The sequence below is a fragment of the Homalodisca vitripennis genome, chromosome 6, assembly GCF_021130785.1.
Source record: "Homalodisca vitripennis isolate AUS2020 chromosome 6, UT_GWSS_2.1, whole genome shotgun sequence".
Lineage (NCBI taxonomy): Eukaryota > Metazoa > Arthropoda > Insecta > Hemiptera > Cicadellidae > Homalodisca > Homalodisca vitripennis.
This window is the reverse complement of record NC_060212.1, coordinates 168,216,551-168,318,621: the sequence shown is the minus strand read 5'-3', so window position 1 is coordinate 168,318,621 and position 102,071 is coordinate 168,216,551. Positions and strand designations below refer to the sequence as shown.

At 34.7% G+C, this 102,071-nt stretch overlaps 3 protein-coding genes across 3 annotated transcripts; 2 read left to right on the top strand and 1 right to left on the bottom strand.

Moving 5' to 3' along the window:
• Positions 1–9,119: 9,119 nt before the first annotated feature.
• Positions 9,120–41,935, bottom strand: LOC124365121 (F-box only protein 42). The gene is made up of 8 exons (XM_046821066.1): positions 41,493–41,935; positions 37,399–37,530; positions 35,025–35,236; positions 33,395–33,564; positions 21,106–21,236; positions 17,693–17,850; positions 15,655–15,773; positions 9,120–11,576 (listed from the first exon to the last, which is right to left on the bottom strand). The coding sequence occupies exons 1-8, from the start codon at positions 41,647–41,649 to the stop codon at positions 10,859–10,861; spliced, it is 1,797 nt and encodes a 598-aa protein (XP_046677022.1). The 5' UTR covers positions 41,650–41,935; the 3' UTR covers positions 9,120–10,858.
• Positions 41,936–42,001: 66 nt separating this feature from the next.
• On the top strand, positions 42,002–56,860 carry LOC124365122. The gene is made up of 3 exons (XM_046821067.1): positions 42,002–42,363; positions 44,644–44,779; positions 56,666–56,860. The coding sequence occupies exons 1-3, from the start codon at positions 42,271–42,273 to the stop codon at positions 56,839–56,841; spliced, it is 405 nt and encodes a 134-aa protein (XP_046677023.1). The 5' UTR covers positions 42,002–42,270; the 3' UTR covers positions 56,842–56,860.
• A 27,937-nt stretch (positions 56,861–84,797) lies between these two features.
• LOC124365120 (venom serine carboxypeptidase-like) lies at positions 84,798–87,991 on the top strand. Its single transcript, XM_046821065.1, has one exon. It carries the CDS (start codon positions 84,852–84,854, stop codon positions 86,238–86,240), a length of 1,389 nt encoding a protein of 462 aa, XP_046677021.1. The 5' UTR covers positions 84,798–84,851; the 3' UTR covers positions 86,241–87,991.
• Positions 87,992–102,071: the final 14,080 nt, after the last annotated feature.

The following is a 102,071-nucleotide window of genomic DNA, read 5'->3' as shown; positions in this document are numbered from 1 at the left end:
AATAGTTTTATATCATATTTTCAAAAGTGAAAGAGTTTTAAAGAGTAAATATTTTAATCCATAAAGTTGACATTTTTAAATTGTTTTAATCATACAAATATTGGTAACTTACTAACTAACCTAAAATAGAATAATTTTTATTTAATTGTATTTAATACAGTGATTTTATTAAACATTTACTTCAATACTTACAAGTATAAAATATCTTCAAACTGAACTGGCATTTGTAACAATAAAATAATTTTTATTTTCACTTTCACTTTTACTGTGCAGTGATGCTGTCACAACAGGTTATTACCATATCTGATTGTGAGTGAGCAGGTTTGAGTTGATACTGAGTGACTCTTGTTCTCTTATCAATAAGTACTGATAGCTCAGTGTGTAAGGTGGACATCTGTCAAAGTTCAATATTAGATCAGTGGTTCAAATCGTTCACCTGGCATTTCTTTTTGCTTATTCATTTAAATTTATTAAACTATCCAAAATTAATTTAATAGAGTACAGGACATATTTAAGTAGCTACATTTAATTTATTAATAACATTTTGGAAAAGAAGTTATTAGAAACCATAAAATAACTTATAAATAAACTTCCCAGTCAATAAATGTGATTAAATAATTAACAAATACTTGCTTACTTTTTTATTTTAAAACATGGGAAAATACAGAAAAAAGCAGCAAATACAGTTGTGAACAATGCAATAAAAAAACTGGGAACCCGAGGATACAGTGTAGAATGCACTACTTGTGAAAATTGGTTTCATAGAACTTGTACTGATTTATCCGTTAAGCAGTGTAAGGAATTAAAGAGAGATATTGGGTGGAAGTGTAATAGATGCTCAGTATCGGATCAGCATGACTATTTTACATAAGGAAAATAAAAAACGAAAAGAGTTATAATGAGCAGGAAATCGAAGAGGCAGCACTAGATGACACGGACAACATCAATGAGGATTTATTGCAGCTGAATCAGGAGCTAAGGAATGAACTAGAAAGTGTAAATTTGGATAGTGACTGACATGGGTAAGCAGTTGGAGGTATCAAGATGTGCAGAAAAGAATCTCCGCAAACAGATAAACCAGCTTAGAAACCCTACTTATAGAAAGAGAAGAATTTATAATTAAATTACAAAATGATAGAAAACAAAAAGAAAGTATTAACGTAAATAATGCAAGTGAGCTTTACTCCACTATTGTAAAAGTACAAACTAAAAATAAAGATGTCACGAAGAAGTTTGCCATTACTAAAGCCAGAACAACCTATAGTGTGTAAAAATAAATTTCAAGCATTAAGCGAGTCGGAAGTAGAGGAGAGTACTTCTGAGATAAAAGGATCACAGGCAACAATGACAGGAATACTGGAAAAATATAACCAGCCAACAAAACTCGAGGTCAACAAAAACCAAGAAGCCCAGATTGCTGTTTGTGGCAGATAGTCATGGGAAGCATATGTCACCACTTCTGGAAGAAGAACTGGGGGAGAGTTTCACTGTGGAAGTTGTCACAAATCCAGGAGCAAATTTTAACTATGTGCTCAAAATTTGGTGGAGATGACGTATAATTTTACAGCTGAAGACCATGCAATATTTCTCTGTGGAAGCAAATGACTGTGATCGAGTCAAAGGATCATGAATTACTTGTAAATAGTTTTAAGTTTAGATAAAATAGTAAATGTAGCATCTAAAACAAATGTACATATTCTAAGCATTCCATTCGTTTTGATAGCCCTAAAGAAAACTTTGCTATTCACTGTGTAAATGCAAAACTACATAAATGTATGTCAACATCTAATATCAGAGGTTTTATAGATTTATCAAACCATTCAGCCTAAACTACTATACAAATCATGGCTTTCATTTTAAATAGAAGAGGTTTAAAGCTTTACTAGCTAAGTTGATAAGACAAAATGTGAACAAATACCATTGCTGTGCTCAGAGTAACACAAACACACAAGACAATTCAATCACACATAGAATCTCTAATATCCAGAACAAACAACTCCATGAGCAATAAAAACACATGTAGTCACTTGTCAACACAACCTTCATTAATGTCACCACTGTCACCTTTTTTAGCAAATCAATTGCAGAAGAGCCCAGTAAAATAGAGCAGAGTAAAATAATATCAAAGGTTCAGTTTTACAAAAATAACAATATAACAAATTACAAATAACATTACCAATTTTCATGATAACATACAGCACCTGCCCTCATCAACTGAAAGTTTATATGATTTTTCTCAAGATAGTAGGCATACTAAGGCAAGGAGCTGTCAATCATCATCCAAGTTTTCTATTTTTCATCAAATGTTCAACATTTGTCATCCCACTTTAAATATGTTAAATATAAATTTAGAGGAAATACAACCAGATATCTTGGCACTAAACTGAACATAAATTGACAGCAGCAGAATTGATTGGGTTACACATTCCTCAGTACAAACATTTGCTCGTCTTTTGTGAGATCTCATTTCATCTGGAGGTGGAGTGCTAATATTGGCTAAAGAGCATATACATTTCAGATGTATTAAATTACCAGCAGTTGAAGCTCTCTTAGGAGAAAAAAGAATTTGAGTGCTGCCTGTCTGAAATAAACTATAGATAAAATTTCTTTTGTATTGGCAGTTTTATATAGATCACCCCAAAACACTGTCTAGTAGACAAATTTTTAAATAATTTAGATATATTGTGTAATGTACTATGTCATAAATTCAAAAATGTGATTTTGGCTGGAGATATAAACATAAATGTATTAAAAAAAAGATATAATTTACACTAAATTTAGTAATATATTTAAAAGTGTATAATATGAAATATATTTGGTGGACTTCCCAACTAGAGTTACAGCTGATTCTCAGACAGCCATAGATAAACTTTATTACGAATATAGATTGTACAAAAATTAAATATATCAGGTATCATAACTCAAATATCCGATCATGATGGTCAACTTCTAGGAATTTTTAGAATTAAATTGTGTTGATTCGAGTAAAATGAATATAAAAAAACTATGCAGAAGATTTACTTTGAATAACCACTGAAACATTTTTGCGAGATTATAGCAAAGGAGACATGGATAGAAGTTTATCAATCACCGGTAGATATGAAATATCAACTATTTCATAGTATTTTTAGTTATATTTTCGAAATACATTTTCCTAAAATTAGTCAAACTGTTAAAACATTTCTTAGGACAAAATGGATTACAGATGATTATACAAATTTTAAAAAATGAATTAGTTGAACTTGAGAAACAATTTAGAATTTCCAAAAAACACAAAATTTGAAGTTAGTCATAAAAGGAAGGAAAAATGTACTGAAAGAGTGGCATGAATAGAAATAAACAAAAATACTTCGATGATAAAAATTCTATACTCTGACAAACAAACCAAAAAACAACTTGGAAAATAATTAAATATGAGGTAAATAAACAATCCAATATAAATCATAATAAAAAGTATTATTGCAAATGGAAAATTAATATCTAATCCTGTTACTGTAGGAAACACTTTTAATGATTTTTTTGTGACAGCCGTTGACTTGCTAGTATTACCTAACATACCTCAGCTCAACTCTATTTATATCAATAGTGAGCATCTGACCTGTTGCTCGGCCATGTTTCAGATTTCAAACCGGTGTCTGAGTATCAGTTAAAAAACAATTGTTTTGTCATTTAAAACTAAGTTTTCTGTGGGGCACGATGATATACCAATTGATATTGTGAAAAAATCTGTTAACTTTATTATAAAACCTCTTGTCCATGTAATCAATTCTTCTTTAATTTCAGGAATATTTCCTGATATTTTTAAAAGTTGCCAAAGTGATTCCTCTCTTTAAAAAAAGGTAATGTGACTGATCCAGCATGCTATAGGCCAGTGTTCATTGCTCCCAATTTTTTCTAAAAATATTCGAAAAAGTGGTTTATGATCAGCTTTTAAAACACCTAGAGTCTAATGAAACTGTTGGACAAACAACAACATGGCTTTCGTCGTGGAAAATCAACAATAACGGCCGGTATAGAATTTATCCAGTCCATTATTGACTCAGTTGATAAAAGAGAAAAAGTATTTGGGATATTTTTAGATCTTACCAGAGCATTTGATTAGTGTCAGTCATGTAAAGTTAATAAGGAAATTAAAACAGCTTCGGTATATATGGAAAGGAGCAAACGTGGTTTGATTCCTATTTAACAAATAGAAATAACAATATGTAGAAATAGAAGAAAACCATTTTTCACAATAAAAAATCATTATGTGTGAGGGCTCATAGATCACAGATGCAGGGACACTACGGCATGGTGTGCCCCAGGGGTCTATCCTGGGTCCTCTATGTTTTTTTATGGTATTTATTTACAATACCGTGACCATGAAAAATGGACTTTTTTTCATGGGTTGGGCATTTATAGCCAAGTGTTATTATCACAGGTGCATATAAACTGGGGGGAAGTATATCATTGTATTATATTGATGCCTTTCGGGCATTATTGCATTAAAGATGGAAAATAACCGACAAAATTTTGTCGAACAACACTTGGAGGGTTAAGGATCAGGGGCATCACGTGATCTGGGATTCGACTTTTGCAAGCTCGAGTTAATTTTTTTCCTAAAAGAGCAAGCAGTGCGCAGCACTGCGCAGCGGGCAGGCATCGTTGACAGGATTAACGTCATCATTTCAGTAAAATTTGCCAGAGGTACTGTCAAAAAACAGAGTTTTCAGAGGATTTCAAAAAATCGTAACTCCTTTGATTTTCGTTGCCGACGAATTTTTTCTTCACTATTGTTTTCAGGAAAAATTGTAGTTTTCAGGAAAAAAAAATGAACATACCTTTCCATGGTCACGATTTTGTAAATTGATACCGTTTTTATGTTATATAGGAGGTTTGCCAGGGGTGATGGAGGGGTTGGATGGTGGCGTGTGTCTGTATGCTGATGATTCAAATGTTTTGTTTTCTGGTCAGAAGCTTGAGAATATTGAAATTTCATCATATATTTGGTCTAACTAGGATTAAGGATTTTTTTGACAAAAATAATCTTTTATTAAATTCAGATTAAATCTAATTATATTTCTTTTTCTACAAAGCAATCCAGATCAAATTTAAACTGTGACATTTTTCTAGACAATGACAGACTTAAACAAGTAGGACCACACAAAGTTTTTAGGACTTATAATAGATTAAAAATTTAGCTTGGGGATAAACATGTAGATCATGTTTTACTAAGAAGATGTCTACTGGTCTATATGCATTGCGACAAATGGCAAAAATTAGTAATTTACATACACTTAAATTAATATATTTCTCTTTGATCCATTCACATTTAGCTTACGGAATAAGCATTTATGGAGCAACAACAATAAGTAATTTAGATAGGCTTTTGGTCCTACAAAAAAAATCTTTGAGAATAATGAAAAATTTAAGATATACAGATTCTGTTAAACATATTTTTTCTGAACTTGGAATTCTGACAGTATATGGTTTATACTTCTTTTAAAGGGCAGGCTATATTGTAGTGGTATTGCAAAAGTTTTGATAAAAGCTCCATATTTGTCATATTTATATTTAGGGCGTTATAAAAATCTCTCCAATCTTCATTTCTCAGTCTAAGTTTTAATTCATCTAGGTTATTCTGTTTCATGCTTCTTATTTGTTTTTTAGTTTTACAATTTTTCCCTTTGTGAGTATCAATATTTAGTAATGGCATGGTGATCAGATAGGAGTGGTTCGATTACTTCGTTTTTGTGTTTTTCAAAATTTGTAATGAAGTTGTCGATACAAGTGGCAGAGGTATCAGTTCTCTGGTGGCCTCTTTTACAGTTAGATTTAAGCCAAAACTTGTTAAACTATTTTTAAAATCTAATATGGTTTTATTTTCACACAATATATTCAGGTTGAAATCACCACCTAGTATTATATTTGTTCTCTTTTGGTGTTAATTTAGAGAGGTAAAGTGTTAATTTGTTTTGGAATATGTCAATGTTCCATCAGGGCTCCTATATAGGATGCCAATATGGTTTTCTTATCATCTACTTCGGTTATTATTTCACAGCATTCAAAATTCTTGTTCTCAGATAATTTATTGCCAATGCTGGTTATTTTTAGAACTTTTAGTTTAGGACTGATTTTTGCTTATAGATTGCAACTCCTCCCATTCTCATCCTTCCCTGCAAAAAACTGTTTTGCAAAGTGTAATTTTGTATTTTCAACATGTTTAATTTAAAATCTTCAAGACCATGCTCAGAGACTAAGAAAAAATCAGGTTTATTGTCATCCAAAAATATTTCAGTTTGTGTTATTTTTTTTCAAGAATGCCACCTTATGTTTAGGTGAATTACTTTACAGGACCCTGTTATATTGTTAGATGAAGCTTTTTTCCCCAATTTAGCCTTCTGTCCCGTCGTGGGATATGTTACATCATTCGATCGTTTTTTGCCAATAGTTTCACCATATGTGTAAAATACAGACTTTCTACTTGATAACTCATGTATATTAAAGGAATAAAATGATATCTGTCTTTTGTAATAGACATAATTTGTACTTAGATTGGGCATTGGCAGATTCTTTTGGTAGTCCATAACAATACAAAGCTTCTCATTTGAATTTTTATAAGCTTTTCGAGTAGATCGTTTAATTTCATAAAACTTCTCAGCTTTTGTTTTGTGAAGCTGGTTGGCTATCTCTAAGGCACGTTTCTCCTTTGTTAGGTTAGCTATTTTCTCCTCAGCTAAATCCACCTGGCCTAATTCTAATTCAATACGTTTCATATTGGCTTTATGTTCGTCACACGTACTACACGTATCAGTCCAGGGGTAGCCAAAGCTGAAGTTGAAATTCGTGTTAAATATGTGACGGTAGGTCTCATATGACACTTTAAACAGTTGGTTGTCAGCAACGTATAAGTCATACATTTTTTAAAAGTTTAATTCCTCCGACAGATATGTTTTGAAACTATCGTGTAAACTATAATGAGCTTTACGACTTTAAAATGATTTTATGTGTTCACAGATTTTCTGGAAGGTATCAAGTTTTAGTTTGTGAGGTCGGTTTAAATGTTTACCCCTACCATCAATGGGAGCCATTCCTCGAGTTACCAATGCCTTTTTTAGCGATATAGTACGCCTATTTGTTATACCATAGATAGATATAAAACCCTTATGGCAAACAGGTACTTGAACTACTTTCCCTCCCCTTAGAACACGCACTTTATATGAGTAGGAACAGTCATTTGTGTTTGCCTTAGCTTGGTCTAGTCTAGGCCTACGCCTCTCAACTTCATGAACTGATATTAAGCCACTCAAATGGGCATTTTGATCATCAAATGTTGGCATAAAGTTTAGATCTGTGATAATCTGTTTTCTCTCAGCTTCAGAAATCACAGTGAAGCATTGAAATCTTTTACAATTACATGGGTCATCAGTAACTAAAGATTGATTTCTAATCCGCTTACTTGCATCACTAATTCGTCCTGTTTACTTCCGCTTTTTGATCAAGTTAGATGACACTTTACTATCCTCCTCTGAATCACTTGACATAAATATATTTCACAAGTCACTAGTCATAACACTGGTACTTAGGTCTAAAAATACTAAATGACTTTTGCTCCAGTAACTATAAGTAAAATTGACATAACCTCATCATATGAACATAGATAGTCTCACCCAGACAACAAAAAGAGCAGTGCTGCCAATATGCGCAGTGGACTCTGGCCGTTACTTCCCTGCTGCACAAGGACTGTGATCGTTTTCCCCCAGTTGAATATGGACCGTGATCGTTCTTTCCCTTTGTTTAAAAACTTTCAGTTCAATTTAAATGGACTAGGATCATTTTTACCCTGTTCTTCATTTTTGTGACTTTGATCGTTTTTCCCCTGGACACTTCAATTCTTTTTGTAGTACCTAACTAACAGAGTTGTCGCCATTTGAAGTTATTATTGATCTCTAAAAATAGCACCTTGCATAGTTTGATCATTTTTATTGTTTATGGTAAAGATCTCAAAGAACATGATGAAAATGTATCAAACATCATGAGAGCTGTTGAAAAATATAATGTTGATCTGTAGTTTTAACAAAATCAAACCTTTAGTACAATGTAAAACTTTTCCTCTTTCTTCTAACGCTTAAGTGCCCTTTCAACAACTCAAATAAAATATAGTCAACTCCATGTTTTCACCTATCGATGAGATTATTCCATTCTCAATAGAAATTCATCCCTCTAAGTTTGCGATTTCTGCAAAATTATCTGAAGAAGGGCGCCCAGTAGTTTTCTTTCCTTAATTCTGTCTCCTTTACAATAAAGATACCCTATATTTTAAAACGAGACTCATGCTGTTGTAGAAGCTGTTAGACGTAATGTTTTATATATTTTTAAATACATATTTATATTTAATTTTATATATTTAAGTTAAAAATTTGCAATAAAATTATATATGGTTATGAAACGATATTGTGGATTGGTTTCTCCAATGCTAGTTGGACAGTTGGCACAAAAGATGTTATTGAACCATTCAGGATTTCTGAGTGACCTTAAAAGGATTTATATTATGACATCACAAACTACAACTTCTTGTTCTGTAAAAGGTAGGAAGAAAGCTCAATATAGCCATTGGTCTACTCTTACTGTTCGCTTCTGACTGAAAAACGGTCTCAAACCTGCAAGATAGGATTAGTATCTCTGCATTTGTAGAGGGGTTGGTGAAAACAGAAAAGCCACGTTCATGCCTTAAGACGTTACGTAGCTCCTAGGAGTGGATTGTAGTAAGAGTTCTCACAAAAATTAGTAAGCACTCTCTTGAAGAAAAATTAAGTACTATTACTCTAATGTATGATGGAGCAACATATATCAACATACAATATTGCAGTAAGAAGATCATTTACTCACTTATACTTCATGTGGGAATCAGATGGTCTGATTGAGTTCAAAATTACAAACCAGTATCCTACCCTTCTGAATCCTTTTTCTCCTATTTTGATTACAATAAAATAAAAAAATAAAAAAACAATGTCCAGTGTTTTTAAGTACTGCTTGATTTGTGATAACTTTATATCATGTTTAGAGAAGAAAAAGATGAATTTTCTAAAAGTACATTATTGAAGAAACCACTGTACAATATTTGTTAAGAATAACAAGCGTTATCAATATATTTATTATTTTATTTTTACTTGATTGTTTACATTTTTTACACTCTTAATAACTGCAATATAATTTTTATCTTAAACTTGTTTACTAGACAAATAATACATCAAGCCGATACTCCTCAACATGAAATATTATGATATAACAGCCTATTTAATAAAATCCAAAATAGTGTAATGCCAAGGAAATTACTTAAATTAAGTAGAGAAGTTACAAAATTCTTTTAAATTTCAGGTACATTAACCCTTTCAGGATTAACAAATTATATACTATTATTCTAAAATTCTAATACACCAACTAGTCACATATCGGAAGTTTGTCTTTAGGTTATAAAAAGTTAATAAATTCCTTTTATTCATGTAAATTTTGACCCTATTAAATGTCTTGGAATTCAGTAATGATTCAATCTGCAAAAGTGTAAGAAAGAAGAAATTGCAGAATTTGCACCATACATTTTCATGATATCCAGTAACACTTGCTTCTTGTCTCCTGATATCCGAGAGCCAGCTACATGACGTTTATTTTTGTATATTTGAGTCAGAGTTTAGGTATTTGTACTGAATTATTGTGTTCTGCATTAGATTAACACCATGAGAAAAAAATGATATTGAGAGAGCTTGTTTACCGCAACTGGAAGTTCTCGCTTTTTTCCAAATTATACCCAAAATAGTATGTTGTTTATGTTACTGTTTAGTGTGTTTAGACTAAATTTTAATTATTAAATTAAGACATTGAACAAAGATAAAAAAGTCAATCAATGCCTATGGTATTATTTTTGTTATTGATGCACAATTTTATTTTAGATGTTTACTGTTGTTAATTTTCTCATATTTTAATTTATTTTTATAAAAATTGTGAAAATAACTTCCAATTCCTTAACAAGTAACCATATAGAAATATATGTGTGAAATCTAATTCCAAGTCTTTTAGATTTTTCAAATTTGTACAAAACAAAAATTAAATCTCTTACTGACAAAAAATATTGTTCATGGGTCAGTAAACATTTTTTATCTGAAAAACCATAGTACTTATTTCATACATTTTCTCTAGTTTATGAAAATAAATGTCTTTGAAAAATCATTTGAATATCTCTATTAGTGTTGAAATTAAAAACTAGTCATTCTAATTGATATAGAAAAGTTATGATCCTAAAAGGGTTAATGAGTAATAGATGCAAAAATACATTTCTTTTTCAAAAGTCCTTTTGACATCTGTAATATTTTAACGTTGCAATTTAACTGATGTCAAAGTAAATTATCATTAATTACTAAACTGATAAAATGAAGTATTTAATTAAATGGTAAACATTAAATATTAGCACATTAATAAAAAGACTGTAGATTGATATTGATTTAAAATAATACTGTAATCACCGGGATACATTCTGCTTGATTACATAAATGTACCTATAAAACACATTTCTTATACAATTGATCAATTTTAATTTTTTTATAACAAGCATTTTTAATTACAATACTTTTTAAAAATGTAATGTTATCTTTCAATATTCCACTAAAATAAACTTATTCTTAAAATCTAGTTAAAATTGCTTGATTTTTAAACTGAAACTTAAACTAAAATAACTAGTTTGAAAAATCAACAATAAGTAGTTTACCTTACTGAAAATGACACAAAAATGATGCAACATAACTGTATGTTTGAAAAGGTAAAAAAAAATACAATACCAACATGAATTTGATTACAACAAGTGACAATATTCGGATTAAAACCACTATTAAATCACAGTCTGAGGGGCTGTTATGAAGTGCACTGTATTTGTCACTGTGTTGATAACATTTAGAGAGGCCTCTTCAATGCTAAACAGGGAAACATCCTTCTGAATTCCACCAAACATGATGATTTCTCCCTGGCCGGACACAAGAGAGTACAGGATCGTGTGTTCGGGCCCTCCGGGTGCTACACTCTTTATCGGCAACCACCTGACGCAGTGGTCCGTTAAAACAGTACTGATGTCCATCACAAACATCGCCATTTTCGGTGGGGACTGCCTGACTACGGGAGGTGGTATCGGAACGGCCTTAGGCTTAGGCTGAGGATTTCGAGACAAATTGCGCAGCCGCTCTTCCATCCTGTGGAGTACTTCCAGTTGCCTCTCTCGATGTTTGTTGCCGCTGTTTGACGGTGTCGATCTAAATGCTGCCATATTGTTGTTTGTCGGTAAATTTATATTTCGATTACTGCTGAAAGGTGACCTATTTCTTTCAATTGGGTTTATTTTTGCATCAGGAACTCTTTGGGCAGGACTGCAGTTTGCGACCTCTCTCGCTTCAGCCTTGTCGACATCCGGGTCATGACTGTGGGACGGTGCTGGAGCCGTGTTCGACCCACTGGGTTCTGCAGAAGCTTGTCCATTTCTGGGAGTCAGACTTCCTCTTCGCCCATTCACATTTACATCTCTGTCTATCCGCGGAGTCGTGCATCCATCAGATGCTCTGCAAAATCACAAAACTCATCATCAGAAAAATTGTATTCTCTCAAATCAACTGATAAAAATCAATTCATGTGCAAACACATATTGCTTAACGATTCAAGAAATAGAATGGAAAATTTAGGTATTTGAATTTACTGCTATTAAAAACAACTAGATTTTAATATTTGGGTTCCAATAATTTGTATGTAATAATATTCATCTGAGCAGCTGAAGACAAGTTGGCTAGCCCAGCACTTGAGTATTGGGTATTGCCCATCCAGTGATACTACTAGTGTCTACATGTATACAGAGTCATGTGCTTAAAGAGTTAACAACGTTGCTGACAGTTGTCATCAAACAAATGTACAATGACTTAACTTGTTCAAGTAATTAGTACTGTTTCACAATACTGTAGATGGTTCCAATGGAAAGATGAAAAGCCAAAAGTGATAACAGATATAACAATAAACACCAAGGGAGAGATGCGTGGAGGCAAATTGCCGCAGCAGTGCAGTGCTTCAACAAAAAAATACACCTATCTCAAAGTGGATGGGTTATCAAGGTCACTCTTAGAAATGTAGTGGGAGGGGTAAAACTAAACCCCTCTCTGCTAGTATGGGTACAAACAAAAATATAAAGAAACTCTCAAAAGCGTGGCAAAATACCGTGGATATGATACCTCATTTGTTAATGCCATTGTTCTGTATGTTAGGTAATTTGAATTACTTACTTTATCTAATCAATATATAAAAGTTATTAAAATAAATTAACTTCAACTTAAAATTTAGCTTATTAACCCTAGAACACTAGCACTAATTGAATACCCGTTATTACTAGTACTACGTAAAACTGACGTGTGCAATACAAATAGTGATATTTATCCTTGGTTTACCATAAAAATATTAATATTTATTTTTTGTTTTGTTTTTATATATTTGTATTTTTATTTTAGAACATGTTTTTATTTTTATTTATTTTATTTTTTGAGACAATACATATGTGTATATATATATTGTATATATATATTGTTATATATATATATATATATATATATATATATATATATATATATCATACAATACATTGTTTCTTTTGCAACAGTTAAGTAAAACTAAGGGTACCTAGCATTGAAACATACTTGTAATTAATTGTTTTACTTTTACTAATAACTACTTTTTAATTAATATTCCTATTACTTTATTTACTACTTACTAATTTTTAAAGGAAATACATTTCATTTTTAGTTTTACATATTCCTTATTTTGATTTAAATAATGGAGTAATTAAGTTGTATAACATTATACACAAATAATTATTGACTTAGATACAGTAAAAGGTAAAGTTACTTTTTAGAAAAATCATAATGTTAACTTAGACATTTTATGTAAGTTCTTAGTAGTTTATGCACAATCTGGACATCTTTTTGTTTGGTGTTCACCACAAATGACTTTTCCACAACTACAATAAGTACTTGACATTCTCTTCTTCTTCCAATCACAAATATTGCAGTATTTTCTTTGTCCTTGCTGTGGAACAACTTCCCTTCCGATTTGGTCAAGTCCCAGTACAATGGTGATGCTGCCACGCAGTTCACGAGATAAGTTCGGTTGGCTTAGCCTTTGCCTCTGCAGCTCCTCACACAGCTCTTCATGGAGTTTGATCATAAATGTCTGTCTTGACAATGCCTTCCCATCATTTAATCTAAAGAAGTTGTGTGTATATATAATATAAGCATTAAGAACAGCTATGTTCAGCATATAATAATAAAAAAAAAAAAAAAAAAAAAAAAAAACAGAGAGGCCATCTTTTGGTTTTTTGACCACAGTTCGCAGACTGGCATAGTTGGTTGAAAGTGTCGACACTACCTTTAGTGCTGTTATAGGTCATTATGATCTCCGGTTTACCTGAAACTTCATTTACAGCTGATCCACCATGCATTGTTGATATAAATGTAACCATTTTGTTACTCTTTGCTTTATATGAAACAGCAGTTACATCATCATGAAATAAAAACATGCTGCTCCCCACTTGGCGATCCTTGTAGTGGACATCTTTGAAGACATCTGGCAATTCCCTCTTGTTTTTTTTTATTGTGCCCACGGTTGTAAGGTGATACTCATTCAGTAGGTCCTGGGCCAAACGCACGCTGGTAAACCAATTATCAGTGGTTACATAACGGATACTCCCAGCAATCATCCCTACTAATCTCTGGACAAAATGATCTGCAATCGGCGCAGGAACTGTACTCTTTCCTAAATATGGAATAGCATTTAGCATATATTTTGAACTATTGTCACACATCATGACAATTTTCATCCCATACTTGTTAGGTTTGCTGGGTATGTACATGCGAAAAGGACAATTGCCCCTAAAACCTACCAACTGCTCGTCAATCGTTACATATGAACTGGCTTTATAGTGTTTCTTGCAGTTTTCTACTAAAATATTCCAGATTTCTGAGATTGGTGCTAACTTGTTATCCTTTTTTCATTGATCTCTTGTTGTTTTATTGTCAAAGCGGAGACAGTCCAATAGAAAGCAAAATCGACGTTCTGACATGGTTGCATGGTTTTTTTTTTTACCTGAATATACTGGATCAAACAACATTTTAGTTGTCAAATGGTTATCTTTTAATATGCCAGGTAGTATCAACAACCCGAAAAGTGCGTACAATTCATGTTCATCCAAATCCTTTAGTGATCCATCACCAGGATTTTTGTAAAGAACCCTTTTTTCCGCAATTTCTTCATTGGTACACGTTATTATTATATGTAAAATATCCTGAGAAAACAGCAGCTGAAAACATTCTGTTGGATTAACAACGTTTCGAGCAGAAGCATTAGGCCCTGGTCTGATATGGATTATGTTTTTTGAAGGTGTTTTTCCAGTGCACAATTCAGATTTAGTATTCCACACAAATCTATCTTTACCTTCAATGGTGTCAACATCTGGTACAATCACTCTACCATCAGGTTTTAAACCCTATTTTGACTTGTTTATGTTTGTTTTCCTTCTGGCCTTGTTATTTTTTGAGGTACTTGCTTCACTGTCCTCATTTGTCTTTCTTCTCTTACTTTGTGGATTTTCAATATCACGTTCAATGTTTCTTATTGGAGCTGCAAATTCGTTATCCTCGTCAACACTCAAAAGTTGTACCGAATCTTCTGGAAAATACTCGGGATCGGCGTCACTGTCATACTCATCAGAACTTGCATCATCAAATTCTAAGACATCTTCATCACTTACACTCTCTTCCAGTGCACTAATTGTATCTACCTCGAACAATGTCCTTCTTTTGCTCATTTTCAGTGTTTACAGCCACAAATTAATAAATAATTTATTATGTCCTTAATAAAAAAACCACCACGTAATACTAGGACCACGTAAAACGCACGTGTTGTACACAGGCGCCACTACTACACACACGCCCGAATGACGTGTTAATATTTACTACAACTACTAGAGCTATGTAAAGTTTACGTTCTGTGAAAAGAACCAGCAAAATAACTGCGCAATAACCGAACGCAAGCCACAACACAACACACCGTCTCGTTGAGGACTGACCGAGAGAAGCACTACTGGAGGGGTGATGGCTTAGTGGGAGGGGGGAGTGGATAAGAAACAAAATGGCGGAGGCACACGTCAATTCGACGTACGCTAGTATTTTAGGGTTAATAAACAAAATAATTAGTGATTAAAATATGGTTTATATGTAAGATGTAAGAATATCTAGATTTACTGTAAAATGTAACTTTTTGTATATGGCTATGATTGTCAAATTCTTATGACAATAAATGATTGATTTGCAAAGCAATACCGAGGTAACCAGATTTTGGGACTTCACTACACTAATTTAATCAGATGTTTGGAATTTTCAGCTTGCAATTTAATTAAAATTTGAGATCTTAAATGTTATTCATAGCGATACTTATTAATAATTCATAGCGATACTTATTAATAATTATCTCTTGGGAATTAAAGAGTTACATTACATCGATATTATATTATTTCTTTTATATTAACCTACTGGACATGTCTGTTATGGGCAAACTAATTTTGTAAACTTACCGTATAAATGTTTATTATTATTAAATAATTACCTCCTTGGTAAACTGTCGTCAGAAGGAGGCCTCGTTGGTGCAGGATTCCACTTTGCCAAGGAAAACGTTGGAAATGTTGATGTGGGATTTCTGCCGATTGCAATAACATTTGTCCCACTCTGGAATAAAGGTGATAACAAAGATAATGAGAATTTCTGGAATGAAATATTTGTTAATTGCATTGAAATATTTGATAAAGAATTTAAAATATATGTCTATTAGCAGACGGAATGCCTATGTTATATAGCAATACCTACTTTAACCTCAATGTTTTGTTGTATTTTAATAAGCCCAAGCCAAGTAGAAATTATATGTACTATTTTAAAAACTCTAGATACTTTGTTCAATGAGTGTAGTGTGGTAATCAAACTATTCAGAAGCTGTAAGGAGATTTCATACAATGAAGTTGATTACGAGGTTCTCATGTCATACATGCATCTCTATTTTGGATATTGTTGAGAAGAAGGGTAGAGTTCTTCACTGATTAATTGAGTTTAATCCTCTTTTCTGTTTTAGAAAATAAGAGTATTTTGAGTTAAATATTGCAAGTGCTAAGTCACTATTTTCTTTTTGTGTTGCTCCCGAAAACTAGAGGATGCATGGAAAACATGAAAGGGTATAAGAAATCGGCTGCATGATCAGACATTCCTCAACAAAATAACAATATACAGGATAATTGTCACAAATTACCTCCTAATTCAGATTTCTTGAGAAAAATTGGAGACCAAGAAATTGTCAGTTGCTGTTTGACAATGTCAGTCTGCTCCTACTTCTGATATGACTTTTCTTATTGGACTAGCCTCATTTTAACTATGAATGACAGGCACCCAGGTATTTCCTCCAGGAGCATGCTAACCCCTTTGGCTTTTCTGCCTGCTTCGATTTAGATTAAAGTCCAATTCATACATTTTTCCTGTTGTGCAAGAGAAACTATGAGAGCTGTACACATTTGGAATACTTTCCAGCAAAAATAAGGGACACTTTTAATCTCCCCAGCATTGTTTTATACAGAATTAGGCAATATATTTGGTCCTCTTTATTTTATTTTACGTTATAATGTTTAATGTTATGACAGAATATTAGTGATGTAAAAATATATTTTATTTGTAAGATATAGTAAAAAGAATATCTGAATTTAATATAAAATTTTAATTGATGAATGCTTTTAGAATGACTAAATTTATTATAATTGGATATTTTTGTAAGAGACGTTTATGTGGATTTTTTGAAGATTAGTAGACAATATATACAGGGTGAGGGAAACCACCAGTCTGCAACGTATAGCGGCTGAACTGAGAAACCTACCTTCTTTTTAATGAAATAAGTATTTTTGGCACCATTTTTCAACTATCCATGATAAAGCTAAACTTTAAATAAATCTATTAAGAAAATTTTTTTAAAGTCAACTATTGATAGGTGTAATGAAAGTCATACCTTGCTTGCTATTTGAATTTTTACGTTTTACGACTTTGAAATATATTACATTTGAATTATAAAAAGTGGAAATGTGCTGAAAAGTGACAACTGTAACATACTTTTAAAAAAAGTAGTTCTTTGGTAACGTAGGATACAAATTTGGATTTACTACAAATTGTAACAAGAAAACAGTAAAGAAAACTGTGAAACCGTACAAATTTGACATTTTGGATCAACCTCCACACAAGAAGAAAATAAATATTTTTTTTAATGATCAGGAACTAGAGACTTTTAAAATGAGATATCGCTCAAGCTACCTTTACATTTGAAAATATTTTTTAAATGATCCCTACTTCCTCCCTCTGAAAACGTACCATTTTGGGATATTTTGGGGTGTTAAAAATTATTTTCCCTAATTATTTGGCATCAAAATATGGGGTTTTTCATTAAAACAAAGGAGGTAGGTTTCTCTATTCACCTGCTATTCATTGCAGACATTGCAGGGTCTGTATCACCCTGTACATGTCTGCTGCCTTAGTAACCATTGTCTTAGGTGAAATTGAACATGAGTCTTTCTCATTACGTATCCAACAACCCAACATGATAGGTGTGACACATGTACCTTGCAGGCAGGGTGACACCACAGCTGGCCATTGGAGGGGTGCGAGGTACCCCACTGCGGGTTCTCCACAGTGATGGCAACCCACTGCCACACGTTTCCCTGCATGATGAGCAGCCAGACATCGTTGAGGAGGACACTGGGTCTGCCACCACAACCGCCTGTAAATTACAACCAAGAAATAAAAGAACACACAGAATAAAACCGTATTTATTTAATTTAAAGTGCACCACAGTAAATAAAAAGTTTTTCATAAAATGTATATGTCGAAAAGAACAGTTTATTACTCTGTTTATTACATGTGCCTTTTGTAGAAATTAACATTGTACTAGAGTCTTCCAACTAGTAAGATATATTATTATAGTACAATTCATGGACTGAATAAAATGCATTGTTAATGATAAACTGTTGAAGTTTAGTTTTAAATTATGTTAATTCTGTGATTTTGATTTTATGTGAACAGGTAGACAGTTTTATAGATATCTAAATTACATTTTCTTATGAGGATACATTCTGCATACGCAGTCAACCATGTAATTTTATTGAGTAAGTTGGAGTATTATGGTTTCTATGGCAAAGATTTGGAAATTTTGAAGTCATATCTTTCAGAGCGTAAGCAATTGGTCGACCACAATGTCAGTTTGTCTGAAGTTTTAGAATTTAAGTTAGGAGTACCTCAGGGGTCTGTTTTAGGGCCTATACTCTTTCTAGTTTTAATTAATGACCTCTAAGCAATAATTTGTCCTGTTACTCTACAATATATGCAGATGATACAACATTGTTATCTTATCATAATGATGTGGATCAGCTAAAAATAATTTCAGAAAACACATTGTTAGAGGCAACTTATTGGTTTGAAACTAATGGACTATTCCTGAATAAAGAAAAAACTCAGCATCTGTTGGTAACCTTAAAAACAGAAGATCGCTTAGATTCATTAAGTACAGTGAAGCTTTTAGGTGTAAATATTGATTCTAATCGGTCATGGAAAACTCATATAGCCTATATTTGTAAGAGATTGTCTAGAGTGATTTATTTACTTGCAAACCTTAAAAATAAAGTGTCTCTAAAATATTTAAGAATGGCCCATTTCTCATTTTTTGAAAGTATTATAAGATATTGTTTACTTGTGTGGGGTAATGGAATAGGCATTCAAAAGGTTCTTATTGTACAAAAAAGCTATACAAATCATAACTGGCTCTAATCCGCGTGATCACTGTCGACCTCTTTTTAGGCAATTAAACATTTTAACTGTTGTAAATTTGTATATTTTTGATGTATTAATGGTAATAAAGAAAAATCTGCATCTTTATACACAAAGAAATGCCATACACTCTCATAATACACGAAACCAAGACAGAATTGAGCTGCCTAGATTAAGACTTTCAAAATCAATGGATTACCATAAAAACATGGGAATAAGGCTTTTCAATAAGTTACCAGTTTCCTGGAAAAATTTAAACCATCATAAATTTTCAGAGAGATTACATGAATGGCTTGTAAATAATCCACTGTACAACCTAGAAGAATATTTTTAATTTAATTTTAACACTTAGTCTAGATTGTGTATAGGCTAGTGAGTACTATTGCTTAATAGGATTAAGTTTTTAAAACACTATTGTGACAAATTAGTCAACTAATAGTTTCTAGTATTGACAATGTCTATTGCCTGTTATGTGACTTGCCGATGGATAAATAAATGTCTTTATTGTCTTTATTTATTGTCATATTTTAGTTGTCAAAATATGTTCCTAAAATATTTTTAAAAACAATGAGGGAACTCAAGATTTTCACTTATTAATAAATATCTTTAGCAAGATTAAACTATGTAGTTTTGTTGTGAGCATGGAAGTATTTTTTTGTTAGTTCTATATTCAAGTTCTACATACTTTGTAAACAATCAAGTGTGTAATATGTGCAGTAAGAATAGAATAAAAAGATGTTTATTTTATAACAGTTTTTAAAAATGCTTAGGTACTTTGGGATTATACCGACCACACCAGTATGAAGAACACAAAAATATAAATTTATAGAAACAAACATGATAGAACGAAAAAAACAACTCTGTAATTACAAAATTACAAGCATTTCCAGGTATTGTGATCGGTATTGTTGTCGCTGTTATCTTATCTTTCTCGAGAATCCCGATTACGGCAGGCCGCGCGGCATCACATGATTTGCACAGTACATAATTGCCTTTCCATTACAATTCAATTTATATTTCTGATCAGCCCCTCTAGAATTTGATATTTTACTGATAGGTACTATCTCGAGGGATGTTTTTCTTTCGCTGATGGCCGGAGGCACTCGCATTTTGGGTGGCGGAATGTGATCAAGAATAAAAACAAGTTTTGAGTGTTTTTTCAATAAAGAGTTTAGTTTTAGTTTGGTAATGTTTGTTTTTGTTGAATTTTTGTGTTTAGAGAAATGTAGAGGTAAAACACGGAAGTACAACAAAGCGACGCGACTCTGCAATCACGTTATCTACTAGACCGCTCGACTTTGACCTCTGTCTGAGGATGGGGAGGGGTTTGCGATAAGACAATTCCTGTTTTATATTGACGAAATATTGTTTTACGCTAATCTAGTAATCAGTAGAAGCAAAATGTCAAATAACGATTCATGCCTGGGTGTGGTCGATATAATCCCAAAGTACCAATGCTTAAAATGAGCTTCTCAGACTAAAAGTCACTACATGAGTTAAGAATCACGGCAATTGAGGATAAACACTAGTGAAATACTTTCCTTGAAAGTTTTATTGAGCATAAAGTAATGTTTGAAAAATTACTTCTTACAAAACATTATTTTACTGATTTCTTGTATTATTACAATTTAATTTATGTTTCACTTATCAAATTGTCAAATAATAATATCTTTTAGAGTAAATTTACTGCTAATCAAAACTATTAGATGAATAGAAAATATTGAATTTTGAGTTTAGCTCCAGTTCACCTTCCTTTTATTGCTATGTCTGGTATCTAACGCTGTCTCAGACTTGACTCCCAGAATCTGCAGTCATGCTCATCTGAAGAGATTCAAATGAAGTCAATAAAGAAGAAACTCAAAACGAAACATTTATGTCGCTTCGATATCAGAGACACACCTACAAATAGGTGAAGTGGTAGTCTCATTGTCTCATCAGGTACACAACTGAGTGCACTACAATATGAAAGACACGATCGAGCATGACTCCAGGTTCCAGGAGTCAAGTTCGAGACAGCGTCAGATACCAGACACTGCAATAAAAGGAAGTTGAACTGGAGCTAAACTCAAAATTCAATTAAATCAACTCTTCCTACCATATGTTATGAATAGAAAATAGTTTTGATTCTTGTAATAAACTTGGTAACTTTAAATAATGTTCTTGAATAAATCTACCAAAAATACAAATAAAACCACCTTAACAATTAGCCTACCTATAATGAGCAAGTGATCATCATCAATTGCAATTTGTGACTGGTTATATCGTGGAATAGGTTTCGGCTCTGTCGTTTCTTGATTCCTCCAACTCTGTGTGAGGAAATTGAAGCACCAGATGTTGTTGGCACTGCAACACAACATCAATGGTTCAGTAACTGAGTGCTGCAAATTGGTTTTATACTTACTATCAGAAAATGAATTGTATAATATATGAACTATATGGTTTCGAGTGCATTACAAGCAAAAAGTGAGTGGCAAGATTGCATTTTAGTTAAGTTGTGTTCATTTATGTATTCAAAGCTAGTGGTTAGATAATAGTACTAGCAGTGCTTCTAACTACTAAGCCTTACACGATTTATTTATTGAGAACTAGTGGTTAATTAGTGGCAGTGGCAAGGCTGCTGACTACTAAGCCTTACACGATTTATTTATTCAAATCAAAATCAAAATGTCTTTATTACGTGAACATTAAGTACAGTAATTTGTCAAAATATAATACATAATGCAAAGTTAGATAATTACAGTTTAATAGTGTCATCATTGTGAGTTTAGGAGGTTTATGCTTCAATTTTTTAAAATCACGTGGTTCCAGTGTTAGCAATTCCAGGAACTCTTCAATGGTGTAATACAGGTCTCTTCAGCAAAAACTCTCGAAGTAGGTTCTTTAGTCCTGTTTCCTGTCAGGCTGCGGAGGTAGTCTGGTAGAAGGTTTTTAAATTTCCGGCCAATGTATGAAGGTTTTCTTCTCGTATAAAGCTGTTCTGTGTTGAGGTAGGGTGAGCCTTGAGGCATGGCGTGTGGGGTAATTATGGAGGTCCATGTGAGTCTGCAGATGTAGTTTATCTACGTGCAAGATGGCTTCATAAATGTAAAGTGCAGGTACTGTAAGTATGCCTAGGGTCCCTGGTAGGCCTCTCGGCAAGTTTGTAGTGGCTCAAGGTTTGCAAGGGTCCTGACTGCCTTCTTTTGTGGAGTACCAGAACTCTCTTGAGGTTTCCTTGGGAGGTTCCCCAGACTATAAGGCCATACCTAATGTGAGACTCTATTAGCGCATAGTAGGCTATTTTTTGCCGCTTCCAGAGAGCCTACCCATTTAATACGTTTAACAACGTAGATGCCTGTACTAATTTTATTGCATATGTTGTTTACATGATCTGCCCATGTGAGTCTGCTATCGAGAGTTACTCCCAAAAACTTGATTCTGGTTAGCCACTGATATATTGGGAATGCTTGCTGGTACCTCTTTCTTCTTTCTTCCTGCTAAAGTGTACCTGTGTAGTTTTGTCAGGGTTTATTGCTAAGTCATTTAATTTACTGTAGATTATGGCGCTTTCTAATGATGTGATAGAGTTACTGTACAATTGTTCAGCTGTGGTCATTTCTTAGAAGAAGAGTGGTATCATCTGCGTACATTATCAGCTCGTACTTTCATTTTGAATTAGAGCTGGGAAGTTCGTTAGTCAGCAGAATAAACAAAATGGTCCCAACACAGATCCCTGGTGGGACTCCTCTAGTAATTGGTTGAGGACAAGATCTGAACATGCTAGTGACGCCATATGTAGTATGCTGAATCTCCACAATTTGGGATCTCCCTTTGAGATAACTATCAAACCACTTGTTTTTCCCAGACCTGTTACTACTCCCAAAGCTGCAAGTTTTTTAGAGATGAGGCTGTATCCTAAGCAATCAAAGGCCTTACTGTAGTCTAGGAATAAGGCAGTGACAAATTGTCCCTCCTCTATGCTGTCAATTATAGATTCGACCAGACTTATGATGGCAGATAAAGTAGATTTTCCCTTCTGGAAGCCATGCTGGCAGTCAGTAATTAAGTCCTGTTGTGTAAGATGTGTCATTAGTCCTCTTCAATACTATTTTTTCAATAATTTTTGAAAACGTTGATATTAAGGAAATGGGTCTATAGTTTTTTGGGTCAGTTTTTGGTCCTTTTTTTGTGCTGGGGATAGACCTTGGAGACTTTAAGCTTTGTTGGGAATTGGCCCAGGAAAATGATTTATTTATAATTGATGCAAGAGGATGAATCAATTCCACTGCGCAATGCTTTACAACTTTTGATGAGTATTCGTCTGTACCACTCGATGATTTGTTTTTTTAGGTTGTGTATTACTTGACTTACTTCTTCCCATGTTGTGGCGGTCAGATCAAATGGTTGTATTAAAGGGTGGTTTTAGAGGTTTAGGTCCTCTTCTAATCTGCTGTCTCCTGGCTGTTGGTTGTTTTGCTGTAATGTCACTTCTGCTATCTGAGTAAAGAAAGTGTTTATTGTTCAGCTACCTGAAGAGGATTGTCTACCACTGCATCGTCAATGTTTAGCTTAGGACAAACGTTTTTGCTAAGGTTTGTTTGGCATTGGTCTCTGTATGTATTATATCCCATACAGCTTTGGATTTGTTGTCAGATGTCATTATTTTTCTGTGTATTTGCATTTTTGTTGCAACATCCTTATTTTTCTGTCATACTTCTTTTTTATGTTTACCATAGTTTTCTTTATCTTGTGCCCTTCCGGTAATTTCATAGGTGTTTGAGGCTCTTAAGTAGGCAGCTTTTTATCTCAGCTGATTCTTGGTCATAGTAGTGAATTGGTTTTAACTCTTAGTTTTATTTTTGCTCTTCTTGTGAGGGCAGGAGATGTCAAGGGCAGTTTGCAGCACTCCTTCGAATATGTTATATGCTGTTTCCTCCGCATCTTCAGCATTATAGACAGTATTCCAGTTTTTTTATGGAAAGCAGTGACTTGAGCTGGTCAAGGTTTCTCCTTCCCATTTGTCGCCGAAGAGTTTGCGTGTGATGTCGTCATTTTTACAAAAGTCCAGGCTACATAATTTGGGCGGTTATGATCCGATAGTCCAGTTTGTAAAATTGTTTGCAACTAAGGTCATGTTCTGGAATATTAGTGCATATACAGTCAATTGAAGTGCTTGTGTCAACTGTAATGCGAGTTGGTGGCAAAGGGAGCCTTCCTTATGTTGTGTGTTTGCCAATTCGTTGTCAAACATCAGGCTGTCCGGGTTGTTGGGTTTTTAATCTGTCAATGTTTATGTCTCCTGTCAGAATAAACGACCTATTATGTGCTTGACTATTGTCCAGAATGTTTGATAGGATGTCCAAGCTATTTTGAATGTTTACCCCCGGGAGGGCGGTATACCGCCAAGGAGAAAGAGATGCTTCCCTTTGATTATAATATGTGCCATTGCAGCCTCAAATAGTTTTTCTTCGCAGTGGTTACTCATGTCCTATGGCCTCTATATTGTTATTAAGTTGTCTCTACAATAAATATAGCAACCCCCCCCAGTCTATGTTCTTTTCTGCAGTATTTCAGATACGAGAGAGTATCCTAGAAGTTTTTGTGGTTTCAATATCGCTTTGCTTGAGACCGTGTTCTGTTAGAACCAAGAGGCTGGGGCATACTTCACTTAGTAGATGGTTTTAGCCGGTTAATTTTTTGTATTGAGATCTTATGTTTTGATGACATATTGTCAGGTAGTCATTTTTTATCTGCTGAGTGCTGCCTAAAAAAACAGTTGGTTTCTGTTGAAGATGACTCTGAGCATTGCGGAATTTTTATATTACTATTGCAGCTTGACATGTTGGTATGGTCCTAGAAAAGAATTGGAGTGGTGTACGTCTGCTTGCACCAGGATCTGATGTCCAGGTTCCTGTGGAGATGGTGGCGGTAGAGGAAGGTGATGATTAGGTGTTGCCAGGACTATTTCATCTGTCTCCTGTCCTAGTGTTTTCCAAGAGAACTGGTGAGATCTGAAAGCAGTGCCTCAGAAGAAGAAGTCATTGGCATCATGTTCCTAGTGACTGCAGAATTTTCCTGAGTTTTAGTCATAATCTGAAGGTAGAATTGAAATATTCATTGCAAAAAACTCATCCAAACTTTGATTTTCAGGCTTCAGTTTTGCATACATAGGTGGCGATTTTGTAAATTGTGTTTTTTTTTTCCTTGTCTGACTTACATAAGCTGAACTTACAGGGAAGATGTGTTCTCTTACTTTAGTCAGTATGGATTCAGTGTTGTTAACGCAGATTTTGTCTGGCTTCTGCGTCAAGTTTGTGGTGAGGCATAGTCCTGGTTGTCAATGTTGATTCAGTGTTGTTAACGCAGATTTGTCCTGGCTTCTCTTCTGCGGTCAAGTTTGTAGTAAGGCGTGGTCCTGGTTTGTCAGTGTGGTTCAGTGTTGTTAAACGCAGATTTGTCTGGCTTCTGCGGTCAAGTTTGTGGTGAGGCATAGTCCTGGTTGTCAATGTTGGTTCAGTGTTTGTTAACGCAGATTTGTCTGGCTTCTGCGGTCAAGTTGTAGTAAGGCGTAGTCCTGGTTGTCAATGAAGGTTCAGTGTTGTCCGAGGTCAAGTTGTAGTAAGGCGTAATCCTGTTGTCAATGAAGGTTCAGTGTTGTTTACGCAGATTTGTCCTGGCTTCTGCGGTCAAGTTGTGGTGTTGTTTCAGAAGTGTGGATTCACACTTTGAGTGCTAGCTTTGTACTTAGCAGCTTGGAGTGATATACTGAACAGGTTTTGTTTTGCAAAGTGTTATCCAGTTGGCTGTTCTTCATGGTCCTGGTCATGTGACCTCTAGCTGAGGAATGTGGACTTTCCTTTCTGTCCAACATGGATGTAAATTTTATTATTCCCTGTTTATTTAAGTGGGTATTTGAGTCAGAGTTCATAAAGTTGTCAAGGAATGAATTTGTGTAGACTTTAAATTTTGTTTATCAGCTCAGTAAATCTAAACTGGTTTTCCTCTACTTCTTCCATCTCCGTTTTCAACAAAATTACTTTAATAGTTCTGTAACTCTTGTTCTGTCTCTTTCCCTCGTGAAATTAATTGAGCATTTTCATTTCTGAGAATGAGAATTTCATTATCTGCCCATTTTGTGTGGTTTTAGCTAATTCTGCTTCCAAATATTTTATTTTTTTCCTCTGACTTAGTTTGCAAACGTTTGCAGTTGTTTTAAGTACAGCATCACTACTTTTCTTTTCTTCATCTGCCTGTGCTAGTAACTCTTCTTTTAGTCTTTGTTCCTTAGTGAGCTTTCTGCTTAGGTGGTCATTATTTTCTGAAAGGTCGCGAGTAAAGTCCGTTAGTGCTGATTTATTGAGAGCTAGTGGTTAGTTAGTGGTGGTAGCAGTGCAGCTAACTACTAAGTCTTACACGATTTATTTATTGAGAGCTAGTGGTTAGTTAGTGGTAGTAGCAGTGCAGCTAACTACTAAGCCTCACACGATTTATTTATTGAGAGCTAGTGGTTAGTTAGTGGTAGTAGCAGTGCAGCTAACTACTAAGTCTTACACGATTTATTTATTGAGAGCTAGTGGTTAGTTAGTGTAATGTATTGAATTACAATAATAATTATAATAATAATTATTATACATATTATAAATTGTTACTGGCAAGTTAAAGCCACAGCCAAAGACCAACTGTATGATCGTATGATGATGCTGTGACGTCATATGGGGTGATCAGTTTGAATAAATGCCATTGGCTGTTCTCATCACGCCACCAGATCATACCACCACTACCACTTCCAGTGTCCTGCCCTTGTCTCTCTCTCAGTTACCCTCCAACCTTAACGAGCACAGTCGATTGATGTAAAACTAATTCAGTCTTTTATTCCGATTCCCGTAACACGTACACAACAATTGGCGACGAGGTATTAATGCGAGTGCAATGCAACCTGTTCGATTGTGCGTAAATAATTTCTCCGAAAATTATAGTAGGAGGAAGTGTGTCTGTAGTTTGGCATCACGTGGACTCAAAATCGGTACATTTTGATGTTGGAAGACAAGGTCGTAATTGGAACATTTCGTCTTTATTTAGTGAAACAGTAAAAATGGCGGGGAATTATTGGCGGAATCGGTGACTTCGACAACAGTGCAGAAACTTGGAATTCGTATGTTGAACGATTTGAATTATTCGTTGACTGTAACAGTATTAGTGACGACAAAAAGGTTAGTACGTTACTAACAGTCGTGGGTGTGAAAACGTACAGTTTGTTACGAGATTTATGTACGCCGGAAAAAACCTTCAGTGAAAAAGTTCGATGAATTAGTGAAGTTAATTCAGGACCATTTGTACCCGAAGCCATCATTCATAGCTGAAAGGTACAAGTTTCAGCAAAAGGAAATCAGCAGGAAGGAGAATCAGTCGCAGAGTACATCGCCAGCCTCAAGAAGTTGTCTGCATACTGCGAGTTTTGGCGCATCCCTCAACGACTATCTCAGAGACAGACTGGTGAGCGGCATCAGGAGTGAGTCGACCAAGCAGAGCTGTTGGGAGAGACCACCCTAACCTTCGACCAGGCAGTGTGAAAATCGTCTGCTCAGTGAAGCGGCGGAGAAGAATGCGGCGGCATTGACAGTGAACGGCGGCAGCCGGGTCCAGCGGATGGCAGCGCATCACCACCCACATGTGAGAGTCGGCGGCAAGCCGGGTGGCAGCGCGAGCTACAACGCAAGGCACGAAGTCAAGGTGCAGTTGTACGTGCTGTGGGCAGTGTGGTCACTACAGGAAGCAGTGCAAATTGTTTGGTGTTGTGTGTCACAAATGTGGTAAAAGAAATCACATATCTAAGGTATGTCGATCTACTGAAATTAGTAAGTTACCAGACAATCAGCTTTCGAAAGTTAAGAAAGGTATATCTTATCAGTCCTAATTTTCAAAACAAGAAAAACAAAGATTATAAGAAACATAATTTTGTAAATGATAGTTCAGAACTGTCAGATTCAAATAAATTCTAAGAATTATGTTCAGAGTGATGAAAATCTTGAGAGTTATGTCGAGGACATACAGAATTTATTTAAAGTAAATGAAACTCACGGTGAAAGAATTAGAGTTGACCCAATTAAGATTAAAGTCCTAGTGCAAGGTCGAGAAAACCATATTTGAAGTTGATACTGGAGCTAGTGTCACAGTGTGTAGTGAGGATTTTTATGAAAATAATTTTAGTTCTTGTAAATTGTTAGAAAACAGACCTAACTTTGAGTTCGTACACTAATGAACCTATTATACCTGTGGGCAAAGTTAATGTTGATGTTTGCTATGAGAAAATACATAAATGCTTAGATTTGTATGTGATTAGAGGAGGTTCACATCCTTTAATGGGTCGTGATTGGCTTAAAGTACTGGGAGTTGACATTTCGTTTAAAAATAACTTGTGTGTTATAAACAGACCTATAGATAACAAGGCTAATTTCGAGACAATGACGTCCGAGCTAACTAATCAATTTCCAGAAGTGTTCACTGAGAAACTAGGTCAGTATACTGGCGAACCAGTAAAACTAAATCTAAAAGAAAATGCTAGACCTAGGTATTTTAAGCCAAGACCGATACCATTCTCATTGAAAAAGTAAGGTAGAAAAAGAACTACAACGCTTAGTTGACGAACAAGTGTTAATTCCAGTAAGCAGCTCGGAATGGGGAACGCCCATTGTACCAGTATTAAAAAAGAACGGTGAAATTAGGCTATGTGGAGACTTTAAAGTTACTCTAAATCAGTATCTAGAAGTAGACAAGTACCCTATACCTAGAATAGAAGATTTATTTGCAAATTTACAGCATGGAGAACGTTTCTCTAAAATAGGATCTTAGTCAAGCCTATATGCAATTAAAGTTAGACAGTGAGTCACAAAAATTATGTACAATTAGCACGCATAAGGGTCTTTTCTCATATTGTAGAATGCCTTATGGAATCTCATCAGCCCCAGGCATATTTCAAAGAGTTATTGAACAATCTTTGCATAATTTAGAAGGCATATCAGTGTTCATGGATGATATTCTTATCACCGCACCTAATAACGAAACTCATGTAAGTAGGTTGCAAGAGGTTTGTAAACGCCTGAGTGAAAAAGGATTTACCGTAAAGAAAGATAAATGTACGTTCTTTGTAGACAAAATCGAGTATCTTGGTTTTAGTATCGATAAAAGATGGACTGCATACCTCTGAATCTAAAATTAAAGCTATAATCAAGCACCTGTACCTAAATCTGTCACTCAAGTCAAAGCTTTTATTGGCTTGGTAAATTATTATGGAAAGTTTATCAATAATTTGTCAACAATCTTGAGTCCGTTGTACAAATTGTTTAAAAAAAGGACGTGCCATTTGATTTTGATGAAAAATGTCTCAAATCATTTAGCCATGTCAAGGATGTTTTGACTAAAGCACCAGTTTTGGCGCATTATGATTCAAAGTTGCCTGTAAAACTAGCAGTAGACGCAAAGCTCGACAGGGCTGGGCTGCGTACTTAGTAATCATAACCCCTGAAGGTGTTGAGAAACCTATTGCATACCACTCTCGTACTTTATCACCAGCAGAATGTCAATATTCACAAATAGATAAGGAAGCTTTAGCAGTAGTATATGGAGTAAGGAAATTTCATCAATATTTGTATGGCCGAAAAATTCACATTGTGTACTGATCACCCCCCATCTGACGTCACAGCATCATACGATCATACAGTTGGTCTTTTGGCTATGGCTTTAACTTGCCAGTAAACAATTTATAATATGTATAATAATTATTATTATAATTATTATTGTAATACAATACATTACATTTCCTCCCTTCCAAATTTCAAAATAAATTGAATTCACACAAGTCATAGATTAAATTAAACAATACAAGTGTAATAATAAATATATAATAAACACGTTGTAAATAATAACAATGAACCAAGGTGGAAAGGTACCTATTTACACTGTATCGCTGAAAGTTCAGTACCTTTAACTTTTGAAGATGTAAAAAGCTGAAACCCAAAATGATCCTATTATAAAAACAAATACATAACTATGTGATGTACGGATGGCCAAATTTTTTGTCAGGAGAGAATTAGGGAATTGTTACCTTATTTCCAAAGGAAGGACGAGCTAACAGTTGAGGCATGGCATTGTTATGTGGGGATATAAATTGTTGTTCCTAACAAGTTGCGTAAGCTACGTTATTAAATGAGTTACACGCGAGTCACTTGGGAATTGTAAAAATGAAGTCAGTAGCAAGATCCTATATTTGGTGGCCAAATATAGATGAAAACATTGAAAGCCTAGCGAACAATTGCTCTTCCTGTCTTATGGAACGTTCTAGTCCTAGTAAGAGTAATCTACATGTTTGGCACTATCCATCTATGCCATGGGAAAGATTGCATATTGATTACTTGAGTCCTTTCAAAGATAAGACCTACTTGGTAGTAATTGATGCTTACACTAAGTGGTTGGAAGTATTTGAAGTAGGCTCTACTTCAGCTAAGCTAGCTATAGAAAAGTTAAGAGAACTATTTTCTAGATTTGGATTACCTGTCACTATCCATAGTGATAATGGACCACCATTTACCTCAGTTGAATTTAAAAATTTCATGCAACTTTAATGGTATAAGACATAACATTTTCACCAGCTTATCATCCTCAGTCTAATGGTCAGGCTGAGAACTCAGTTAAGTATGCTAAACGTAAAATAAGATTGGCTTTTCAGAAAATATTGATACTAAAGTAGCCTTGAATAGGATGTTATTTGATTACAGAAACTCCGTTCATAGCACTACTAACGAGACACCTGCCAAATTAATGTTTAATAGGACCACTAAGATGCAGGCTAGATTTACTCAGACCTAATGTAGCCAGAACTGTGCAATTAAAAACAGGACAAACAAAAAGAATATTTTGGCGGTAGAAAAACGAGAATTCTATTTCCTAATCAATCTGTATTAGTGAGAGATTATCGCTCTAAAGACAAATGGATAGAGGGCATTGTAATAAAACAGTTAAATAATGTGATGTATTCTGTTATGACAAAAACTGGTTTAATTTGGAGTAGACATATTGATCAGCTGATAGGACTACACAGTAGTATTGTTGACAGTGACAGTCAAATTCCACCATCTCAGGACCGTACAGTTGCGGAGCGTGAGACAGGCGCTCAGTGTCCGCCAACTCCAAGCCCAGTCAGAATTAGTAACACTGACCTCACTAGATCAGCTGGTCTCTCCCCCTCCTCACCGCATCATACCTCTCCATGTCACATCACTACCCCCTCATTCTAGACCACGTCTTTCTCTACCCTCAGCTGTTCCTTCTCCTGTCACTAGAACAGCTGATCATACAAACAGATACCCAACTCGTATTAGGAAACCTAGTAGAGAATTAAACTTGTAAATAACTAACAGTACTTTAAGGGTGACATTTAATAATGATATGTGTTATTTATATTTAAATGTGTTTATTATATATTTATTATTACACTTGTATTGTTTTAATTTATCTATGACTTGTGTGAATTCAATTTATTTTTGAAATTTGGAAGGGAGGAAATGTAATGTATTGAATTTACAATAATAATTATAATAATAATTAATTATACATTATTGTTACTTGGCAAGTTAAAGCCACAGCCCTAAGACCAACTGTATGATCGTATGATGCTGTGACGTCATATGGGGTGATCAGTTTGAATAAAATGCCATTGGCTGTTCTCATCACGCCACCAGATCATACCACCACTACCACTTCCAGTGTCCTGCCCTTGTCTCTCTCTCAGTTACCCTCCAACCTTAACCGAGCACAGTCGATGATGTAAACTAATTCAGTCTTTTATTCCGATTCCCCGTAACACGTACACAACAGTTAGTGGTAGTAGCAGTGCAGCTAACTACTAAGTCTTACACGATTTATTTATTCAGAGCTAGTGGTTAGTTGGTGGTAGTAGCAGAGTGCTGCAGACTACTAAGCCTTACACGATTTATTTATTGAAAGCTAGTGGTTAGTTGGTGGTAGTAGCAGAGTGCTGCAGACTACTAAGCCTTACACAATTTATTTATTGAAAGCTAGTGGTTAGTTGGTGGTAGTACCAGAGTGCTGGTGACTACTAAGCCTTACACGATTTATTTATTGAGAGCTAGTGGTTAGTTAGTAGTAGTAACAGTGCTTCTGACTACTAAGCCTTACAGAACTTATTTATTGAGGGGACTAGTGGTTAGTTAGTAGCAGTAGCAGTGCTTCTGACTACTAAGCCTTACAGAACTTATTTATTGAGGACTAGTGGTTAGCTAGTAGCAGTAGCAGTGCTTCTGACTACTAAGCCTTACAGAACTTATTTATTGAGGGGACTAGTGGTTAGTTAGTAGCAGTAGCAGTGCTTCTGACTACTAAGCCTTACATAAATTATTTATTGAGGACTAGTGGTTAGTTAGTAGCAGTAGCAGTGCTTCTGACTACTAAGCCTTACAGAACTTATTTATTGAGAGCTAGTGGCTAGCTGGTGGCAGTGTTGTTGACCACTAAGCCTAACAACACTATTATTATACCACTTATTTTTCATTACAGTTCTAGATATGATTGGAACACCTTTGTGTAAGCATTAAATCGAGAAAGCTGAAATTGAAAGTACAATTTACACAGGTGGAGGTGGGCATTTTAATTAGTGAAACACGTACTTGGAATGGATGTTTACTATAGAAATACCAAAATAATAATTTAAAAACGTTTTAAAAAAAATGGTGGATGTAACATGGGATCTCGACAAGAGGTAGCGCCTACCCATCCTGAATATTCTATCACTCCGAAAGCAAGAACAGAGATGTTTTTAGGATTAAGTAGAATGTTGCACTGTAAGTTACTAAGCTTCTTGCCTAAGTGAACAATAACAAATCCTCTCTCTATACTGGTTCAGTTGTAAGAAGTACAAAAACCTCTGTTTGCAGTGGAAGGGGAAATCACGATGTACTCTTCTCTTAGATAAAAAGTTGGAATATTATAATCAAACTCCAAGGTGGATATATGGGTAAAAAGTAAAGCACTTGTCCATTTTTAATAGTAATGTACGTAATATTTTTCTTTTTACTCTATGTCATACACAAGCCAAAATAAAAGAGGATTTTCATGAAAAAGCACTGCCCATTGCTGTGAAACCAGTAATTGTAACCAAACAAACAAACTGGCTAACAGAATAATTAGTAAATATCCAGGAACACATTTTTATTTATTTTATAGTTTTTATGTTTTACAACAAAAGAACAATAGTTCTATTTAATAAAATAAACATTTTATTAAAGATCACCTCACAATTTTTATAAAATTGATAGGAAATAAGCAAGACTTGTATAAAAGAGTTAATTAGTTCTTCAGAGACAAGAGAAAGTTCACAATACGAGGTAAGTTTGAGTTGTTGCCCAACAAAAACTCAGCACATGGGAATGTTATGTACAACAAAACCCTTCTGATTATTAAATCTATCGAATGCTAGAGTAATAGATGATCCACTGGTGCCAAACAATTACCTGCCAGTCACCATTTGTCCGCAGATTCCGCCAAACACCACCATTTGGTCTTTGTGAACAGTAGCAGAGTGGCCAGCCATCGACGGCGGGGAGAGAGTGGGCGTCATCACACAACTCCATCGGTTCTCATTTATATCATACATATGGAGTTCATTGAATGTTCTCCAAGCCTGTATTCCACATAGAGACTCACAATCATATTACACAAATAACAGTGTTCTTTACACTTAACCCTTTGAACCCCAGGCGACGAAATATCGTCGCCGAGAAGATATGCGAAGATCCCCGCGGCGACGATGTATCGTCGCCAATGAAGTTGCGAGAATCCCCGGGCGACGTAATATCGTCGCCATGGTATATGCGTTTAATACATATTTATTTGAAATCGTAAAAATACTTATTTTATGAGTATTAATTCATATTTATATGTATTTTATTAAAATACTAATTTTTTATTTATTTATTTACTAATTTATTTATTTAGGTAATATCAGTGATTTTTGTGTTGTACGCCTAGAGGTTTTTACAAGTCGCATACTTTTATGTAAAAATTCAAAAAAAGTTTATTTTTAGAGATATAAATATAATTTTTTTTGTACATACACAAAACTAAATTTAGAAAAATAAAATGTGGGTGCCCATATTAAAAATATTTCTTATTTTTTAATTAAAAAATCTTAAAATCAATTTTTTTGCCTAAAAATCTATATACATATATTTTAAAATTATGTTAATGCTGTTAAACATTTTTTTATACTTCAGACTAATCTTTTTCTGTGTATACAATTTCATTCTGGACATTTTGGTGTGTAATACAAGACAATAGCATAAAAAATTGCAAAAGTATTAATTTTTTACAAACAGTATGCAAAACAGCTGTTTCTGCTCCGGGGATTCTCGGTAGTTCTTAGGTCAAATGATTTTGGTACGTTTTTTTCCACCATCAATATTTTGGTCTGGGGTTCAAAGGGTTAAGTTGGTCCATAAATTTATTATTTTCCTTTACCTTAAAACAGAGAACAATTTGCATTTTTAGAAAAACACTGATTTGCTAAAACTAAAATTAGTAAAATTTTTAAATTGATAAAAACAAGTTTTTCTACATAGACATTTTTTTTAAGTTTGAAAAGTGCTTAGGAATCAAATTACATCCAAAGTCTATTTTATTACATAAAAAATCTTACATATTGAAATAGTTGAACAATTTAAAAAATACTTTTGCATTTTGGCATTTTTAACTGAATCCATCCCGAGAGATACACATGGACCAGTTGGTTAAAAAATTACATGTTAAGTGACAAACATTATTTAATAATCTTATAGGAATGTAAAAATGTCTCAAAAATCATTTGACAGGCAGGTTCTAATTTACACTTAAATTTATTGAAATAAGTTTTTTTTCAATTTGTATGATTTCTTTACAGCGCTCTTCCTCCATGACAATGGTTATTATGCAGTAAAATAAAAATAAAGTCTATTTCAAGGTAAAAATGTGTTAAAATTCATTTCTCTTTTAAGATCATGAAGTTGAAAGAGCACATGATTATAGTGACTGTGGATTAGGCCCTGCTGAGCCGAAAAATGGGAGCCTTTATTATTGAAACTCATTTAGATAACATAATGTTCACACCTGATGTAATGGAAAGGGTGTAGGATGGGTCCAACCACCAAACAATACCAGGAGACCCTCATAGTAAACAATGGTTGCCAGAGCTTTCGGGGTGGGGTAAGTGCCCATCGTGAGCAGACGGTTCCACTTCCTCGAAGACAGATCAAGTTGCCAGAGGTCATTGAAGGTCGTACTTGTACATGTGCATCCACCGAACACGTACATGGAGTTTCCTAGAATTACCAAATTGTTCAGTTTGATTAAACAACTTTTCATAACATCATTGGAAAACAATGTCCATTGAATTCTAAAACAGTGTGATCTTTATTGTACTTCCAGTCATGTGATGTATGACAAAAAGTCACTAAAAATGGTTAGAATATGAACAAATGAGTTGACTATTTAATAGATATATATCAAATTGTAAACTGAGATCAAGCAAGAACTTTATGCTTCATAGGATCTACTATGAGGCTGAATCTACTGTAAACAGAACATACATTTCCACAAATGGTGTGAAGCAAAAACCCATACAAGAATATTAGTCGCGGGAGGAGGGAATTTAAGAAAGTGACAGCACCTGTCAACTCTAAGCATTATCTCACAGAGATTTTCAGTGAAGTGGTGTATTGGCAATAGTGGTGTAGCATAATTTTTCACTGGGGCATGTAACACTTGCTAACTTCCCAGCCCATAGCAACAAGAAGTCATGAAGGAACGGGTTGAAATACACTGTTTCAGATGAAACCAGACAATCATGAACTCAATTACATTAAAACATAAAACCAATATTTAATACTTTTATTTTTTGTGAGGCCTTTCAATAGACACTTTTGTGATGTGTCTAAAGAAGATAGCCTTACTATCGAAAGGCCTCACAAAAAATAAAAGTATTAAATATTGGTTTTATGTTTTAATGTAATTAAGTTAACAGTAACCAATATAAGCTCCATCTACAACAGATAATCATGATAGTTTTGCAACATCCTGAACAGATATTTTTGAAATTATCTCCAAGGCCTCCAGCATGTTAATCCATCTTGCCGAAGTAAAAGCATTCTTGATGTCCAGAGTGACCAGCAGTACTATCTCCATGGAGTAGTGATTCTTCTACTGTACTACCTGAAATGTACTTACCACTCCTTTGATGGCACAAGTGGTTGATCTACCCTGCATGAATTCGCCAGTCACCCATGCGGAGACTCTCTGACTACAGTGTGGAGAGATTGCCAGCTATCTGAATCTCCTTTGTCAGATGTGGCCGGAGGAGTTTCTCAAATAGGTTCCATGCAACATCAAGCATACAGAGAGGCCTGTATGCCAATGGAGATCTTGTGTTCCCCTTGCTTTTGCTGATCAAGACTAGATGCTGTCTTTTCCCAATTTTTGAGAAAACCTCCTCCTCCAAGAAAACGGCTGTACATCTTCAGGAGTACTTCAAGACACACCTCCGCAGCCACCTTCACTGGGTATGCCATCTGGCCCTGGAGGCTTCTTGTTTCTAAGTGTACTTGCAGCTTTCTTTAATTCTTTTTCTGTAAACAGTGGCAAGACCTGAACGAACGGGTGCACCTCCAAATTTCTCATAGGATGAGTTGGAAAAAGAGTGTCGATGACATGCCAAAACCTTTCAGTATTCATAATAGGGCTGTGTAACAGAGATCCGAGCTTTTGCTTCACGATCCTGTATCCCAGACCCCAGGGGTCTGCGTTAATGTCATGTATCAGCTCTTTCCACTTGAGGTACTTGCTCTTATGAGGTACTTGCAAACTTACGTTCTTTTCTTGCACGCCTGTATTCCTGACGTACAAATAGATGAGCACACAACTCCATACTATATCCGATCAAATATGTTAAAGCTAGCTGATTAGAGGTCTATAAAAATTCTTTCTTTTACTCATTCTTTTATCTACGAGAAATTGCCAAAATATTTCTATGACGATTTTGATTTTGTAGCACAAAGGAGTATAAGTGAGTCAAGATATGGATCCTCAGTCCTGCGTTTGCTCCAACATAAAACTGTTGGTAAATTATTTACAGTATCGGCTTGCCGACTGTGGAATTCCCTGCATGTTCAAATCACCTATAATATCCAGCCACCCCCAGTTTTTGGTGTCTTTAAAACGGTATTTCATGGAGCGGATGATCATGCCTAGTGCACCCTAGGTCACTGATAGCGTCAGATTTCAGAAACTACACTACGCGGAAGGTGAAATGGAGCTAAACTAAACATTTACATTGAATCAACCCTTCCCACCATAGCTATGTTATGTGTAGAGCTTATTCATTTCTTACTGGAGTAGAGATCACAAGTACAAGTTAAACACAATACAAACACCTGTAAAACATGTAGACCTCAATAAAATTAAAAATCTAAGTTCAATATTCACTTACCATAGCTGCAGGCAGAATGGGAGTAACGTTTTGTAATACCATATCCCTTGTCTGGTGGAGTGTAATGCTCCCATTTTATGTTGAAATTGGTGAGGCATCGGTTGAAATTATTCTTTGTATGAAGAAACACATCTGGATAAAATATAAAACTATATTAAAACTTAAGGAAATACTTTTTAATAAAGTAATACAAAACTTATTACTCAACCAATTACTCGTACAAAGTTAAAGGAGGTCTTATTACACATATAGCTGAGCAGGTAGGTTGCTCATGAGGACAGGATGCTGCAGCAGTCAATCGTCCAAGAAGCTGCCACACTCTATACTTGACTAATAGATTACACTAATGAATAAGAGGAAATTAAGTGATAAATGTCTAGACATACATGTGGGTTTGGCTAATGCCTTCACAAAAGCGGTTGCTCACTCCGGCAACACTTTAATAAGCAGCCTACACATTTGTTATTCAAAAGTCAATATCAAACGATTCAATATATTACCAAAATTCGATATTATATAATAATCCTACAACAATAATTATTATACATTACAACAAAAAACAAGTTTTAAAACAGTAGCATTAAAAATAATAAAACCAACTTTAACTTGGACCACATATTAGAGATAGCCTACTTTACAATACTTACAGCTTGCCCGGATAGCTGTGAACAACCACTTTTGTGAAATGGAGGAAAGCATTCTTACCCAATAGGTGCACTTCTCTGCGGTACAAACAATTACAAAGATATTCATAGCCATTTTCAAAATCTCTAAAAAATAGACATTACTCGTTTATTGTTTACATTAGACATTATTATAATTTATCAATAAGTCGAAGTCATATGTTAAGTTAAATAAATTGTAATAGCCTATCGAACTATTAATTTGATAGAAACAATCGATAAAAATAACCGAATAATCAGTGTAGGCCGCTTATTTATTTATTTCCTTCCAACGGTCAAAAACCAATTTACATTTGTTAACTTATAATAGGATTAAATCATTCTTAAACAAAAGGGCCAAACCAAACATGCAACTGGACTCTAAATCAGATCTAGGCATAATTAACGTATAATTAATTGTAATAAGAGAGTATAAATTATATTAAAAATTAGTGAAAGTATATAATAAATTAGTGATAATATTAACTTAAATACACTACTGTAAGATGTGATACCATATGGAGGAACAAACAGACAAACAATAACAGTGCAAATAAACTATAAAAATTATTAACAACAATGAAAGATAAACTTTAAATGAGTAGTAACAAGAGTAAAAAATATTGACATTAATGACTGATAGTGGTAAATAAAAAAAAATTGAAAAAAATAAAAAATATATAACTTAAATGCATGCACATTATTGTCTAAGACGTGACATATGAATAAATAAAGAGATAAATAGTAACTGTGCAAATAAACTATATAAAGTAAACAACAATGGGGAAAAATACTGTAAATAAATAACAAGAGTAAAATATATATAGGTACCAACAGAGAGAAAAAACTATAAAAACAACAAATGCAAGCAATAAGTTAAATGTAAATATATAACCAAGAGGCACAGTCGTAATTATAAATGTGTAACAAAAGATAAGCAGAAACAATAACAGAGCAACACAACAAGAATAATGGGGTAAAAGTTCAGACGATATGTAAGTCATGACAGGCCAGTCTCAACTCTCTCTTGAAGGCATCACAGCTCATGTTAAAGAAGTCCAGATGTCTGGGGAGGTTGTTTGCCAGGCGTTGAAGACGTGGAAAAGCACTGTGAAACATGTACTGTGTGGTGTAGTGCCGCCTTGCAAACAGCTGGGGGTGACGAAGATGACGTGATGCCCGGAAGTCCAGCAATTCGAGCAGATCAGGTGCATCAATGACAGAGCAGATCAACTTCTTCAAGAAAAGCAGATCATGAACTATACGTCTTGAATGGAGAGGTTCCAAGTTAAACTGAACTCGAAGGTCATCAGTCGGCACATTACGGTACTCAAAGCCCAGCCGCAGCCCAATCAAACGAATGAAGCGGCTCTGTATGTTCTCAAGCCTATCAATGTGACCAACAAGGTAAGGGTTCCAGACAGTAGAAGAATATTCAAGTATGGGTCGAACAAGGTGAACGTAGAGGATGTTAAGGGCTCGGACAGAAAAAATATCACGACTGGTCCTAATAACAAAATAGAGTGCTGCATTAGCCTTTTTAGAAATGTGATTGATATGCTCATGAGAACTTAGGTCGGAAGCAAGTATGACACCCAGATCCTTTATTTTAGAACAACGTGCCAGGGGTTGATTATTAAGGTTATAATGATAAAGAATAGGAGTATCTGACCTAGAGAATGTCACAATAGAGCACTTGGAAATGTTCAGAAGCATATCATTAACGTCGCACCATTCTGCAAGCAAATCAATACTCTCCTGTAGGGACACACAATCCTCCACAGATGCAATTTCTTTGAAAATTTTAGCGTCATCAGAAAAAAGTAAAACATTAGAACCCACACATTGAACCAGATCATTAATGAAGATTGTGAACAACACTGGCCCCAGTAGGGAACCCTGAGGTACACCAGAAACAGCTGGGAAAGGCTGGGATAGTGAGCCCGCCACTCGCACCTGAAGAAAACGGTCCCGTAGATAACATCCCAGCCAACGCAAGAGCGCCCCACCGACACCAACAGCTCTGAGCTTAGCAACAAGGTGGTTGTGACTAACTCGATCAAATGCTTTCGAGAAATCTGTGTAGATGGCATCAACTTGGTGTGAGTTAGAAAACGCTTTGAGTATACTATTTTGAAAAGATAAGAGGTTTGAAGTGGTCGAACGCCCTTTGACAAAACCATGTTGTTCAATGTTGATAACATTCTTGAGGCTGAACGTCAATCTTCGAAGGACGAGCGATTCAAAGACCTTAACCAAGGTTGACTGGATAATTATAGGGCGATAGTTCTTAATATCAGAAGGAGATCCAGACTTTAAAACAGGTGTTATATATCCAATCTTTAAATTAGCAGGGAAGATGCCAGCAGCCATAAGAGCGTTAAAATAAACTGTGATATGAGGCGATATTACACCGCTGCAATGCCTCAGGATCATAGGAGAGATATCATCGGGGCCAGCACCCTTGTTTGTGTCGAGCGACTTCAACTCAGAAGTCTACTCAGAAGTCGACTTCAACTTATTAAAGTCTACCCCTCACTGCTATCTACACAATCTATAATATTGTAATGTATTTCTGATGTGTAGGTCTAGGCCGTATTTGGATTTGTTATTTTGTAATGTTATTGTTAAAGTTGTGTTGTAAATGTATTATAATTCTTGTTAGGCCTAGGGTAGGGTACGATTATCGGACCCGGTTTTTTATATCGAAGAATGTAATCATAGATACCTAATATTCGCATCTCAAATCCTAGATTATCAATCGATATAAAAGTATCTATAGTCCTCAATAACAATCATATTTTTTAAATTAAAGTATGGATTTAATATTTATAGTGATGAAACAAGTTATTATAAGCAAAATTAGGAAAACTGAAGACGACCATATTTGATCCTCTCACAGTACAGTTGTTTCTTTACCACAAATTTCACATAATGGATTTTTCGGTACGAGTCCGACATGATAAAGCCACGTAAAACATGTCTTATCATCTTTCAAAGCAATGTCGTGTAGTTTTCTAAAATTTACTGCCATTTTTAATAATCAAACGTTACTTATATGTAAAATTGAAATATTACCTTACGTGTATTATTTGAAAGTGTTTACAGCTGTTGATATAGATTATTTAAGTTATTTCTTCAAAATAATTAATCAGTATCGATGGATTAAATCGGTGGTTATGATTAAGTAATATCGTTTGCCAACTTCGATATAAAAACCGGGTCCGCTTATCGTACCCTACCCTAGGCCTAATATAGCCTAATACCTATAATATCAAATTTGGATAATATATCCAATAGTTTGATAATAACAAACAAATGAGTTTAGGCCACTTATTAAAGTCTCCCCTAATGTGATTGATAAATAAAAAAAGAAAATTTTGACTGAGGCTAGCTAGACAGTATTATATTCTGAAAGCTTGATGTACTTACGAAGAGCGTTTTTATTCCATCTCTTGCTCACCAACATGCACTTTTTCAAGTCGTCATATGGTCTTAAGAGGCTTAAAATGTATTCAATTATTTCATCAGGTAAATCATTTATATGACATTTTTCTAAATTAGATGCACTTTCTTTGTACAGGTCCATCTTTCTCGAACCGTTCGTAGGGTGTTCAGGTTACACAATTTAAAACCACTTTATGTACGTAAGCTCATCTCACAAATCTTATAGTTCAGATTTGCGGATATTGAATTATTTATACATACTGTATAGGATAATGTAGACGATTGTCTACATCAATAAACTACATAACCTGAAATCAAAGCGTATTGACAACGATACAAACAAAGCAATACAAAACACAACAAAATTACAAAGCCTCTTCTCAATCGGCACAACCAGATCCCAATGCTCAGCAGAGCAAATGAGCCGAGAGAACTAACAAGAAAATTGTCAGCTGTTAAAACAGCTGACAGAATAGTGCAGCTGACAATTTGCGATACCCGAGCATGGCTGTTGTGTGCCTGATAAGACATATTATTGGTTATGTCAGTTTAATTTGTTTATTATTGACAAAATTTAATATTAATCTTTATTTTAAAAATTCTAAAAATTATGGAGCAGTAGGATCTAAATAAATAGTGAATTATTTGTTTCCGATCGTGATTTAAGAAGTAATTAATTATCACACACTTTTATTTGACCGGTGCAACATAACCTTTACAAAATTTGTTCAGTTTAGTTTATTAGATTATAAACCTAAATCAAATGGACAATATGATTAGTCAGGTTTTGTTTACATTCCAAAAATTTATTCAGCAGCTGCCTATCAAGAATTTATCATTTGATAGATCTCATAAAGTAAGTAATTGTTTGTAAGCTAGTATTTGTGAAATTATCTTAGGCTTGTTTGTCCAAAGGCCATCTTTTCTATAGTTTAAGTTTTGATATTTGTTCAGACTATACTATTGTAGTCAATTGAATAATGGATAAAATATTATACAATTGGTGTTATAAGTACAACAGACACGACACTAAAGTTAGGCTAGCCTTTGACAATTTTAGGACTGTATCTAAGAAGTGATTTATCTCTACAATTCTTTTATTTAGAGTACAATAAGTGGATTCACTGGCTGCAGTACAATAAGAGGCCACCACCACAATAGAATCATAGTATATCCTTAAAAACAGTAAAAAGTATCTAAATGTTAAACTGTTTTGTTTGTTACATTTTATAGATACACAACATAGATAGTTTTTGTATAATGCAATTCGTGTCAACATTTTTGTTTCTATAGTTTAGATATTCATAAATATGATTATACTGTGGTGGTGGCCTCTTATTATACTGTAGCATATCCGCTTTATTATATCTACATTGACAAAGAAATATTACTTAATAATAACATCAATGTAACTAATCAATACCGATTAATTAATTTGAACCATATAAGGGTAAAGTACAATAAGCGGACCCGGCTTTTTATATTGAAATTATCAAATGATATTGAATTATTATACCCATCAATATATTCACAAATTGTAATTAATTTGAACAATAACTAAATCATCTGCACCAACTGTACACACAATTTTGTATTCTAAACACAATTTGTTTAGTAACTTCTTTTAAATAAAAGATTAAATTTAAAAAATACTGTACAAAACAACACTAAAAGATGATTTATGGTTTTTTCTCGGTTTCAAGATGTTTGTTTTGTTTTTACGTTTTCTGTTTTGTTTTAACATTAAAAGTGTTATTTAAATGACATTTTTTCCTGTCACCTGTCTTAATTTTTTTGTTCGATTCATGGTTATGGTTTTATTATTTATGATATTACGTAATTGTTTAAACTATTTCCATTAATTTGAAACGTGTGATTTTAATTTAGTATTTTATATGTTGATATTGATTGATAGTTCTGTTACGATATATAAAGAACTGATGGTTGTGATAAGTGATATAAAAACTGGGTTTGTTGATCTTAAAGTGCCCCAATATAATTAACTTATATCATCTGTATCAACTATAAACACTTTTTCAGATGATAAATGTAATATTTGACTTTCTAATAAATGACAATTGAATTTAAAATGGCAGTGAACTTTAGAAAACTGAATGAAATTGTTTTAAAAGATGATAAACCGTGTTTTTCGTGTTATTACAATGTTGGCCTAGTGCTCACATACCTATTATGTGAACAATCATAGTCACATATAAACGTGGAAGGCATATTTTTGATTGAGTAAATGTTGTTTTTTGCATTTTACCATACACCACAAAGAAAACGTTTTCGACCTGTCAACTGATGCTATCTCACACAGTCGAAAGTTCGTAGAGAGCCTGATGGAAATTTAATCCCGAAACATGTAGCAATAATTCTACAAAAACAACTTTTAGAACTGTTGATAATGTAAGGTACCACACATTATTTATAATTGCAGTTTCTTGGCTATTACAGACATGGATTTAAAAGTTTTCTAAACACACATACTCGCATGCATGCATGCACACACACACTTGCTACCACAAGGACAATTGCAATAAACCAGTTTTGTATACTAAATCTACCTAAAAACCAGTACTCTCTCTGTTTGTATACTTTTGATTTTGTGAATTTAGATCTGGGCTACAGTATAGTATCCCCGGCCTCTACAACAATAGAATCAGCAATCTAAATTACAAATGAACTATTGAATACAATCTGAACACTCTTAATTATCATTATTTGCAATCAATTATTGCAGATGTTCTTCAATTCAACATTTTGGTTTTTTGTTCTGTAGTTTAAATGATCAGAGTTATTGATGACTCGTTACTCGAGATGGCTGCTCATTATACTGCAGCCTAGATATGCATTTTAAACAGTAGAAGTAACCACAGTAGCCTTTCTCTTCCTCCAAAAAAGCCCAAAAATTTTGATATATGCCCATGAACATGATAGAATACAGGCCCCCATCCTTAGTCATCTTAAATATTGTTTTACTTTTGGAGTATAGAGATATATACACTTTGTATATTATTTACTGCCATGTCTTACTCTAAAATTGTTATTACTAATGTATTATATTTTATATTTGTCCTGCTTTGATGATTGTTGTTTTTATTTTAGCCATACTATAAGTTTTATTTATTTCCAGATAGTTATAATTTCACTTGGGAGTGTAGCTGCTTTGGGTATTTTAGCCAGATACTTTCGAAGGAGGCGGTACATTCCAGTGTTGAAGAAAGGCTCCTTGAAGGGGAATGTGCGACCAAGAGTAACTACTAGCGAAGGTAATATTTATTCAAGATGTCTTAGGTCTCTTTATGAATTGTGAAGCAGTTTAATTTTTAATAGTATGCGTTCTCTAGGCACGAATTATGCACGCAGTTTATTCATGCCATTAGTACCAAGGACATATAGTAGGGGCCTATGTTCTAAATATAACGAGATTTATAACGAAATAGTTTATAATAGAATCAATTCTGTGTATCAGAGTGTGAGAATGAGTACTATACTAATTTAAGGGGCATCGTTTCGCGGGGTGGTAGATCAAACAAGCGTTTTCAACCAAATTGTATTTTTTTGTTTGTTTTGTTTTTTCCTTTCATTTACTTGAGTGGGTTCGGATATTCCCGTTCATGAACGAAGATCATAATCTAATTGACGGTTATAGAAGAATCAGCAGTGTTTCTATAAATAATATACTCAGCCATAACTCGTTTCACGAATTTCATATCGGGGGGTTTAATATATTGCATTTAAACATAAGAAGCTATGGTAAAAACTTCGACAGCTTATTAGTTTATTTGGAAGCCATTAAAGTTATTTGGGATATCATTGTTTTAAGTGAAACTTGGCTTGATGAAAATGGGGTGGGGATCGAGCTTGAGGGGTATAAGTGGTACAAAACCACGAGAGGTGCCAATCGGAATGATGGTGTGTTAGTGTATGTGAGAGAGTGTGTTTGTGGTGTGAGTGTGCAAGAGACGGAGCTGGGCGGTGTGCATGGCCTACTGTGCGACTTTACTTATAACAATAAACAATTCAACCTACTGGCGGTGTACAGAACTCATGATAACGATCTTGACGACTTTACTGCTGCGCTCAGTGAGCACTACTCCCGCCTTACCAAAACCAAAACGTATATACTTATTGGTGACATAAACGCTAACATTTTGACACCTGACAACAAGACCGAAAGATACTTAGACGTACTGTATGAATGTGGGTTTATGTGTGGCATATACAATCCAACTAGAGAGGCGGGGGCCAGTCAGACTTGTCTTGACCATATTTTTATTAAACACGATAATTTTGACAGTTTACAAACAGCAGTGATCGAGACTAGTATTACTGACCACTATTGTAACTGCCCTGAGTATTAAAATGCCAAGACAAATTCATAAGACTCCTAGTGAAACTACTATCATTGACAAAAGGTTATTTAGTAATTACTTAGGGAACTGCGACTGGACCTGTGTCACAAATATCACAGACGTCAATGTTTGTTCAAACTTATTCTTACAAATTTTAAACAGTTTTACTGAAAAATCGAAGAAGATTCTTACAAATGAGAAGCATAGACTAAAAAAAATTAAACCATGGATTTCGGAAGAGTTGGTAAGGGGCATTAGGAAAAGGGATAAAGTAAGCAAACTCCTCAAAAAACAGCCGTTCAATCTGAATCTAAGAGAATACTACATACAATTGAGAAACAGATTGAATTCGCAAATTAAATCAGCAAAATTTAACTATTACAGATCAAAAATTATCAGTAGTAAGAATAATCCGAAACTTTTTTGGCAAATAATAAATGAATTATCTGGGAGGGTGAATAAAAAAAACAGTTTCCCCATTACACAATTTACAGGTGATAAAACCATGAACTCGGACTCTGACGTGAAACTGCAGTGTCGACAGGTGGCTGAAGAATTTAATAATTATTTTGCACAAGTAGGTTACAATTTAGCTCGGGCTATTGACTCGAGCGGTCCACCTGTCGTTGATGACAATGACTATACGGTTAACACAGAATTCATAATTCACACTATCACTGAGACAGAACTTCACCGGTACGTTACTAGCATGCGTGGTGGCTCAGCTCCGGGGTATGATTGTATATCCGCATCCCTCTTGATTGAAAATTATCATTTCCTCTGCATTCCGCTTCTTCACATAGTTAATTTAAGTATACGTACAGGCAAATTTCCAGACGTTTTCAAGATCGCCAAAGTCATTCCATTATTTAAAGCGGATGACGTTACCCTGATGTCAAACTACAGACCGATTAGCCTGTTAAGTGTATTTTCCAAAGTCTTGGAGAAGGTAGTTAAAGACCAATTAGTCACTTATTTAGAAGAGAATGATATATTAAGTGACTGTCAATTCGGGTTTAGAAAATCTAAAAATATCGCAGATGCTTTTTTTAATATCTCTAGGAGTCTGAACGAAGCAATAACATCTAACAAAAAATATTTATTGGCATTCCTCGATTTAGCCAAAGCATTTGATTCCGTTGATAGATACAAATTACTCCAAAAATTAAAATTAGTTGGAATAAAAAATAGTTCATTTAATTGGTTTGATAGTTATCTCGAAAATCATAGGCAAATAACCACAATTAACGGAATCAATAGTAATCTGGCATCTGTAAATTATGGAGTAATCCAGGGTAGCACTTTAGGACCTATTCTGTTTTTAATCTATATAAATAATATTTCTAAAATTAGAATTTCTGGTAAGCTTTCACTTTTTGCAGACGATACTGCTCTATTTTTTGAGGGGTCCAATTGGGAAGAAGTTTTCCAAAAAGCGCATAGTGACCTTTATCTAATAAAAAAATGGTTTGATCAAAATTTGCTTTCCTTAAATATATCTAAGTCTAAATTTATGCCTATTGCCCTGAGAGACAGCAGTGACACTCCCATTAATTTAATTAAACTACACACGTGTGGTAATCCCACAAGTCTGGTTTGTCATTGCGGATCTTTAGAAAGGGTTGATAATTATAAATATTTAGGGGTTATATTGGACAACAGAATGAATTCATCTGCACATGTTCACTATGTTAATGGTAGACTTCGAAAACTCATTTATGCTTTTCGTCAACTGCATGACTTTTTAACTTTAGAAGAAATAAGAGTAGCTTATTTCGCATATGTTCAATCGCTTTTAGAGGGGGGGATCATAATGTGGGGTGCTAGTTATAGAAGTATTTTAAATCCACTGTTTGTAACTCAGAAAGCAATACTTAAAGCAGCACTGGGAAAAAATAGGCATTACGCATCGGAGGCGCTGTTCACCGAAATGGATGTTTTGGATATAAGACAGCTGTTTGTTAGAGTAGTAGTTGTATATATTTTCAAAAATTACAGAAGTATATTCGAATTTCCGAATCACCATTACGCAATAAGAAATTTTACATCCTCCATATTTACACCCAGGCTAAATAGAACTTTTTCAAAAACAAATACATTTTATGTTTCTCACATTATTTATAGAAATTTACCAGAATTTCTCAAGGATATGTTTTTGTATAAATTATCAACTTATAAAATAAAAGTAAAAAACTGGTTAAAAAGTGTGGGTCGTGATTATATGGAAAGGATTATAACATCTGATTACAGACTTTAATGTTCAAAATTGGATTACAGGATGGGAGCGTGCTTTTATATTTGTGATCGCATGGTGATAGTTTTGTGTGTGTGGGTGTGTGTGTGTGTGTGTGGGGGGGGGGTGTTGTGTGGGTTCGTGCGTGTGAGTGTGAGCGTGTGGTGTTGGTGGCCAACGTGGTAGGTAGAGGTGCGGGGTAAGATTAGTTTGGGGTAGGCTAATTGAAAGGAGGGGCAGAGGCCTCAAGCATTGTCCTGACTGAGGAGTCCGTTTGTCTGTCGGTTTTTTATTTCTTATCAACTAATATTTCGTAGTTTATCCTTATTTTAATTACCTACATTCACTGATAAGTATGTTTGCTATTGCGTCTCTTCTGTAACCTCATATTGCTTTTTCTTCTTTACCACTATGAGCGTTATCAGTATTTATAATTATTAAATGAATTATTTTTCTATTATATATTTTTTTACTAAACAACATTATTTTAACATCTTATTTCCCTAAGAAAATTATTTTTGAATTAATGGGACTCATTCTCTCACGCACAGGTGCTATGCACCTATGTGAGGAAACATTTCCATAATCATTAGAGCAGTCTATACAATACTGTATGTATATGTATGTATATATGTATATATATATATATGTGTATATATATATATGTAAGTATTTAATTTGTTTGCAGTTTTATGTTTTTGGTGTTAATTACATTAAGTAATTTTATATTATAAATTTAAAAATTGTGCTCCTATGATTTCTAAATTTTTGTACCATAATGGAAATAAAGATGTTTTTTGATTTGATTTGATTTAATAATAAAAACTGCTGTAATATTTTAGAATATTAATAATCCGATACAATAGAGTACTGGAGGATTCGACAGAATTTAACAACATTGTAAGTGAAAATGTTTTATCTTTTTATAAAACCAGCCAATCCAATAAGTGTATCACTTTTGTTGGTAACATTATTAAAAAATAATTTTATGATTAGCTTTATACTATACTCTATTAATTTGTTTATCCTGTGTTTTCTATGTTGCTATCAATGTTTCTCTCATAAGTCCAATGTAAAAATGTTAGAATTTCGTATCTTGTTGCCTTTTGGCCCCAAATCCTTTGACCAAGAGAAACCTGTGTTCTAAGTTTCAAGTCTTTGGAACCTTTATATTAAGAATTATCCCAAACTGACAGATGGGACAGACAAAAACTATTTTAAACGGATCTGTCAGATAATTACAATATTGTTATGATATGAAGTTTACATGATTTTGATAATGATGCCAAAAGCTTGATAGAGGTAGCGGTCAAAACCATCCATAGTTGGTCGCTATCAGTGACTCAGCCTCTGAAACAGTTAAATTAAAAATTATGTTATTTATGTGTTTTTTTTTTTTTTAAATAAAAATTGAAGGTGCAGAAAAAATATTAGTATTGTTTAAATGTGAAGAAATATTTAAATATTTGAAGAACAATTTGATCATGGATGGTCCTCTCTTTCTAGGCAAGTTTCCTTGTGAAACTTCCGAGTGATGACTTCAGTGAAATAGATAGATGCCACTGTGAGAATACCAAGTGTCTGAGAGACTCCTCTTTTGACCATTTGTGGTTTTGATTTTTACAATTCTTTCAGTCCAATTCTGTACTTGTTTCATTTCAACTCTTTGCTTCGTCCCTGTAAGATAGCTTTAAAAACGAGGTTTGTTTTTTTTACCTCCTGTTTATTTGTTTATGGAGAGGAAATGTTTAGATGTTTTTAATTTAGATGAAAAAGTTCCCTGGGACAGAGATTTATTAATGATATCAGTGAGAGGTTTAATCATTTCATTAATGCAACATTTTACCATCTTAGAGTTTATACCAATAATCTCAGTAAAATTTGTTGATTTCAGGGAAAAAACCACATTTAAGGTCTGCTTATGTGATGTATATTGCCAGCATGTAAGAAATTGTGCTTGGAACAGATTATTCATCTGAGCATTATTTGTTTTTTGGATATTAGTCTAGTGTAACATTTTCTCAGCTGCAGTTGTGAAAAATGTGTTTATATGTTCACTTACTTTCTCATGATCATGAACAATTTCTCCTACAACTTCCATCTGCTATGTATAAAACTGGGACTGCGCTGTAAGACAATCTCTCACTGTTAATAGTGATCCAGATGGCTTTTGATTTCTTTTCAGATCCAAGCAATGAAAAGTTCATTTGTCTCCTGTCTTTAGAGTTCTCAGCTTCAAATCATAATCCTTTTTTTCTGTGGTGAGCAATTCATTTGTCTTCTTCTCTTCCACTTAATTAGAAGACCTCTTGAGCCTAGGAGAAGTTCTTTTTGAGCTCATTAGCGTCTGGATGGTAAGTGATTTGTAACTTGGTTTGGTTTGATTTATTTCGAGATGTCTTTAGAGGATAGGTGTCCTGTGCAGCTGTGAACATGTCTATCAAATTAGAGTAGGCCTTCTCAGCACTATTTTCTTTGTAGATTCCCTCCCAAGATTGAAGTGTAAGAAGGTTTTTCAGATGTAAAATAGTGTCCTCATTTAAGTGCCTTCGGGTCACTGGGTGTTTGGCGGTCAGTAGACATCAGCAATGTAGAGATGTCTTCTCCTATCCAGAGTTACCTTCACCTTACCACATTTCATATTGGAGTTCTGCACAGTGATTGCCTATGTCAGGTCAGGAGACATCAGCAATGTAGAGATGTCTTCTCCTATCCAGAGTTACCTTCACCTTACCACATTTCATATTGGAGTTCTGCACAGTGATTGCCTATGTCAGGTCAGGAGACATCAGCAATGTAGGGATGTCTTCTCCTATCCAGAGTTACCTTCACCTTACCACATTTCATATTGGAGTTCTGCACAGTGATTGCCTATGTCAGGTCAGGAGACATCAGCAATGTAGAGATGTCTTCTCCTATCCAGAGTAACCTTCACCTTACCACATTTCACATTGGAGTTCTGCACAGTGATTGCCTATGTCAGGTCAGGAGACAATAGCAATGTAGAGATGTCTTCTCCTATCCAGAGTTACCTTCACCTTACCACATTTCATATTGGAGTTCTGCACAGTGATTGCCTATGTCAGGTCAGGAGACATCAGCAATGTAGAGATGTCTTCTCCTATCCAGAGTTACCTTCACCTTACCACATTTCATATTGTAGTTCTGCACAGTGATTGCCTATGTCAGGTCAGGAGACATCAGCAATGTAGAGATGTCTTCTCCTATCCAGAGTTACCTTCACCTTACCACATTTCATATTGTAGTTCTGCACAGTGATTGCCTATGTCAGGTCAGGAGACATCAACAATGTAGAGATGTCATCTCCTATCCAGAGTTACCTTCACCTTACCACATTTCATATTGGAGTTCTGCACAGTGATTGCCTATGTCAAGTGATTCAATCTCATTAGCTATATTTTTGTTTTTGCAGGTTGATACATCGCCTTTTTAATGATTTTACAGTACGCTGCAACCAATGTGTAATTTACCAGTCTTCATGTTTTAATTTTCAGGTTCCCAGAACCCTTTATCAGAAAACTACTGATTGTAACAAAATAAAAAAAACATAACTCAAACTATTAAGTAGTAAAAAAAAACTTTAACAAATGAATACCATAAACAAGTTTCCAATCAGTTGTGTGTAAAATATTTGAAAATTTTGACATAGAACAAATATTTTATTTATAAGAAGAAAAAGAGAATCATCTTACGTTTAACCCGTCTGGTTGCCATGATTTAAAAATTAATTGATGTGCGATTTCATAATTTTAAAATTAATCAGATTAGTGCTTTGGTTTTGATTTCGCTCTAAATGGTAAACTGTTTTATTTTGATTGTGTTGAATCTATATGCAGATAATGGTCTCTCATAATTTTGATGAACAACATCAAACCAATGATTGGTCATTCTTACTCTTCATGGAGTAATGGTTTTACCAATATAATCTTTGAGATAGAATTCACAGGTTAGTTGATCAATTAGGTTTTTTCGGTGCAATCAGTGTTGCCTCTATATACAGAGTGAGTTTTATGTCCTGGCACACCTAGATATAATTTAAACGGTCCGAGATATCTATGTGAAACCTTGACCCTACCTATTATAACATATTTTTTTAATTTTTCATTGTTAATTTTTGCCCCCCTTTACCCCCCTTTTCTAAAGGGGGGTAAAGGGGGGCAACTAAACATTTTCGAATACAAACCCCTATCATGTGACCCCTCATTTTAAAGGAAAAAAAAAGGAATCCAATAATGCAAACTAGAGGTCTCTTCATTTATTTTAACAGATTTTATGACAAATTTACAATTGAGTAAAGGGGGGCAACTAAACATTTTCAAATACAAACCCCTATCATGTCTCAAGTTTTTACACACGTCTAGCACACTGTCAAACAGCCGAAGGTGAACAGTTTGAACACCTGCTACATTAAAACAGGTAACTGTTTTTAGAATTTGCGTTAGTGTTGGCTCATGTTACGATAAACAGGACAAGACAGTTACTGATTTTATTATTGTAAATTTGTCGTAAAATCTGTAAAAATAAACGTAGAGACCTCTAGTTTGGATTATTGGATTTATTTTTTTATTCCCTTTAAAATGAGGGGTCACATGATAGGGGTTTGTATTTGAAAATGTTTAGTTGCCCCCCCTTTACTCAATTGTAAATTTGTCATAAAATCTGTTAAAATAAACGTAGAGACCACTAGTTTGCATTATTGGATTCCTTTTTTTATTCCCTTTAAAATGAGGGGTCACATGATAGGGGTTTGTATTTGAAAATGTTTAGTTGCCCCCCCTTTACTCAATTGTAAATTTGTCATAAAATCTGTTAAAATAAACGTAGAGACCTCTAGTTTGCATTATTGGATTCCTTTTTTTATTCCCTTTAAAATGAGGGGTCACATGATAGGGGTTTGTATTTGAAAATGTTTAGTTGCCCCCCTTTACCCCCCTTTAGAAAAGGGGGGCAAGATTTTCAACAACTTGAAAAAAAAAAAATGTTATAATAGGTAGGGTCAAGGTTTCACATAGATATCTCGGGCCGTTTAAATTATATCCAGGTGTGCCAGGACATAAAACTCACTCTGTATATAGAGGCATAGGAATATATACATATATAAGAATAAAAGAAAAAGACTGTACAATCCTTTAATATTTGGACATAATGTCATTCTCAAAAAGAATATAAAATATAGTGTATATCAAGAATAAAAATAAACATTAAATACATTTTTAGCATCAGCTGAAATGTATTTGAGTTCAATCATTATTTAAAAATAAAAAATGACGTTATCGTAGAAGATAAACTTATTTATTTAAATGAAAAACTTGTGATACCACAGAACGTGAGATGATTTATAGTTGTTTGTTACATGAAACACATTTAGGGTTTGAGAAAACTAATAAAAGTAGCTCAAATGTATTTTTATTGGCCGGTAATGATATAAGAAATATAGTTGCTTCTTGTTAGATGTGCCAGAGATCCAAAGACAGAAATTAAGGAACCACTACCTCCACATGAAGTAAACATCTGTAAATTGGCTTGTAGCCTAGTTATATCTCTACCCCATATGCTAAAGCATGAGATTTTTCCTTAGTATAATTTTCACTGCTCTAATAAACCCTCATTTTTTACCCTCCTTCTTATTCCACCCTTATCTTACTATTCTGATACGATACTAGACAAGCCTATGATATAAGAAATATAGTTGCTTCTTGTTAGATGTGCCAGAGATCCAAAGACAGAAAATTAAGGAACCACTACCTCCACATGAAGTAAACATCTGTAAATTGGCTTGTAGCCTAGTTATATCTCTGCCCCATATGCTAAAGCATGAGATTTTTTCCTTAGTATAATTTTCACTGCTCTAATAAACCCTCATTTTTACCCTCCTTCTTATTCCACCCTTATCTTACTATTCTGATACGATACTAGACAAGCCTATGATATAAGAAATATAGTTGCTTCTTGTTAGATGTGCCAGAGATCCAAAGACAGAAAATTAAGGAATCACTACCTCCACATGAAGTAAACATCTGTAAATTGGCTTGTAGCCTAGTTATATCTCTGCCCCATATGCTAAAGCATGAGATTTTTCCTTAGTATAATTTTCACTGCTCTAATAAACCCTCATTTTTTTACCCTCCTGTCTTATTCCACCCTTATCTTACTATTCTGATACGATACTAGACAAGCCTATGATATAAGAAATATAGTTGCTTCTTGTTAGATGTGCCAGAGATCCAAAGACAGAAAATTAAGGAACCACTACCTCCACATGAAGTAAACATCTGTAAATTGGCTTGTAGCCTAGTTATATCTCTGCCCCATATGCTGAAGCATGAGATTTTTCCTTAGTATAATTTTCACTGCTCTAATAAACCCTCATTTTTTACCCTCCTGTCTTATTCCACCCTTATCTTACTATTCTGATACGATACTAGACAAGCCTATCTTATTACGCGACTCTCACTGTTTTTTTGCTCTTAAGCTTAGAAAATTAGGTTAGCTAAAATTTTTACTGGAATTTGTACTTAGACAAGTTACATTAAAAACTGTTCAGTTGTGAGTGATAGACATAGATTTTATATTTTTCATTAAGTATAAAAAATTAATAACTTTTTAAAATTCTTGACTTTTCCCAAAAATTTGAAACAATACTGATGGTATCATCTAAGCTTGTTGCATTCTTCACCCCATCAACTATTTTATGTGGGTATTTTTCTTTTATTTTGTATTACATTATGTACTTATACTTACTGTTGTCTACTTTACATTTTTAACTGCTTTTCGTTATAGTATTTATATCTCTTTAAAAAATGCCACGTATATTATTAATACTTCTATGATTTTATTTGAATGTGGTTATTTGAAATGAAATGAAATGAAATAAACAGAAGGCATAATCAACAATTTTGAAACATTTACCTGTTGTGAAATGAATTATAGTAATTTTCCTTTTTCTGTATAATCAACACGGTTTTAACAAGACACCAATTTAAACATACATTTTTAGATTACTAATGAAAGTAAACCAAGTAATATAAAGTTGAAAGTAAAGCAAGTTAATCAAACTTCATAAGACCCTTTGTTAACGGATTCTTGTGATCTAATTTGCTCTGCCAGCAGTCAGTCAAAGTAATAGAGAGTACTAATTGGTCTAATCACGGTCCCAACGTTCTCTCTATTTCTAAGTGTTTCTGTTCTCTATTTTCTAAATACCTTCAGAAATGAATTATCATATTAGATAATACGATTAATGAACCAGTAGCATTAATGTGTGGCATTGAAATATTTGTTGCAATTCATATTAGTGTAGGTTGACACGAAATGAATATTGTGGCACAAGAGGTTAGAGTGTGCCTCTTCTGTAGCCTACAGGCTTAGCTACAAGTCTCTGCTCAGTGGGTTTCAAAATGTGACGGATTTTGACATTTTTCTTTTAAACTTTTAAATATCACAAATATTGTATAAATGCTCTTTATCACAAGAGTTCTAAAAAAAATATAACATGCACATTGTGGCTGTTACATAATTTTAAATTGTGGTAAATAATGAGGAAGTTACAACAAAAGTTTTCTGTAGTGATTTTAATATTTTACTTTAATTTTAATCACAGTTATCTATAAACAGTGCAAATACATACCACTTTGTAGTAGTTTCTCAGAGTGTTCACTTCTTATTGGCCTTATATTGATGCAAATTAATGTATACTATATTGTTAAAATTATGTATGTATTAAGAAATATATTGTCTCCTGTATTGGTAAGTTGGTCATTGGTTTTGTTTAGAAAGGAATGTGAGAGTGTTGGTTGTGAATTGATTATTACCAGACTTTTTGTGTACGTTTATGTCAGTGGTACTTTCAATTGTTATATCTATATTTCTGTTAATTTTTTGCTGTGCGTTTGAATTATTATTAGGGGCTTAGATGTAGAGAAGATAAAATATGTAATTACACCAACAATAATTTATCTTCATTGGACACTTTCTATTATCCGAAACCAGAATAACAAATAAGTATTAGTGTATTTTATTGTTAAATGTTAAAATTATTATTGATTTACTTAAAAATGTATTATCTATTCTCTCTCTTGGTGACCTTCCCTTTCTCACTTCAACATCTTGATTGTTATTGAAAAGTTTCTATTAATTCTATCAAGTATTTTCTAAGAAAATATTCCTTATGTGTGGAAAACTTACAGAGAATCTATGATCATACTGATAATTTCATTTTGTGTTGTATTTGAAAAAATATTATATTTTCAAAAAGTGTATTGTAAAAGTTAAATAGTAGCTTGTAGTAAAATAGTTTTATAGAACCAAAGTTTCTTTTTTGGTTGTATAAAACACAGATATCATAGGAAAAATAACTGAAAATCGTTATAAAATAGTATATTTGTTTGACATCTATTGTAAAAGACTTATAATACCAAATGAAACATATTGGTGGAAGCGAGTGAAACCAAATATAATTTCCGTATTATAAGTTATCTTCAATAAAAGTTAATATCCAGAATAATGGTACATCTTATTGTAGTTTATATCATAACATGTTTTACTAGATGGAGTTAGCCAAGTGAGCTCGCGGCGCAGTGGATCACCAAGCATACGCAGTCTGCACCGCCAGGGATCACTGCTATCTGACCGACTGTCCGGTGCATCTGGTTCTCTGCCCGGCGTAGCACCAGGAGACGCTGCTCTACTCTCTCCCCAGCAGCTTGGAGTCATGGGTAAGTAGCAGTTTATGTGGCTTATAGTAAGTACTGTTTTGATATAGGTTATATAAAAAAGTAAAGTGAGCTTTTTATAATAGTTTTATTTTGATATGAACGCCCATATTTTAATCTACTTTTCTACATAATTGCCGTAAATACTAAGAGATTATCAAATATAAAAAGAACCTTTTGTATACTGTCATCAAAGAAGATTGCTACCTGATTTACCAGCGTCTGCAATACGATCATTTTGAAGGTATGGTGGTTGTTGCGGTAATTATTGAAGGTTGTCCATTCCGTTCTCATCATAAAATTCTTTCGGCCATCTTTTAAAGCTCTTACCCATTACATCACTCATAATGATATGTCCATATACTTCACAATGCTAATTGTAAATTTCAATGGCTTTAACACCTTTAGCAGCGAGAAAACAAATAATGGTACTTTACAGTTGACGTGATTCTCAATTGTGAAGGAAACAGGATTTTTCCGGAAATTTGCCATCGTTCAGTTACACAAATGAAATCAGTTTCGAGATCTGCAATCTGATCTCTTCTTCAGGTAAATAAGTAACCTAATACATAATTAAAAACTAGGTTAAAATAAACAAATCATACCAAAGCATTGTGACACGCCTAAGCCAGGAATCACAACCACCATACTGTTTGTCAACTTCACTAACTCTAAAAACATGCACTTAATAAAAAACTATACACAACACTAATCATTAAAATGATTAACAAACTTTTTTATTAAATAGATATGACTTAAACCATTTTATTACATTTTTTTGTGATCCTAAATTATGAAGTTCATTTATCAGTTTGATATGGTAAACACTATCAAGACTCCAGGACCAAGTCCAAAAATATTTCTATTGTCTTTTGTTTTCCATTATACCCTTGTTCTCCCTCTTTCAACAGTACTTCAATCCATCAATGGTCTAAATCCTTTACAAATGCATGTGTGGTCTAAATCGTATCAGGATAATTTTATGATAATTTTAGCGCCAGTGGTTTACCAATGTTACTTTGATAATATTTATGCTGTGACATCATAGTTTAGTGTTATATTCCTAAAACTGTGTTGTCTTAATGTAGGTTCTTTAGATATTATTTGACAGTATAAGCAACTTTGCTAACAATAGTACATAACACAGTTAGGGTGCCAAATGTTAGAGAGAATGTAAAGAGCCTCTACGAGTGGACTTTGACAATTTTTGTGGCAGGTGGAAGACCTCGGGTGTGTGTCAGAATTTGGTGAGAGCAATCTGTTGTTGCTAATTTTGTTTTTTCATGTGAATAGTGTTTAGATTATACATACTCTGAGATGTTGACTTTGACAATTTTTGTGGCAGATGGAAGACCTCGGGTGTGTCAGAATTTGGTGAGAGCAATCTGTTGTTGCTAATTTTGTTTTTTCATGTGAATAGTGTTTAGATTATACATACTCTGAGATGTTGACTTTGGAATTGAGAGCTTACAATAAGTTCTTTGGGTTTTCAAATGATCATTTCTTATTTGGTGAGTTAAAGTGGGGTCTTCAGGAAACTCTAGACAGCATCAGTGCAAGCTTGCCTCCAATCTCTTGTCTCACCTGGCAAAGTTAAGAAGAGTAAGGTAGTTACAGGTTAAGTGTACTCTGGAAAAAGGTCCATTTATGTGGTGTTATTTAATTTTTAACATTAAGGTTGATTCGGAAGAAAGTTGTGAAGACATTCACTTTTATACTCATAAATGTTAAATACCAGCCGCATGTCTCAGGCTTTCTGGAAAAAGATCCATTTATGTGGTGTTATTTAATTTTTTAACATTAAGGTTGATTCGGAAGAAAGTTGTGAAGACATTCACTTTTATACTCATAAATGTTAAATACCAGCCGCATGTCTCAGGCTTTCTGGAAAAAGATCCATTTATGTGGTGTTATTTAATTTTTTAACATTAAGGTTGATTCGGAAGAAAGTTGTGAAGACATTCACTTTTATACTCATAAATGTTAAATACCAGCCGCATGTCTCAGGCTTTCTGGAAAAAGATCCATTTATGTGGTGTTATTTAATGTTTTAACATTAAGGTTGATTCGGAAGAAAGTTGTGAAGACATTCACTTTTATACTCATAAATGTTAAATACCAGCCGCATGTCTCAGGCTTTCTGGAAAAAGATCCATTTATGTGGTGTTATTTAATTTTTTAACATTAAGGTTGATTCGGAAGAAAGTTGTGAAGACATTCACTTTTATACTCATAAATGTTAAATACCAGCCGCACATCTCAGGCTTTCCTTATAACATGAGCTGAAATTTAAAAGTGTCTTCCTAAGTGAGAGACACGGGTTTGAGTCTCGGCAGAGTAAGTACTTTTTACGATTCATTGTTAAATATAAACTTCCCTATTAGTGCTAATGATTTATAATTTAAATTTAATATAGTTTTAAATAAGTAAATGTATTATTTATGAAATTATTGTTGCTTGGGACACAAATATAATGAAAAAACATATTTTCAAGTTGATTGAGTATTAGTCTTTCTGTTCAAGTGTTTGGCAAAATGGTTTCAAGTGTCACTTTTATTCTTTGGAGATGGGACAGATAGGTTTTCTGAAAAAGGCCATACAATTTTTCCTGTAAAAGTTGAGACTGGGTAGGAAAAACATAAACCAATTTCAAGGTACATCTCTAAGGCTTTATTGAAGGCATATTTTCTTCTTTGGGCACAAAATCTAGCCTTTGGGGGTTAGAGAGGTGAGGGATGTTTTGGCCATATTAAAGTACTTTAATCCTTCATGTCATGCCTGAAGTCCTTGACCAATACTCCTTTTCATTGGTAGGCTCTCTATCATCAAAGGGATTTCACCATTTCAGAGTGTGACAATAGACAAACATCTTTATTTGTAATTTCATTAAGAAATACAATGGCGTCACAGTAGTAAAAAAGAATTTCTTGCTTTACAAACTTTCAGATTTTGTTCAGGTAGTGTTGCGTCCCAGTTGATCTAAAAATTCCTTGATTGAGTACACTGGTCGTTCCACTAGGAAGTCCCAGAGTGTTTTCTTTAGTTTGTTCACTGGCGTAGTCTTCAGGTAAAATGGAAGGGAGTTGATAATTTTGCGACCAATATATGAGGGTTTCTTGCTGTATTGGGTTGTGTGATGGGCAGGAAGACTGTAGTCGTTTGCTCTTCTAGTATAATAGGAGTGAAAATTCTCATTCCTAGGAAGGTCTAGTTCCTTTGCATACATGACTACGGCATGGATGTAGAGTGCTGGAACAGTTAGAAGCTTTAGGGATTTAAAAGCTTCCCTGCAGCTATCATTGTAGTTTAGTCCTGTGAGTGCCCTGACAGCCTTCTTCTGGAGAACTAGGATATTGTTAAAATTTCCTTCAGATGTTCCTCCCCATGAGATCAATCCATACCTTATATGTGACTCAATCACAGCATAATATGTTGTTTTAGCTGTTTCTAGACCTATCCACATCATTCTCTTCACCACATAAATTCCAGACTAAAGCTTTTTAGATAAGTTGTGTATGTGATCGTTCCAAGAAAGTTCCGCATCAATTGTTAGACCTAGAAGTTTATAGTTTCTTTCCACTGTAATTTCTGGAATTTCTGGGAGTTGCTCCTGTTTTCTGCTAAAATTTATCTGTGTTGTTTTTAAGGGGTTGATGGCCAAATCATTTTGAAGACAGTATTGAAGTGCTTTATCTGTTGATGATAGGATATCTGAGTGTAATCCTTGTGGAGTGTTATGTGTAAACAGAAGAGTTGTATCATCTGCATACATTATAGGTTCCACATTTTCCTTACTGATGAAGCTGGAAAAGTCATTTGTAAAGAGAATGAATAAGAAGGGTCCCAGCACTGAGCCTTGGGGCACTCCTCTGGTGACTGGGAGCTGTTTGGATCGATATGTACATCTTTTTCCATTTATGTTTTGTTGAATTTCAACTAATTGACTGCGGCCTTTCAAGTAACTGACCACCCACTCTTTAGCCATTCCCTCTACTCCCAGAGTTGACAGTTTTTTCAGAATAAGGTCATGACCTAGGCAGTCAAAAGCTTTGCTATAATCTAGCAGTACTGCTGAAACGTACCTGCGAGCCTCCAGATGGTCAATAGTGTGCTCAATTAAGGTGGATAGAGCTGTGTTCGTAGACCTGCCTTTGAGAAATCCATGCTGGTTTTTCGCAATTAGATCATATCTTTCCAGGTGGGCCATCATTCTTGAAAGTGTGATCTTCTCTATTATTTTTGAAAAGGTTGAGATTAATGAAATAGGTCGGTAGTTTTCCTGTTTAGTGTATGAGCCTTTTTTGTGTTTTGGGTATATTTTAGCTATCTTTAGAGCAGAAGGAAACTGACCTACATTGAAAGATTTGTTTATTATACTGACAAGAGGAGCTGCTAGTTGTTTGGCACAGTGCTTTACAGCTTTTGATGGAATCTCATCCACTCCACTTGAGAACTTGGATGTTAATGAGGCTATTGTTTTTAAAACTTCTTCAGTTGTTGTAGGTGTTAGAATTAATGGCTGGATATTGCTAGGTGGTAGGATCATTGGATGTGTTATTGTTTTATTTTTAAATTGGTTTCTATTTCTTTCTAAAGTTGCATCTGCTATTTCAACAAAATATTTGTTCAATTGTTCAACGATGTCCGTAGGGCTTTGAACTACGAGGTTTCCATCTATCTCTAGATGCAGATTTGGTTCCTCCCTCTGTTTACATTGTTTTTCTGTATTAATTACTTCCCAGATAGCCTTAGACTTATTATCAGCACTTGTAATGTACTCTGCTACAGTGTTTTGCTTTAGATTTCTTAGCTTCAGATCATAGTTTTTTCTTTCAAGAATCAAGAATCAAGAATCAAGAATCAAGATCTTTTTATTGTCGGCCCACAATAACTGCATTGACAATGTCATCAGATGGTTTATACATATACACAGTATAACACCAACATTAAAGAATAAAATAATACATACTACATACTTATGGTAAATAGTACAAGTCACAAAGCATAAAAACTAAAAAGAATAAATTGTCTACATTACAAGAAAGCATTTCGTCTACTGTATTAAAAGCTTTTTGTCTTAACCATTTGAGCAAAGCATTTTAAAATTTTGTGCAAGGAACATCTTTGGCCGTTAAAGGTAGCTTATTAAATAATTTTACACCAACATAAAAGTATGTGTGCTGGTCTTAGTTAGCCTAGCGTATTCTAAGTCAATAAGGTCTCGATATCTGGTGGAATAATCATGACTAGAGTTTCTAAGACTAAGTGTTTCAAAGATTTTCTTTAACAAACATTAAACTTTGAAATATAAACATACAAGGTACAGTAAGAATATTATGTTCTTTAAAAAAAGGTTTACATGAGTCACTAAAGGCTATATTGAAAATTGTGCGTAAAGCTCTCTTTTGGCATAGAAAAACCTCCTTAGCACCAGTTGAATTACCGCCAGAGGAGAGTTCCATACAGAAGATGTGAGTGGAAAAGTGCAAAGTACGCTTTTTAATAGCAATGTGAAGCTAGTACAAGTTTTTGAGTTTTTTTAACAGAAAAATTACTCTGGATAAACGGTACAAAGAATATCTGTGTGATTTTTCCAGGTAAGCTTAGTGTCCAGGTTGATTCCAAGTAGCTTAACAGAGTTATGTATAGAGTTATTTCTTAAACTAAAATTAATATGTTCAGTCTTATCTTCATTAATTTTTAAGCCATTAGCGGAAAACCAGAGGTCAGACCTTTCCTTCATGTAGCCAATCATAGCCGAGTTAATTTCAGAGAGCAAGTTAGAGCACATCAAGGTAGTGTCGTCAGCATAGAGTACACTTTTATTAGGCACAAATTTGGGAAGATCATTGATGAAGACCGTGAATAAGAAAGGGACCCAGAACAGAGCCCTGGGGGACCCCGCTTATAACCTGCTTAAGGTCCGACCTCTGATCACCCATTTTTAACAAACTGGTACCTATTACTAATATATGACATAAATTAGTGAAAGCTCATTGCCCTCAATTCCATAGTAATTTAGTTTTTCTCTGATAAGCTCTTGGTGGGGCACAGTGTCAAAGGCCTTGGTTTAGATCTAAGAGTAAGGCACTAACTTCTTCTTTTTTTTCAAAACTATGAATAATGTATGACACCACACTTTTCAACAGCCTTAATAGTGGATAAATTATGTCTAAAACCGAATTGTGCTGACAGAAGTAATCGATTTTTGTTCAAAGTAATGTTCAATCTGACATTTAATAATACTTTCAAATAATTTAGATATAACTGGTACCCAAGGCGATAGGTCGATAATTATTTACATTAGTTTCTGTCTCCCTTTTTATATATAGGCACAGTTACTGTTACTTTTAAGCATTGCGGAAAGACTCCGGTGCAAAACATCCAGTTAATAAGATAAGTTAAAGGATACAATATTTCCCTAATTATTTCTTTAAGTATAAAATTAGATAGTTCAAATACATCCTCAGCCCTGGAGTTACTTAGCCTAATAACAGTTTTAAAATATCAACAGGATTTACAGTATGCCATTTAAAAGGCAGAGCCTTTGGATTGTTTACACCGGATGACTCCAGCATGTCACTTGCACTAGCTAAATTTAGACTAACATTATCATTAGGCCTATTGACATAATTACAAATATTGATAAAATAATTATTAAAATCACTGACAGATATGGGGGGTTCGGTCTGGCATTTCTTAGGGGTACGCCTTGTTTCATTATTAATCACAGTCCAAGCTGCTTTGCACATGTTTTTTTGACCCTAATATAAATTCAACATTAGCATTCTTTTTTGCTATGTCTATTTGGGCACGATAAAACTTTTTAATTCCTTTTGTGGGACCTCCAATAAATCAGGATTAAGTTTTACACTTATCATGACTTACATCTAGTAGTAACTTGATTTTAGTTAAAAAAGGTGTGTACCAATTTTTGGACTTCAAGATCTTATTGCTAGGATTCTTATTTTTTTAACTTTTTTCAAAGGACAGCACTCCATTAAAATAGTGAGACACAATCTCCATAAAATTATTAAAGGCTACCTCAAAGTTTTCAGCAGCTACAATTACTTTATTCCAATCAATATTACTTAGCCTACATTTAAAATTCTCAACATTAAGATCGTTTAAAACTCTAACACTAATGTTTGACTGTACAGAATTTATTGGCAGGTAGAGAAGAGTTTACGCAAAAGAAGTACAAGAAAGTTCAAGTCTCAAAAGCAAGGCCTAAATGATCAGATATATGGACATTGTACTGTATCACAGCTAAACATTGTCGGATGCAGGTTGGATATAAAATTATCCAAACATGAGTCCCCTCTAGTTTGGAAGGTTATTGAGGCAAAAACAGTCAAAAGATTTCAGCATATTAATAAACTTAACTGACATTGAGCAACGTTTCCTGAGATCAATGTTTATATCACCAGCTATGACAATCTTAAAATTAACGGTACTTAACATTATTGCTAATAAAATCAAGAAGTTTGAGTTAGTTTATCAACAAAAAAGTTCAATGGAAGAGTCAGGGGTACGGTATATACAGACACAATCAATAAACTTATACTTAAAAAAACAATCATTACAGCTTCAAAATAGTTTTGTTTCACAAATAAAATCAACATTTACGACCGAAAAAGAGTGTTTAAAAGTCTCCCGTACAAAAATTGCACTTCCACCATATGAAAGAAGTCCTACAAAAACTAGCCGCTAGGTTAAAATCAGCTGGAGAGTAAAAATTAATTTTCTTCTACCGTACACCAGTGTTCATTAACGCAAAGAATGTCACACTTAGTGGTGCTGTTAAAAATGTCAATCAAGTTTACTTTATTTTTTTATAGATTGTATATTAATGTGAGCTAAGTTTACCTCAGTTTCACGATATGTAGAGGGCCTATCAGCTTGCAGACCATTTAAAATAGACTTAGGTTGGTACAAAGGAGACGAGCCTATTAGGCTTATGTACCTGGTTCCATTACATGGCCTGGTTCCAAAAAAATGTCCTTCAAGAGCACTTTTTGCGGGAATACCTGAAACGACTTATATAGGTACCGGTTGGCCAGGTATCAGGGTCGTAAATGTTTTCCCATAGTGATAGGGGGGACTCCCGACTTTAAACGAACTATAACCTGGAAACCTGTTCTCTAGTTTCAAAATTTCATAATTACCACTGACAATGTCATTTAAATATTCTGTCTACCATTGATTTTTTGTCGTTTTCACTTCCAGTGATCTGGTATCTGTGTAGAGCGGCGAGAAAATCTTGTTTTAGTGTTTTGGCTTCTTCATCATATTGAATGGTTTTCTGTCCTTTCCGCTTTGCTCTTACCTTTTTACAGGGGCATGTATGGTCCAATTTTAGTCTTACAGTTGTAAGAAAGGCATTGTATGCTTCTTCAGCATCGGGAGCACTATGAACTCTGTCCCAGTTTTCTTTGGAGAGTTCATCTTTTAGGCTGTCTAGGTTTTTTCTGGAAAAAATTCTTTTTTGTGTAGTTTCTTTTATAAAAGGTACATCTTTTTCTATTGTGACAGTGCATGTTTGGCCTGTGTGATCTGCTATTCCAGCTTCAACTACTGTAAATTCAATGAAATCCTCCTGTATATTGGTACAAATACAGTCTATAGATGTTTGTGAGTAGTTGGTGATTCTTGTCGCTGGAAGTGGTAGTCGTCTTGCTCCAAAGGTCTGTAGTTCATTTTCGAGGTATATGTTGTCTGCATTTTCAGTCAGCCTATCTACATTAATATCACCCATTAAAACAAGGACTTTGCCTTCTGCTTGAAAAGAGGCAAGTATTTCAGATAAAACATCAACAGCCAGTCTGGCCTGTCCTCCTGGAGAGCGGTAAATACCCAGTAAGTAAAGTGTTTTATTTTTTATTTTTATTTTTACTAATGCCGTTTCCATGATCAACTCTATGCTTTGGTTTGAGATATTTACTTCTTCTACCTCTGTATTAGCAAATTCTTGGATGTATATTGTAACTCCCCCCAATCTGTGTTCTTTTCGACTGAAGTGTGTTATTAGATTATACCCACTGATTTTAGTAAGTAATAACTCCTCTGTGCTCAGTCCATGCTCAGTAAGTACCAGAAAAGTAGGTTCGAGGTCACTCATTAAATGATTTATTCTTTCTATTTTTTTTCTTAAGCCTTGAACATTCTGGTGGAGGATGGTGATGGGAGTTGTTCTGGTTTTTGAAGTAGTGGCCTGGGACCTAGCTACTTTAATTTGCTGTTTATTAAGTCGTGGTCTAAAAAATGTTTTGGGTGTTGTAGCAGGTCATTTGTGGTAGAGTACGTTGTTGGAGGTGTCAGTTTGACTGAGGTGAGGGATGGTTGATCTGGATCTTTAAGGTGTGGTAATGCAGCAGGTGAACTCAAGTAGCCATAGTGCTTGACCATGTGGTTCTTGAAAAACACAATGTGTTTAGAGAAGAACTCTTCACAGGTCTCATCCTTGGCCCTTTGCTTTGAGTTCAAAGGTGGGTTTTTAGACATTTTCCGGACATTTTCTGCAGAAGACACTGGTGTAGTCTCGGTTGGCTCTATATGGTGGGGACTAACTGCTGGTATGTGAGCAGCTTTTTTGTTTTTGCTTACACACTCTATTTTTAGCAACTTGTAGGGAAACACTGAAGTGGTTGTTTGGAGTTGTGATTTTATTTTTGTTAGAGGGTATGTGCTTTGCTGGCCTGGGCTGGAGTCCATCTGCATGATTCTGCAACTGGCTCTGTAGTATTTTAATAGAGTTCTCAACTTGATCTTGTCGGGCTTTTAGATAGGTCATATCCTGTATTAGGGAATGGTTGCTTGGTTGATAGTCAGTCGGTTTACAAGTGATTGCCAGTGGCAAGGAAACGTCTAGTGGGTGGACTTGTTTGTGTATCTGTGTGGGACTTGGTGGATTTCTGTGTTGTTTGTCATTGATTCTAGCTTGGTACTGAGTAATTTTATGGTGTTAGCTAGGTTGGCAATCTTGATCTCATAGCTATCAATGATTTTACGTTGATTAATGTCGTGTTCTTCAAAGAACTGATGTAGTTGAGTTTGATTTTGTTTTTCTCTGTCTAGTTGGTTTTGCCAGTTTGCCAGTTCTTGGTGCAGATTCTCAACTTTACTTTGACATTTTTCCTTAATTTGGTCCACTTCCTCTAATTCTTCTGTAGTATCTGCCAACTTTGCCTCGAGTCTTGTGCACTTTTCAAGGAGTTGGGCCTTTTCTGCTTTTAATTGTAGATTCTTCCATTTTTCTTCTTGCTCTATGTATTCTTCTTCTTCTAGTCAGTGACAATCAAATCAGACATTTTTCCAAAATAAGTTCAATATTTAAATTCTTCTGTAATATTTAAAAGTTAAAATAAATACAAAATTACAAACAAATTGAGCCTATTTGATTTTTGGATTCGCATTAAAGTCACAATACAATATCTATATATATATATATAGATAGATATTATATACATACATAATTGAAAATAAATATATGAATCTTATATTATTATGTAGCTTGAACTGTTAACTTTCAATTCCAGATTAATGAACAGAGTTCAATAATAATAAGTCAATGCTCTACTGTGTTTGTGGGGGAGGTAATTGTGCTTGACACACTTGCCCGCACCGCCCCAATTAGGCTTTGTGTACACATCAGTTATCAGTTATGAGAAACTTGTTTTATTATTACTCATAAGTTACAATTAAAATGCAATCAGTTTTTGGTCCCATATAAGACAAAACAAAGTTGTGTATTCATATACAATCAAGCTGCTATATAAAATCTAAATAAACATTGGATAAATAAAACCAAAATAAAAACACTCAGACATTATAATAAAGGTCCAGTGTAAATGTAAAATTTATAAAATAAAGAATTAAATCAAATCAACATAAGGATATGATTATAACTCTTGCCAAAAATGGTTCAATTGCTACTGAAATTGTTTGAGCTATTCATTCAAATATTATGGAATGTTGCAGAGAAATTTGTATGTTTCATTATTGTTTATCAAACACAGTTTTAAAATAATAGAATTTTCTATGTTCCTTAGAACTTAGAATTTAATAGTTGAGATTGTTATTTTACATAAGAAAATCAAAGTAGTTTGTGGGTAAAAACCTTCAGTAATTTTTATTTTTATGTCCGAGAATGGTAAAAAAACTTTTTTACTTCCGTGGCTAGAGGTGAAGGCAGAGGCAGGATCTTTGGGTCTATAGTTGACGTGCCTTTGTACATATCTCTTTCCAGCATTTTTCATTGTATGGATTTTCATCAATTTTTTATTGAGGGCACCTTACTTTGCTTGAAAAACTAAGATGCCTTGCTTCTGCATTCAACTACTCTGTAGTAGTCCCTGGCCAAAAGCTTTACCATGTCTGTAGAAACTCCCAGCAATTTACAATTCTTTTTTATGGCACTGAAATGGAATAATTGGTGTATTACTGTAAACTTCTTTAAGTTGGATGTTGGATGAGGATTGTGTGGAAATCTGTTAAAATTGTAAATTGAAATCGTATTTAGTAAAATTTAATTTTATTTAACTATGTATTATTATAAATAAGAAAAACTTTCTTTTTCTTCCTTGTGTTTTTTAATTGCTGTGCCATTGCTATTCTTTTCAAACTTGCGGACATTAAAGTTTTCATAGATTTACAGAACATTGTATATTTTAGTCTAATATTTTTATACTGAAAGTGGAGATATTGATAAAAATTTCAAAAACTCTGTATGAAGTAAAAAGTTAAAAATTATTAAGAGTTAGTCAATAGCAATTTCATATTTCATTCAGTTGATGAAATATTTTTAAAAGCTGGCGGTTTACAAGACACAGTCTTGTACGGCACCCTGTTGGACTGACACAGCCACAGCCGCAGCTGACATAACAAATGCCCGCCATTAGTCAGTCAACACAGTGATTTGCTGCTGTCAAGTTCAAGTGGACCAGGATCAGTTGGGACTTGTTCACAATCAGTCCTTGTCTTTCATTTTCCGTTAGTTCCTTCAGTCTATAATATTTAAGTTCCAAATGATTAACTAAATAGTATATAAAAAGTGACACATGGTGAAAAGGATTATAAACATTAATAAACTCATATAAAAAAGAAACTAATGAACTTACTGCAGAAAGTATGTTAAAAATCAATCAACCCTCTCGTAAAAATTTATCAAAAACCAATGTACTAACACTGTAAAAACAATGTAAAAACACATCTGTACCAAAACCAGTCAACCCACTAGTACAAATATATAAAAATCAACTACTTGTGAAAATGTACGAAGATTAAACCTACTAGTACAAAAAAATCAATCCACTGATACAAACCAAAAGCCTACATGAGAAATATATTGGAATAACTAAAATAATTTGTAGGAACATTTGGCCTCCATGTTATCGTTTGGTCACATGCAAGGTTAATTTTAAGTTTATATAATACAATATTTAATACACCGTACAAGTGCTTATTGCAATGTTCTTAGATTTTAAGTAAATGTGAGAATTTCTGCCAATTAACCCTCCCTTAATCCTTGAACTGGCAATAAACATTATAATGTCGATCTAAATCATTTACAAGTGGCAATCGACATTATAATGTCGATCTTACACTTACGTGTTTTGACAGTTTATATAGTATATAAATCACCACTATATACCATTTTGAACAGAAAAACTTGCTGATTTCAATGGTGAAATTTGTTTTGCTGTTTTCGTGATGTCACAGCAACGTCATAAATCTTGCCAGAAAAACCGGCTTCATCTAGCCATTTTGAAAATTACTGATTTATCATGGGTATGGCTTATAATTTTGTTTTATAGCTTGTTATAGCTTTGTTTTAGGTTATATAATGCTAAACTTTGGTATATTTTGGTAATATTAAAATTTAATGTAGAAATTATATTTTTTTGTTAATTGTTTAAAATAATCATATCCATAGCAAAAAATCTTAAGGTCCGTCTCAACACTTAAAAAAATATTGTAAATTGGCTATTAATTAATTTTTTTTAGTGCTTGTAATGCTCTAAATTTTGGTATACTTTGGAAACATGTAGTGCAAAAATTATATTTTTTGTGCATTTTTGAAAATTATCATACCTATAGCAACAAATTTAGCCTTTCATGTACTATTTGTTGTTTTTACAATATATTTAATTTTCCTTCAAAAGATACCATTAAATATTTTCTGAAACTAGATAAAATGAAGAACAAATTATCATCTCAGATTCTAATATTTATAATATTATCACACTTTACCAGGTGCAGTCTCACTACTTAAAAAAAAAATAGTGTAGCTTTTTTATGGTTTATGCATAATGTTTATATCATAATAACTCCACATTTTCCTGAAAAATAATGAACTTTACATATACATTTATAGTAAAAATGTATTTTTTACAAAATTAAAGCATGGGTACAAAAAAACTCAAAAATGGCCTGCCACCTGTGTAAAAATGACAGTCAGTTCGAGGTTAAACAACACACTCTGATAGTATGAAATCAAATAATGTCATCAGGACACCTGGCGACCCTATTGGTAACTGTAAAAGTTCTAAGCAATCGCTTTAAAATGTAATGACAATGTGTTGTGAATATTCTCAGTGTCTGTCTTGTGTTGTGCAAGTAATAACTCTCAAATGATCTTTAGGATTTGTAAACTTCTCTGCCTCTATTGGTTATAAGTTGTGCCATTGCTGAAATCATCTCCCTTCTATAATGGTTACATTATCATAAACTTTATCCGACATGATGATCCCCAGCATTCACAGTTTGCAGCTGTGGCAATCTTAAAAGGTCTCATCATTGCCACTCAAATAAACAGTGTTAGGTTGTATGAATTAATTACATCACCTCTCCCCAACTGGTCGGTCCTCATAGTCACCTTAATCACTATTAGTTTTCATATTGTCTCAGTTTCCCCCTGCATAACCCTCCTATATTTAACCCCTACATCTAGGCAACCAACACAATGATTGTTATTCCCCTACATCTAGGCAACAAACACAATGATTGTTATTCCCCTACATCTAGGCAACCAACACAATGATTGTTATTCCCCGACATCTAGGCAACCAACACAATGATTGTTATTCCTGACATCTAGGCAACCAACACAATGATTGTTATTCCCCTACATCTAGGCAACCAACACAATGATTGTTATTCCCCTACATCTAGGCAACCAACACAATGATTGTTATTCCCCGACATCTAGGCAACCAACACAATGATTGTTATTCCCCTACATCTAGGCAACCAACACAATGATTGTTATTCCCCTACATCTAGGCAACCAACACAATGATTGTTATTCCCCTACATCTAGGCAACCAACACAATGATTGTTATTCCCCTACATCTAGGCAACCAACACAATGATTGTTATTCCCATACATCTAGGCAACCAACACAATGATTGTTATTCCTCTATATCTTTTCAAATCTTCAAACTTCAAACTTCAAAGCTTTTCAAACTTTTCTGCAAGTTTTATCTGATTGTTTGAATGAATCATGCCCTCTAAAAAAGAAAAGTCTTGTCATACCATAGTAGGCCTAGATATAAGTCAAAAAGCTTAAAGTTGAACTGGTACACTCCTCTGCTAAGGGAAATAAGGCTATTGCTAGACTTAAGTCATGAAAAAGGAAGGACTGATCCTCAGTGCATGGCAATTCATGGTAGGCTTAAGAAAATGTATAGGCAGGAAATTATTTTGGCTAAAAAAAGAGCAAATGAAAAGTTTATTTTTGAGTCACACAATAAATGTAAGGCTGCATGGAAAGTTATAAACGCTGAAACAGGTCGTGTGCCTAACAAAGCCAAAGAAAAAATCCCAATAACAGCTGATGATTTTAATAGCTTTTTTATTAATGTTGTTAATGTGTTAAAAAATAGCTGTGATATTTTAGATGTAGCAAGTTCTGTTGATATGTTGAAATCGTCAGGTATTAAAACCCCCTGGCCTGTGTAGTTTTAAGTGGACAGTTGTAAATAGTAGAGATGTATATAGTTCTGTGTATAGGTTAAGTAATTCCAGATCAGAAGATGTCTATGGACTTTCCAACTTTGTATTAAAGGAAATATTAGATGTTATAATCTATCCTTTAACACAGCTGATTAAAACTGGGTGCTTACTGATGGAATATATCCACAGTGCCTTAAAATAACAATAACGGTACCTTTGCATAAGAAGGGTGACAAAATGAATTTAAACAATTATCGGCCTATTGCCCTAGTACCCGTTATATCAAAGTTAATAGAGACTATTGTGAAAAACCAATTGGAATATTATTTTGAGTACAATAATTTGATTTCTTCATCTCAGTATGGGTTTAGGAAAAATCTGTCAACTGTTAAAGCTGTAGATAATATTGTCTCTTATGTATTGAATAACTTTGAAAATAAGGAAGAAACAGCTGCTGTGTTATTGGACTTAAGTAAGGCATTTGACGTTGTACCTCATGATGAACTCATTCAAAAAATTGAAATATTATGGTCTGGAGAACAATGCTTTGTCTTTGATTATGTCTTATTTGAGCAATAGACTTCAGCTTGTCAAAGTAGGTGACCAGAGATCAGGACTTAAGAGGGGTAGCAAGCGGGGTTCCCCAGGGCTCAGTCTTGGGCCCCTTCTTGTTTACTGTCTTCATTAATGATCTCCCTAAATTTTGTCCCTGGTAAGGTTGTTTTGTATGCTGATGATACTACTCTGTTATCATCAGACAGAGACTCAAAATTAAATGATGTCATTATGGGCTATATGAGGGAAAGGTCCTATCTCTGGTTCTCTGCTAATAAATTAACTGTTAATAATAACAAGACCGAGGAAATTGTCTTTAGTTTACGTAATGCTGAAAATAAGTCTGTAAAACTACTTGGTATCAATTTAGACTCAAAGCTTAACTGGGGAATCCATACAAACCATTTATGTATTAGATTAGCAAGAGTGATATTTCTACTAAAAAAACTAAAATTGTATACAAGTCTTAATCTAGTCATTAGTGCATATTACGCTTTTTTTAATGTACACCTTCTGTATGGGGTTTTACTGTGGGGCAACTCTAGTGGAGCCAAGACTGTGTTTAAGTGGCAAAAGAAAGCCATACGCTGTATAGTAGGAATTAGCGACAATGAGTCCTGTAGGCCATTTTTTGAAGAACTGGGTATACTTACGCTTCCATGTATATATATATTACACAGTTTAGTTTTTGTTAAGGAAAAATCTTGACTCTTTCAATCTTAGAAGCTTTAACCATGAATACAACACTAGAATTAAAAATTACAATTGATGTACAATATGCTAGGTTAAGTAAAACTCAACAGAACTATGCAATAACCGGAGCTAGGCTATTCAATAAGTTACCATTAAGTGCTAGATCAATTTCTGTTGGTAGGTTTAAGAATGTTGTTGCAGAGTGGCTCAAGAGAAAAAAACGTTTTATTCTGTAGATGAGATTTTTAATGATAATTTTAGTGACTTACAATTTTAAACTTTTAACGTAGATATAGATTGTATTTATTTTAGGCTCTGTAGGCCTACTTAGTGATATTTTTAATATCACACTTGACTTTGTCAATACAATTTTTGTAATTGTTGGACGACAATAAAAATGATTCTGATTCTGATTCTGATTCTGATTCTGATCTATTCAACAAACACAATGATTGTTATTCCTCTACATCTAGGCAACCAACACAATGATTGTTATTCCCCTACATCTAGGTAACTAACACAATGATTGTTATTCTCCTACATGTACGAGTAGTTAACCAACACAATGATTTTATTGGCAATGTATGGGGCCACCTTTACCATACCTTATCTTTTGTCTCAATATTGATACTGTGTCTTCCCATTTAATAGACCAAACCAAACACAACTCCTATTAAAAGTGAATATAAACCAACTCTCTGGTGAGAAGGTAAGAGTAGGCCTCACTGTGTGTTACTTAACAGGCTGCTTGCACAGTTTCAAATCTATAGCTCATCTCATTCTTGAGGTGTCCAGCGGATAGATAGACAGATGATCATACAGACAATCTTTACACCTCCTGGCAGATACACGAGAAATTGTGTCAGCCTACTGAGTGATAGGTTTCAACATGCTCAGTCAAATTCCATGGTCAGACATGCACCATAATTGAACTCAGTGTTGCATATATAGAAATGAAGTTTTATGCAAACTTTCAAGACAGAATGAAATTTTCTAGCCCCTCAAATGATAGGCTTCCCTAAGGCTCAGCTAATAAAAAACCAACTCTCTGGTGGAATTTGTAAAAAGTAATCCAATCGTGAAAATGCGTTGAAACCAATTCACTAGTGTAAAATAGATGGACAAACTACCCTTAGATCTCAAAATCAATATAGTTGCATCTTAGACCAAGAAAAACGTATGTACCAAGTTTCAAGTCTCTAGGACATTTCTATTAAGATTCCTATCAACATTAATATGAAGCACATACAGACAGACAAAGGCACAATTTTAAGAAGATTCTTTTGGGTCCTTAATAAGTGTTCTTAGAGGATATTTGGTGCACTGCTTCAGACAGTTCTTTGCTTGTTGTTCATACACACTCAAAAAGTGTTGATTTTTGTTAAAGTTTACTGAATCATCTGCATTTGTAGTAACTTTAAATGTATATACATAAATTTGTTATTTTAGCATCTGTTTTAACAAAACCTGAATCATAAATTGTATTGGATTTGAAATGTTGAAACTATTCCAATGGATATGATGTTTCAAGATTTGGTTGTTCTACTTAATGAATGGTGTAGAATAAATGTAATGAACAGACAATAGATTATAAAAATTAAACACATAAAAAATATTTATCGTACTATCACTAGTATAAACAAATTCAACATTTTCCAATATATAATTTTTATTTTGTGAAATTTTATTTTCAGTTTTACTCTCATCTCAATTTATAAAGAAATTAAAAATGTAATTCTGATTAAATATTTTATATTGGCTAACCGTACATCCAAATTGTTAACCATATCTATATATATAAAAATGAAACTGTTCGTGTGTAACAGCATCACTCACAAACGGCTGGACGGATTCGCCTAATTTTTTTTAAAATTTGTTCGTCTTGATCTGTAGAAGGTTATAGGATACTTTTTATCCCTTTCCCGATTCAGGATTCCGCCCCACTGGTTACAGAAATACCCGTAAGAAATGCATTGCAGCAAACATATGTTATTAAGTGAAAGAGTCTTTTCAAATTTTTAATCAGCTGTTCTTTGTAAACATATATAATGCGACAAAAAATATATTTATGTATAAATTTCTTTACACTTATAGTTTTAAAGCATAGAGTAAGCTTAAGAGAAACGACAAATTTTGTTTAAACTGTTTCTGCAATCATAATATATAAAAATGAATGTTTGTGTGTTTGTCCTTTATAGACTCAGAAACTATTGGACCGATCACTATGAAAATTTGTATTTTTCTATGTAGAAGGTTTATACGCAATGCCCATTGATGTAACTAACCACCAGGCTGTACTGCAAGATATAAAAGTTATCAAAGCGCCTGCACATTATAAACTGCAATTACAACACAGTAGTTACGTATATTAAAATATCCAAACACTATTTGAAGGCAAAGAAATATACGGGCAAAGCTTAAGAGACGCGTGCGAAGCCGCGGGAAACAGCTAGTGTTATTATAAAATTAATTATTATTTAAAAATGTAAACATTTGATAATTTGTGAAGTGCCTGATGATGGAATCTTTGATTTAGAAAGGCCTTGCACAAAATAAAAATTATATATATTGGAAAATGTTGAATTTGTTTATACTAGTGATAGTACGATAAACCTTTTTTCCAATGCTCCAAGATTCTACATAAAAAATAATTAAATTTCTCATATGAGGTGTACTTCTCTGACAGTTTTTAAGGGCGTTTCACAAGAATTTATTTTAAATCTTTTATATTTACAGTTCTTATAAATGGAGAATATTTATGCTACCTTATTGTTGAAATAACTAATATTGTTCTAATAATACCTGAGAAATTCACAATAATTGTAAAAGTAAAACCCCATATTTCTAAGAACACGGATGTGTAATGCTGGAATAATAACAACTTTGTAGTGTAAAATAAACAAACTGATCTGAATATTAAAGTCTGTCTTATTACTATTAATTCGTGACTGGTTAAAATATACATAATATTGTGCTGTTAATGAATACACTTTACTGTGATTGTATACAGGATTATTTTAGTTATGTATGTATCTGACATCAAACCATTCCATATGCAATATTTAATCATGAAACATAAACTGGCTTTAGCCATTTATGCTTTGCCTCAATGCAATTCCTGAAATTTATGCAGTGGTATATCATTCTGAATTGCACAGTCTTCAGAAGTTATTGCTAATTATACTTGTAAGTCCCAGATGGAAACTGCTCCACGTTACAATGCAGAATCAATATACGATTAAATGAAAGCTATTAGCTCTTAGAGTGATTTAAGAACAGCTTGTTAATGACGTTTAGCAATATATGTTTCTAGTTTGTATTGGATAACCAGTTATTTAAATTGAACATGGATTAGGAAACTTCAATTTATCAAGTTTAATCTATAACATACAGCAAAAATATCTCTTATTTTATTTTGAAATTGCCTTGCTGTTGGTTGTGCATCGTCATTGATTATATTGTGATTATACTCGTAATTCACCCAATATTAGGAAAGTAGAGTATAATCTTTTTCCTGATTTAATCTGAGTGTGTTTCTTAACTGTCAAATCTGATTACAGGAATAGTATTTAAAAAAATACAAAAAAATACAAATTGAGAGCTTAATCAAAATTTAAAGCATATTCTTTTTGTATATAATAACATTTTAAACGCTGTCATTAGCTAGGAATGATCTTCGAGTCTAGCGACTGAAAAGTTCTCACTTCATAAAGCATTCGATATATATATTCTGCCCTCTAGTAGATTCCTGCCTCTGAAACTCAGGAACTGTGGAAACTTCCACTCCCAGTCCTTGAAATCTTCAAGACTATGAGAGCACCCGACTTCCTAAGGTTTTGGTATCTGAAATACTGTTATTTGTACGATTTCCTGGATTGTGACAAAATACAAGTTCTCAGAGCTCCCATTGTTTGGTTGCTACATTCTGATCTCAAATATATACCAGTTTTAGTCCTCTCAGGGCCTGGCCTCTGGATGCTCATGGAATCAGATACTTTTGACCTCTGGAATGTTTTGGCATCTGAAAGATTCCGGCCTAGAGGTGTTTGGACTCTGTAAAGCTCTGAACACTTAAATGAGCTTCTTCTCTCTGCTTAGATTCTGCCACTGACAATCTCTGGCCATTGAAACTTGTTGATTCTAGAAGATTTTGATGTTTGAGAGGTCTTGACCTCTGTAAGGTTCTGACATCTCAGAAATTCTAATGTTGTGAACCTCCTAGACTTCCTAGACAGCTCCTAGCATTGAAAAGATTCCTACATCTATAAAGGTCCTGAAATTTAGGAGATATGTCCTCTGAGTGATCCAATCATTTTGCGAGTTCTCGTCAAATTTTAGTGTTTGGACACGGAATACTTCCTGTGCTTAAAAGCTTTCATTCTCTAGGAGGTTTTGGTTTCTGGGTGATTCCAGTCTCCAGGACCTCCTGAACTCTGAGAGTGGTTTGTCATTCAATTGTGTAGCCAATGGTTTCAAACTATTTGGTTTTACAAAATTCTTTGAATAACATATTTTTTCATATAATATCTGTGAGAGATGCTAATAAAGATATATGTTGGAAGTTGTCTGAGAAAAATATCTTTGATCCTTGGAACTACTCCGCCCTTGGCTCAAATGGCTCTGAGTGACTAACTTATCTTGTAACCTTTTATTTTAAGAGATATTGATGCATATTTTGATTAATATTCATGTTGGATATTTATGATTGTCATCAAGAAATGGTGTCAGTCTTGGGACTTTGTCCTGCTGGCTTCAAAGTGGCTCACAGATTATCCTTGGTTAACATTTGTTCCATAAATAGTCCATACCAATCTGTGAAAAAATCAACAAAGGAAGACAACTGGTTTACTATATAAGACATTCAGGGATCAACATTAATCACATTTATTTTATTTTGGTTTGGAACATTTTCCTGTAAAGTTTTTATTGTTATGTTTGTAACCTCAAAAAAAAGCATTAGTTTTGGTTGCTTAAAATCAAACCACTTATTTGTTCCCTTATTATGTTCCCTAAATTCAATTGAAAAACACAGGTTTAAAAAGTCTTGAAAAATCAACAAAATCTGAAAAAACTACTTTTTAAAGATTATAAAAAGTGCCTTGAAATCTTACTTTGAGCGATGTAATGACAAAATGACAAGGTGTTCGTGATAGGCAAAGAACTACATTAAAGGATTATGAAGGCGAAAAATTCAGGCACTTTTTAATGGACCTCGTGGGGGAGTAGACAAAAATTGTAAATACAATTTTTGATCATTCAAGCAAACTACAATTGAAGTTTGTAGAGGTTTATAAGGGTTTAATTAGCCCTTATTATCTGTAAGGGAATCAGAAGAGAGACTGAGAGACTGATGGAGTCATTTCAAACAGTATAAAGAGCCATCGGTGTCTGTCAGCAGCAGACCTGATCCTCTTTGTGTCTGGGAATGTCTGTCAGTCAGTTAAGGATCTTCAAGTTGTCAGAATTTCACCTCCCATAGTTATTCACCATTTCCTATTGCATTATTCATTACCTATACTTTTTAACCTTTTACAATCTTTTTATTTGTGTCTTCGTGATATTCAATGCTGATACAAATATATAACCAAAGTGTGTGTTTAAGAAAGGAAAAATTAGAAATAAAACGTTTTTTGAAAAGTTTAAATCTGCCTATAATTAAATCTAAAAATTTGTTCCAATTATTTATATAACATTTTTGTTAGACAGTCATTAGAGTATAAAATGCACTTTTTCAAGTGTTTCTTAACTATAAAACTGAATAATAGAATATTATATAAAAGTAGTCTCATACTGTGATTAATCACAAATATAGTAATAATTATATTAATATTATAATAATTACAAAAATAACACTTTATACTGGTTGACTTTTAGCTTATAAAGTCTATTATTAGGCTAATAACTTTTCAAGATGTTCTAAAGGTAATAATCATATTCAAATTGAATCTCACTATTTTATGACGTAGTATACTGTATTATTTTTAATTTTCTCTAAGTTAAGAAGACGAGTATCCTTCCAATCCACAGGTAAGCCTGTTCTTTGTATCATCTCAAAACTGTCATGTTAAATCCTGGTAATATCATACTATACCCTAATAGCATTCCTATAAGTAAATACGTATGTAATCGAAGTGGCTCAATTTATTGTAAAATGAAATGAACTGCATCATTTTGAAGATTTTGCATTTGATCTTCAGGATGTCATTATAGATCACTTATAAATTGCATAAGCTGGAGCTTAATGAATTTTTAAAGCAGATTTCTAATTAATTTCTGTTAAGAGCGTGCTTGATAACGTAAGAGACGTGATCAGAGAAAGTGATGTCATTATTTAATACGTTAAGTGTCTTAGTACACCCATTATCTTCCTTTGTCAATAAGGGCCTGCTCATGATTGTGTGGTGCAATATGTAGGGACAGACAGTTCAATTATCTACATTGAGTTTAAGGCACTTTTAAAATTACTATGTATTTATGCTCTCTGTAAATGTGCATGGATTCTCGTGGAGTCCTATTGCATTATTATTGCATTGAGAGCTTCTAAAAGGGAAGAGCGCCAAATAAGTAAAGAAACCTCGGAGACTGGTTGCTCGTAGAGTCAAACAACTTGCAGAAACTAGAACCACTCTCAAAATTCAAAACTATAAAAAGATCCAAGGTCCCATTGACCAAATGCTTTTTAGAGGTGGGAAGTTTTCAGTGGTTTAGATCTTCAAAAGGCCAGAAGCAACCAACGTCTGAAAAGTTCTATAGACTGGATCTCCCAGACTCCAGGACTTCCCAGTGACCAATAGTTTATAGGGGGGGGGGGATTGCATTGGTGGAGATCCTCAATAGTCGGAGATTGCTTAGACTGAGAACCTCTAAAGTCTGGGCATTTCCTGAAACTGTAAATTCGGTCCCTAGGGCATCAATGCTGAGAGTGTTAGCCTGATGTCTCTATAGATAAGGAATTCCCAGAGATTGATAAATGTTATAGACTGAAAGCTTCTAGCGGCTGTAAGTTCCCTGATATAAGTTACTTCCAAAGGTTGAAACTCCGATATCGAAAGACGATATAGGCCAAAAGTTATCATATATCGAAAGTAAGAAAGCAAGGGTTCCAAGATATATGGTAGGCAACAGATAGTGTTCTACATTTTATCAGCAGCTCTTTGATACCTGGTGAATAAAGACGACGCGGTCGTAGAGTTTTAAGGATACTTCTAGCTCCACTAGAATCCAACAGGAGCAATATCTCATTTCATAATTACTAGTATAAATTATAATAAATGCCTCGGGTTTCCTGGTGTTATCTTGTTCCACAGGTTAGATTGTTTCAAATATGGTGTACTGTAATCTCAGCGACTAGTGAGTTCAAAACGTCAAGTGTTATAAACTAAAAATTTAATTTACTTGTGGTCAGTGAGCTCATATATATATTAAAAAATCTTAGTTGGACTATATTTCAATTCCTATTCCATTTGTATTAATATTATAGAATATTAATATTCTAATCTGAACTTGTCAGTCAAGTAGTGGAACTTATGTGTTATCTAAGTACTTAGCGAGTATGGGAAAGTTTTGTGTTAAGCTACTCGTATATTGAAGTTAAGTAGTGAGCCACGATGAAGTGTCTCGTTTTGTAATCAGTGAAGCGATTGCCAATTTGCTTTGTACAGGAATCAATGAAACGTGTGAAATCGATATACAAACTTTCCCGAAAAGACAAAGCTTGACACTCGACTGTGCCACTCTGTAGTTCTTTGTATTACTTTATTGATGAATGTGTTGAAAAACTACTTCAATGAGTATACGCAACAGTAGAGAGTACTTTCAAGATTTTAATTTAGACAAACGTCAGGGTCGGATCCACATATTGCCCAGTATACATGAGGGTGATATTTCACTTTTCGTCCGGTATTATTTCCCACTTATGGTTGATGTCAAGGATCTTTTCAGCGTGGGTCCAAATGATAAAGTTAAGTAGGTTTAAATCTAGTTTGGGCCAGCCCTACCTATCCACCTTCCTGGAATGTATCAAGAGCCGCTTACATACTATCCCAATATGTCACAGTTTAAGTTCCAGGTTAGAGAATTTTCTAAAAATATGAACGCCAACCAAGCTTTGTAGTTTTTAAAACACTGCAGGTTTCCTTGACAGAGTTAGCCAAAAATACAAACAGTTGTGCTGTATGTGGTCATCACAATACCGGCGTCTAAAGCGAGATTGCACTATCATGACAGACTGGTTACACAAGGCAAATAACACATTTGTGCCTTGTGATGAGAAGTAGCCGTTGAATTACACTCCACGCCTGAACTGAGCGCTGCATCCTTTCTTTTCAAGATCAAGCAGGCTTGCCAACAGCAGTAACTGAGAAGTAGCCGTTGCATTACTCGTACACTGCACGCCTCAACTGAGCGCTGCAGCCTTTCTTTTCAAGATCAAGCAAGCTTGCCAACAGCAGTAACTGAGAAGTAGCCGTTGCATTACTCGTACACTGCACGCCTCAACTGAGCGCTGCAGCCTTTCTTTTCAAGATCAAGCAGGCTTGCCAACAGCAGTAACTGAGAAGTAGCCGTTGCATTACTCGTACACTGCACGCCTCAACTGAGCGCTGCATCCTTTCTTTTCAAGATCAAGCAGGCTTGCCAACAGCAGTAACTGAGAAGTAGCCGTTGCATTACTCGTACACTGCACGCCTCAACTGAGCGCTGCAGCCTTTCTTTTCAAGATCAAGCAAGCTTGCCAACTGCAGTAACTGAGAAGTAGCCGTTGCATTACTCGTTCACTGCACGCCTCAACTGAGCGCTGCAGCCTTTCTTTTCAAGATCAAGCAGGCTTGCCAACTGTTGTAACTGAAGTTCTGGATTAACAGGAGGAAAAATTGGGCAGTTGATGAATCAATTTGAGTACAAAGTTTAGAGAACATTAAAACTAGGTAGTTAATTTAAACACGCATCAAAGATGTATCCACTTTGTAAATTTAAAACTCTACACTTAAAAATGGTATTTTAATTCGATTACGTAAATAATAATTTTAACCTCACAAAATGTATTGCATTAAAGTGAGTGTGTAATACTTGATTTAGGAAAAACCAAATTTGTGGCTTCCCATTAGAGGTATTTTTGGGTGCTGTTATTACCTTTTATTAAAAATAAAAGTACAGATTTTATTGTACTGTTTTTATGAAGTTAAAACAGATTTATAGTTTTGTTGCTTTTGAGGAAACCGTGTTTTCTTGTATGGGAGAATAACAACTTAGAGCGGGCATTAATGCAGTTAGGTTTCTTAAAACTACTCTGGCCAAAACACGCTGACTTCTTTTTAATATTTCTAGAGTCGTAGTTGAGTGTACCTTGGTTGTCTCGATGAAAAAAATTTACACGGATTACGTACGGTACCACTTGGTCAGTTTGTCTTATTGCCTCGATCAAGAAATGTATACACATACATGTAGGTATCGAATACCTATTCTGATTACAAAGCGTCGTTTACTCGTTTAAGATATTTCCAGTGCCATATCAGGGGTTGCCTTCTTGTCCCGACAACGAAAATGATGTAAACACGAAGGATTGAAAAGCCTATTTGGTCATAAAGCGCCTACTCAGACCGTTTGAAGTCACTCCTGATCTAATATATTTGTCAAGTTAATATAATTTGTGTGTCAAGTTTAAGTTTGTTGTATTGTTCCGATCAAGAAAATATATGATTCAAGTTTATGTTCTTTTACATACTTTTGAATCCTTTTTGATAAAGGAGAATGCCGAAATATTAAAGTGCTGTTAAACAAAGAAGTCTTCTAATGTTTATTCTATATTCACCGGCCTATATCCAGGGCTTCGCCCGCAATGTTTGAACAACATTCCGTGTATTTGATTGAATAGCTCCCACGATTTCAGTAACACCTGAACTATTTTAGACCGATGTGGAGGTACTCCAAAGTCAAAGTCCGTAGTCCTCTTAGTGAAAGCATTTATTATGTAGTACAGTGGAGTCCTGTGATATGTGTGAACCGGGAGAGAGTCAGATATCATATTCAGATTGAGGGGCAAAATTACTGGACTGAGAAGCTCGCTACAGTTAAAAAGAGCCTACTTCGATCATAAGAGGTAGATGCAAAAATTGTATCTTCAGCTATGCCTTACGCTTCAATAAACTAACTCCCTAAAAGTAAATGTGTGCCTACTTAGCGGGCCGACTTTAAATCTGAGACAGTACAATACATGCTCTCACATCTCAATCCTATTTACTTCTAAGAATTATATTATTATTTATACATTAATTTGTAGCGCCAAAACGGACACGATGTCCCTTCCACGATTTTCTGTCATAAAAAATTGCATTTAGTGTGTTGTATTGCTTTTTAATTGCATTTCCTGTAGTCACGGACTCAGTGCGGTAATTTATTTCCTCAAATGATGTCACGGACTTCGATTTTGTTCCCTTAAGCTACTATGCCGACCCATATGAAGCCGAATTCGAGTACGCTACATGTACTCATTCACAATTTTGTTCATTAAGTAAAATCCGGACGGAATAAACTAATAGGTTTGAATTCGACTTGACCAATATCTGTAATAAAAGTTGAATGAAAAAATTCGAAGAATTTTCAATGCGTTTGATGTTTTAAATTAGTTTCTGGCGCAATTTTACGTTAAAGTTAGATTTAACTCTGTATTTACTATCTGTATGACACTTCTGGTCGAGCACTGTGTACTTAATATTTTGTACGATTTATTTGTTAACAAATGTATCAGCCTCTTTTACGGTTTCAGAGAAAAGCTGTTTATTGTCAGTTGGGTTTGGGTTAAGAAACATAAATAGTATTTCCCCCGCTTAAATTCTGTAGTATTGTAGAGATTTTTTTCGATCATTCTCTTCATATAAACCTTAATCGGATTTTAACGAATATTAAAAAAAGAATTAGCCGAATTGGTTAAGCCGTTTTCGAAATTAGCGCCGAGCAATAGATTTAGCGATTCATTTTTATTCATAAAAACTAATGTTAAACATCGTTGAATAGGTATTTAAAGATGGTTGTATGTATTTACGTCTATACTTTTACGGTTTTGTTGGGTTTCATAAATCGTTGGTATTAAAATGGTCTATTCAGCTAACTATTGGGAATAGAGAGCAAAATTACTCGTGTTTACTATTCTTTGAAATAGATAACTCTGACAACTGATAAAATTGATAGTAGCAAGTTGAGACACTTGAATTTCTACATTTGACTGTTATGTCACGTAACGAAGCACTGGGAAATTCTGTAGTGGGGATTTCCCAATTACATTAATATAATTATGTAATAACGTATTATTTCTAAGCTATTAAACACTATTACCATTTTCCATTGACTATATACCTACTGTAATTCGGAAAGAATTTGATCTGGTTTTTAAGTGGGAAGGTATAAAGTATAAGAGTATAAGATTAAACAAGAATAATTAAAAGAGCACTACTAAGTAGGTTAACGGCTAACCTTATTTTTTATTCTATTGCCTGAGCAGGAGAACAGAGATAATTTCTTGAAATCCGGTGTTTTAGTTATTCTTGTTACCTGCTCACTTAGTTGTTAATAAAAGTATATTACTATTTTATTTGTAGTTTACTATACAAATATAAATTTTACGTTTGAATTTAATTGAGATGAAATAAATCAGTCCGTTGTGATGTAACACTCACTCTTAAGATAAGCTGTACTTACCGTTTCAATCACTGTAGCGTCTGATATCATTATAAGAGGACAAGTGTTGTTGATAATGGTAAGATTTGTGTGAATAAATATTACTTGAACGGATTCAAACCAACAGTGTGAAGAGTTACAGCAAGATGAAACGTGGTATTTTAGTGTTGTCTCTGTTGTTTGTGACTTTCGTCAGTGTCGAGTGTTTCTTCAGACCACAAGTTCGTAAATTTCCCATTCCGGAGGGAGACAATCCTGGTAAACCTCTTTTCTTGACACCACTCATCGACGCAGGAAAGATCAAGAAGGCCCAACATTTATCCAAGGTCAGGCCTAACATCGGAAATACCACCAGCTACTCAGGATTTTTAACGACTAACAAGAAATGTGGTAACAATCTGTTCTTCTGGTACTTCCCGGCACAGGAAGACCCTGATACTGCTCCTCTGGTATTGTGGCTGCAGGGGGGCCCAGGCGCTTCATCCCTGTACGGACTCTTCGAGGAGAACGGACCGTTCAACTCTTTCCCCGACGGTTTGCAGACAAGAAACTACTCATGGAACGTGAAGAACAATCTTTTGTTCATAGATCAGCCAGTAGGTACCGGTTTCAGTTTTACTAAAAACGGTTGCTACGCTAAAGACCAAACTGATGTAGGAAACGATTTGTACGCAGCTCTTGTTCAATTTATGAAGCTGTTTCCTAAATTGCAGAAGAATAATTTCTTTATAACTGGAGAATCCTTTGGAGGTCATTATGTCCCGGCCATCGGTTACGCCATCTACAAAAACAACCCGAAAGCCAAACTCAAGATCAAGCTGGCCGGTATGATGATCGGTGATGGGTGGACGGATCCTCGTGAACAAATAGTGTACGGAGATTATCTTTATCAGACTGGACTCATAGATTACAATGAACTTCAAGATTTCTATTACTACCAGGAGCAATTCGTCCAACAAGTGGACCATGAAGACTGGTCCGGTGCTTTTGACACTTGGGATACGATCATCACTCTCTACATGAAATATGCCGGTACAAGTGTGTACAACTGGCTCCCACAGCCGGCGGACAATAGCAACTGGGACCAGTTTGTCCAGGATACCTCCACCAGGAAAGCGATCCACGTGGGGAATCTCGACTTTAGCGAGGAATCGGACACGGTCTACCAGTATTTGCAGAACAACATCCCGCAGTCCGTGAAGCCCTGGGTGGAAGAACTCCTGGAGAATTACCCGATAGTCTTCTACGTCGGCCAGGTTGACGTCATCTGCGGTTATCCGATGGTCATCAACTTCTTGCGATCCCTCAAGTGGAGTGGTCAGCAGCAGTACCTGAACGCTACCAGACAGCAATGGCAGGTGGATGGGAACTTAGCAGGCTATATCACTGGAGAAAAAAACCTGTTCGATGTTCTGGTCAGAGACGCTGGACATATGGTCCCGGCGGATCAGCCCGCATGGGCATTTGAGCTGGTCAACTCCTTCACCACGGGACATGGAGCGTTTGCCAGTCTGAAGAAACGTGATGGTTTGTAACGCGACAGAAACTATGTAATACTTTGTAAAAGTGTATTTTCCAAATATAATCTTTGTAAATGATTTGTTATATTGCTACATTACTTTGTACAGACAATACAATGCACTTAATTCTCCTACTGACACACATACCAGGTTTCAAAGAATGCCCTTCGATATTTTTTAAACGTTAATGCATTACAATGAAATAATACATCTAAATTGATATCTAGATATACAAATAATTTATTGAAGTGACAATGCTAGTGTGGAACTTTTTAAGTGATACATTTTGAAGTTTTAACATTGGGAAAGCATCATGTGTGTGTGTGTGTGTGTGTGTGTGTGTGTGTGTGTGTGTGTGTGTGTGTGTGTGTGTGTGTGTGTGTGTGTGTGTGTGTGTGTTCACAGTTCACAGTTCAAAAATCTTTATTTTTACAATATATTGTAGCATATACATATTGTCAAGTGCAGTATGCACGTGTGACAAATCTTACACATATCACATACAATTTTTATATAATTTGGTTGACTGCACATTAAATTAACAAACTAAATCCTGCTACTACCATTATTATACAATGTTTATATGGTATATAACTTATACTATATTAAACTAAAGAAATGCCAACAACAGACTCCCAGCTCATACCAGATCCAATTTTCACATATGACAACCACAACAACAAGTCTACATATTCACACATACATTCATAAGCCAATAATAAGTACATATTAAACTATTAATACAAATAACAACAATATACATCTATATATTATAATAACAACAATAAATAAACAAGTCAAACAAAATAACTATTTATATGAATTACAATAAATAAACAGATCACATTATAAAATCTCTATTATAATAACAAAATAAATAACATTTAAATAGATATATAACAAATAACGAACTGTAACAAATACTATAACAAATTTTAGTCATTATAAATCAACAGAAAATACACCAATATCGTGAAATATAAAAACAATTCAAGAATTATTCATTGAAAGAAGGGTTATAGACTTGGACAGATTCACGTAATATTGTTATGAACATATTCTTTGACTTTCATTTAGAATTTGGGCTTACCTTGAAAAAAAAAAAGATCATTACCACATTCCTTCAAAAATTTATTATAAATTTTAATACCGTTATAACAAAATTGGTGCCTGGAGATTTCTTTCGTAAAATTAGGAACAATTAATGATATTTGACTAGATGATCTAAGATTTAGTATACTTTGCTTAACACTGTAATTAAAGATATATTGTTGAATGTAATTTAAAATACATGACACATACAATTGGTTAATGCTCGGTATACGTTGTTCTTTAAACAAATGTGAGACAGGTTCAATTTTTTTTATATTGTTAATGTTTCTAACTGCAAATCTCTGATTAGTTATAATTGGTTTTAGGATACTCTGATATGTTCCTCCGTAGTGTAAAATACCAAACCGAGTGGTGCCTTAAACCCAGGAAGTATATAACTGCTTCAAATGTTCATTTTGTATATAATCTCTTAAAAAATACAAAATATAATTAATTTTTCGTAATTTTCCTGCTAAATAATTTATATAGTTATCCCATTTTAAGTTCCTGTCAATTATTAATCCTAAATACTTTACATAATATACAATTTCTATTTCCTTGCAAGAACACTTGATAGACATTGATGTGTGTGGCAATAAATTTTGTAACTGATTTGAAGTTCTTTACTTTCTTTATTCCGATCAAAAAATAAAACACATTTTGATTTAGCTGTATTTATGAGAAGTTTATTATGTATTAACCATTCCGAAATTATGTATAAATCCTGTGTAATCCACGTCAAAAGCCCATCCCTACTGTCTGAAGAACATACTAAGGATGTGTCATCTGCATATGCATAAATTTGGGAATGTAATTGCACATTTAACAAATCATTCATGTAGACAATGAACATGAGAGGCCCAAGAACTCCTCCTTGAGCAACCCCGTAACTTAGGTGCAAAACATCACTGACAGCTCTGTTTATCTTGACTACCTGTCTTCTATCTTCACAAAAAGAGCTTAATAACTGTAGGGCCCTACCACCTACACCATAGTTTTTACATTTTTGTAACAAAATATCAATATCTACCATATCAAAAGCCTTTTGTAAGTCCAAGTAAATTGCTAATGTATATTTATTCTTATCTATGGCTTCTGCTATGTTTTTTATGTGTTTTTCGATAGCTAAGTCTGCGCCCTTATTTGGAACAAATCCAAACTGATGACAATTTATTATTGATCTGGAGAGAAAGTAATCCAATAATTGTTCTTTTAGAAGTGTTTCAAGTATCTTAGCTGTGCAATTAATCAAAGATATCGGCCTATATGAGGAAATTTCCTCCTAATCACCATTCTTAAGAATAGGAACAACACAAGCAGTTTTAAAATAATCGGGAAATACTCCTGTTGACAAAGCCAAATCAAATATATAAAACAAAATTGGTACAAAGAGATCTAAATTTTTCTTTATTGTCATTATATTTATTCCATCTATACCACTACTGTTCTTATTTTTCATTTTACTAATTACCCTAATGATATCTGCATGGTTCACATGAAAATACCGAAAAATTTCACTAATTTGTTCTGTTTGTTGCTTAGGAAATAAATCCGATCCAAAGGCTTGTTCCCTTAACTGAGCGGATACTTTAATAAAATAGTTATTAAAATAATCTGCAACTAGTTTTTCACTCCCATTTACCTCAATTAAAACATCATTAAATTTTATTTTTTTGATACCAGTTTTACCCTTATTTTTATTCAATATAGATTTTACAACTTTCCAGTACTTTCCCGTATTTCCTGCATCTCTCTCAATCAAAAATGAATAATACCTAATTTTTTCCTTCCTTATATCGCTACAAACCAACCTTGAAGTTTCAATGAATAGATCTCTTAGATATCCGTGTGTATGTGTGTGTGTTTGTGTGTGTAAATGTATTTATATTTATATAATATTTTAAATATTTTTTAATGTTTATTTTTTTATGTCTGTGTGTTTGATAATAATAATAATAATAATAAAATGATTTCGGCTCAATAAAAACACGTTCGTTTTCGATTAATAATTTTTCTAAATGTGTTTGTAAGGGATATAAAAAGCGTGTACGTTATGTGAAAAAATAGAACAAATAATTGCAATTATTTTGTAACACTATAAGTTTTATTGTTTTCGATGTCAATAAAGTCGATTGTCTTTACAAACAACGGAATATTATTTGTGCTTAATAAATAGAATGCTAAAATTAGAAATTAGATTCTTTCCACTCCATTTTCTTTTATTTTCAGCACGTAGTCTTTTAATATGGATTACTTGTAATCGTTTAAATGTACGCGATGATTAATTAATTTATTGTCTATATGTCCTGTCAATTACATTTTTATAGGGATCAGTTTACAATCGTCGTAGTAGGCAGATTTTATAGAAATCTGATTGTTACAATCACACTCATTAGTTGCATAAATTGCAATTTATTGTCTATATGTCCTGTCAATTACATTCTTATAGGGATCAGTTTACAATCGTCGTAGTAGGCAGATTTTATAGAAATCTGATTGTTACAATCACACTCATTAGTTGCATAAATTGCAATTTATTGTCTATATGTCCTGTCAATTACATTCTTATAGGGATCAGTTTACAATCGTCGTAGTAGGCAGATTTTATAGAAATCTGATTGTTACAATCACACTCATTAGTTGCATAAATTGCAATTTATTGTCTATATGTCCTGTCAATTACATTCTTATAGGGATCAGTTTACAATCGTCGTAGTAGGCAGATTTTATAGAAATCTGATTGTTACAATCACACTCATTAGTTACATAAATTGTAATTTCCGAGTAATATTTTGCATTTTCTCTGGTCATGATCCTCACAACCCCCAAAAAACATAAACTGAAGAATGATATCATGGACATTATAATCTCACATGATGATAAAATATAACCCTGCTTTGCCAAACTCTGCCTACTTTCAGAATTGCTTTCTTAATTTTTATATAATTGAATTTTTATTTACTTGCATTGTATTTAACGGATTAATCGAAACTCTGTTATAATTTAAATCAATATGTTGGAATGTAATCTTTCTCCTTTTTTGAAATTAAATAATTTTTATGTATTCCTCCATATTTCTATAACTGTGACCTTTTTGTAAAAAATGTGCTAAATTAAATGTCATACCTATTGAGGTTTGATTTGCGTTGTTTCATTTTAAGGTTGTCTATGTTCCTTAAATCGTAAGATGAATTTTCGACTTATCTGGGCCATTTTATAGTTTAGACCAATCACAATAATTTATTGTATAAACTCCAAAATCTTTGTAAGAATAGTTTTGTTTTTTGGATTGGTTTAACTTGCATTACAATATCAAAACAGTTATTTATTGTTTTATAACTTAGTTGAGTGTAACGTTTTCTGAAGGTACTTCGTTTTTTTACGTAACGTTATATAATAGACAACTGTAGTACAGTTTACCACAAACAGGTGTCTGAATTACACCCCGTTAGTTCTCTCATTTACCGCCGCGCGGCGCTGCTGTGGGTCATCGCTAAATACGGTATTTCACAGCCCGTCATCACTTTTGCTGGTTTTTACGCGGGGCTTTTATCGTAACTCACTTTACAAGCGCGTTTAACTGCTTTTTAACAAGCCATTTTTACGTCACATAGACTTTGATTTTTATGGGAAGGGAAATAAACGACATTTCTGTGAACTCGTCGTTATAACGATTATACCGACATTTATGTTTTGGAGTCGTTTTATGAGTTTCCCACTCAGTTAAAAATATATTGTAAATCAATAAGGTTGAATGTTTGTGACACGTTTACTGGGTTTTTAATGACACGAATAGATTTTAAAATTTTGTTAGTACTAAGTACGCGTGGTTCTGATAAAATTTAATGAATGGTGATTGTAGAAAAGTTCAAAATAAAAATTATGAAAATGATGCATCCCCTAGTGTTCAACTCAAATGACAGTAAAATGAGGCGTTTCAGTACAACCGTAAAAACTTTAAAATTACTGTATTAATGAAAATTTAATTTTAATTTTAACTCATATTTGTTATGTGTAAGATCAAAATGGCATTGTATTCTTATACTGCCTAACATACTACAATTTTCTAACATTCTCGCCGAATATGCGTGTTTTTTTTTTTTAATACTATTCGGTTGAGCGCTAAGCGGCTCTGAAGACCTGACCCCGTGACCTCGCAGACTGGGCTGACAAGTGGCGGAACTGGTTTGATTGATAACGTTGCTTGTTACTGCGCTCCGACGTAACTGTTCTGCTGACGTTACCTGAAGTTCGGCCTACAGACCCTCCTTTGGTCGTGGTGACTGCAGTTAGAGGACGTTCTGAGACTCTTCTTCGGCCGTGGTGACCGCCTACTCGGCAGTTAGAGGACGTTCTGAGACTCTTCTTTGGCCGTGGTGACCGCCTACTCGGCAGTTAGAGGACGTTCTGAGACTCTTCTTCGGCCATGGTGACCGCCTACTCGGTAGTTAGAGGACGTTCTGAGACTCTTCTTCGGCCGTGGTGACCGCTTACTCGGCAGTTAGAGGACGTTCTGAGACTCTTCTTCGGCCGTGGTGACCGCCTACTCGGTAGTTAGAGGACGTTCTGAGACTCTTCTTCGGCCGTGGTGACCGCCTACTCGGTAGTTAGAGGACGTTCTGAGACTCTTCTTCGGCCGTGGTGACCGCTTACTCGGCAGTTAGAGGACGTTCTGAGACTCTTCTTCGGCCGTGGTGACCGCCTACTCGGCTGTTGGAGGACGTTCTGAGACTCTTCTTCGGCCGTGGTGACCGCCTACTCGGCTGTTGGAGGACGTTCTGAGACTCTTCTTCGGCCGTGGTGACCGCCTACTTGGTAGTTAGAGGACGTTCTGAGACTCTTCTTCGGCCGTGGTGACCGCCTACTCGGCTGTTGGAGGACGTTCTGAGACTCTTCTTCGGCCGTGGTGACCGCCTACTTGGTAGTTAGAGGACGTTCTGAGACTCTTCTTCGGCCGTGGTGACCGCCTACTCGGCAGTTACAGGACGTTCTGAGACTCTTTGGCCGTGGTGACCGCCTACTCGGCAGTTAGGGGACGTTCTGAGACTCTTTGGCCGTGGTGACCGCCTACTCGGCAGTTAGAGGACGTTCTGAGACTCTTCTTCGGCCGTGGTGACCGCCTACTCGGCAGTTACAGGACGTTCTGAGACTCTTTGGCCGTGGTGACCGCCTACTCGGCAGTTAGAGGACGTTCTGAGACTCTTTGGCCGTGGTGACCGCCTACTCGGCAGTTAGAGGACGTTCTGAGACTCTTTGGCCGTGGTGACCGCCTACTCGGCAGTTAGAGGACGTTCTGAGACTCTTCTTCGGCCGTGGTGACCGCCTACTCGGCAGTTAGAGGACGTTCTGAGACTCTTTGGCCGTGGTGACCGCCTACTCGGCAGTTAGAGGACGTTCTGAGACTCTTCTTCGGCCGTGGTGACCGCCTACTCGGTAGTTAGAGGACGTTCTGAGACTCTTCTTCGGCCGTGGTGACCGCCTACTCGGCAGTTAGAGGACGTTCTGAGACTCTTTGGCCGTGGTGACCGCCTACTCGGCAGTTAGAGGACGTTCTGAGACTCTTCTTCGGCCGTGTTGACCGCCTACTCGGCAGTTAGAGGACGTTCTGAGACTCTTCTTCGGCCGTGGTGACCGCCTACTCGGCAGTTAGAGGACGTTCTGAGACTCTTCTTCGGCCATGGTGACCGCCTACTCGGTAGTTAGAGGACGTTCTGAGACTCTTCTTCGGCCGTGGTGACCGCTTACTCGGCAGTTAGAGGACGTTCTGAGACTCTTCTTCGGCCGTGGTGACCGCCTACTCGGTAGTTAGAGGACGTTCTGAGACTCTTCTTCGGCCGTGGTGACCGCCTACTCGGTAGTTAGAGGACGTTCTGAGACTCTTCTTCGGCCGTGGTGACCGCTTACTCGGCAGTTAGAGGACGTTCTGAGACTCTTCTTCGGCCGTGGTGACCGCCTACTCGGCTGTTGGAGGACGTTCTGAGACTCTTCTTCGGCCGTGGTGACCGCCTACTCGGCTGTTGGAGGACGTTCTGAGACTCTTCTTCGGCCGTGGTGACCGCCTACTCGGCAGTTAGAGGACGTTCTGAGACTCTTCTTCGGCCGTTGGTGACCGCCTACTCGGCAGTTAGAGGACGTTCTGAGACTCTTCTTCGGCCGTGGTGACCGCCTACTCGGCAGTTAGAGGACGTTCTGAGACTCTTCTTCGGCCGTGGTGACCGCCTACTCGGCAGTTACAGGACGTTCTGAGACTCTTCTTCGGCCGTGGTGACCGCCTACTCGGCAGTTAGAGGACGTTCTGAGACTCTTTGGCCGTGGTGACCGCCTACTCGGCAGTTAGAGGACGTTCTGAGACTCTTCTTCGGCCGTGGTGACCGCCTACTCGGCAGTTAGAGGACGTTCTGAGACTCTTCTTCGGCCGTGGTGACCGCCTACTCGGCAGTTAGAGGACGTTCTGAGACTCTTCTTCGGCCGTGGTGACCGCCTACTCGGCAGTTAGAGGACGTTCTGAGACTCTTCTTCGGCCGTGGTGACCGCCTACTCGGCAGTTAGAGGACGTTCTGAGACTCTTCTTTGGCCGTGGTGACCGCCTACTCGGCAGTTAGAGGACGTTCTGAGACTCTTCTTCGGCCGTGGTGACCGCCTACTCGGCAGTTAGAGGACGTTCTGAGACTCTTCTTCGGCCGTGGTGACCGCCTACTCGGCAGTTAGAGGACGTTCTGAGACTCTTCTTCGGCCGTGGTGACCGCCTACTCGGCAGTTAGAGGACGTTCTGAGACTCTTCTTCGGCCGTGGTGACCGCCTACTCGGCAGTTAGAGGACGTTCTGAGACTCTTCTTCGGCCGTGGTGACCGCCTACTCGGCAGTTAGAGGACGTTCTGAGACTCTTCTTTGGCCGTGGTGACCGCCTACTCGGTAGTTAGAGGACGTTCTGAGACTCTTCTTCGGCCGTGGTGACCGCCTACTCGGTAGTTAGAGGACGTTCTGAGACTCTTCTTTGGCCGTGGTGACCGCCTACTCGGTAGTTAGAGGACGTTCTGAGACTCTTCTTCGGCCGTGGTGACCGCCTACTCGGCAGTTAGAGGACGTTCTGAGACTCTTCTTTGGCCGTGGTGACCGCCTACTCGGCAGTTAGAGGACGTTCTGTCTAGCGGCTCTTTGTAGCCACAGTCAGAAGATACACAAAATTTGGTTTATTGAGGTTGTATCATTTTCGGCTGCCGACACCGACTTTACCATTCACCTCACTGAGTACGGCTTGATCGCTAAAGCAGGTAGCACAAAATTGCTAGCAGGTCAAAAATGTTCCTTCCGCTAGTCACAATAAAGACATGTTTCCAAAATAGACAATGTTTTAATAGTTATGTGTTCGGTCCAGATCAGGTACATTTATACATACGCCCGCCACACTTAAACTATTCATTGAATGGGCACATTTCACATAATGTTACAATCATGCCAGTTTTGGCTACGTGGAGTCATCCCCACGTAATAGTAATAGAATTGTGATTTAAGATCTCGAAAAGAATCTTGAAATCATATCCAAGAAAAGTCGCCTATTGTCAACTTAATCCACATCTATTTATCACAAAATTGAACCACCAGGGTAGTTAAAACACATGTTAAGTTGCTGCACTTATTTGTTTACTTTTATTATATTTACCTTAACCAACAACCTGAAGGTGGATTCTCTGAATTTAAAATGTACAAAGTACAAATAAAGACTATAAAAGATGATTTACCCTTCTTACTTATTAATTATGCATGTAAACGTATTTAATCTCATTGCTGCCATATTATCTTATATATCAGCAAACTGTGTACGGCTTCCATCTTGGAATCAACGATGTATGATAGCATTTATAAGAGGAAGCATTTGAAAATTTGCTTAACACGTTTGTTAACATTTGCTGTTAATATAACAACAGTAATTACATCGATAGTGTATTTTAAGTGAGAAGTGATGATCAATAAAACTGTTTATACTTCTTTATTATTTATCATAACGAAATGGACCTGATATTAAAATATTTGTCTAATAGTAACGAATATTTTACTTTTCTATAAGTGTTTCATAAAATTGCGTTTAAGAATTATTAGAGTTTCGTCTCTTTGTAAGGGCTCCAATTTGAGAGCGGATATGATATCTTTTTGCTGCTTTTATTAAAACAGATCGTAATTATACTAAAAGTTTTATTTTTAACTTTATACCTTTAGTCAGTTAAAAAATATAACTCTTTCTAAATGACGTACAGTAAATTAAGCAATATAGTTCTATAGGTTACATGCTATTTCTTACTTATTTTGACCTGACGAATTATATGGTGAGGTTAGATGGAGTAATTTTTTAACACCCTGTTTATTCGATTTTTTATAGTCGATTTTTACGGCTAGGTGCATGAACAATGTCGAGAAGCTTATTTCGAATTAACACTGTTCAAACTCAAACTTTAAACCTATAGGTTCTCGTACACAGTAGGCTACCTTAATTGGACAATTTCTAAAGGATCTGACCTAATAAGAATGTCTTGCCTACAATAATCAAAACCGTTCTCTTGAGGTGTTTAGGAGTGTATTTTGTTCATTTTTTATTGCCTCCTAGTAATCAACGTCCAATTTTGAAAATAAAAAAGAATGTGCTCAAACAGACTTACAGTGTCGATTGGTTGCACATTTTGATATCGCTATCTTAAGTGTCGGTTTCAATAATTTAACACGTAAACGTGACCACTGCTCCATACATTGGATCTTAGATACTCTACGAAAAGAATATGTCGTTGTATTGTCAAGTAGAAAATATATTTATGTAGGTTAAGTAAATTTAACACGTAAATGTGACCACTGCTCCATACATTGGATCTTAGATACTCTACGAAAGGAATATGTCGTTGTATTGTCAAGTAGAAAATAGATTTATGTAGGTTAAGTAAATTTAACACGTAAATGTGACCACTGCTCCATACATTGGATCTTAGATACTCTACGAAAGGAATGATATGTCGTTGTATTGTCAAGTAGAAAATAGATTTATGTAGGTTAAGTAAATTTAACACGTAAATGTGACCACTGCTCCATACATTGGATCTTAGATACTCTACGAAAGGAATATGTCGTTGTATTGTCAAGTAGAAAATAGATTTATGTAGGTTAAGTAAATTTAACACGTAAATGTGACCACTGCTCCATACATTGGATCTTAGATACTCTACGAAAAGAATATGTCGTTCTATTGTCAAGTAGAAAATATATTTATGTAGGTTAAGTAAATTTAACACGTAAATGTGACCACTGCTCCATACATTGGATCTTAGATACTCTACGAAAGGAATATGTCGTTGTATTGTCAAGTAGAAAATAGATTTATGTAGGTTAAGTAAATTTAACACGTAAATGTGACCACTGCTCCATACATTGGATCTTAGATACTCTACGAAAGGAATATGTCGTTGTATTGTCAAGTAGAAAATAGATTTATGTAGGTTAAGTAAATTTAACACGTAAATGTGACCACTGCTCCATACATTGGATCTTAGATACTCTACGAAAGGAATGATATGTCGTTGTATTGTCAAGTAGAAAATAGATTTATGTAGGTTAAGTAAATTTAACACGTAAATGTGACCACTGCTCCATACATTGGATCTTAGATACTCTACGAAAGGAATGATATGTCGTTGTATTGTCAAGTAGAAAATAGATTTATGTAGGTTAAGTAAATTTAACACGTAAATGTGACCACTGCTCCATACATTGGATCTTAGATACTCTACGAAAGGAATGATATGTCGTTGTATTGTCAAGTAGAAAATAGATTTATGTAGGTTAAGTAAATTTCAACAAATATTTTAAAAGTGCGCACAGCTGGGTGGTATATTTGAAATGTAGCACCCACTACTTTATACTACACAATTTATACAGTAACATCAATATTGTTTGAAAATTAAATAAGTTCGTTCATTATGAAGTAACAACTAACAAAGAGAAAAATTCAAACTTGTGTACACCAGCAATTTCGAACTATTTGCCTACGTCTTACCCTCGTGGTGCACACGCAAGCCGCCATTGTGGTGTCTTTTCGGCCGCTGAGTCTTCCATTGATTAAAAAATTATCGATCGTATATTTTTTAGCACATATTTTTAATTATAGCTAAAGGTTATTTTATGATTTTTCATTCGAAGTAATATAATCAATTTTGCTGTCACATCTCTGACTAGCTACATAGAAGTGTTCAGTCGTCACTTTTGATATCGAAATGGCAAGTGAGTTTGTGATTTAGAAGTACAAAATAAATACCGTAATTTGAATAAAGCAATTAATTTAGTAGCCAAAAGCCTTTTTAAAGTGGCATAATCGGTTTTTGGATGAGGTGAATTTTTTACTTAAAAAAAAAAGAAAGTCGTTGTCCTTAAAGATAACTTTGGATGAGACAAACGACATTTTTGATCTCTCTGTGAGATGTTAACAACCGATGTCTAAGGTAGGAGATGTTTATAATGTCGTAACCAAACGTAAATTAAAAACACAATATAAAAATTTGAATTGTTATCCTTGAAGTATAACCTAAAATGTATAACTGGCATGTTGTTAATGATTTATGACTTAGAAAATTACATATTCATTATTACAAACTTTTAAGGAATCTTTTATCAAAGAAAAACCTCATTGCTATAGTCATCCTTGATATACATACTATAAAGCTTCATATAGCACATTAATGATATACAGTTTTTAGGATGATCTAATTTATTATAGGATGTTCCTAAAATCTGTTTCATATGTCTATAGCTCTTCGTATATTAACAAAATTAGGTTTTTTTCTATTATTTTTTCTGCCTTTAGAAGGGCTGTGAACAAGATTTTGATAAAAATTTTAAGAAATATTTCGACGAAAAGCGATTGAGCCTAAAAACCCGGTTAAATGAGACTTAAAATTCGTTACTCCAGTGTTGAATACTGTTTCTAAGAGTTACATTTGCAAGGTCTAGTACATTACTCCATAGTACACGAGTATCTAGGGGGATATCACAGGGACCAAATCCATCACTGTGTACAATAACAACTGGACTGGATTGTGGATTTGTTTCTAAGAGTTACATTTGCAAGGTCTAGTAGTTACTCCATAGTACACGAGTATCTAGGGGGATATCACAGGGACCAAATCCATCACTGTGTACAATAACAACTGGACAGTGTAGTACACGAGTATCTGTTTTGTGTACGATCATTTGCAAGGTCTAGTACATTACTCCATAGTACACGAGTATCTAGGAGGATATCACAGGGACCAAATCCATCACTGTGTACAATAATAACAACTGGACTGGATTGTGGACTAAGAGTTACATTTGCAAGGTCTAGTAGTTACTCCATAGTACACGAGTATCTAGGAGGATATCACAGGGACCAAATCCATCACTGTGTACAATAACAACTGGACTGGATTGTGGATTTGTTTCTAAAAGATACATTTGCAAGGTCTAGTAGTTACTCCATAGTACACGAGTATCTAGGAGGATATCACAGGAACCAAATCCATCACTGTGTACAATAACAACTGGATTGGATTGTGGATTTGTTTCTAAGAGTTACATTTGCAAGGTCTAGTAGTTACTCCATAGTACACGAGTATCTATGGGGATATCACAGGGACCAAATCCATCACTGTGTACAATAACAACTGGACTGGATTGTGGATTTGTTTCTAAGAGTTACATTTGCAAGGTCTAGTAGTTACTCCATAGTACACGAGTATCTAGGGGGATATCACAGGGACCAAATCCATCACTGTGTACAATAACAACTGGACTGGATTGTGGATTTGTTTCTAAGAGTTACATTTGCAAGGTCTAGTAGTTACTCCATAGTACACGAGTATCTAGGGGGATATCACAGGGACCAAATCCATCACTGTGTACAATAACAACTGGACTGGATTGTGGATTTGTTTCTAAGAGTTACATTTGCAAGGTCTAGTAGTTACTCCATAGTACACGAGTGTCTAGGGGGATATCACAGGGACCAAATCCATCACTGTGTACAATAACAACTGGACTGGATTGTGGATTTGTTTCTAAGAGTTACATTTGCAAGGTCTAGTACATTACTCCATAGTACACGAGTATCTAGGAGGATATCACAGGGACCAAATCCATCACTGTGTACAATAACAACTGGACTGGATTGTGGATTTGTTTCTAAGAGTTACATTTGCAAGGTCTAGTAGTTACTCCATAGTACACGAGTATCTAGGGGGATATCACAGGGACCAAATCCATCACTGTGTACAATAACAACTGGACTGGATTGTGGATTTGTTTCTAAGAGTTACATTTGCAAGGTCTAGTAGTTACTCCATAGTACACGAGTATCTAGGGGGATATCACAGGGACCAAATCCATCACTGTGTACAATAACAACTGGACTGGATTGTGGATTTGTTTCTAAGAGTTACATTTGCAAGGTCTAGTAGTTACTCCATAGTACACGAGTATCTAGGAGGATATCACAGGGACCAAATCCATCACTGTGTACAATAACAACTGGACTGGATTGTGGATTTGTTTCTAAAAGAGTTACATTTGCAAGGTCTAGTAGTTACTCCATAGTACACGAGTATCTAGGGGATATCACAGGGACCAAATCCATCACTGTGTACAATAACAACTGGACTGGATTGTGGATTTGTTTCTAAGAGTTACATTTGCAAGGTCTAGTAGTTACTCCATAGTACACGAGTATCTAGGGGGATATCACAGGGACCAAATCCATCACTGTGTACAATAACAACTGGACTGGATTGTGGATTTGTTTCTAAAAGAGTTACATTTGCAAGGTCTAGTAGTTACTCCATAGTACACGAGTATCTAGGGGGATATCACAGGGACCAAATCCATCACTGTGTACAATAACAACTGGACTGGATTGTGGATTTGTTTCTAAAGAGTTACATTTGCAAGGTCTAGTAGTTACTCCATAGTACACGAGTATCTAGGGGGATATCACAGGGACCAAATCCATCACTGTGTACAATAACAACTGGACTGGATTGTGGATTTGTTTCTAAAAGATACATTTGCAAGGTCTAGTAGTTACTCCATAGTACACGAGTATCTAGGGGGATATCACAGGGACCAAATCCATCACTGTGTACAATAACAACTGGACTGGATTGTGGATTTGTTTCTAAAAGATACATTTGCAAGGTCTAGTAGTTACTCCATAGTACACGAGTATCTAGGGGGATATCACAGGGACCAAATCCATCACTGTGTACAATATCAACTGGACTGGATTGTGGATTTGTTTCTCATGGGATTAGTTACCTCCCCCTCCCCCGTGACCGTATGTTGATTAGCGCGCACTCTACTCTACACTGGTGGAACTGCGAATGGTGGAAAATATGTCACTAAAAGGTAATATAGGTAGAATAATAAAGATAGAGTAGAATCAGCATTGTTATTTATACTCCTCATGTTTTAGTGCAAACGTCCATTGCCTCCATTGCTTCCGTATAGATTTGGATAATCGAAATAATGCATTCTGTTTCTTAACACAACGTTTTAACCAGTTCTTGTTCAAGTTTATACTGAACATGTAGAGCACGTCTGTTTGTCTTGGTTAATCCTATTCTGATCACGGTTGTAGTGTGATGTAGGAGAGGAGTGCAATTCATTCCATTAAGTGACAAATATCAGTTGTTATTATGTAAATCGCTTGTTTAATGTTATGTGATCATCTAAAATTGACGACAGAGTGGGAAACGGCACAATCCCAAGGTCATGGAAGTTCAGTTTAATTAATAGTTTTTTGCAGTGTCTGGAAAATATATAATCCTACTATAGGTGTAGACCATAATTTCTTACATTCTTTCACATAAATGAAACACATGTAAATAATATTTGTTTCAAATGAGATATTACATGATGTAACCTTCTATTCAAAATTGTTGAGTTAGTTATGCTCATTTAAAATTTTGCAAAATATTTTTTGAATATTGGTGTACATTTTTGTAAATATGCTCATGTGACGTATAATTTTAAAGGGTATTTATTAAAGCTTAGAAATTTGCTGGTTTTACTGTAAATTTGCAACAAATGTAGGTGTTTATGTAAAATTACAGTTTTGTTATATATTGGTATCGGTAAAATATTTTCGAAAACCAACTTCACTAAAATATTTCTTTCAAATATAGATTTTAAACAATATCCATGTGTCATAGGTTTATTTTTAACAGTTTTGAAATTCGAACTCGAGATTTCCAGTTTTGGCACATCTTGTATCTTCAATAGGATTAAATTATTTTAAATTGATTTTCTATATATGATTTAGATGGGTTACAGTTTGTTCTTTGTTATAACTCTAACCGTTATTTTAATACACATACGGGACACATTTTCTGAGTCACCATGTTTAATCCAATTCCCAAAGAGTATGACAAAAATATTCCATATGTTATCATTTAATATGTTTTTGCACAATGAATCATAAGTCAGAATTTGGATAGTTAATGTTGTTATTTTTATTACATTTTTACCGGTTAAATAGTTAAAAATTGTCAAATCCGTTTATGCATGAAACAGTTTGTAAAAGATTTAACAATTTATTTTCGGTAAACGTGAAAACTAATTAAAATAGACGTTGCAAACTGGCGTTATCAAACGTCCGGTCGTGTGGAAGTGTCAAACTACGATGTCTATTGTGTAAAGAGGGGAAAAGTACGTGCCGTATTGAGGCACTTTACTTTTGAGTTCTGGGAG

Coding starts and splice junctions, on each gene's coding strand:
- LOC124365121 (XM_046821066.1), bottom strand. CDS start 41,649: ATGGACCTGTACAAAGAAAGTGCATCTAATTTAGAAAAATGTCATATA. Junction 37,531..41,492: donor ATGGAATAAAAACGCTCTTC/GTAAGTACATCA, acceptor TATTTTATCCAG/ATGTGTTTCTTCATACAAAG. Junction 21,237..33,394: donor GGACAAATGGTGACTGGCAG/GTAATTGTTTGG, acceptor GTTGTGTTGCAG/TGCCAACAACATCTGGTGCT.
- LOC124365122 (XM_046821067.1), top strand. CDS start 42,271: ATGGACAATATGATTAGTCAGGTTTTGTTTACATTCCAAAAATTTATT. Junction 42,364..44,643: donor CATTTGATAGATCTCATAAA/GTAAGTAATTGT, acceptor ATTTATTTCCAG/ATAGTTATAATTTCACTTGG. Junction 44,780..56,665: donor AAGAGTAACTACTAGCGAAG/GTAATATTTATT, acceptor ATGTTTTACTAG/ATGGAGTTAGCCAAGTGAGC.
- LOC124365120 (XM_046821065.1), top strand. CDS start 84,852: ATGAAACGTGGTATTTTAGTGTTGTCTCTGTTGTTTGTGACTTTCGTC.